Source organism: Jaculus jaculus, chromosome 14 (assembly GCF_020740685.1).
Source record: "Jaculus jaculus isolate mJacJac1 chromosome 14, mJacJac1.mat.Y.cur, whole genome shotgun sequence".
Taxonomy (NCBI): Eukaryota; Metazoa; Chordata; class Mammalia; order Rodentia; family Dipodidae; genus Jaculus; species Jaculus jaculus.
The window spans coordinates 75,612,879-75,757,057 of NC_059115.1; the positions used below are offsets into that span (position 1 = coordinate 75,612,879).

At 38.6% G+C, this 144,179-nt stretch overlaps 1 long non-coding RNA gene across 2 annotated transcripts; it reads right to left on the reverse strand.

Moving 5' to 3' along the window:
• Positions 1-5,724: 5,724 nt before the first annotated feature.
• LOC123454846 lies at positions 5,725-73,831 on the reverse strand. Of its 2 annotated transcripts, XR_006633514.1 has the most exons (4): positions 72,539-73,831; positions 69,708-69,884; positions 51,848-51,988; positions 5,725-6,138 (listed from the first exon to the last, which is right to left on the reverse strand). It is a non-coding gene; the product is annotated as an uncharacterized LOC123454846 (long non-coding RNA). The 2 variants fall into 2 exon arrangements; XR_006633515.1 differs by lacking the exon at positions 69,708-69,884.
• Between the last annotated feature and the right edge of the window lie 70,348 nt (positions 73,832-144,179).

Genomic DNA, 144,179 nt, shown 5'->3' on the forward strand with positions numbered 1-144,179 from the left:
TTTTTGAATGTTGATTAATATTTAATATAATAACAAATTATTTTTACATGTTTATGTTATTTACCATATTATTGTGAATAAACAATTGGCCAAAAAGGTGATTGTAAATAAACCATATATAAACTATATTCAAAATGAAAATGACCTTTGTGTAAAATTTTCTGTTTTATTATAAGTACTTATGCTTATTTAGCTTTACATATATTTATTTATAGTAGGAGTTCAATTTACGTTTGCATAGATACAATTCAGGGCTGATGAATGAGTGGTGTGGATATCCTCAAGTGAAATTTAAAAGTTCATTTAGAAAATTTTCCTGATCCTGTTTTTAGGTAATCTTTAGCAAGTGCATCTATAATTTCAAAACTCACTTACTTATTAAGCATGTAAAAACTTACTTTTGTGAATCATTTCTTACTTTGAAGACATGATGCTTTCGTTTGCTCAGTGTAGACCAGTGAATTCTGTGGGATGTGTGACTTTAGAAAATCTATGCAGACCTGAATCAATATTTAACTTATCTGCTTGATAAACAATGTATTATAAATGTGTTGTCATTTATGTAGGTAAAATACTTACCTGATGTGTTTTCATATAGCATCTTCTGTATCTTGAATATTTTACTTCAACTCTTTTTTTTTTTTTTTTTTTTTTGGTTTTGAGGTAGGGTCTCACTCTGGTCCAGGCTGACCTGGAATTTACTCTGTAGTCTCAGGGTGGCCTTGAACTCACAGTGATCCTCCTACCTCTGCCTCCCGAGTGCTGGGATTAAAGATGTGTGCCACCATGCCTGGCTCTACTTCAACTTTTTTTCCTGTTCTTTTCTAAAACAGTACTTTTTTTTTTTTTTTGAGACAGGGTCTTTCTGTTTTTCTCAGGATAGTCTGGAACTGACTAGGTAGCCCAGGCTGGCCTTCAAATTTATAGTTCTCTTGCCTCAGTCTCCTGAATGTTGGTGTTACCATTGTGTGTCACCACACCCAGCTGACATTTGTGTCATTCATAATTTTCTGGTCATTCTCCTTAGTGTTTCTTCCTACTTCTCAGGCAGAATAAGTGCCAGGGTTGCAGAGTAAGGAACATGCTGTCCTGGCCTCTGATGAGCATTCGTAACATACCCATAGTAGATACTCAGTGAGTATTTATTGATGAAAGAATGCTTCTATGTTAATGAGATACTGGTCTTTCTGAGCTAGCTATATTGATTTGGATAGAATGGTTCCCCAAACATGGGAGCTATCTTGAAGCACCCCAGTTGTGATGAGATTACCTTTCCTACGGTAAAATCATTGCTTAATTTGGGAGTGAGTGACAGGATACAACTTCTACACTTCTCAAGTCTGTAGGATATGTGCTTGAGAGTGTAAATTGCATTTGAGAACTAGCAGTGACATGGAAAAGGGACAAACAAATGAACTGGACACCTTAGATCTGAGCTGTATGACATCAAATTATAAATACACTTCACACGAATGTATTTTGGAAGTAATTCTCTGTGTTTATTTCACTTTGATTAAAGTACCTAATTTACTGAAGCATATTGCTTATCAAAGAAAAGGCCCACAATATGTACAAACTTAGTTGATGATAGAAGAAATAAATGAACTTGTATCTTTAAGGTCCAACTTGTCCTTGACTAAATTAGGAGTATTTCATCTTGGCAGAATTAGGGATCAAACTCAGGACCTTAAGCTAGGTAAATACTCTACTACTGAGCAATACCACCAGAGCCTAGGGTCCTTTTTGAAAGCACAATTGGTTCCCTTAGAATACCAGAAGTTGTGAAAAAAGACATGTTACTAAATAGTAATTTTGTTTCTGGAAAATTAATCTCAGAGTTCCTAACCTACAGACAAAGAGCTCTATATGGAGAATTTATGTCATTGAGTATATTTTATGCAGAAATTAGAATATTAACTTAGTGTAGACAGTAAAAAGTTACCTTTCACATTTTTGTACAACATGGGTTCAAAATAACAAAAGTAAAATGGGAAACTCAATACTGTAAAACATTTATTAAGCGCCTATTATATTCCTACCAGGTTCTTTAAAAATAACCAAGGTACTTTCATGTTAACAAACAATGCAAATATATGTTCACTAGCGGTAGAAAAGCCAGCCATCACAAAGTGCAGCCCTGTTCTTTTTATGCACCATTAAGAAAGAATGTTCTTGATTTGGGTTAAATATTTGACCCCATTCCTTCTTCCAAGATTACTAACATACTATTTTAGTTTATGAATACATTTTTAAAGCTACAATGAGATCTGCTTTGGTGCTAAGAGGGACCAATGACAACCTACAAGTCATAAAGTCATCTGTCTTGAACATCATGACTCAATCTGGATTCTGTTAAAACCTAGATCCAGACTGATATTAACAGACTTTATCCTAAAGTGAAGAGAAACTTCAGAGGAAATGTTTTATGTGCATCAATTTCATGCTTTTGACTTTTAATTATAAATGAAGTCTAAAATATATACGTAAGTGGCCATATGGCTCCTTCTTTCATGAAATGTAGAGCTAAATATCTTGAAACTCATTAAGAATTTCTGGGCCAACAGAAAGCTCTATTACCTAGCAAGTATTTGTGGAATAACTTATAGGAATACGAAGTGCTAGGGGACAATTTTGTGCTTAGGAGCGTAGGCTTGAGTGACAGCTTTGAAAGAAGACGTAGACACATTGTAAAAAATCATACTAAGAAAATGAAGGTCTGCTTAGGGAGGCAGGAAAAATGAATATGAAAGATTAGTAAACAATGTAAAAGAATATTGAGTTGTGAGATATTTAATTATACAGAAATCCACACTAAGGATAAATCAATACAGAAAATGTAATAGCAACGTTGGATTTGGGATGTAAAATAATTACGGAATTACGACATATGGAAGTGGAAGCATTATTGGTCAGAGAAACAAATGATGCTGCTGATCTAGATGCAAATTGAGAGAGGGACAAGAATATTATACATCGTAATGGCGATTCTTAATTGTAGATAGGTGGGATAGGGCCAGAATGTCTACATTCTTGAAACTTTGCCATTGGACGTTGATATACTAGAAGTTACACTTGGCTATTTTAGGTTCACTTTTCATTTTTTTTGATACTGGGGATTGAATCCAGGGCTTCATGCATGCTAAGCAAGCACTCTACCACTGCTCAACACTTCCATCCCCACTAGTTCCTTTTTAAAAAATAATTTATTGATTTATTTATTGGTGATATGGGCACACAAGGCAATATTGGACAGCTATCCTTCAGAAGCAATGTTTAAAAAGGTAAGTTTGAAGAGTAAAAGATTACTTATTTAATGGGAGGGGGCAAAAATATTCACGGAAATCAAAGTAGGTTGGTGTGAGATGAGGCTAGACCGAAAGACAGACAGACATTGTACTTGACCTATATGTGGTGGAATGTCACTGAATGGATTTCAACAGTACTGGTAGATTCGAATTTACATTATCAATATATCAATTTAACTTCAGCATATGTTCAGGAAGGCAGGAGTTGGTGAGGGACAACTCAATAGAAGTTATGTCATAGGTAAGAGATGATTATGGTTTGAGCTGTGGTGGTTATTGTGCAAATAAAGAGACAGATCTGATAGGCATTTATGAAGCCATGTATGACCCCATAATAAGAAAGACAGCACTTAAAGAAAGGTTTGCTGTTATCAGCATTCAAGTGGATCAAACTAAACCACCAGTTGAAGACTTAAATGCATGCTGAGAAGGTGACAGATCCTGACATTGGGGAGGAAGAAGAGAAAGATACATGTTAAAGACATTTTAAAAAGAACAACATATAGATTTTTTTTTAATTCAAAACTTTTGTCTATGATAACATAGGTTGGGGCTAGAGGAATGGTTTATTGGTTAAGGTGCTTGCCTACAAAGCCAAAGTACCCAGGTTCAATTCCCTAGGACCCATGTAAGCCAGATGCATATGGTGATGCATGTGTCTGGAGTTCGTTTACAGTGGCTGGAGGCCCTGCACACCCATTCTCTGCCTCCTTCCCTCTCTCTATCTCTCTCCCAAATAAATAAATAATATTTTAAATAACATGTGTTTTATCTCATAGGCAAATCTCAGAGTTTAAGTTGAAGCATGTGACATGTCAGCATAAGGGACACCCACAGGGGCAGGAAGGGGGCGAGTGAGGCAGGCAGAAGGGCAGAGGAGGAATGTCAACAAAAATAAGTACATATGAAAGTATGAATAAAATATATTATTATGTATGCTACTTTTGAAAGTTTGCCTTAGTGTGCTAGTCTTGCATCAATGTGACAAATACCTGAGATAAACTTAGTTTATTTTTATGGTTTTGGAGGTTTTAGTCTACATTTTGGTTTCAGTGTATAGTTCATTGTCTAGTTGGGTGAGCCCATTCCTTTTGGGTCTGTGGTAAGACAGTGTACAAGGAAGCATGTGGTAGAGCAAGCTGCTCAACTATGGGTAGGAAGGATGCTTCGAGGGGAGGCTTCCAGTGTGACCTAACCCTCCCAAGTAGCTCCCACCTCCACATGGCTTCACCAGCTTCCAATGGCTCCAAGCTGAGAGCCTCGGCTCCAGAATGTGGGCTTTGGGTGCCTATATCAGATCCAAGCCAATAGTACCTAGTTACACTACTGGCCATAAGAAAGCAAGAGAGGAAATCCAATTGACTCATTTCAGAAGTGTTGAGTTTGCAGTGATATTGCTAATAAGAAAGTCCAGATACAGAAATGTGATTCTGTGTGGATGAGTATAAGCAGAGATTAGCAATTGAATGAAGGTAATAATGTGTGTAGGTTCTGCAAGGAAAAAGTATAGGCCATGAACAATAGTAAGCCAAGGCCAGAAGAAGGGATAACGAAGTGTCTCCATGGATTAGTTTACCCCTGGAAACCCAGCCACTTTCACTACTTTTTTTTCTTGAAGGCAATTTAATTTTTACACTCTTATTCTAATTACTGAAAAAAGTAGTGTTCTCTCAAAAATGTCTATAATTTGTTCCATTTACAATATGTAAAAAGTTTGACATGATGGAACACTCCTGCAATGCCTATATTGGAGGCCAAGGCAAGAGGATTATGAGATTAAGGACGGCCTGGTCTGCCTAGTGGGATTGTGTCTCAAAAAGTAGAGAAAGGGAAGAGATTAGTCAATTGTTCATGTGATTATAGAAATAATTAGAATTAAAATTATCCTTAATAAACATTTAAATTAAATTATTACCAAGTTTTTCAAATGCTTAATTATGCTTAAGTGTACCAAAATTACTCTCAGACAAACAAAAGTTTATTATTTCACCTTGCAAGTACTCAATAGTTACTTTTTTTTGCTTGTTTGTTTTTTGTTTTTTCAAGGTAGGGTCTCGCTCTATCTCAGGGTGACCTAGGATTAACGATGTAGTCTCAGAGTGGCCTCGAACACACGGTGATCCTCCTACCTCTGCCTCCCAAGTGCTGGGATTAAATGCATGTGCCACCACACCAGGCTGAATAGTTATTTCTTAAGTGAATACATTCCTGGCACAGTTTTGGTCCTATCAATTTTAATCCTGATTATGGAGTCCACATTTTATTTTAATAGATTTGTATATTTTATATATCTATATCTATCTATCTATCTATCTATCTATCTATCTATCTATCTATCTATCTATCTATCTATCTATCATGACAAGTTATACTCTTTTATGCCCTTGTCCCAGCTCCAATTACCTTGGGGGCCCTCTTCTGTGGGGTTAGGGGATTCACTGTAGGGTCAAGAAGGCCTCAGCCAGTCCCTGTGGGGGAGCAGGGGAGAGTGTCTTAAGGAATTCCTTCCCACTCTGTGGCTCATACAATCTTTTCGCCCTCTTCTGCATCATTTCCCGAGCCAGGGCAGACCTGTTGACAGTCTGGTTTAGTGGTGAACTGCTCTGACTGCTTTGACACTTTGATCCCTTTGTCTGTGACCATCACCCTGGAACAGGTTGTCAGGCTAGCAGTGAGAGCAGGATGCATGTTGCCACTTCCTCTGCGATTTCTGCTGCACCCTGGCAGATGTGGCCAAAGTGGCACATAGCATGGTGACACGTATTGTGGTGGCTGGCTGGCTCTCTTCTTGTCTCATAGATGAATCTTGGTACTCCTTCATTTTTTGTGCCATCTGTAAAATAAAGCAGATTCTCCTAAGAATGAGAGCAGCTTGGGTTAAAGCAGGTATGCAAATTTACTTGAGACATTTTTTTTTTGGCTGTGCAAGCCCACTCTTCTTCTCCAGAGAACAGTCGGGGCTTGTTTCTGAAGTCAGAGTTTCCAGACCATGGGATTCTGACTTAGTTTCCAGCACTGAATGCAAGTTCTCTCCTATTGAGCAGGCCTTAATTCCCATCACAGAACAGTTTGTTACACACAGAGGCTATTTACCACTATTGCACAAGTGTATATTTATGATTGATTTCACAGCCCACAGGAACCCCTGCTGATGCATGCTGTTGGTGACTTTTTTCTTATAGCATCTCCCACAGGGAACCCCAGCACAATGAGGGGCTAGCCAGGTGAGAGCTAGTTTCCTTTTCGGCTCCAGCATGATATTCCCATGACCTGTGACTGCAGTCTGTGGTCTTACCTTTTAGCTCGGGCACGTATTCAAATGTCTTAGCAATGGCCTACATTGTTTTGGGGACCTTATGGGTATCCCTGGCTGAAAGCTCACCATAGAGGGCAACCCAATTCTGGGCCTGGGATTTGCTGGCTAGAGTCATAGTTTTAAGGTTAAGCTTTTCCTACCTTCTCTCTAGACTGTATCACCTCTCCCTTTACTGGTGGTGATAGCTTGTAGAGGATTAGCCAGAAGGAAGGTTTCTATGGAATTGTGGAATTCATGTATTAAAGGGGAAAGTTTATCCACAAACATGCGTATGAAGTTTTAAGTGCTATGATAAATCAAACATAAGTGTTATTTTACAGTGTATAGGCAAGATTTACTTGGACAAGTGATATTTAAAGTGATCCTTTAACAAATAAAATCATAATAATTATTTTGTTTGTTTGGGTTTTTATTGTTGTTGCTTGTTAATACTGTAGATCCCAGGCTAACCCTTTTACATCTTGCCTATGAATTTCCTCATCCATTTAAAAATAATTTCATTGGTTATTTCTTGTATTTATTTTATTTGCAAGCAGACAGAGAAAGATAGAGAGAGAAAGAGAGGGAGGGAGAGAGGGAGAGAGGGAGGGAGGGAGGGAGGGAGAGAGAGAGAGAGAGAGAGAAAAACAGAGATAGAGAGAGAGAGAGAGAGAGAGAGAGAGAGAGAGAGGGGAGAGTGTGCACCACTGTAATGAATTCCAGACACATCCACCACTTTGCACATCTGGTTTTATATCAGTACTGGGGAGTAGAACCCAGGTAGTTAGGCTTTGCAGATAAGTGCATTAACTGTTGAGCAATCTCTCCTGCTATTTTCATTTCCTCATTTGTGTATGTGGAAGGGGGATGTGTGTGCCAGCGTATCTTGCCATTGAAAATAAACTCCAGTCATATGTAGCACTTCATGTATCTGGCTTTACATGGGCACCAGAGAATTGATCCCAGCCAGATAAGCGTGGTAAGTCAGTACCTTTTAAGCACTGAATCAGTTGCCCAGCCCTCAGCCTCCATTTTAAAGGATTTTAAAAATTAGGATGAGTCAACCATGTAGCTCATATTTTTCAATTAAAGAACTTAGGAAGCTGAGTAGGAGGATTGACGTGAGTTTGAGGCCAGCTTCGAGCTACAGAGAGAGTTTCAGATCAGCCCGGGCTAGAGTGAGACCCTGCTTCAAAGAAAAAATTAGCATGATGTTTTGGTGAATAACTTTGTAATGTTCCATAATTAAATATTTTTTGTGGACAACTTCCATAATTGTAAATAATATCCCATGGTAATTCCCTCCCTCCCTGCCACTTTCCCCTTTGAAATTCCACTCTCATCATATCCCCTGACCCTCTAAATCAGTGTCTCTTTTGTTTTGATGCCATGATCTTTTCCTCCTATTATGATGGTCTTGTGTAGGTAGTGTCAGGCACTGTGAGGTCACGGATATCCAGGCCATTTTGTGTCTAGAGGAGCACGTTGTAAGGAGCCCTACCCTTCCTTTGGCTCTTACATTCTTTCTGCCACCTCTTCTGCAATGGACCCTGAGCCTTGGAAGGTGTGATAGAGATATTTCAGTGCTGAGCACTCCTTTGTCACTTCTTCTCAGCACCATGATACCTTCTGAGTCATCCCAATGTCACTGCCATCTTAAAAGAGAAGGTTCTCTAACCAAAAGTGAGAGTAGCATTAATATATGGGTATGAACATTAAGAGAAGTGCTTACTGTGCAATTTGGTGAGCATAGTATATACATTTAACCAGACAGCAGCAGACTTTACACTCCTAGGGCTCATGACTACTCATGTTGTAGGTTTTCAGTATCAGGGATATATTCCCTTTCATGGAGCAGGCCTCCAGTCAAATTAGAGGGCATTTGGTTTTCCCCATAATAGATGTGCCACTATTATACCCATTTGCTCATTTGGCCTGGCTGACCAAATATAAGGCTTGCAGTGTCTACCGTTGGGTATCTTCACTGGTGATTTCTCTCTCTTCCATTGAATTGCATGCAGCACGGCTTTTTCCAGCTTTCTGTCAGCTGGTCTACATGGAGGAGGCTTTCAGCTCAGCCCCAGCAGGGTTTCTCAGTGACCTTGCAGCCCAAGTATGTGGAGTCTTCAGCAAAAGGGTCTCACCATCTATTCCTGGTACCAAGGGCCTTGGCAATGGACTGTAATGTTTTGGGGGGCATCAGGGACCTCCCTGGCCAACAACCCACTGGAAGGTATCCCATCCCTGGCTCTGAAAATTTTCTAGTAGTAATCTATGGCTCCTCTGTGTTCCATTGTCCAAAGCAGTAGGTTTCCATATGATTATTTATATCCTCTTAGATTTTGATTAGCCTTCCCTCCACTTTTCCTTTCCCCATGATTAAATATTTAATAAAAATAATACAACCAATATTTGGTATACATTCAGAAATTTGTATTTTTGAAGTAATCTTGTAGGTCTTGATGGATGATAGGGTTATTCAAAAGTGACTGCTGGGGCTGGTTCAGAGGAGAAAAGAGCTTTCCATGTTAGCACAGAGATTGAAGGGGCCTGATTCTGACCAAGTTTGGTTCTCCAGCACCCATGTGAACAGCTGGCATAGCAACACCCATCTGTATCTGCAGTCCTGTGGAGAGCAGAGACTGAAAAATTGCTGGAGTTCATGAAAATGGTGAACGCCAGAATTTCCAAAATCAGCGAGGGCTCCATCACAAGGGAGCGTGTGCACAAGTGGTGAGGGAGACCTCTGGCATCTTCTCCTGGCCTCTGTGCGTGTGCAGGGCTCCCCATCTGCACACACATGTGCACACGCCACACACATCTCACAGGAGACACACAGATGCAAAAAAAATGTAATGGCTGACATCAAGAATAAGAAATTATAGGTTGGCTGTTAAAGAAGTAACAAACCAAAAAGTCAAGGATTGGGACAACATATATATTTCTGTGTATTATGAAAAATATGACTTAGCACATAAATTTTGCTTTCCAAGATATTTCTCAACTGCGGCATCATTAGTTTTGGAAATATTGGTGTTTTTCTAATCATGGTACTTAATGAAGTTTTGGGAATTCACATTCAGGCTTAAAATTATCGTTTAACAGTTTCAATAATTTTTTTTAAAGAAATGTGCCCACACAGACATGTTCAGAAGTTCAATATTGGACAGATATAAGACGGTAAAAATATATGCTTCTTAGATCTCCAAGCTCCCCTCTTTAGGGCTAAATGCCTTTTCTTGAGGTTTGGAAACTTTTTAAAATATAAATTGAATTTACTTGGTGTATGTGAAAGTTCCTCAGTTTATAACTATATTGGACTTTGCATAGAACTTAATGTCAAAAGTATGCCAAGATTGAATTCAGAAATAAATCTTATTTAAAATTTTGTGGAGCTATCTTTGTTGGAAACTAGGTACAGCAAAACAATTTTGCTAATCTTGTGTGATATTAATATTTGAGACTTTAAAGGAAACTTATGGGAAATGTCTTCTTTTAAATTCTTAAATTTTTAAATAGAATAGAATTTTTAAAAGACTTCTGGCATTGCTGATTTAGTTTAATTTACTTATTTGAGAGAGAGAGAGAATGGACACACCAGGCCCACCAGCCACAACAAACAAACTCCATATGCATGTGCCACCTTGATATCTGGCTTCCATGGGTCCTGGGCAATTGAATCTGGATCCTTAAGCTTTGTAGACAAGTACCTTAACTTTTAAGCCATCCCTCCAGCCCCTCATAGAATTTCTTGAATCCAGCTCCCTGTAGAATTTCTTGAACATCATGAACATCATTGTGAAGACAGAATTTGTAATTAGGGCTTAGTTCATAGACTTTTTTCCTTGAAAATCCTCTATACATGACAAACTTACAAAATGACAAGATGAGTGAATTTTCAAAACATATATTTGAGAGAGAGAGAGACAGAGAGAGAGAGGTGAACATTCATGGGGGTGGGGAGGGAGGTCTGGCCACTGTAAGTCTGTAAGTGATCTCCAGATGCACATACCACTTTGTGCAGCTGGCGTATGGTAGTGAGTACTGGAGATCCACCTCTCCAGCCCAACTAGTGATGTTTCCATTCATTTAAATGAGCTAAATCTCCAAATTTTAGCTTCAACTAAAACAAGCAGTCCTTTTTTTCAACTTCCAAACATGGATCAAACATCTCAGGAAAAATGTTCACATGGCATCAGAAGATGTTACTCAGTCAAAACTGCCGACCCGTGGACTCCTGCGTCACTTTAGGAGCAGCGGCCCCAGAAGCCTGATGCCCAGACAGTCCTTCTCTGTGTTCCAGCAGAAAAACTAGCAATTGGCATGACTAGTCGACAGTTGACACATTCACATGCCTTCCTGCTTTAAACTCTCTCTCTCTCTGGTTGTGAATGTGTCACAGCACTCATGTGGAGTCAGAGGATGAACTTGAGAAGTCTCCACTCTTCTTCTGTCTTTTTTGAAACAGGGTCTCTTGCTGCTGCAAATGAAAGCCAGTCTATCTGGTCTATCTGGTGCTGCCTGCTTCACATGCTTCCATCTCCATCTTCTGTTGTCCAGAGGTTATTGGATCACGTATGCATGTGCCACCTGAAGCCCAGCTTTACATTGGTGCTGGGGAAGCAAGCAGGTCATCAGGCTTTGCAAGCAAGTGTCTTGACCACTTAGCTATCTCCCCAGCCTCTCAAATGTGCCCAGTTCTTGAGGCCTGTGTTCTAGCAGTGTTTATGTTAGAACAGACATCCTGAGAGGTGGTCCAGTTCTTGCCTATAGTGAAAGCCAGCCTTCATTTTACACTACACATCTGGGAGCAACTGTGGCCACCAAAGAGAAATTGTTTTAACAATCTCACTGTGAAGTATCACACAGTAAGTGGAGGGAGGGGAGCATTATACAATTAGGTGAGCGGCTAACTGCCTTGAAGCTTTTCAAGAGCATATTCAAAAAATTTTCTGAAAATCAAATATATAGTTTATCATTATTGAAATTGGGGAGCAAACCACAGATATGACTGAGAAAATACTCCTTTATCACACTTGGCAATGAACATGATAGTTCTGGAAGTAAAGAATAAGAGCAGGAAGAATAAAAGAAAGTAATTACAGAAACCATATGAAATTTGCTCTTACATGCATTGCTTCATTGAATCCTGGTGAAACCTTCTTGGTTTATTTGAGACTCATTTCTCAGAAGTGGCAACTGAGGCTTGAGGAGGAGACAGGCTTAATGCTGGGAAGGAAAGAGGAACTGGAGGAGAAATTAAAAATTTCATATCATAGAATCAGAATAATTATATTTTTGTCAGCAAACAAAACTCCAGTTAGAGAACATAATGACTTGTTTGTGCATCTCAATAATTGTGAAAACCTTCATCCTAGTAGAATTCCTGTGACTCAAAGTCACAAGTTACCAGAGTAGCAGATCCATTAAGGGAGGCCATGGGAGGGAGGAAAGAAACATGTTTACAAGGTGAGCTAAATATTTCATTTCTTTTTACAGCCACATGCTGTGGCATTAATAAATATAATTTATAAGCATACATTTGATATTCCAGATTTATGTATTTACATGTTTGGATATTATAAATACATTTATAACTACTTGAATTTCTGAACAAAAGAATTATTTTTATATGTGAAATTTTGTCTTTAACTTCATAGAAAGAAAATACTCATTGAAATAATGTTTATTATGTGTGATATTATAGGTATCTAACCATATTAATCTTTGTATTAAATAAGTGATAATTTTCTTTACCTTAGGTTTGAGTGTATGCAGAGAAGCGTCTTTGATGATAAAAAGAAAGTGAAAATTAACATAACCCATATTTGGTATGCAAGCATTACTTCAATCAAATATACATTACCATTTTTCCCTTTAAGCTTCTGAATTTAAGCACAAAAATAAATTATTGGTTCTGCATGCTCTGCAGAATAAGTGAGCAGGCCACGTTGCTGCAGCTTGACATTGCCTAATTGCATGGAAGGCAAATTGACACTGGGGAGAGCTGTGAATGCAAGGACATTTTTATCCTGTGCTTAGGAAACAAATCCTCCGCCTCTGAGCTTTTTACCTTCACTCTTGTTTTCTCTTCCCACATGTCATCCTTCTGGAAGATACTCCATTTCTTCTTGTCTTCTCCTCTTTCGTCCTATTAATCCTTCCTTGTTCTGGAGACTGGATTGAAAGAAACTTACTACTTGGGGTGCAGATGACTCTGTGGCTTAATGTTTATTTCAGCCAATTCCTGTGGCTATGACAACATACGTTCAGTTGGGGAATTTGTAAATAAAGGAATTTTTTTCTTCTGATAGTTGTACAGGCTGAAAAGTTCAAGATCCAGGGATCACCAGGGATTGTCCCTGAGTGGTGTTCCTCTGGCTTCCGCATGTAGTAGAGCATGTGGAAGTTCATTAGTGCCTTGTAACTGAATCACTTCTTCAGTTTTTCTTTTACTACCACTGCACTAGGGATTAAGTTCCAACATAAATTTTGGAAGGATATATATATTCTAATCATAGCAATATCTTATTTCTTAAAGCATAATTTAAGTTCAAGAAATGGAAATGTTTTATTTAACAAACATTCATTCACTGTTATGAATATTTTATAGATATTAACTCATTTAACCCTCAAGTTAATCTAGAAAGTAGATTTTTAATTATGGAATTTCAAGTAACCTATAAAGGAAAACTGCAAAACAATTGATACCTTTATTTTTATTTATTTATTTTAATTTTTATTTATTTGAGAGAGAGAGAGAGAGAGAGGCAGACAAAGAATGGGCACGCCAGGGCCTCCAGCTGCTGCAAACAAACTCTAGATGCACCATCACCTTGTGCATCATCTGGCTTATGTGGGTCCTGGGGAATCAAATCTGGGTCCTTTGGCTTAACAGGAAGTGATTTAACCAGTAAGTCATCTCTGCAGCCTGATACCTTTATTTTTAAATAATACCAAGAAACAAACTTCATGAAGCCAGTCTTGTTTGTGATGCGAGTGACATCATCATGAGCCAAGGTCCGTCAGACTCACCAAACACAACCGCGTGGTTGGTCTCCCTGGTGGGAGTGGGTAGTGCTGACAGAGCTAATGATATGGCTCAGTTAGAACTTCATGATGGGGGTTTCCACGATGTGTTCAGGGAGAGCTGTTCACATCTAAGTTTGTCAAGAGTCATAGACATGTGGGCTGGAGAGATGGCCTAGCAGTTAAGGCGCTTGCTTGCGAAGGCAAAAGACCCAGGTTTGATTCCCCAGGACCCACATAAGCCAGATGACAAGATGGTGCATTCATCTGGAGTTTGTTTGCAGTGGCTGAAAGCCCTGGCATGCCCATTCTCTCTATCTGTCTCTTTCTGTCTCTCTCTCAAATAAATAATCAAATAAAAAACGAAGGAGTTATAGACATGTAATGATGGTCTCAAACATTTTTCAAACTTTTACAATATTGTGATAATCAAAATACTATAGTTTTGTGATCAGCAATATCATAAATATTACACAGATAATGTTTTCAGTGATAAAGCTAAGTTTTCTTATTTTTAAAACATTACAGAATGATTCTATTTTGAAAATGAATTTTCTATAAATGGAAGTTCCTTTCCATTTTAGAAAACACTTCTTAGAGAAGACTTCTTTATAAGTATAAAAATGTATTGCATTTATTCTTTGTAACACACTACACAGCAACATAATGTGATTCTAAGGATATCATGAATTGTTTTTACTTTTACATTTATTTGACTACTTAATGTGTGATGACAGCTAAACACAAAATACATTGTCTTTTTGACCACTTAACAATGATCTATAATGATTCTTCAGAAAATACTTCTAAATATGGAAAAGTGGGACGGGAGGGATGGCACAGTGGCTAAAATTGCATGTGAGGGCCTGGAAAGATGGCTTTGTGGTTAAGGAGCTTGCTTTCAAATCCAAAGGACCCATGTTCAACTCTCCAGGTTCCACATATGCCAGTTGCACAAGGTGATGCAAGCACACAAGGTCACACACATGCACAAGGTGGAACACAAGTCTGTGGTCCAATTGCAGTGGCTGGAGGCCCTAGTACACTAATTCTCACTCTCATTTAAAAAAATTATTTTAAAAAATTACTGTGGGACCGGTCAGGTCAGCCTGGGCTAGAACGAGATCCTACCTCAAAAATCCAAAAAAAAAAAAAGTCATTTTGAATGTTGGTCAGATGTTCTCCAGTCACTAGTTCACTGATGGCAGAAAAACCCTTCTTTTCCTTTCACCCTCCTTTGCATGAGCCATTCTCGCTAGCCCGAGTTGGAAAGGAAGAGCATGAGGGATTGTAGTAATTAAAGATTTTCCAGGAAAAATTATGTAAATAATAAAAGCAACAAATGGAAAATTATACTAGTGAGAGTAGTCTGATTTAATGAAGCACCAAATTCGAATGCAACTTGCAAACACTTTTAAAAATATTTTTTGGGGCTGGAGAGATGGCTTAGCGGTTAAGCGCTTGCCTGTGAAGCCTAAGGACCCCAGTTCGAGGCTCGGTTCCCCGGGTTCCACGTTAGCCAGATGCACAAGGGGGCGCACACGTCTGGAGTTCGTTTGCAGAGGCTGGAAGCCCTGGCGCGCCCATTCTCTCTCTCCCTCTATCTGTCTTTCTCTCTGTGTCTGTCGTTCTCAAATAAATAAATAAAAAAAAATTAAAAAAAATATTTTTTGAAGGCAAGCACCTTGTAAAAAATATTTATTTATTTATTTGCAAAGAGAGAGAGAGAGAGACATAGAGAAAAGTGAGACAGAGAAAGTGGGCACGCCAGGGCCTCCAGCTGCTGCAAATGAACTCCACTTGCATGCACATTTGTGCGTCTGGTTTTATGTGGGTACTGGGGAATCCAACCAGGGTCATTAGGCTTTGCATGAAACCATCTTTACCACAGAGCAATCTCTCCAGCCCAAACATTTTTTTAAGTTTCTCAAATTTCACATAATAGATTGACAAAAAACAGCTGCTTTGAAGATTATTATAATAATTCATTAGATTTCTCAACTGTTAATTTCTCAAAGAAGTCTTCAAGGAATTGATATTAGTTTTCTATTTTCATTATAGTCAATACAGATAGGACTAAAACAGCAATTCTCTACTTTGGATACACATTAAAGTTGGGTGAGAAACTTGTAAAAAAAACAACCAGAATTTGAATTTAACTCTCTTTGATGAGGCATGTGCAATGAAAACCAAAGCAAATGAAAATAGACAAATGTCATCTGTATGCAGGCAGAGCTCAACCACCAGCTATGTAATTCAACTAACCAATGACAGCATTTTCATACTACTACATAACTCTGTTTTCTAAAGGGAATTTTTGCCTTTAACATCAAAAATTTAATGTTTCATAATGTTGCCAATCGACTAGTGTAGTAATAGGTTTGATTTAGCACATTTAAAATTAAAATGTTTAATCAAATGTGTTGCATAAAACTTGTTGCAACAAATAACTTGATATAACTAAAGTCATGTTTTAAATTAGGAATTAGCTATTGAATTTTATTATAGTAATAATTAAACTAAGTCAGACTTTAAAATTTGTGCACCTCAATTTATCATTCTTCATATTTTAAAAATATTTATTTGAGAGAGAGAGATGGACACACACACACACACACATACACACAGAGAAAGAGAGAACACACCAAGGCCTCTTGCGAATGCAAATGAACTCCAGACGCATGTGCCAATTTGCATCTGGCAGATGTGAGTACTGAGGAATTGAATCCAAGTCATCAGGCTTTGCAAGCAAGTGCCTTTAACTGCCGAGCCATCTTTCCAGCCCTGTCATTATTCATTCAATGGCTGAATCATATTCAGTGATACACTTCGTTGATATTGTGACATTAATGACTGTGGACCTACTAGACCTCGCAGGACCTACTTGACCTTGTCAACCAGACCTACTCAGGTCCTGATTCCAGGACAAATTCTATACATTGATAAGAGTTCAGCATTTTTATGAACATTATTCAAATTCAACAAAATACCTACCTGTCATGCTACCTCACTTGTAATTAAGAGAATCTAGTTATAGAACTCATTTTACTACACTGATGATTGCAAATTTAGTATCTAATAAAAGTTGATATCTGGTAACTCCAGTGTTTTCTTCCCACCTACCATGAAGACTAGTGAGGAAAAAAGATAAAAATCAAAACTTGGGGCTGGAGAGATGGCTTAGCGGTTAAGTGCTTGCCTGTGAAGCCTAAGGGCCCCGGTTCGAGGCTTGATTCCCCAGGACCCACGTTAGCCAGATGCACAAGAGGTGCATGCATCTGGAGTTCGTTTGCAGTGCCCAGAGGCCCTGGCACACCCATTCTCTCTCTCTCTCTCTCTCTCTCTGTCTCTCTCAAATAAATAAATAAAAAAAATTAAAAAAAAAATAAAAACTTGCTACTGTAAGTTGATTACTAAGAAAAAGCTTGTAGACCCCTTTACTTTCTCAAAAATAGCTATAAACTTAGGGTATTCAAAAATTTCCTTACTAAGAGCTCTCAGTGGAATATGGGCAGGGAGGAGGGAAATGGTGGTACCAACAGATGATGTGTTCATAAAGTATATTAACAATTTAAAAATATGCAAAATATAAGTTGAAATGCAGGTGTTATTTTTTCATAAGGAGCTTAGTTTGGTGTCTTTAAGTTACCTTTAAGATACCTCAAATTAGAAATAAGGAAGTTAGTAGCAGTGCTACAAAGAAATTCCTTGAGAGGCAGTTTTAAATGAGCACTACATTATTATCTACTGGCTAGCTCCCAATCAAGTTGGTAGATTTATTAGAATATAAAGAAGTCACCTTTCTAGTGAGCTATGTAAGAGTTTATCACATTCAAAATATTTTTGTGATTTATTATTAGTTTATCTTTTCCTATACAATGATGGTTACCAATCACATTTTATAGATTAGAACATAATGTGAGTATATACCAAAAAAGATCTAAAGTAGGATGGCTTCTAGGATATTTTACAATGCTGGGTATATTTTTGGGCTTATTCATGTATTTAAATGAAATGCTTAATTTTATACTGACAGGATGTGAGATGGGAATAATACATAGCATGTAGTAGGATTAGAGTTAAATAGATTATCCACTGCAATGCTTGCAATTAAGTACTTTCAGAAATAAGTACCTTAAGAAACAAAACATTTCCTATACTTGGCCAATATAGCTATATCAATGACAAAAAGTGATGAATTATTTCCGATAATTTGGGATATATGCCAAAAGTAAATGCTCAACACAGATTTGTAACTTTTGGTTTAACATATGGTCAAAGTATCCAAAAACTTCTTTTGTAATTACTTAAATAACTGGGTGTATGTGAAGATGCCAATGTTGATGAATTTCTGGGAAATTCTTCTAACTGGGATTATAGATGACTGCCACCATTTTCAGCTTCTGTAGGTGGTGTCTAGGGATCTGAATTCAGGTTACTCAGAGTTGTGTGGCTGCTAGTTTATCCGCTCAACTACTTACTCTCTGCAGCTCAGATCTGAGAACTCCAGGAGTACTCCTAAAACAATCTCTTAATTCTCATAGAAACGATCTGAGCATTGCTGGAAATTAAACATTAGTTGTTCAGAATACAACATTCTAACATGACTTTTATTCACAAGCTATCAAATCTGTCTCATGTACATGAGGGAATCAGCTGGAAGGTAGATATGGGAATCTGAAAATTGTTTTGAAAGGATGGCTGTCCTAAATACCTGTTCCTCCCAGACTGTTGTTATTTTAGACCCATTACTAGAGTCCTATCCTCATATTCTTCAAAGGTCTGAGTACAAAATCTTACCCTGAAAGAGATTGTTTGTGTGCCAAAGACCTGAAAACAGCTTTCTAAATTATATGGTAAAAATCCTGACAGCACATAGCAGAATGAATTCTCAGAATATTCAAACAAGACAGATGTGATTTCACATTGGCTTGGGATTCAGTCATTGATCTGGGTACACTTACTAGAGATTTTGGATTTAATGCAATAGTAGGTGCAGCTGGAAGTGATTCTAATGGTTTTATTTTTTGGTTGACTGAGTTAGATTTAAATTCAATGGTGGTCAATACCTAGTGTGTGATTGCTGAGGGAAGGTCTATGGAATAGTGGAAGCACAGAGCTTGTGGAGCTTGGAATGCCGGCATGGATCTTGTCAAGCACGTCATGTGTTAGCCTTAGTACTTTTCCTGGCATCGCCCAGAGGACCCTCACTTTACAAGGGTTTTGAGGGAACTTTAGTGAGGTAAGCACCTGCATTCTTGAGCAGCTCTGGGATAACTATCTTCTTTAGGTCAATGGCAGCTCTTAATTTTCAAAAGCAGATTGGGCACAGATCCTGCAATGTGCAGCAGAGACACTTTGGTGACAACAATGTTGAGACATGCAGGGATATTTGATGAAAGGCAATCCTTACACTTGGGCAGAATTCAAAGCTCTACATTTGGCTGTCCATTTTATCTGATTTGAGAGATCAGTAGAAGTTCATTATATTAATCCATTAAGGCTAGCCTAACAAGTTTCTATAGATAGGTAGCTGAAAGAAATAAAATGTTATGGAGAGTAGATGTACAAAATCAATGTGTAGTAGGGTTGTTTTTTGTTTCTGGTTATCTATCTTTTTAGTTTTTTTAAAGCTGTCTTCTCTCTCTTCCTTCTCATGGACTTTCCATCTGTGTGCTCTCTTCTCATCTTACAAGGAGGCCGGTGCTTTTGCATCAAGGCCCACAAATGCACCCAAACATGGTCTCATTACTCCAGTTACTTTTCCAAAGGCCTATCCCCAAGCAAATTGCATTGGGAAGTACTGGGGACTTCAACCTATGAATTTTGAGGAGACATAATTAATTCCCATAACATATAAACTGATTTATGAGAAGTTGGTAATGGTGGGATCAGATGGTAACAGATCTGGAATGAATTAGAATTGGAATATAAAGCAGTCTTGGGAAAAGGTATATGGATGTACTTTTCAGAATAGTCAAAGGGTATAAAGATATTTATATCCCTCAGGAATGCTCAAGAAAAATCATTTACTGCAGAGGACACTCAGTAATTAGGCAGGCGAATGTACACATGCGTTATCCCAATGCTGGACAGCCTTTGTTCCTTAATTATCATGGTACTTAATCAGTTGAAAATGGCCATGGTAGCATGAAGGTAAGCTTAATTACTTAATAACATGACTTAATACTTTTCCATTTTAAAGGCTAATTTGGTGTTCTCTTCTGCCCATTGCTTAATGTGCCAACATCAGAGGTAACACCGAGTCCCTGTGGAGAACCCACCATTCTCGTTACGACTGGGAAACGACTGGATGCTTTCACCATGGATGGGTGCTGAGGATCTGGCTCTGGTACTTTTGCTTCATGCCAAGTGTCGCATCCACTAAGCTGTTGTCCCAGCACCTGGTCTTAACCTAGAAGCAAACCTGATCCTGTTTTGGAATGTTGGCAGGTAGCGCAAGCAGAGTTCGTAAAGTGTGACGTCAGTGATTCTAAGCCAACTGTATTGCCCGTGCCTTCTCCTTTCCAGTTTTCCTCCCTCTTACATTTAGGATATGTGGATTATTCAGCATCTACTAGTTATGACCAAACCTTTTTTTGTAATGAGAAACGTCAAGCTAATGAATAAAAAGAATGCACATGCTCTAACAGCAGTTCATGGGCTGGAGAGATGGCTTAGCAGTTAAAGCACTTGCTTGGCAAGCCTAAGGATCCAGGTTTAATTCCCCAGTATCCACATATGCCAGATGCACATGATGGCACATGCATCTGGAGTTCTGCCATGGAGTACCCATTCTCTCTCTCTCTCTCTCTCTCTCTCTCTCTCTCTCTATTGCTATCTCCCTCTTTCTCTCTCTTAAATAAGTGAGTATTTTTGTTTTGGCAAAAGCAATTTGCGAAATTTTAACATATGTAGTATAGCAAATTGGGTAGTTGCTTCTGAAGCTCAACTAAACATTCATTTGCTGTTTTAAATCCAAGGAGAGAAAAGGAGACTAATATTGATACTTTCTAAGGAGGCCTGAAAGAGCCAACATACATTTACAATACCAACAATGAATTCTGCACCACATTTTAGACTAAGGAACAAAGGAGGGGCTGGCTAATAAGCTGATCAGAAGTAGAAACTATGTTAAAGATTTTGTTTTGGCTGTTTGTCTTTCTCTATGCCTTAATAAAGAAAACTAACATTTTCGTATATTTTATTCTGCCCAAAGTAGACCTCAAAGATAGAAGGTTGACTTAAACCACATTCTACATTCCACAGAGTACTTCAAAAACTAGAAAAATATTGCTAGGGCAAAAATGATTTGGACTCAGAAAGATAAGAAGGGATCTATCTTTTTTTTTTTTCCTGTAAATAAGCATACACTGAAAACTTCATCCACAAAGTGATTTGAAGTCAGTGTTCTTCCAGGGACTGTGGTAGCATATAAAAAAGACTGATCTAAAATTCATTGTATTCGGAGACCTGAGTGTTGCTTTCTTTTTGGATTGTTTTACTTGAAAATTTACCCGTGTTATTCTGAACACACTTACCTATACTTTAGATTTAATTCAAGTTTATTTTAAAATGATTTTTGATAACTAAATTGTTCAACACATTTATATAGTATTCCATAACAATTTAAGTCTATGTTTAATGACATAGAGCTATTTCCTAGAAATTTAAAAATTCCTACATGTTACTACTTTTGTCATTAAATGGTATGGTAATTTTTTAAGAAATAAAGGAGTTAACAGTTTATAAAAAATAAAAATATAAAAATTCATGCCTTTAATCCCAGCACTTGGGAGGCAGAGGTAGGAGGATCTTGGTGAGTTCAAGGCCAGCCTGAGACTACACAGTAAATTCCAGGTCAGCCTGAGCTAGAGTGAGAACCTACCTCAGAAAAAACAAATAAATAAGTAAATAAATATTTTTAAAAAATAAAAATATCAAGAGCCCAAGCACTAACTCCAAAATCTACTAGCAGGTAGATTTCTAAGTCTTTTTTTTTTTTTTAAATTTGTCTGACGAGCAATTTGTTTTGAAAAAAATATTTATTTTTGACATAGGTGCCTACATAGATTGTAACAAGTACTGAGTACTGTATATACATGCAAATAAATAAAATTATAAAAACAAAAAAACTTTGCATATGTTGATGGCAATTATTAACTTACTTTTTATTTATTCTTTTATTTATTCCTTTACTGGTCTCGTTTTAAATGCAAAAGAAATGGTCAGATCTTATGTTTTATTCAGCAGTAATAATAAAGTAAGCCATGGCAGATTAATTAAATAAAGAGTGAATTTCAAGTTCAAGAAATATTTTCAATTGTGTTGTGATAAATTCTTCTGCTATTTTTTTCTATTATTTCAAGTCCTAAAGTTCTGTACAAATTTCAGGTACAAATTCTAGCATTTTAGCAGCACATGTATTACTTAATAGTTCACTGCTCTTACTAAGCTTGATCAAAGCTATCAGAGGAGGACAAGCACTTTCCCACTGCTTGGGTTTAGAGTACTTACTATTTCAACCTAGCCAGAGGACACTGTCAAAAATTTATTTGTAAAATCCACTTCTAACATCTCTTTGTGCAATGAACACCTGTGAGAATAGATCAGTCTGTTTTAGCTGTGTCTGCATGAAGGGACATGAAGGCGGAGGGGCATTTTCATCTTCAGGGAAGTCCCGTGAGTAGATCACTAAATGCATAGATGTCTCTTGATATCCTTGGGGCATTGGTTACAATGGAGCCCCTCATAGAAACCAAATCCAGAGTTGTTCAAGTCTTTTTCTTAAAATGTTGTAGTGTTGTCTCCATCTCCACACATTAGCCTATATACTTTCATGGTCTCTAGATTAGATATAACATACAAGAGACTGTGAATGAAATGTAGTAGTGTTATTCTGTATTACTAAGGAAAAAAGTAAAAAAAGTAAATCTTTATGTGTTTGGTAAACATGAAATATTTTCTCCCAAATGTTTCTGTGTGTACTCAGTTGAATCCAAGGATGTGAAAAACACAGGATATATAGGGCTGGTTCTATTTTTAACTTTTTAAGTCAGTTAAGTGAACAATATGCTAGATTAACAGTCAGAAATCTTACCTGTCCTATTTGCATTTGCAAGTCATACTGTAAGATGAGAATCATCTGTAGTCATGGCCATGGTAAACAGCCATGTACTATTGTTCATGTCTTACAATGAACTAAAATTTGTTTAAGAAGTCTTGGGAATTTTCATTATGTCAACTAAGTTTGGGATATTCTGAAAAGTTCAAAAATAGGAGATCAGGGTAAGTAACTTAGGTCACACTGACAGAATTATAATGGGTTGTTTCTTGGTGGTAAGTTCTGAGTATGATGATACTAGTGTTTCTGCCTGTCGCTGTTTGGGTCACAGGACAGTGACTATTAACATGTGATTATGAAGACAGCTTTGTAAATACCTTCTCAATTTTTTTTTTTTTTCTCATGACAGGTGGAAGGTTAAGTGCCCTGATATGTTTGGGAAAAGACAAAAAATGTCCTTGTTAATGTCCTTTTTTTAGTTGCAAGAAAACTTCTATTAATTTAATAGTACTTTTAAATACTTCTGTCCTCAATTTGCAATTGGTTCTACGAGATCGGCTTTTTTGAAAAATGCTTATTTTCAGTCATTCTGTTGATGATGGGTAGTTTTTTTTTTTTGTATTTGGTAAAAGAAGGGAAGTGTAGCATATCCTATGGACTAAACTATCATGCTGATTTATTTACAACATAATTTATTTTCTTTCCTTAGATTTCCAGTCATGATTTTTGAACTAATACTGCAGACTTAACTCATAAATATAGACTGTTATGGTCAAATTAGATTACTTTTTGAATTAACTTCATAATTTAGTCCAAATGGAGGTACTAATTTCCCAACTTACACTTTTGGGTATGCTTTTATGTTCCCTCTGGAGACAATCTTAGCCTTTTATATTTGATACCAGCATTTTCTTTCATTTATTTAAATAATAATTTCTAATTTCTTTATGCTATGGAACAACATAAGATTCACCTTTAAAATCAAAGTCAGAAGTGGCTTGTCAAAATGTACTTATTTTTCAAAAACAAAATCAACAAACAATATTGAGATATTGACAAATGTCTGTTCCTTCAGAGATGGTCCCAGTTCCCCCAACCCAATCTTCAATGACCTGACGAACTTGTGGAAGGCAGGTAGGCATGGGACTGAGGATATTTTATTTGAAGAGCAAATTAAGAAGGTCTAAACATAAAGCAATGCTCTGAGGTATTGGTGAAGGCTTTTGCATGAAGAAGCAGCAAGAAAAAATATAAAATGCATAAAATCTCTGCACAGCAGTTTTAGAGCTTCGATAAGATATAAAATGTCTTTAACCCCTTTGCTGTTCTTGCAAACGCCTGCAATTCAAGAATTTTATTATTCTGGGGCTAACGTATTTTAAACCTCAATAACTGAATGTTTCCTTTGGGATACCTTCAGGCAAACTATATATTGATTTTCTCAGAATGCACTGTATTTTTCATTAGTACCAAGGTTTGGTGGATATCTAGTCATTTGTTCACCAAATTCCTCTGAAAATTAAAATGGACTACTCCATTTGGCTACAGACCTTTTGGAGCATGGTGTTTTCTTTCCTATTAGCCTATACCGGGGTACTCTGTTGGACATTCATAAAGTCCAAGAAGTAGGATACCAAGTTACCGCTTCAACCTGGTCTGCCATTTTCCTCTAAGTTCTATTCCTTTTAGTCATTTGGGTTTGATGGCATGTTGACATAGCTAAGATCAGAATGCTTTTTCTAATTTTTCTTTTTAGGACATAAAGTTATACATTTGCCCATACAGTATCAATAAATAAGAGCTTCTCTGATCAAACCTTCATTTAAGTCACCTAGAAAATTTGGATTATTTTTAAAAAAAGGTGAATCATATTCCCTTTGTCAAATACTCATTGCTTCATTTGCTGGACGATGGTATATATAAATAATGTAGTTCATAGAGTTGGAAGTACAATTACTTAAGTAATCTTGTCACATATTCATAGTATACATACAGAGTACACGCTTTCTTTTGTTAAAAAAAAAACTTTATTAATTTATTTGAAAGGAGAGAGTAAGGTTGAGGGAGATGGAGGCTCCAGGGCCTGTTGCCATTCCATTTGTGAATCTGGCTTCACGAGGGTGCTGGGGAATTTAACCCAGGTCATCAGGCTTTGAAAACAGGTGCCTTTAACTGGTGAGCCATTTCTCCAGCATTTACTTCTTTTTCCTGACTGAGGAGAAGTCTAATTTTTCTTCCAGCCTGCACTGTTCATCAAGCCAGGTATGTGTGCAAGGAGCCATGGATTATGGGGAAATTATCACCTTATTTTGCCTTATATTTCTTGATACCCAGCACTATTTGATTCTATCAGAAACCTTGTCCGCCCCTAATGCATGGTCTGAAATCATAGATCATGCCTTTGACATTCACTCTGACAGTGAGTGAGCCATATTAGTCCCCTGCATCTACATACCAACATAGAGTTTCTGCTCACATGTTCTTTGTGCAACAACCTTCTGAAGTAAGTATATAGTAGTATGTTGCTTTTGCAAGTGAGGAGGCTTTTGGAATTGCAGTCTTTGATTTGTTCATTCATTGATTTCAGAGGAGTTTGGCTGTGTTCTACAGAAATGTCAAGCATCTGCTATGACAGGAGAATCAAAGGACCAATGAAGGGATCAATGCAGTCACACACTGCACTGTCTCCTGTTTGTATCCTCAATTCTTTTTTTAAAATTTTTTTGAGGTAGGGTCTCACTGTAGCTCAGGCCTCCTGAGTGCTGGGATTAAAGGCGTGCGCCACCACACCCAGCTCTCAATTCTTTTGGTAATGGAGAGATTTATTGTATTAACATGTTTCACATTGATCATATTCTCATTGGGTATAGTGTTCTCTCTCCTCTGCTCCCAGTCCACTGAGCTTGTTCTACAGTGTGTGTTCAGAAATGTGTCCCATGGTGAGATGCCCAAGGACTCACACACCAACCCGATCTCACCTTTCACTCATGTTGACTCTTTACACTTACACCATCATACCACTCACATCAAGCTACTTGGAAACAGCTGCTTAGTCATAATGAAAGAATGGAAAAATTAAAATCAAGGCTGTGATCTAATTTCCATGACCTGAATCTAGGAATATTGTAAGGCTTCTATATTGAAATTTGAAAAAAAAAACTTTTTCTTTGTTAAAGTGTTTTAATCCTATTGCAAGCTAGAAATAAAATGCCCTGTTTTATCTGACAAATCAGCTTTTTTGTTTTGTTTTGTTTTTTTGGTTTTTTGAGGTAGGGTCTCACTGTAGCCCAGGCTGACCTGGAATTCACTAAGGAGTCTCAGGGTGGCCTTGAACTCACAGTGATCCTCCTACCTCTGCCACCCAAGTGCTGGGATTATAGGTGTGTGCCACCACCCCCGGCAGCTTTCATTTTAAAAAAAATTTAAATTTTATTATTTATTTATTTGAAAGAGAGAAAGAGGCTGATAGGGAGAATGGGCGCACCAGGGCTGCAGCCACTGAAAACAAACTCCAGATGCATGCGCCCCTTATGCATCTAGCTTACGTGGGTCCTGGGGAATCGAACCTGGGTCCTTTGGCTTTGCAGGCAAGTGCCTTAAATGCTAAGCCATCTCTCCAGCCCAGCTTTCATTTTTCCATGATCACAAAATTACTATTTACTTCTTTCTTATGATTCACAAAATTACTACTTATTTATTTCTATTTATTATGCTGCCTTATATTTTGATCATCTGAGATACATCTATGTCCAATATAAAGAAGCATGTCTTGTTACTAGAGATTAGCCTAACTCTGTAAATCATCAAGTGTCCAGTACGGTGCAGAATCATGGAGGCACTTATGAAGAATAAGGACCACTGGTTCTCATGCTCTGTGATTCTGACTCACTAACTTAGGAGAGCAGTTCAGAAATCTTCACTTTTTCTTGATCACTCCTTGCCAGTCTAGTGTAAGAGGTCACACCAAAGCATGTACTTTAGGAACATTCTACAGGCTAAAATAGATGCAACAAAATATTTGTCGTAAAATAAATTATTTTTCTCCTCCTTTTCCTTTATACATTTACTTTATTTCATCCACTACTATAGACTTCATGTATCAGTTCCTCCATGTCTGGTTTTCCCTCAAATCTATCCAGCAATCTAACAAATATCTTTATGACAATCTGCATGCTTCCTCCATGGAAAATAATGTCTTACAGTTTTCATTCTTCTTCAGTAAAGTCTTTATATGAAGAGCTGGAGCTTTGCAAGTAGTTCTAATCTTCGGTCTGTTTACTCTCCCAACTTTTCTACTTTTTTAAGACAGTGACTAGGTCACGCTTATACACACACTTGAACTTGGGACTACTACACTCCTATGAATTGTTTAAATCATTGTCCTCTGCTTTTCAATAAAAAAAGTGAGAAACAACTAATAATAATAGCTACTTTTGCAGGGAGTGGTGGCGTACGCCTTTAATCCCAGCACTTGGGAGGCAGAGGTAGGAGGCTCACCATGACTTTGAGGCCATCCTGAGACTACATAGTGAGATCCCAGTCAGACTGGGCTAATGTGAAACCCTACCTCAAAAAAACAAACAAAAAAAAGTGTTAATATGATAGCTACTTTTTAGAGTGATTGCGATTTTTCAGCAGAATGATTTTTTTTTTAAACTATTTAAGGGTTCCCTGCTTTGGTGGTGACACCATGTTAGCTCTTTTCCTCTGGATGTCTTTGGAAAACTGAGTTCTCTGATTCTTCTTCAGTCAAGAATGATTTTGAAAATGCACATGTGTTGTCTGTTACACAAATACTACTCCTTTGCCCATTAAGATGGCACCAAACACTGCCATAGACCCCAGGGACTGTGGTAAGCAAAATGAACTGGTTCTTCAGCCTTTCAGTCTAAATTATGGCCTGAAATAACAGGCAGTTTTAAATGACTCTAGTTGCTAAAGTGAACTTGAATTTGAAAGGGACATTAGTAAAACATGGTTACTGAGGATTTTTAGAGCTAGTAATGCCTTTAAAGATGATTTATTTGAAAACTGACAAAATTGAGATCGCTAGGAGTCAAAAGACTTTTCAAGAAAAGTAAACAGGTAGTGGTTCAGGCTGACAAATTCAACTTTAAGGAATATGCTAGAATTTTAGGATTGGATCTTAGTGATAATTGACTCAAATTCTCACTGTTAAAATGGTTATTCCCAGATAGATCCTAAAGGGATGTGGCTGCTTCCTGATACAAGTGGGCACAAGAGCTGAGTGTCCCCTATGCCAAGCAGCTTATGAGGCTGGCTGGGAGTTCAGCACTTTCCCAGCTACAGCTCCCATGGAGCTCAACAGCAAAACTGGCTGGTTAAAACCACTAATTCCTTTCCAAAAAAAAAAAACAAAGTTGCAGAGTTCCCATATGCCTTTCCCTTTTTTTACAAAATAACACATTAGTGTGGTATTTTAGTTAGTATTAATAAATCACTATTGATACATTACTATTCATTAAAGTCCATTGTTAAATCTGATTTACCAACTGCTTACCTCATATCATTTATTGATTCTAGGATGTCAATAAGGATTGTGCATTATGCTTAATTATTATATTTCTTTAGATTTTTCTTGGGCTGTGGCTTTTCCGATTTTTTTTATGATTTTGACAGTTTTTTCTTTTAATTTTTTTTATTATTGACAACTTCCATAATTATGGACAATAAGCCATGATGATTCCCTCTCCCTTCACTTTCCCCTTCATAACTCCATCATATCCCCTCTTCCTTTCAGTCAGTCTGTCTTTTATTTTGGTGTCACTGTCTTTTCCTACTATTATACTGGTCTTATCTAGGCAGTGTCAGGCACTGTGAAGTCATGGATGTACAAGCCATTTAGTGTCTTCGAGAGTGCATCGTAAGGAATCCTAGCCTTCCTTTGTAATGGACCCTGAGCCTTGGGAAGTGTCTGTCTCTTCTCCTCAGCACTAACCAAATGTGAGAGTAGCATTAATATATGGCTAGGAACATTAAGAAAATGCTTACTGGAAAGTTTGGTGAGCATAATATACACATTTAGCCAGACACCAGCAGGCATTACACTCCTAGGGTTCATGACTTCCCCAGTCACAGGTTTTCAGTATCAGGCATGTTCCCTCCCATGGAGCAGGCCTCCAGTCCAGAGAGTGATTGGTTTTCCCCATAACAGATGTGCCACTTTTGCACCCATTGGCTAATTTGGCATGGCTGGTCCAATTTAAGGCAGTGTCTATTGTTGCTTATCTCCACTGATGACTTCTTCCTACAGCTGATCTACACAGAGGAGGTTTTCAGCTCAGCTCCAGCAAAATTTCTCAGTGAGCTTGTGCCCTAAGCATGTGGAGGCTTAGCAATAGGGTCTTACAATCTATTCTGGTGGGAAATCAAGAACCTTGGCAATGGCCTGTAATGTTTTGGAGGTATCAGAGACCTCCTTGGCCAACAACTCATTGGAAGGTATCCCATCCTTGGAATTGAAAATTTTCTAGTAATAATCTATGGCTTCTGGATGTTCCATTATCCAAAAAAAGTAGGTTTTCATATGACTTATTCATACCCTTTTGGATTTTGATTAATCCTCCCCCCATCCTTCCTTTACTCAATCTCTTCCCCTGACCTAACTTAGGTCTTTCCACCCCCAGTAATCTGTTTTTGTACCTACATATATACAATACCATCCCCTTAAGTCCTCCCCTCTCCTGCCTCTCATATAGCCCCTTTCTAGCTTACTGGCCTCTGCTTTCAAATTTTATTCCAACTCACATACAAGTCCAAAGATTTGTAGCTAGGATCTACATATGAGAAAGTATTTTTCTTTTACATGTTAAAAGTAATACTTTATTTTTTGATTTTGTCTATTTTTTCTTTTTTGTCCATTTTTTTCTCAATTTTATTAAACAATTTCCATGATTATAAAAAATATCCCATGGTAATACCCTCCCTCCCCCTCTTTTCATCTTTGAAACTCCATTCTCCATCACATCCACTCCCCATCTCATTAAGTCTCTCCTCTATTTGGATGCCATGATCCTTCCCTCCTCTTATGATGGTCTTGTGTAGGTAGTGTCAGGTACTGTGAGGTCATGGATATCGAGTCCAATTTTTTGTCTGGAGGGAGCACGTTGTAAGGAGTTCAATCCTTCCTTTGGCTCTTACATTCTTTCTGCCACCTCTTCCACATTAGACCCTGAGCCTTGGAAGGTGTGATTGTGATGTTACTCGGTACCCTAGTTACTTCTTTCCAGCACCATGATCCCTTCTGAATTGTCCCAAGGTCACTGCCATCTGAAAAGAGAAGATTCTCTACCCAAAGTGAGAGTAGCATTAATATAAGGGTATGAATATTAAGAGAAGTGCTTACTGGGCAATTTGATAAGCATAGTATATACACTTATCCAGACATCAGCAGATGTTACAACCCTAGGGCTCATGACTACCCCTGTTTTAAGTTTTCAGTATCAGGGATGTATTCCCTCCCTTGGAGAGGGCCTCCAGTCCAATTGGAGGGCAGTTGGTTTCCATCATGACAGACATATTTTTTTCTGATGTTAAATTATGCCTAATAAAGTTTAAAGTTGTTGAAGATTAAAGTGATGTTGTCAATATACATTAAGCTTTTAATTTTTTTTTTTTTTGAGGTAGGTTTCTCACTAGCCCAGGCTGACCTGGAACTCACTATGTAGTCTCAAGATGGCCCCAAACTCATGGTGATCATCCTATCTCTAGCTCCTGAATGATGGGATTAAAGGTATGTGCCACTATGCCTGGCTTCACTGCATATTTTCTTATATTTCATTCTCCATATTTGAGTGGGCATGTGACAAAGTGGAGTGCCTCCACCTGACAAATTATCCCTGTTACTAAAAAGAGTTTGGACTGATAATTCTTGTGGGCCAGAAATAAGAATGGTAGTTGAGGGCTGAAGAGATGCCTTAGTGGTTAAGCGCTTGCATGTGAAGCTTAAGGACCCTAGTTCAAGGCTCTATTCTCCAGGACCCACATTAGCCAGATGCACAAGGGGTCGTGCTCATCTGGAGTTCATTTTCAGTGGCTGGAGGCCTTGGTGAGGCCATTCTCTTTCTGTCTCTTTCTCTGCCTGACACTCTCAAATAAATAAATAAAAATAAAGCAAAAAATTATAAGAATTTGTGTTATAAGAATTTGTATATATTTATAGAATTTATATATATTTATATGTTATAAGAATAGTTGATTGTACAACTAAAAATGTTTCCTGTAAATATTTGATATGGACATTCAGATCTTTGTTTTCATACAACTTTAAGTCAGCTAGGGAATGTTCACACGTAAAGATTTTAGAGAAAATCAGGTATTTTCATATATAAGACTCTTCCCACTTCACATGTGAATGATAATACAATTGAGTACAAAATTTATGAATCACAGATGTCTTGCTTCAAAATTGTAGATTTTACACTGGCTTCTGACAATTAAAGAAAATTACAATACATAAACCAATGAAAATCTGATACTAAATTATTCCTTTTAAAGTAACATTTGTCCTTTTTAAAAGCTTGTAGGAACTTTTCATCAGTATTTAAAAAGAAATTTGGATTTCCCTAGATTTTATATTTTAGTTTATTTTCAATGAATGTCAAATCCATTATATCTGCATATTTAAAAATTTTTAAAATAAGAAATATTTTCCCTGCCAATATCCTTCACTTCAAGTTTTTAAAAATTTATCTGACAGAGAGTTTGAGAGAGAAAATGGGCATGTTAGGGCTTACTGCTGCTGAGAGAAATGAACTCTAGATGCATGAGTCAGGTTGCGCATCTAACTTTACCTGGTACTGGGGAAGAGAACCTGGAGTTTCAGGCTTTGCAAGCAAGCATGTTTAACCTCTGAGATATCTCTCCAGCCCTTTCTTCAAGCTTTGATTCTTTTCTTTTTTTTTTTTTTTTTTTACTATTTCAAATATTTGTGCTTCCTTCCCTAGAAGTACTTATTTTTTTTCTTACATTTGAGTTTGTTCCCTAGTCTCAATTTCTATCTTTTAGATTGCATACATTCATCACCTGAGCAGCTTTGTTTTATTGAGGCATTATGTCCACATAATGGTTACATTCAAATGTGAAACAATTACCACAAGTGACCTAGTTAACATATTCTTCACCTCTCAGAGTTACATTCTTTTTTATTTCTTTTTAATTTTTACTTATTTGAGAGCAACAGACAGAGAGAGAAAGAGGCAAATATAGAGGGAGAATGGACTTGCCAGGGCTTCTAGCCACTGCAAACGAACTCCAGACGTGTGCGCCCCTTTGTGCATCTGGCTAACGTGGGTCCTGGAGCATCAAGCCTAGAACCAGGGTCCTTAGACTTCACAGGCAAGCGCTTAACCACTAAGCCACCTCTCCAGCCCACAGAGTTACATTCTGTAGCATGAACAGTTAAGGTATATTTTGGATGAAATTCAAGTATATAATACATTCTGCAGTCATCACTATTTTTCCATACTTAGTCATCACATAAGTGTTGGCCATTTGACCAACTTATCTCAATTTCATCCACTCTGAACATTGTTTAGGTTAAATTCACTTTTATTTCATTTCAAAAAATTTAATTTCTCTCCTCTTTCTTCATCCTTTCTTCCCCCAATAAATACAGATCTTTTAATTTGCATCTTAATATTTATTAATTTATTCCTTAAAACATTTATTTAATACCATGTCATCACCTAATGGCAAAAGAAACAGACAGAAGTTCTGTCAGTTTTTTATTAGATATGGACATATTTAGTACATAAACGACACATGGTGGTACCAGCCTTTCTCTCCTCCCTGCCCCTTTTCTGAAGAGGCCTTCTTCATTGGGGATGCATGTCAAACCTGGATTGTGGTCATGCATTACGGGGGCAGCAGTCAGTTAATGGGGAAGAGGCAATGTCTCTGTGCAAATATCCCAACTTGTGACTTGCAAAATCTTTCCTTCCTCTCTTCCACAAAATTCACTGAGCCATGTTGGGTGCATTTTAAGTCTACTTCAGAGATGGGCACTTAGGAGCCTCTGGATCTCTGGTTTTGTGGGTGTTGAGTATCCTCAGTGTCTATCTCCTTCACCCTTGTGCTGATATCAGATTCACTAAGAAAACAGCACTCTTGCTCATTTCTCCAATTCCTCTGAGGTTTCAGCTGGGGCCGGGGTGGGGTGTGCTGGGTCGTTTATCTCCTCAGGTCCAGCTCCTTTATGAAAAAGAGAAGCAGATTCTCCAACGGACAGTAAATTCAGCATGGGTTAAATGAGATAACCATTATTAATTTAGAGAGAATTTAAAGGGTGTAGACTCTCTTATAGCCCAAGATTAGTGGGAGCTTGACAATGGAAAGCAAAATCATTATCTGGATATGACTCTGATTTGTTTCCCAGTTCCAGATATGGTTTCCTTTTCACTGAGGGGATCTGTTAGCCAATCTAAGAGCAGTTGGTTACCCAACATGGCTGTGTGCCACTATTGCACTTTTGTGAACATCACGTCAGGTTGTTTGCTTCTGAATCACTTAGACTTTGAGTTGCTTGGGCAGATCTTGGCCACTTTCCCCCAGTAGCTCATGTAGCACCTTACAGCACTAGATGGGCTACCTGTCTGGGGACTGGCTCTCTTCTGAATTCCAACCAGGTCTCTCCAGGGTCTGTGTTGACAGCATATGGTGTATTCAGTAGTAGAATCTTACTATTAGTGGATAATCAAGTGCTCTGACAGAAGTCTGTCTTGTTTGTTTTGGTAGATCTAGTAGGACTCTCTGATCAACAGCTCAATGTGGATGCAAGCCATATCCTGGTGCAGGGAATTACAGGCCAGCACCAAGGGGGAAAAAAAAGAGAAAGAAAAGAAGGAGAAACAGGAAAAATTTAAGGTTAGGCTTTGTCTCACCCTCTCTAAGGCGCTTTGATTCAGGTGCTCCCCCTAAGGTCCTCCTGAGGGTTCCATCTCTTAGTCCATCTTCCAGGATATGGGATTTTATGGTACCAGTACAATTTGAGTGCAGATTTGTGTTCTCCCCATCTTTCTCCTTCCCGCAAGCCCTGCTCTCCTTATTGTCCAAGTCTCGAGAAGCCATCCAGGTGTTGTCAGCATATCAGGCTGATCTAGGTTAGGAACTACAGATGAGTGAGACCATGCAATGATCTGTTCTAAGTCTGACCATTTTTCTTCAAATTTTATCATGTCATTTTTTTCTTACTACTGAGTAGAATTCCATCGTGTAGATATACCTACCACATCTTGTTTATATTCCAGTTCTTAGCTGTAATGAATTAAGCAGTTATAAATATGGTTGAGAAAATATCTCTGAAATGAGGTGTGGAGCTTTTAGGGTAAATGCCCAGTAAGGGAATCACGGGGTCTGTTGGTAACTCTATAGTCATCCTTTTCAGAAGTCTCCATATTGATTTCCATAGTGGTTGTACCAGCTTACATTCCCACCAACAGTGAATGAGTGTTCCTATTTCTCCATTTCCTCACCAACATTTGTTTTCTTTTTAAATGTTTGCTATCTTTACTGGGGTAAGGTGGAATCTCATAGTTGTTTTAATTTGCATTTCCCTAATGGTTAGGGATGTTGCACCTTTTCTTAAGTGTGTGTTCGCCATTTGTCATTCTTCCTCTGAGAACTCCCTATTCAGTTCTCTGCCCCACTTTTGGAGTGAGTTGTTTGATTTTTTATTTTATTATTATTATATTTTTAGTTCCTTGTAGATTCTATATATTTGGCTTCTTTTCAGTGGTATCCTGGAAAAGATTGTTTCCCATTCAGTGAGTAATCTCTTGGCTCTGCTTATGGTATATTTGTCTGTGCAAAAGCTTTCTAGCTTCATGAGATCCCATTGGTTGAGTGCTTGTTTAATTTCCTGGGCTGCTGGAGTTTTGTTCAGGAAGTCTTTTTCCAGTCCTATATTGTGGAGAGTGCTTCCTATATTGTCTTCCAGTAGGTGAAGAGTCTCAGGTATTATATCGAGGTCTTTAATCCACTTAGACTTGATTTTTGTGTATGGCAAAATTAATGGGACTAATTTAATTTTCTACATATGGTTATCCAATCTTTTCAACACCATTTGTTGAAGATGATGCCTTTTCTCCAGTCTACATTGTTGGCACCTTTGTCAAAGATCAAGAAGCTGTAGTTACTTGACCTAAGGCCTAGGTCTTCAATTCTATTCCATTGGTCTATGTTTCTGTTTTTATTTCAGTATTATGCTGTTTTTGTCACTATGGCTTTGTAATATAGCTTTAGGTCATGTATGGTGATGCTGCCAGAGGTTTTTTTTTTTTTTCTTTTTCCCCTGATGATATGTTTGGATATCTGAGGCCTTCTGCCATTCTATATGATTTTGAGATCATTTATTCAATACCACTGAAGAATGATGCTGGCATTTTTTATTGGTATTACATTGGATCTGTATATTGTTTTGATAGAATTGCCATTTTCATAGTATTAATTCTACCTGTCCAGGAGCATAGGAGGTCCTTCCATCTTCTCAAGTTCTCCACAATTTCTTTCTTCAGGTTTTTTTGTTTTGTTTTGTTTTGTTTTCATTATATAGGTCTTTCACATCCTTGGTTAGTGTTATTCCAAGGTATTCAATTTTTTTGTTGCTATTGAAAATGGGACAAATTCACTGATTTCTTTCTCTGTATATTTGTCCTACCCTTACCCTCCCCTCCTACCCCAACACCCCTATTTTCAGTCCTCAAGATGCTTATTAGGAATGTCAGCATCACGGAAAGATTCAGGTTGGGAGCCACAGATGAGGGAGACCATGCAACACTTATCTTCCTGTGATTGGGTGTGTTTGCTGAGAATGAGAGATCTTCCATTTCTTGATTCACCTTTAAGCTATCCATATCTCTTTGGAGGGTTCTAACATTTTCTTTGATCAAGCTATATCTACTGTCAAAAGCTGAATGCTCTAGCAGCTGATCCTGTTCAATTTCATTGATATAATTGTTGGTTCTTTGATGGTTTGCTTCCAGTTCAGTGATTTTTTTTTTTTTAATCAGAGTTTCACTGGTTGTTGTGTTTTCATTTTGGGAATGAATTTCCATTGATTTCTCTATGATTTCATTGCAGGCTCCCGTTATAGGACTAGGCATCCTTGGTGTAGATCTCTCAGTTTTCTGACTTTTGTTGGCTTTTTCTGCATTGCTATCTACCCATTTAGGGAGACTATTTTATTGAGGAGGAAGCAGGTTTTCGTCCTTTGGCCCATGCGCCCTTTGACTCAGGTGAACAGGGATGTTGGTACCCACTGGCCAGTCAGGATAGCAGGGCAAGAGGCCTGATTCCACAGCTCACACAGGGACCAGGTCTGCCTATGCAAGGCACAACAGAACCTACCAGGAATAGGGAACTGGAAGGAGCCAGAGAACAGGGATCTGGCCTGCTCCTCCCACAGACAGTTCAGCCCAGGGAACCTGGATCAGGGAATTATGAGGAGCCAGGAAACAGGGGTCTGGCCTAATCATGCCACATCATCATGCCTGCCCGCCACCCAGTGAATCAGTTCTGTCAGTTTTTAATCAAAAAGAAAGTTCTTGCTTGAAAAGTCTGCTGGCCTGGCTTCAGTTCTCTAGTACCCACATAAAGCCAGATGACTGCTGAGTCATCTCACCAGCCCTAAAAGTTCTTAAAAAATATTTTTTTTTTATGTAATAAGAGATCAACTAAGGTTCAAGAACATCCTAACCAGTTTGGGAACCCAGCACAAGAAGTGCCCCTTTAGAAGGTTCTTTGCTATGCTGTGCTTCTGCAGCTGATTCATTAGCAACTTCTCCGAAGGTCTACATCAAAGGCCTACCACATGCCCGCTTCTGTATACTCCTCTTTCAATGGTGAGGTGGTTGGGCTTATAGACGCCAAACTGTTGAGTATGTTAATAGCTGTTCTCCCTGCCTTGACCTTCAAGTTGAATATGGACTCTTCTGATTAGGAAAAGGATCAGGTCATATTGAAGAAATGTTCCTTTGGGGTTGGAGAGATGCCTCATTTGGATAGGGTGCATGCTGTACAAGCATGAGCCCCTGAGTTTCTATCCCCCAAACCCATGTAAAGCCAGACATAGTGGCACAGATCTGGAATGCCAGCATGCCTACAGCAAGATGGGTGGCACAGCGGAGAATCTCCAGGCAACCACAGGACAGTAAGCCTGGCGTACACAGTAGAGGATGACCAAAAGCCTCCGCCGTGACCAAGGTGGGAGGTGACGGCCCACACGGAGGGTTGTTCTCTGACCTCCACACACGTGCTGTGGCACGTGTGCACCAACACACACACACACACACAATGAATAAAACTGTTCTTTTCTCACAGGTAAAGGTTGACTGACTGAGGTGTCTGTGCTTTGGGCTTAGTCGCACAGTAACTTTAGTACTCATGTTTTCTTTGAGAAATTATTACAAAACTGATTCCCATTGTTTGGATAGAGTTACTGTTTTCCGTTTTTGTGGACTTTTTATGTGAAGTCACAAAATTTTCACATTTGAAATTCTTGAAAAATGAGCTGTGTCTTCAACAGGAGTCTCAGTCTCCTATAGGAACAGGTGACAGACATCCTGTGATGTTAGGGAAAACATGTAACTCAAACAGCACATTTCCTATCCAGTGTTCAGGGACTATTTGAAAAGCAGACTAAATGAAATTAGTTTTTTTTTTTTTAAATTTTTAGATACTAATATCTTATAGGATGTTTTACTTATTTCTGTCAGAAAGCTTTTCTTCTTTTGATGGTATACAGCAACCATTTGCACTCTCAAAAGAAAGAAAGAAAGAAAGAAAGAAAGAAAGAAAGAAAGAAAGAAAGAAAGAAAACGGCTGGAAACATGAAGCTCCTAAATGTAATCTAATACTAGAAAAACAAGGGAATAACGACTGGATAATACATTGAAGTGATTTCTCTATGCAGTAGTTCCCGAGTCTTACTACGCTTTGGGATATGGATTTAATGTGCTTCCACACCATCATCAACAATAGCTTTGTTGGAACATGTTATTACAGTTAGAAAACATAGCTTCTATGTGGTCTGGGAACTTACAGAAGGTAAGCACCTCAACTGTTTTCTCCATAATCACATAAGCTTAGATGAATCCCAACCCCTCAAAAAAAAAAAAAAAAAAAAAAACAACCCAAAAACAGGATTGCAGTTTTGTCTGCAACAGAGAATGAGAAGTAGAAAGAAAACACAAAAACTTTGGAAATGATAAGTTTTACGAAGTTTCAGATAAGAATAATTAACTTCAAAATGATCTACTCATTTTCGTGTTATTAGTAATTATTTTAATTTGAATTAAAGTCCAATTTGAGAAATAAAAATCTTTCCTATCTTCATCATGCTAATGGTGGAAGGATAAAATAGAAAAGCCAACATCAGGAAACGTTTGATTTAGAAAATGTGGGGTGCCAGGCAGGCTGCTACCTTGATCCCTGGACAGACAGCATCGGGGTGCTTCAGGTTTGCTGTTTTGCCCAACCTAGGCAGGGCCACCCCATGCAGTCATCAGTCACCCTCTAACATCCTGACTTCTCCATCTATACATTCTACAAGTGGGAATATATAGGTGCATTTTTTCAATCATTAATTCAACCTGTTTGAGTTATTATTCATTAATAATAAAAATGATTTATTTGCTTTTATAGCTTAAAATTTGTAGACTATTGGAAAAAAATAGAGTTCTAACAGCTCCTGATGAAGAAAGAAGCTAAATAATCATTTTCTTGGGATAAAATTATTCCCAGGACTTGGGGGCTGGAGAGATGGCTTAATGTTAAGGCACTTGCCTGCAAAGCCAAAGGACCCAAGTTTGATTCCCCAGGACCCAAGTAAGCCAGATGCACAAGGAAGTACATGCATCTGGAGTCTGTTTGCAGTCGCTGGAGGCCCTAGTGGGCCCATTCTCTCTCTGCCTGTCTCCTCTTTATCACTCTCTCTGATTGCAAGTAAATAAAATATTTATAAAAGTTATTCCCAGGACTTTCCTCACCCAAATGAAGCTGTACGTTTTTCTCTGGAAGCTCATTTCTTCATGTAACCATGATGCTAAAAGACAACTGTCTACATTTGTGTTAAAATGGAGAGTATGTTTTTCTTTAATATGTTACAATATCAACTATTTTAGTTGAATCAAAAAAATTGCTATGGAGGGGGTGGCGCTGGAGAGATGGCTTAGTGGTTAAGGCACTTGCCCTCAAAGCCAAATGACCTAATGGTTTGATTCCACCGTCCACACACTAAGCCAGATGCACAAAGTGGCACATGCATTTGGAGTTCATTTGCCATGGCTGGAGGCCCTGGTGTGCCCATTTTCTCTCTCTCTCTCCCTCTCTTTCTCTCTGCTTGAAGATAAATAAAATATTTTTAAAAGATTTCTATAGATTCAGGAAAAGTATCAAATGGCCAAACAGAACAAAGAACAAAACAAAACAAAAAGGAGCTCTGAGAAATTGACAGAGATATGAAGTTTGATAACTATTATGTACCAAACACTGGTTCAGATGCTAGAGATACTTAGACTTAAAAAATAAAGCAAGGTTTTCCATTCCAGTGGAGAGCTAATATAAATGTATAGGTATGCCGTGTTAAGTAATAAATGCTATAAATAAAAACGGAAACCAACTTAGAAGATAGAGTGCTAGAAAGTGCTGTTTTAGGTGAAATGCTCAGAGAAATGTCACCTTGGCTGAGAAGGTTAAGTGTATACAAGGACATGTGCAAAGGCGGAAATCCAGCTGCACAGAAAATGAGTAAGAGTTTTCTTGGGAGTAAAAGGTGCTGAGGTGTGTGCTTGATGAATTGGAAGAATGGCAGGCAGCAAAACAGGTATGTGGGTGGCACTACCAAGGTCACAATGAGGATGGTAAAGAAAGCATCAGACACTGTAGGGTCATAGTCAGCATAATTTGGGCTTTGGGCTTTTTTTTTTTTCTGTTATTTCCTTTCCATTTGAAAAATTTCCTTAGTCATTTTTTTAGAGCAATACCCTGTTTTCCTTCCCTCCTGTCCTCTATCCCCTTCTCCCTTCTTCCTTTCCTTCCTTCTTTTCTTCCTTCCTCCCTCTCTCTCTCTCTCCCTTCCTTCCTTCCTTCCTTCCTTCCTTCCTTCCTTCCTTCCTTCTTTTCTTCCTTCCTTTCTTCTTTCCTCCTTCCTTCCTTCTTTCCTTCCTTCCTTTCTTCTTTTCTTTTCCTTGACTGATTTCTGGAATGATAACTCTTTTTGTTAAGTAACATTGCCACTTTCTTTGGACCCTCATAATTTCTGATGAGCAATCCTTCAAAATTCTAAGTTTTTTTTTTCTATTTTAAGTACAGTATTTTCTTTAACTGCTTTTAAATTTTTTTATTTTTTACTTTTCAATAATTTGAATATTATATGTTTGGGCATAGATTTTTCTTGAGTTTATTGTATTACAGCCTTTTCTAGCCTTTGAATGCATAGGTTTATGCTTGCTAAATTTGGGGAAATGTAAATAGATATAGATCTATCTGTCTATCTTTCTTCCACCTATCTCTCTATTACCTATGCTTGCACTCTTCCTTCTTTGTTTCTGAAATGCAGATGATACAAATATTATAAATTTTGTTATTGTTCTATAAGGTTTCTGAGATTTTCTTTTATCTAGTCAATTATCAATGTAGCACTTGTATTGGATAATTTCTATTGATACATGTTCCAATGTGCTGATCCTTCTAGAGAAAATATTTTTGAGAGCGACAGAGAGGGGGGGGCGGGGAAACGGGCCTGCCAGGGCCTCCAGCCACTGCAAATGAACTCCAGACGCGTGCGCCCCCTTGTGCATCCGGCTAACGTGGGTGCTGGGGAATCGTGCCTTGAACCTGGGTCCTTAGGCTTCACAGGCAAACACTTAACTGCTAAGCCATCTCTCCAGCCCTGTTTTAAACTTTTTATTGAAAACTTTCCTAAATATAGACAACAGGACCTGATTATAATCTCTTCTAAAGACCCTCATTTCTACCTACAAATTCCCCCTTCCACTGAGCCCCTTCTTTCCAATTAGACTCTCGCCTTTTTTGATGTCATTATTTTCTCCCTCCTCATATGTGGTCTTGTAAAGATAGCATCCCTCGCAGTGAGGTCATGAGATGGTTTCTCCCATAGCAGACACGCCACTGTTGCACTAGTTGGCACTTTGGTCCGGGTGGCCACCTGGAAACCTTGCAGGGTCTGCTGTTGCTTAAGATCATTGTTGCATACAAAATAACAGCTTTCACTGTGACATTTCCATATATCTATATAAATATATGTACATATCATATTAGGCACCTGCCCATCCTCCCTCATCCCTCTCCTCTGACCCCTTTTGCTCCACAGAGAGCTTCTGCTTTCACCTTTATGTCACATATATTTTATTACCCTCTGGTCTTCTCTACTTCTTGATTTTAGCCTTTTTCCTTCCCTCCTCACTGTTCCCCTCCTTTTTAATGAATTTTATTTTATTTTTATTGTTTATTTGAGAGAGAGGCAGAGATGTCTCGTCCTTTTTAATTAGTTTTTTTTAATGTTAGCATACAACATAATAGGTTTCATTATGTCATCTTCACCATATGTGACCTTACTTTATGTCACTTTCACCCTCTCTCCTTGACTGCCCTGAAATACACTGACTTTTAGCTCTGTTATCTCCAGTCTGTTATTCAGTTTTTAAATTCATTTTCTAGTGTTCAGTCTAAAACTTCTTTGCTTCTTTGTGATGTTTTATACTTTTATGTAGAAGCTTTGCATTTCTTCAATTATGTCAAAAGAATGTATCATTTCATTGAAATGTTTTATAACATCAAACTCCTTGACAGATGTTACTATTACCTGCTTATTCTAAGTGCAGGTGTGTTTTTATATCTTGTTGAGGCCTTCACAGATTTCATCAAAATGAGTAATGTTACATTGTATCCTTCATCTTAGGATTACTAGATATGAGAGTCTGATTTCAGTCTGGCTTTTCTGTTTATAAACTGATAAATACAATCTATTCTGGTAAGGATTCAGCATTTTATTAAGAATTCACATCCTAGTTTGCCTAAGCAGTTTAAATGTCAGTCTAGTTTTCTAAGCCTTTATTGGGTAGTTTTGGGTTAGTCTAATTTGTGATTCACAAAGGCCAAGATAATTCTGGAAAGAGCTCCAAAGCTTTTCAATTTTCAAACATTTTGCTGTGTTGACTCTAGGTTTCATGCACAGGATTTCTCTCTGTACTTCCTTTAGTTGGAAGGAGAATGAGTGGTGAGTTATTTAGGTGTGAACTAAAGTTCCCCAAAGGCAAAGTGCTGCAAGTATTGGTGACAAAGATGAATGGATTGAGCTCCTGTGAGCACAGAGAGATGTAATGTTGCAAGGTCAGAGCCAAATGACCTTGGGCTACCTTTAGCTTCTTAATGGCCGCTTATTGCTCACTGCTGTGTCTGACCTAATATCCTGGTGACTATTGGGTATTGGGAGATGAGGTGAAAACTTTTGGGCCTGGACTTACAAAGGCTAAGAATGTCACCAGATAACTGTCTGCAGCCTATAGCAGAGATTTCCCCACTTTGGCTGTAAGCTGCCCACCTGAGGTTTCCATCAATGTGTTTGAAAACTAGGCAATTGACTTGGTTTATGGCTTTCTTTTGTTCTGTAGCTATCAAACCTTCATGAAATTGTTAATATGTTGAAACATGGTATTTGGGGAAGCCTACATCTGTGTTCCTGAGCCATGGTCACTCATCATTGGCTCTAGAATAAACTTTTATCTGCTTTGAGATAGGAGCTGTTTGTTTTGGGCCCATACAGGGCAGAAGTAGAAAACAAAGCATCACGTGAATCCCCAGGCTACTGCACTTGATGAGGACAGGTGGGCAGAGGCCTGTGTGGCTTTTCTCACTGTCTTCTCCAGGAAGCTCACGTCAGGTATTGTCAAAATGTTCTGCTGGGCTTCCCTTTCCTCTGCTGGGCTTCCCTTTCCTCTGCCCTGTGACTAGAAAAAGCGGGTCTTTGAGGTGTGTGTGTGTGTGTGTGTGTGCGCGCGCAAAGCCTAAGAGATTCACAAGGTGCCATTCAAGTCCTGAGCTCTCCACCCCGTGGATAACAACCCCCTCCCCCACACACTACTGTTCTTTTATGCGCGCCGTAAGATTTGTTTAGAGGCTTTCAGTTCTTTGCTTTGTAAGGACTGCGATGGATGGCGTATGTTTATGCCATCTTGCCCAGACTGGAAGCACTGGTCTTCTGATTCGATTCTTTGGATAATGGGACTCATCTAGATGAATATAAATAAGGATAGTATCTCATTTATGTGTCAAAAATGCTGTGCTGGCTATTGTAAAGACAATAGATGGTAAAAGAACCACACCAAAAAGCAAGCAAACAAACAAACAAAAAAAAAATAGTTAAGAGACAGGTACAATGGTCTAGGTGTAGCAGAAGGAGGATTTGGCTAGGAGGAAAGGGAATGGTGGAAATAGAAAACTATGGAGAATTTTTGACAGAACTGGCTGGTGAACAAAAACATAGTAATTTTCAAGTTTTTGACTTGGGGAACTGAATAAATGGTTGTAGAATTTCCTGAGATGGGAAATACCAGGAAAGAAGTATGCTTGGGATTAGACACTTGTGTTTGCTGAAACTGAGATATCTGATAGGCATTCAGATGGGCATGTTAAGCAGACCGCTGAGGGAGAAACCTGGACTGGTTATGCATGTTGTAAGAGGAAGAGACTTAGAACTAAAAGAAGAGCTTGATTTCCTTGAGAAAGTGGGATCTTTGAGGAGAGAAGTCTAAAGTATGCAGCTCCAGAGTTTACTCAACTCACTGGATTCTGACGTCTTGTTTTACGGCTCTCCACCCTAATGCTGGTGACATCCTTCCCTTTTTTGGTTTAACTGCAATTTTTAAGGATAACCTTTTTCACTCATGTTGGTAGGTCTCCTCCCTGACCTTTCCCTTAAGGATTTTTTCACCCTACATAAAATGTGGTCTCTGAATTGTACTGTTCACTGGAGCTTAGATTGCAATGGCTGATTCCAGCTCCGGGGCAGGAGACTACATAATTCAAACCAGAAATATTGTTCATAGCAATAAGTAGAGCAGCTACTGAAGACTACTGGATTATGGCAAAAGAACACAGAACCCAACTTAAAACAAATTTGAGACTGGTTAAACATCAAAATTAATAACAATCAAAATGCAACAGATATATTAACATCCACAACATGATAACAGTCCCACCCCCTCCTACAAATGGACCCCATTAAAGGCTGCACCTCCCCCCAAGAATCAGCTCATTCTGAAAACTGACAAGAGGGTAAAATAGCATATTTATTGCCTCTCATCTAAGATCTGTATGTCAGGGTACTTAAAGGTTTATGCTTTAAAATTTTCCTTTACAATAAAATACCAGCTAGTAAATTTGGAAGAAACAACACAATATTGCTATTTTGAAAGCCATAATGACATATTGGATTTAGGCAATAATATAAATGAATGATAAAAGATCAGGCCACCAACACCTGATTCCACTGATCTATGCCATATCATTGAAAGATGGACATCGGACATTTTCTGTGTCCTGATAAACACTAGCCACATGTGACTATTGAGTATTTGAGATGTTAAAGTGTGTGTGTATTATATTTTGGAATCTTAAGACAATTTGAAGACAGAGCCAAATACCTTAAAATATTAAATATTGGGGCTGGAGATATGGCTCAGCAGTTAGGGCATTTGCCTGCAAAGCCAAAGGACCTCTGTTTGATTTCCAAGGACCCATGTAATCCAAATGCACAAGGGAGCGCATCCATCTGGAGTTCGTTTGCAGTGGCCAGAGGCCCTAAAGTGCCCATTCTCTCTCTCTCTCGCTCTCTCTGTCTCTCTCTGTCTCTCTCTCTCTCACACACACACACATAAATAAAATACATTTTAAAAATATTAAATGTTGAAATGTTAAAGTTGCATATTTTGCGATAACTAAGAATATTTCCCTTTTTTGTTTTATTTATTGATTTTTCAAATATTTCAGTTGTTTAATTATGTTCTTAGTAAAAAATTTAGGATACCAATTTGTGAGGATAAACTCCATTTGTTAGTACAAAAACTGACCACAGGGAGCCCTGGAGCTGAGGAACCGCTTTGATCTTTGGCAAAATTTGTGAGTCAATGGCTTTCTTTTTCTTTTTTAGTTTTGTACTCAGTGTATACAGCCATGTTGGTACCATCCTTAGCCTCCTTCCTGCCCTCCCTCCCTGGGCAGGGACCTTCCTCGTTGGGGATTGTGGGTCTTGCATTGTGGGGGTGGCCATCAGTTATGGGTAAGCGGCAATGCCTCTGCATATAATGTCCCAACGTGTGGCTCTAACAATCTTTCCACCCCCTCGACCCTAAATTTCCCTGAGCCATGTTGGGTTCATTTTAGGTCTGCTTCAGTGATGTGGTCCTAGGAGCCTCTGTGTCTCTGGATCTCTGGTTTGCTTGGTGAACTGGGTACCAGCGCAAGGGTGAAGGAGATAGACACAGGGAACACTCAACACCTACCAAACCAGAGATGATCCTCCTTGCTCTGTGTTTCTCCTTCTCTGTGCCAAAGACCCCACCTTCCTGGCCCGCAACTTCTTGAAGTAAGCATCAGCCAGGTGTGGAGGGATTTTGACGTCGCTGGCATCAATTTTGTGGAGGTGGCCAGGACAGACTTTTGCCGTGTTCTACGCAGAGGAACTCCAGTGAGACAAAGAGGTCCACGCCTTCCAGCTGTTTCCGGAACACCCCTCTCTTGCCTCTGTGGGGTCCCACGAGGGCTTAGGATGATCAGGATGGTCCTAGTGACGCTGGTACCCAGCTTCCTGGCATGCTGACTGAAGGGTTTCTTGCCATGGCCACCGCTTCCATGGCACGTCTTCAGTAGGACAATACCGAGGACCTCCATTCTTGTCACCAACGACTTGTTTTGTGACGGTAGCAAGAACTTTTTCCTTTTTTTTTTTTTCCCCTATCTTGGATTTGGCAGTTGTACAGGCTCTTTCTGGAATACAGTGCTGATGGGGAGAACACGCCAAGTCGTCTCAGCAGGACTGGGTTCCGGCTGCACTGGGGGTGCCCTTCTTTGGCTGTGTAACCTCAGGGTCACCCCTTTCAGCCTGGCCTACAGCGTCAGCCTTCTTGCCTGCAGGTTTCCTCTCCTTAGGGTCTGCCTTCTCGGCCTTTACACCGGACATCTTGTAAGATGGGAAAGAGAACTGACCGTTTTACTTTCTTTCTTTCTTTCTTTTTTTTCTCTTAAATGTAGATCTTGGAAAATTTAAAATTACATACATTTTTGTATTACATTTATGATTGATTCACAACTAATTATTTATTTATTTATTTATTTATTTATTTATTTATTTATTTGAGAGCGACAGACACAGAGAGAAAGACAGATAGAGGGAGAGAGAGAGAATGGGCGCGCCAGGGCTTCCAGCCTCTGCAAACGAGCTCCAGACACGTGCGCCCCCTTGTTCATCTGGCTAACGTGGGACCTGGGGAACCGAGCCTCAAACCGGGGTCCTTAGGCTTCACAGGCAAGCGCTTAAACGCTAAGCCATCTCTCCAGCCCACACAACTAATTCTTCACTGGCCATCACAGTGGTTAAAATATAGCCACTGAAGACATCCTTATTGTATAAATAAATGAAATTGACAATAGTTAAAATTATTCTATCGGGACACTCAGCTCCAGGTCAGGAAGAGCAGTGTGGAGTGAAAGTGGTGGAAACCAGTTCAGATTACGGTAACATTTTAGAAAGAGGAATACACTTTTTGATGTTTACAGTAGGCTCCTTACCACAAAACTTTTATGTACAGATAGATAGCTGTTCTCTAACTTACTGAGTTGAGAGAGAGGAGAAAGGAGAAAGATACAGAGGGAGAATGCTTGTGCTAAGGTCTCTTACCACTGTGAATGAACTCCAGAAGCAAGCTCCACTTTGTGAATCTCGCTTTACTTAGGTCCTGGGGAGTCGAACCCAGGCCATCAGGTTTTGCAAGCAAGTGCCTTTCAGCACTGAATATCCGGCCCCACTTCTCTAATTTACATCTCCACATCTCTTACTGTATCCTTTTTTTATTCTTTTATATTCTCTAAGCTTTTGTGGTCCTATTATTGTTTGCTTTCTTTTCTCTTTTGGTTTGAAAATCCTTTCAGACAATGACTAAAAATAAAACATGCAACTTGAAATAAAAAGAAGCCTAATACTAAACAGGTCAAGGAACGTGAGATGATGTTTTATTAGCATGCAACAATTGTACAAAATAATGGATGTCATTATGATGTTTCTATACACACATACCACATACTTTGAATATATTCAACTTCTCGCATTTATCCCCCATGTACAGACCCCATTCCCTTTTCCTTTTCTTTCTATTTTTGTGGTCCTCCCCCCCTCCACACCAGATTCTGCATATGGAAGAAAGCCTGTGATGATGGGGTGGGGGAGAGAAGAATGCTATAAACTGAATGTTTGTGCTGGTATTTTGAAATTCTCACCATCCCCGTGTGATGTTAGGGAGTAATGAGAGGCAAGTGGCTCATAAGGATGGAGTACTTAATGGGAATGTACCCTTAGGAAAGAGACCCCTGATAGTTTCCTTGCCTTTTGTGCTGTGGCAAGAAGATTCGTTTCTGAGGCAGGCTTACTTAACATGAAGTCCAATGTCATCTGTTTTTTTTTTTGGCAAATGATATGATTTCATTCTTCCTTATGGCTGAATAATACTACATTTGTAATATTTATAACACATATTCTTTTTTTAAAAAATAGTTTTAATTGCAAGAGAGAGAGAGTAAGAGACAGATAGAGAGAGAGAAGGGGCGTGTCAGGGCCTCCAGTCAGTGCAAACCAACTCCACAGACATGCCTTGTGCATCTGGCTTGCGTCGGTCCTGGGGAATCAAACCTGGCTCCTTAGGCTTCTGAGGCAAACATCTTAATAGCTAAGCCATCTCTCCAGCCCCTATGATGCATATTCTGTGTTGACGATTTGATGGGCTGACTCCATGACTTGACTATGGGGATTGGCCGCACAGCAGTCATGAGTGTGCAGGTAAGCTATGGTATGCTGCCCGTGAGTCCCCTTTGTTTAAGCAGGAGGGATGACATAGCAGAATCCTGTGGTAATTCTGTTTTCAGTTTTCTTGTGAAACTTCTGTGCTGCTTTCCATGGTGCCTGCCCCAATTTATATGTCTGTGAAGTAACTTTTCATAGCCTAATCCTTTCTGATAGAATGCAGGCTTCGGCAAGAAACTACCAGAGACTGGTACAAACAACAAAAATTTATATTTCATATTCTGTAGCCTGAAAAGTCCCAGATTAAAGAATCAACCGTCTTGGTGCCTTGTGAAAGCCTACTTTCTAATTCTTAGACAGCTGTCTTTTTTCTGTATCTATACATGGTAGAAGATGCAAGGGAGCTCTGGGACCTCTGGTCCCTATTACAAGGGCATCATCACGCTTATACATTAGGGGTGAGGATTGCAATGCACCCTTCAATTTGGAAAGGACCCAATCATTCAGCCTATGACATCATCTTGCTGCAAAATTAATAAGTTGGCTATTGTATTTTCCTATGTTCATTATTTAATAAATTACTATAATTATACAGAGAAGATATTGAAACATTTATTGATCCTAGCCACTCTTTCACACTTATGTATAATCTAAAGCTTATTTAAAGTCTTTTAAGCCCCAAGCACCCCAAATCCTCCTTTAGCTTACTGACTAAATGATAGTTTCACGATATGGGCATTAGGCCTGCTTAAGTTGATTCACAAAGTAGATACAAGTTTCCAGGAGCACTGAGTTACCAATGAGAAAATGTTTTGAGAAAAAAAAGCTGGGAGGATGAAAACCGTGTGTGGACCTTTACTTACCACACGTTCACAGAGTAAACAGGCATTCATCTTCCCCTATGAGTCCTGCTTGGTGTGATTTCTGATGGTATCAAATTTGAAATTCACAAATTTGGATATAGCCTTTGCAATATAAATATGAAATATAAAACATCTGTGTTCATATGTCGTCTTGGCTTTCTGCAGAGCTTGGAACCTCTCCTTTCCATTCTTTCATCAAATGTGTGGTGGTTTGAATGTAAAATGCCTCATAGGTTCGTGTGTTTGAACACATTGTTCCCAACTTTTGGAAGTTGTGAAACATTTAGAAGGTGCAGACTTGCTGGAGGAAATGTGTCACTGAGGGTGGGGCTTGAGGTGACATAGTCTAAACCCACTGGAGTTTTCTCTCTCTGCTCTCTGTGTGGTAGTGTCAGGCTGTGAGACTGGTTTTCTGCTCCTGTTGAGCTACCTCAGAACCTGTAAGCCAAAGTAAACTTTGCTTCCCTAAGTTGCCTCTTGTCAAGTACTTGCAATGAGAAAGTAACTGATACACATCATAATTCTTGACAGCTGTGCTAGGGAAACAACTACATTATTAATTGAGTCTCAAAATCAATACTTATATTACCAATATGGGAGGCTATTTTTTTTCAAAATTATTATTTAGTGAGTGTGTGTGTAGGCATGGGTGGGTAGGGGCATGTCAGGGTCTTTACTGACTTTATGTGGGTGGTTTGGAATTGTACCCAGGGACACAGGCTTTGTAAGCAAACACTGTTAACCACTGAACCATTTTCCAAGCTCTAAGGACCTAATATTTATTTATTTTTAAGGCAAGCCCAACCGACTGACCCTTTTTTAAAAAAATGTCAGTGTGTGTGTGTGTGTGTGTGTGTGTGTGTGTGTGAGAGAGAGAGAGAGAGAGAGAGAGAGAGAGAGAGACAGACAGACAGACAGACAGAGAGAATAACAGTGAGAGGAGGGTTGGCACACCAAGGCCTCTAAGCACTGCCATTGAACTCCAGGCACATGTGCCACCTTGTGTGCATGTGTGATCTTGTGTGCTTGTATCACTGGGCATCTTGCTTATGTGGGACTTGGAGAGTTGAACATGAGTCCTTATGCTTTGCAGGCAGGCACCTTAACTGGAAAGCCATCTCTCCAGCCCCTAATATTTACTTATTTTTCAATTTTTATTAACATTTTCCATGATTATAAAAAATATCCCATGGTAATATCCTCCCTCCCACCACTTTCCCCTTTGAAATTACATTCTTCATCATATCCCCTCCCCATCTCAATCAGTATCTTTTTATTTTGATGTCATGATCTTTTCCTCCTCTTATGATGGTCTTGTGTAGGTAGTGTCAGGCACTATGAGGTCATGGATATCCAGGCCATTTTATGTGTGGAGGGAGCACATTGTAAGGAGTCCTACTCTTCCTTCGGCTCTTACATTCTTTCCGCCACCTCTTCCACATTAGACCCTGAGCCTTGGAAGGTGTGATCAAGATATACTCAGTACTCCAGTCACTTCTTTCTAGCACTATAATACCTTCTGAGTTGATATTTAATTTTAATTTATTTATTTGACAGAGAAAGAGGGAGAGAGAGAGAGAATGGATGCACCAAGGCCTCCAGCCACTGCCAATGAACTCCAGATGTGTGCACCCCCTTGTGAAACTGGCTAACATGGGTACTAGGGACTAGAACCTGGGTCCTTTGGCTTTGCAGGCAAATGCATTAACCACTAAGCCATTCCTCCAGCCCCTAATATTTATTTTAATTGATGGCTTTAAAGTTTTCTCCCCATAATACAATACAGCAATGCCAAATTATTACTGGTGAGAGAGGTAGTGTGAACTGCCTTCTGATATTTGCAAGTACTGATGTTTAGATTAGTTCATTCCTTTGGCACTAGGGCTAGCTGCATCTGGTTACACTATGTTCATGTGGAAGAAAACAAATTTATCTGCACAAAAAAGTGATAACATAACATAGAGGTTATGATAAATTCTGTGTGCATTTGAATAGAGTACCCTACTGCTGATAGTTAACTATATGGATTTGAAGATGGGGTGCACACCACATACTCTTCATGTGACTCTGCAGTCATTTCACTGCTGATATTTAACTACATGGATTTGAACATGGGGCGCACACCACATACTCTTCATGTGACTCTGCAGTCATTTCACTGCTGATATTTAACTACATGGATTTGAACATGGGGTGCACACCACATACTCTTCATGTGACTCTGCAGTCATTTCACTGCTGATATTTAACTACATGGATTTGAACATGGGGTGCACACCACATACTCTTCATGTCACTCTGGTCATTTCACTGCTGATATTTAACTACATGGATTTGAACATGGGGCGCACACCACATACTCTTCATGTGACTCTGGTCATTTCACTGCTGATATTTAACTACATGGATTTGAACATGGGGTGCACACCACATACTCTTCATGTCACTCTGGTCATTTCACTGCTGATATTTAACTACATGGATTTGAACATGGGGTACACACCACTCACTCTTCTTGTGACTCTGGGGTTATTTCACAGCTCGGGTCTGGTTACCTCATCAACAAAATTGTCAAAATGATAGCATCTATTACCAAAAAAATTATGCACAAATTCAACAAGTTAACATATAGCAAATTCTTATAATAGTTCTTGGTCTTTGGAAAGCGTTCAGTATTACGCATTGTTATATAACAAATATTTATTTGAATTCTCATGTGGATAGTCTCAGATATAATTTATCCATGTCCTTCTGTAGTATTATAATAAATTTAGAAGCAGTTTTAAACTTGATTTAATTCAAGTATCATTAAAATTATGAATATTGGTTAAGTATTTAGTTATAATTTTCCAAAAACCATATAATTGGTGGGTGGAACAGAATATCTTGGATGTAATAATATGAGTAGTATAAATTATCAAAAATAATTTATTTCTAGAACTTAATTTTGGAAAAAATTTCTCTGTAAATTTGAGAACTAAATGTGTGAAATCACAATATACAGTAGGAAGGCATCCTAAAAATTCAAGAATAAAAATAAATAAAAGTTAAATCTTATTGGGCACAGCTTTCTTTTTATGAGTCAAAAATTTTAATATAGCTCTAGCTTCCTGATTTCCTTGTTCCAAAGATCCCTGGGTTACTCAGATATGAAGTTAAGTACGTGTGAAGACATTTTGTTTGCCAGCACCCAGAGTACAGATCAAAATGGCTTAACCAAAAAGACATGACGTGCTCACTCACACAGTGCAGAAATCTGAGGATCTGACTTGAGGCATAACTGTTACGCTCTGTCTTTCAACTCTTCCTTCTTCTGTGTGTACTTCTTGCCTCAGTAGAGTCCCCTCAGGCAGGGGTACATGCTAACACTTTACATTCTCACACCTGAGAAAACAGAAAAAAAGTTTTAAAAGTTCACTGAAATGATCTCTTTTGGTCAGACTGACTTATTTCACCTAACTGTCTGAAAATCCACTCTCGCTAGTGGATCTGGTCTGGACTATGTTTTCATCTCTGGAATGGACAGAAGCTGAGAGGACTTATGAAGCTCTTGAGTCAGCGGTACCACAGCAGAGCGTTTGCCAAACATAAGTCTCTGGCTTCTATCTCCAGGACAACACACACATAAAGAATTATTAGATTAGCAGATAGGATATTTTACACAAGACAATAGCAAATTACAGATACTTGCTCAACCATGTGTATTGATGCTCAATTCACAATAGCTGGGAAATGGAACCAGTGTAGATTTTCCTCAACTGCTGAGTGAATAATGAAAATATGGCAAATTTATACAATGGAGTGCTACTCTGCAGTAAAGAAAAATGAAGCTATGAAATTTGCAGGAAAATGTATGGATCAGGAAAGGATTATAGTAACTGAGGTAACCCAGAAAGCCAAATATTGCATGTTCTCTCTCATATGTGGATCCTAGCTACAGATAACTGGACTTCTGTGTGAGTAGGAAGAAAACTCAGTAGCAAAGGCCAGTAAGCTAGAGAAGAGATAGAAAGGGAAGAGAAAGGAAGGGAGGCAGGTACTTAATAGGATGGTATTGTATATGTGTAAGTAAAAGAATAGATTAATGGGGGTGAAGAGGCCCAATTGAGGTCAGGAGAAGAGACTGAGTAAAGGTGTAGAGAGGGCTAATCAAAATCTAAGAGGATATAAGCAAGTCATATGGAAACTTACTTTGTTTGGACAATGGAACACACAGGAGCCATAGATTGTTGCTAGAAAATTTTCAGTGCCAGGGATGGAATACCTTCCAGTAAGTTGTTGGCCAGGTAGGACCCTGATGCCCCCCAAATATTGTAGGCCATTGCTGAGGCACTTGGCTTCCCACCAGGAATGGATGGTAAGACCCTATTGCTGAAGACTCCGCATACTTGGTTAGCAAGTCCACCAAGAAATCCTGTTGGAACTGTGCTGATAACCTCCTCCATGTAGACCAGCTGATGGAAAGCTGGAAGAAGCCATTCTGCATGCAATTCAATGGGAAAGAGAAATCACCAGTGAAGATACTCAACTGTTGACACTGCCAGTCTTAAATTTTGCCAGCCAGGCCAAATGAGCCAACAGGTGCAATAGTGGCACATCTGTCATGGTGAAAACTAACTGCCCTCTAATTGGACTGGAGGCGTGCTCCATGGGAAGGAATACATCTCTGATACAGAAAACTTAAAACAGGGGTAGTCATGAACCCTAGCAGTGTAACGTCTGCTGCTGTCTGGCTAAATGTGTATACTATGTTCATCAAACTGCCTAGTAAGCACTTCTCTTAATGTTCATACCATATATTAATACTACTCTCACTTTTGGTAGAGTACCTTCTCTTTTCAGATGGCAGTGACCTTAGGATGACTCAGAAGGCATCATGGTGCTGGAAAGAAGTGACAGGAGTGCTCAGCACTGCAATATCTCTACCACACCTTCCAAGGCTCAGGGTCCATTGTGCAAGAGGTGGCAGAAAGAATGTGAGAGCCAAAGGAAGGTAGGACTCCTTACAATGTGCTCCCCACAAACAAAAAATGGCCTGGATATCCATGACCTCACAGTGCTTGACACTACCTACACAAGACCATCATAATAGGGGGAAAAGATCATGACATCCAAATAAAAGAAAGAGAGACTGATGGAGAGGGGGAGGGGATATGATGGAGAGTGGAGTTTCCAAGGGGAAAGTGGGGAGGGAAAAGGGAGGGCATTACCATGGGATATTGTTTACAATCATGAAAGTTGTTAATAAAAAAAGACAATAGCAAATTTTACAAGAGAGGAAAAAAAGTGTTAAAAATCAAAAGAAGGGAATCAAGACACATGAGATTACTGAAGTCTAATTGTCCCAGGGACAGTGTAATACATAGCCAGGTGTGGCTATAGATGTAAGCCAAAGTGTTCACCAGTTTCACCAATGTCCACTAATCTTTAAAAAATCTGAAAAGCTTGGGCCACATGAGAGAGAGCCCAGTCAGCAGCGTGCTTGCTGTGCCACCATGAGGATCTGAGTTTTTTGGTTTTTTTTTTTTGCCAGAACCTATGTAAAATGTGCCAGGTATGGTGGCACATCCTTGAATCCCAGCACCCGAAAGATGGAGAAATGTGTATCCCTGGGTTTCCAGTCCAGCCAATCTATCCCACTTGGTGAGCTCTGTGCCAGTGAGAAACCCTGTTTCTATAAATGTGGAAGGTGGTGCATCGGTGGTGTAGTGGTGAGCATAGATGCCTTCCAAACAGGTGGGCTGCATTCCTGAAGAACATGTGAGTTGGTCCTGTGGCCTCCACACTCAGGTGCATGTATGTGCATGTACAACCTCCCCCCACACACACACGCACACACACACCACACCATACAATCTGAAAAGCCAGGTAAGATGTCAACCATCCGGATGATGGCAGCAAGGTAGATGAAATAGTGACAGGATGCTTTCCCAAGTATTCCCAACACATCTCAGAATAAGACTGTGTTAAGGAGTATCAAAATGCATCAGACCATTACTACCATGAAACAAAATTTTGTGTCAACAGACAATAGCTGCAAATTAAATAGCATTTATAGACTGCAATATACTATACCTTAAAGAATTTTAGTTTTATTCATTTATTTATTTGGGTGAGGCAGAGAGAGAAAGAGGCACATAGAGAGAAAGAGAGATAAAATGACTCAGGGCTTCCAGACACTGCAAATGAACTCCAGATGCATACGTTACCTTATACATCTGGCTTATGTGGGTACTGGGGAATCAAACCTGGGTCCTTGTGCTTCATAAGCAAGCACCTTAATTGCTAAGCCATCTCTCCAGCCTATAAACTGTAACTTTTAAAATGATAGATACCAAACTAAGCATGGATGAGAAGTTTGAAAAAAATATACAATAAACAAATCAGGAAGTCAACAGTAGCCTTTAGATTTACACAGGTGAAGCAACTGAGGTTAGAAGTGACCCTGGAGATCAACCAGTTCAACATACTTTTTTTTTTTTTTTTTTTGGTTGAAAAGGGAAAAAACTGGTGCAGAGATGTCAGATGCCTTTGTTAAGTTTCAATCAGATGTGGTAAAGCCCAGAATAGAAACCTGATCAAACTGGATCTAATGTAAGGTCAGTGCTTGTCACCATTAGCTAGAATGGCAAAATTGTGTCCCACCTTTCTCATTATTAAGGGGCCTAAAATCAAGCTTGATGTTTGTCAGGGAAAATCTTTTATTTCATCTCAGTGTGACAATTTACAGCACAAAAATTGAAAGAAAGTCACATTTAGATGTGGGACCATTGTGAAATTTTCTATTGCCTCTTAATGTGATAAATTTTCTTTACAAACTCTTACTTCTCTCTGAGCTGTGTCCAGAAATAGAATTTGATTACCTTGAAAGTGTTGTGGAAAGATAGATAGAAAAATTTGAAAGCTGATTTTTTTTTTCTTTTATGGATTCTTGGAACTGAGAATTCACCAAACTAGTCTCCAAAACTGGAACTTTTCAGCTTTTCTCTAGCTTGAGAAATATACTGATGTACAGATACCTTAATGCTGATTTATGTACACAGAATTTTTGAAGTAGGAATGTGTGGAAAAGGGTCATTTAAGAACATACCTCAGAAAAGAACGGAAGAACTTTTGTTGGGATGGGGAAAGCCAGTATAATCTACATAAAACATATGATATGAGTAAGATTTAAATGCTTCTCAGAGTTCATTCATTTACTCATTTACAAATATTTATAAACACAAGGAATGTTCATAGATTCTAAGATCATAGCATTGAACAATATAGACATAAATACCTTCCTTTAGTCAGCTTATATCCTAGCTGGGGCAAGAGACACAGTGAAAAAAACATAAATGTGTAAGCGTTAGACAAAAACAAGTGTTGTGCAGCGAAGGGGATGCAAGCTGTGGAAGAGGGTTGTGACTTTAAAGCACAAGGGGTCTCTCTAAGCAGCTGACACTTAGGAAGAACAAAGGAGACCAGGCAGCCAGTTGTGTAGCCCTTTGGAGAAGCAGTTTGCCTGAAGGAAAATGAGAGAACAAGTGTGAAGGCCCCGGTGGAACATGCTTACAGTGTTTGAGAAGCCCAAGGGGGTAGCTGGAGCTGAACAAGTAGGAGATAATGTTGACTGACAAATAAAGAGTCTTCATGTTTTGTGAAGACTTTTGGCTTTTTCTCTGATGAACATGAGAAATTATCAGAAGTTACTGAGCAGAACCAGGATCTGGTCTGGCTCATACACTTAAAAGACCGTGACAGCTACAGCCCTGGGAGTGCCCTGTTGTTATTTGGAGTGAAGGTGGACACCACTTAGGGGAAATTGTGGAGACATGGGGCTGGAGATGACTTGGAGCCACAAGTAGCAACTAAGATGGTGATGTCAGAGATCAGGTCATATTGGAAATATGGATGACCTGTCTTGTAAGTAGATTACATAAGGAAAATGAGTCAAAGAAAGAATCTTAGCATGACCCTGAAAGCTTTGCCTAAAACAGTAGTAAGGTGGCAGTTGACATTTTCTGAGACAAGTACGGGGTGGAGCATTGTGGGGAGATGGGAGACCAGACCAGAAGTTTGGTTGTTCATTATGATTAGTTGCTATGGTTTTCAGTGGGGCTTGATATTTGCTGTGCACGTGTGTGGTTATGGTGGTGGTTTGAATGTAAAATATCCATAATAGAATCAGGTGTGTGAATCCTTAGCCGCAAGAGAGCGTTAATGTTTGGGAAGGTTGTAGAACCGTTAGGAGGTGGCACCTTGCTGGAGGAAGCGCGTCGCCGGGGCAGACCTCGAGATTTCACCCTCCAGCCCCACCAGGCGTTCCCGTCCTACTTCCCTCTCGCACCTGTGAAGACGTGACCTGGCTTTCTGCTCCTGCCATGCTCCCTTCACCTGGATGAAGCATTCCATCAAAACTGTAAGCTCAAATAAACCCTTCCTTTCTTAAGCTGCTTCTGCTTATTTTGTTCCAGCAATGAGGAAGTAACGATTAGGTATGAAATCCAGAACCTCCTGAAAGCACAACACTGAAGTAGACTAAAACACACCCACCATGGCTCAGGGAATTTTGTGGAAGAAGGAGAGGGAAGGTTGTTAGAGCCACGAAGTGCAAGGGGCTGTCCAGAGACCTTGCCCGTCCCTACCAGGAGTGCTGCGCTCACATCTCATCGCACCCAAACCTCAGGGGAGTACCAGCAACCCCACTGAGGAGGATCCTCAGCAAAATGGGGTCAGGGAGCAGTGGAACGATGGTACTACGTATGACGTGCACTTACTTAATGAAAGTCATCTATCTTGAGGGTTTCAAATAAAGCAATATATCAGCTTTGGTCATTAAAATTTTTATTCTTATTTTTTCATTTTATTGCATTTACTTTTTTTGTTTTATGGTCTTACATTGTATTTATTTTTATTGAGAATTTTGATATATGAACATACAATAATTTGATTGTGTTCTCATCCCATTATCCTTTTGTTTCCTTTCTCCCAGGCATCATACCCTGGGTACCCCCATTTTTCTAAAATTATTATGTTTGCCAGGTGTGGTGCTGCACGCCTTTAATCCCTACACAAGACCATCATAAGAGGAGGAAAAGATCATGACATCAAAATAAAAGACAGACTGGTTGAGATGGGGAGGGGATATAATGGAGAGTGGAGTTTCAAAGGGGAAAATGGCGGGGAGGGAGGGGATTACAGTGGGAAATTTTTTATAAACATGGAAGTTGTTAATAAAATTTTGAAATAAAGATTCCAACATGTATATTTAGAAGGTTTTTAAAATGGCATTTTGTTTTAATTTAGCCAAAGAGCACTGGAAGTTTCCCTCTAGAGTCTCTTCCAATCCACAGACTTTTGACTTAGTGTTTGGTATCAGGCATGAATTCCCTCCCAGTGAGTGTAGCCTTCACATCCAGTCAGAGACTAGTAGATTACCTCCATAACTATATGTCGCTATTGCACCCATTGTCTTTAATTTTGGACTGGAAACTATAACAAAAGAGTTGGTCAATGTTTCTTTATATCACATCATATTCACATTTTAATGGAATGACATAAGATTTATGCAAATTAAATATGTCCTTTATCCAGAATACCATGAAATAAATTACACATATTGTTGCTAGTGCTAAATTAGAATAACACCTTTATTAATTTAGTAATAGATTATTTTTATTTTGTTATTTTAAAACTAATTCTAAATAGTACATCTTCAATCTATAAGTTTTTAGGTAGAAAAATGTTTATATCTAAAGAAGGGGTTTTGTTCACTTATTTATCTAGCTTCAGCTTCCAGTGATAAACCATGTATTTTTATAAAGGAAGTGTTCTGTGTACAAGGTAGGTATAAGAGCTCCTTCAAGTAACTCTTAAAAGTTTAAGTGACAGGGCTGGAGAGATGGCTTAGCGGTTAAGCGCTTGCCTGTGAAGCCTAAGGACCCCGGTTCGAGGCTCGGTTCCCCAGGTCCCACGTTAGCCAGATGCACAAGGGGGCGCACGCGTCTGGAGTTCGTTTGCAGAGGCTGGAAGCCCTGGCGCGCCCATTCTCTCTCTCTCCCTCTATCTGTCTTTCTCTCTGTGTCTGTCGCTCTCAAATAAATAAATAAAAATTAAAAAAAAAAAAAGCTTAAGTGACAATAATAAAGTTAGAAATTTTTCAGTGAGATTATGCTACATGTATTTTCCTCATTTATTCATGTGAGGCATGTTTGAGTTTTATAGGAATCTTTGTGTACACATAAAGTATACACTTCTTTGAGAAAGTGTAGTTACAGTGCATCTAACTAAAATGCAGCTCAGCCCATATATGCAAAAAAAACAAATAGAGAACCTTTCAGGAAAATTAAAATATTTTAAGATTCTGCTTAAGAAAACAAAAGGTTTAACAGGAATCAAATAGACGTCTCTATGTCAGCTATAGTTTGGAAATATTTAAATGGATATGTCCATCTTGATAGTGTATAAGAGCTTATTTAAGAATTAGTCTGCTCTCTCTATTTGTTTCTTTCTCTCTCTGTTTGGCACTCTCAAATAAATAAATAAATAAAATAAACAAAAATATATATTTTTTTAAACAAAAAGGGATGAAGAGGTGGCTTAGCAGTTAAGAGCTTGCCTGTGAAGCCTAAGGACCTCAGCTCGAGGCTTGATTCCCCAGGATGCAGGTAAGCCAGATGCATAAGGGGGCACATGTATCTGGAGTTCATTTGCAGTGGCTGGAGGCCCTGGCATGCCCATTCTGTCTCTATCTGCCTCTTTCTCTTTCTGTATGTCTGTCACTCTCAAATAAATAAATAATAAAATAAACAATTTTTTAAAATTAATTATTCTGCATACTATGTTAATTAATGTATGTCAATCTCAGTTGTTTCCAAAATTCAGTTGCAAAGAACCCTTTATTTTATTTGATCTTACTTTATTTTATTTTATTTTTGAGAAAGAGAGGGAGAAGGAGGTAGGCAGAGACAGAGAGAGGAGAGAGAGAGGGAGAGAATGGGCACATCAGGGCCTTTCAGGCGCTGTGAACGAACTCCAGACGTGGGCATCCTCTTTTGCACATGTGCGACATTGCATGCTTGCATCACTTAGTGTCTGGCTACACTTGGGACCTGGGGATTCAAACAAACAAATATTCTTAGGCTTCGCAGGCTAGTACTTTAACGGCTAAGCCATCTCTCCAGCCTTTAAAAAGATTAAGGCAAAGAATCCTTTATTTTATTTTATTTTATTTTATTTTATTTTATTTTATTTTATTTTATTTTATTTTATTTTATTTTATTTTATTTTATTTTATTTTATTTTATTTTATTTTATTTTAGAGAGAGAGGCAGAGAGGGAGGAGGAGGCAGACAGTCAGTTGCAGCTTATCATCACACTGATAAAATCTACAGTAGAATTTTATTTTAGCCAAGAATATTCCAAAAGATATTGAAAGAAGGGAATAGATTTCAGTGATTCTCAGATCCTTCAAGCTGATCTTTGTGGTACATCAAGGATTTATTTTGGAAAGGACATCATAGACTTGCAGGTCTGCAAGTTCTCGGAGAGTTCATTTAGTTCATCATGTTACCCCAAGGATTATTAAAATTTCCAGATTCAAAACCACTTATAATAGGCTGGTTTCCCAACCTGTGAACTCTAGAGAACTCTTCTGAAGGCACAATCTCCTTTTCAAAGATATTAAAACTAGGGTTTCCTCCTCATCTCACTTTTGCTGAGTCCCCAGCATTAGTGGTGTGTTTTAAAGGGTCTCTTCACAATACTTTAGACCCTTAAAAGAGTTTAGAACTTAAAGTAATCTCTTTGTCATGGAATTTTGATGTCCTTCAAATAATTGTCTTTTATTTTGAGAAAATCAATCTTAAACTTGGGTATTAAGTGATTAAAGGAAAAGTCATTATTATGTTTTCCCTGTGACTTTACCTCTGATATTCAACTATGACCTTTGCTTTGAATCTAATTTCCAGAATATTAAAAGATAGCCTTTATAAAGAACTAGTATTCATAATGGCACAATCATTGACACAGCCCTTGGCTATTTCTGATTATTCAGGTCTTGTCATTCATTTTTGACTCTACCTAGGTTTTTCTTTTTTCTTTCTGTTTTTTTTTTAACCAAAAAAAAAAAAAAAAAAACCCAAAACTTTCTATCAATGATAAGACAACTTTGTCTTTTCTTCCAAGTGATATTTTAAGCATATATTTACTTGGAATTTTAAGAAATCATTAACATGTTGAAGATATTTGGCAGAATATGTATGTATGTATGTATGTATGTATGTATGTATGTATGTATATATGTATATATGTATGTATGTATGTATGTATGTATGTATGTATATGGCTAGGTTCTTGCTCTAGCTCAGGCTGACCTGGAATTCACTATGTAGTTTCAGGGTGGCCTCAACCTCATGGAAATACTCCTACCTCTGCCTCTTCAGTGCTGGGATTAAAGGCATGTGCCACCATGCCTGGCAGGTGTGTTTATGAAAGGAAATCAGCAAAAGATAAATAACATACCTGTGCTCTAGGATAATGGATGATTATTTTCAAAACACTCTCAAAAGCATTTTGCTATATTTATAGTAACCAATACATACCAGTACATCTATATAAAAATACATATATGTATTAAAGTACCACTTAAGTGAGAATCTGTATTAATAAGGATACTTTAAAGGCATATTTCTTTGGTCACTCTTGAAAACAAAGTGATTCTGAAAACTGATTGAATATAAAGAACTAAAAAAGTTTTTTTTTTTTTTTTAAAATATTTTATTTATTTATTTGAGAGCGACAGAGACAGAGAGAAAGCTAGATACAGGGAGAGAGAGAGAGAGAATGGGCGCGCCAGGGCTTCCAGCCTCTGCAAACGAACTCCAGACGCGTGCGCCCCCTTGTGCATCTGGCTAACGTGGGACCTGGAGAACTGAGCCTCGAACCGGGGTCCTTAGGCTTCACAGGCAAGCGCTTAACCGCTAAGCCATCTCTCCAGCCCGAGAACTAAAAAAGTTTTTAAAAAACTCTCATTTAAGCAAGCTATCTTCTTTCCATTTCCATAGACACTAAAAAAATGTCCTTTTCTTCCATTTTTAGAGCTCCATATACATTTTATATCCACCATAGCTATAGTATGTTGGGATCCTAGGGTTTGTCAGATCAGTTTTGGAACATTTAAGGACTTCTTCCTGTCAGTGACATACTTCAACTTAATAATAATAATAACAATAAATAATAATAAAACTCAATAATAAAATTAATGGTGATATTTAAGTGAAATAATAAAGATTTTATTTTTTTGAGGCAGGGTTTCATGTAACCCTGGCAATCTTTGAACTCACTATTTATCCAAGAATGACCTTTAATTTCAGATCCATCTGTGTCTATCTACTCAGTTCTAGGAATATAGGCACATACCACTATGTATAGTTAGTTTTTTGAGGGTCTGGGGATCCAACTTCATGAATGTTAGGCAAACAGTCTGAAAACTAACCTTCATCCCTTACCCCGAAGGTATTTTCTTTAAAACTACTAGTTATATTAGTAGATAATCTTGTAAGTTCCAAGTGAGTGAGTCATAATTTCACTGGCACCTTTAGCCTGCAAAATGGGAGATCTCTGCCAGTCATCCCTTTGACAGGATTTTTGATATACAGAGTATATAAAGAATTGCAAAAATAAAACACCAGCACACAATAAAACAACCACTGTTTTTTATTTTTTACCAGTAAATGGAGTCATGCAATGAACAGACAGTTCTCAAAATTTAAAAAAAAAATGGCCAGTAGATAATTTAAAAAATGTTCAACAGCCGGGCGTGGTGGCGCACACCTTTAATCCCAGCACTCGGAAGGCAGAGGTAGGAGGATCACCGTGAGTTCAAAGTCACCCTGAGGCTACATAGTGAATTCCAGGTCAGCCTGAGCTAGAGTGAGACCCTACCTTGAAAAACAAAAACAAAACAAAACAAAACAAAACAAAAAAGTTCAACAGCCTTAGCCATCAGGACAATACATGTCAAAGTTGCTTTGAGATTTCATCACATCCCAGTCAAGTGATTATCATCAAGAAAACTAATGACAAAAAAATTATGTCAAGATTATGCGGAAAGAATAACATTTATTTACTGTTGGTGGGAGTACAAATTGATGCACCCATTATGGAAATCAGTGTGCAGCTTTATTGAAAAGTTAAAGATAGAATTACCATATGATTCAGCTGTAACAGGCTGGGGAGATGGCTCAGCAGTTAAAGGGACTTGCTTGACTCAGCTACATCACTTCTAGGCATATACCCAAAGGACTCTATACCTATCACAGAAATACATGCTTATTAATGCTATTACTGTTCTAGAATACGGAATCAACCCAGATGTCCATCTCTTTATGTCTGGATAACCTTAATCAAAAGTCCCCGAGGCTACAAAGAACCTACATTCACATTTATGCTACCACTTTCCACCTCTGGCCCCCATGGACTCCTGACTTCTCATAATGCAAATTGCCTTCAGGCCAGCTACAAAGGTCTCCATAGTCTTTACCAACTTTAATACCATTCAGAAGTCCAAGTCTCATCTGAGATTTAAGACTGCCTCATAACTGTGAGCTCTGTGAAATCAAGACACAAGTTGTATGCTTCCAACACATACTGGCACAGAGTAAACATTTTCATTACAAAATGTTTAAAAAGTAGAGATTGGACCAATGCAAAAATCAGTAACCAGTATGCAAACATCAAGCATCTACAGTTAAAGTTCAATATCCATAACCTGTGATGAAGATACCTGGATTACAACTCCACCCTTCCAGGTGGGCTGAGCAACCGGGAGAAAATTCTGTTCTGACCCAGCAGCTCTCGATGATAGCTGTTCCACTGCCCTAGTATATCCAAAACATCCTCAGGTCTACACTGCAAACCATGGTTCATCTTTATAGCTACATAGAGTGGCCTTTCTTGGCTTTCACAAAGGATCTCAACCCTACTTCACATTGTAGCATCTCTGCCATTACTGGAACCAATTCATCTTCATACAGTGGCTTTACTAACCCTCCGCACAGGGGTTCCAATAATCTTGCTTCACATGTCATATCTTAAGTGGCAGTTCCCCTTCATACAGTTTCCTTAGTGGGTTTTCACACAGGGATTTCAACCGTGCTTCACTTTGCCCTCAGGCAATTAAAAAAAAAAAGCTGAGTTACTTCACAACCTGCTTCCACAACCAATGCCAGTTAGTGGCATAGCCAAATTTGTAAATTCAGCAGGGAATAAATCTTGACCTTGGAGAGCAGGTTACCTCTTTAGAATTCCTCCTTCAAGCCCCCACCTTGGAAAACAATACATCTTACTCATTTGTGCCTTCTATGGGTAGATTTTACCCTCAGGCATCATTTCCATTATTTCCATGAAAATCAAAGACCTCACCCTTAATGATTAAAAATTAAGAGCTTCAGTAACCTAAATCCTGTCTCTCTGCCTGTAACTTCAAACTTGCTTGAATTTTTCTATCTTTCTATTCCATACCTTCTACCAAACACACTAATCTATTACTTTTAAATTCAACCTTGATTAGGTCATAGGCAGAATGCAACCATCTTTCATGCTAGTAGCTCAGTTCCAACAAAGTTCTCTCTGCTTTAAAAGTTCATAAGTCAACCCTACACCGTCCACAATAATTTCTGTATTTAACATTGTTAGACACTAACCAGAATAGTTCACCAAGCTCGGCTTACAGCACTGTGAGGCTTCTGTGATCAAAAATACCAAATCCTAGCTGGGCATGGTGCTGCACTCCTTTAATCCCAGCACTAGGGAGGCAGAGGTAGGAGGATCACAGCAGTAAATTCGAGGCCACCCTAAGAATACATAGTGAATTCCATGTCAGCCTGAACTAGAGTGAAGTCCTACCTCAAAAAAAAAAAAGTCAAATCTTGCAGAGTGTGGTGACTCATGTCTTTAATCACAGCAGTTGGGAGGCAGAAGTAGGAGGATCACTGTGAGTTCGAGGCCACCCTAAGACTCCATAGTGAATTCCAGGTCAGCCTGGGCTAGAGTGAGACCCTACCTCAAAAAACCACACGCGCGCGCGCGCGCACACACACACACACACACACACACACACACACACGTCAAATCCTTCCACATTCTTCCAGCACACAAGTTCCAAATGACCAAAACCCACATAGTCAGATTCATTGCAGCAATGGCACCACTTCTTTATCTTTTTCTCTTTTTCTTTTTCTTGCTCTAGCCCAAGCTGATCTGGAATCACTATGCAGTCTTAGGGTGGCCTTGAACTTTAAGCCATCCTTGAACCTCTGCCTCCCCAGTGCTGGGATTATAGGCGTGCGCCACCACGACCGGCTTTGACCACACTTCTTGATGTCAAGTTTACTGTTGCAGTTACTGTCTCTTTGTTGGACCAAACAAGGAGAAAGACTTTATTTCAGGTTTACAGACTTCCGTTGATAGTGGTGGAAGAAGCTGGATCACTTTCATATATGCTCTGCAGAGAGACACCATCAAACAGACAGCAAACAGGAACAGCCAGAGCTCAAACTGGCCCTGAACACACCTTGGGGCTGGCTTACTAGACCCACTCAGCCCTCCCATGACACCTCCTCCAGCAGGCGGCTGGAGACTCAAGTTGGAAACTTAACCTTCATCAAAAATCTCTAAAGTGGGGTGGAGAGATGGCTTAGCGGTTAAGTGCTTGCCTGTGAAGCCTAAGGATCCTGGTTCGAGGCTCGGTTCCCCAGGTCCCACGTTAGGCAGATGCACAAGGGGGTGCATGCATCTGGAGTTCGTTTGCAGAGGCTGGAAGCCCTGGCGCGCCCATTCTCTCTCTCCCTCTATCTGTCTTTCTCTCTGTGTCTGTCACTCTCAAATAAACAAATAAAAAATTTTTTAAAAAATCTCTAAAGTGATGGGGGACATACATTCACATTCACACCACTACAATCTCCCTCCTGAGCAGATCACTACTTTTAATGTTGGTAAACAAGGAAATATGGGGATGTGAAAGTATAAACTAAGCAAAATAAGCCACAGGAGAGAAACAAGTGGTTATGAGGGGGGCAGGGAGGGTGACAAATTGAAAGCCACAGTATGAAAGCAGCAAGGTGGCTATTGTGAGGGGGGAAGGGCAAAAGAAGAGGTGGGAGGAAGGCGGGAAAAGAATAAAATCAAAATTTGTTCGAAATACAACATAATTAAAGGTAATTGTTATGTGATAATAATAATTGAATTAATTTTTAAACATTTAAGGCTTTCTGCCAGTGCTCATGAGCTCTTCTGAAACCCTGCATTCTTACAAGCCTAAGACTATTTCAAAATAGGTCAGGAATCCTCTACATTTCAAGCAGGAGTGCATTTTCATGCATCTTTGTGATCAACTCTGAAACATGGACTTAATGATTTCAAACATTCACAGCTTCATGTCACTGCTCTCTCCCTCACGTCTGTGGATGAGTAATAAGAGATCCTGACACCTCCTTTCTCAAGATCAAACCCACCTAATGATCAATGCTGGTCTAGCACGTCTCTTTCCCTAACCTTGCCAACTGTCTAGTCTTTCCCCTTATTGTTTCTACTCTCCTTTCCACAGGAATTCTATGGCAACCCTCTTCTAGGACACATTTCTGTCTCTAGAAGGAAAAGATGAGGATTCTTCTCTACCTTTCTGCTGCTCCAGGCTGGAAACACTTTCATTCACATTGAGAAAACATATTTACTAACGGCATTCCCTGCTACAAACATCTAGGTGTCGCAAAATGTTTAAGTCATCAAGGAATCTCCCTCCCAGTCCTCTGGTGACATTCACTGCACCTTTCTCCAGGACAGGAAGCCTTTACAAAGCTTCCTAGTCTCTGGTTCATGTCAAGGCGTGGACTCCACCCACTTTCAGCTTTTTCAGAAGTGGGATCCAGGTCTTATTTATCTTCTGACATAGCTCCTGACTCTATATAAACATTAAAGAAATGCTTGTTAAATATTAAGAGTTAGTGAATGAATAAACAAATGAATGTACTTTTGCCTTGTGCACTTTCATTGTCACTTTTCCAAACAATTTCTTGTGTTCACAAAACTTTTTGGTTATTTTCACAGATACTATGCTTTTACTATAGGCAGATTTTTTTTTTTAATTGTTTTAGTTTTTTGAGGTAGGGTCTCACTCTAGCCCGGGATGACCTGGAATTCACTGTGTAGTCTCAGGCTGGCCTGGAACTCATGGTGATCCTCCTGCCTCTGCCTCCTGAGTGCTGAGTGCTGGTATTAAAGGCACGAGCCACCACATCCAGCAGAAATTTGGTTTTTAATTGAAATAATTAGCCGCAGATTTAATTTCCCTTTAAATTCAACTTGAAAAACTCATAGGTTATTAAAGTACTCTGGGAGCTTTGCTGTGCGTTTGTCTAACTGTAAAATCTCTCAGGAAAAGCACAAATTAGGGCTAGTCAAGTGAATGAACAATTCATTTGGTTTGTTATATTAGAGTTTGCTCTCAACAAAAGCATTTGTTTGTGAATTACTGGCAGCAGCTTTCCTCTTGTCATGGTAGGCATTTAATAATCTCAGAGAAAGCAGTGATACTGTAAGGAATGTACATTTGTAAACATTTTCCGCTAACTTGACAGTAGGGAAGTTTGAAAGGTACTGGTTGGACTTTGTGACACTTCATTTTCCTCTGCCTTCCCGATGCCCTGGGCCATACGTTAGCCAGTCCTCTTTTCCTTCCCCGACTTCTACAGCCTTTCTTTGGTTTAATGGATAACGGGGGCTGGGATGTCTCTTTGACTGTGCAGGCCACAGTTTCCTCATCTTGAGTGAGACCCATTCATTTGTCAGCCTTAGTCATTTGCTTTATGTGTAGCGAGTATTCCCTACTTGGGTTTAAAACTGATGAGCATGTACTATTTTATATCTTCACTTTTTTAAACTTTAAACTGCAAATTCAATAAAGCCTAAGATTACTGTATTTACATAATGGCATTCAATGTTTTCCTTTTAGATACAGACAAGACAAAAACTTGCCATCAAATGGAAGCAGAAATTATGCCTGATGATAAGAGATCTAAATTTACATAAAAGGAGTAAAACTTATATTCAACTTAAAATAATTTTGTAAGTTTTGTAAGAAGAATTAGAAATTTTTACTTCCTGTGTGTGTTAGCATGTGGACTTGCAAACCACCATGCACACGCGCAGATCGGAGGGCAGCTCTGAGGGATCTGTGCTTCGCCTTAACGCAGGGCTCTTGCTGCTCCATGTGAACTGTTAGACTGCCAACAAATGTCAGACTACCTAGCTCATAAGCTTGTGGAGTCTTGTGGCTGTGCCTACTATTCTCTCATCCATATGGGCCACTTTTCATAGCTTTATGTGGGCACTAGGAAACTGAACTTTTTAGTATCTTAGTTATTTGCAAGGAGAGAGAGAGAAAGAGAATGAATGGGCACACCACTGCAAATCAATTCCAGATAAAGGTGCCACTTTGTGAAGCTGGCTTTATGTGGGTACTGGGGAGTTGGACATGGGTCGTTGGGCTTTGTAGGCAAGTGCCTTAACTGCTGAGCCATCTCTCCAGCCCTCTACTTTACATCTTGTTTAAAAAAATGTTTTATTCATTTGCAAGTAGAGAGAGAGAGAGAGAGAGAGAGGGAGGGAGAGAGAAGAGAGGCAGACAGAGAGCATGGGTGCACCAGGGCCTACAGCCACTGCAAATGAACTCCAAATGCATGAACCACTTTGCACATCTGGCTTTACATGGGTACTAGGGAATAAAACCAGGGTTGTTAGGCTCTGCAGGCAAGTACACTAGCCACTGGGCAATCTCTATCTTCAAAGCAATTTCATACACACCATGTCAGCTTTTCCTTCTCTCATTCTGCCTATGAGATTTTTCATCCCATTTTTGTAATGCTAAAAGTAATTTAGTATTTCTTGTAGCATATGCTGATTTGAAATGAGAATTATGACTCAAACTAGCTCAAATTAAACCCAGAGTTTAATTTTAAATATTAATTAAATATTAAATATTGTTTAGCCTTAGAGAAGCTGACATAGCTGTGGGTGACGGACTCTCTCTTTCTCCCTCCCTCATTTTCTCTCCCTCTCTCTCATCTCCCCTTTTCTTTTAATCTCTGCCTCCAGTCACACTAGCCCAGATCCCCAAACACCCCAGGGCACGTTGTTCATTAGGACTTTCTCAGCTGTCCTCATAGAAATCTGCGTGTTTACCTCTTCTCAACTTAACATCCTAGTGGACATTTTTATTACTCACACAAAGCCAGTTTTCTTCAACAAGATGGGTCACATCTCCTCTACCTCTTGGGGTTCAAAGTGACCATGTGCCTGCAGAAGTATACTGGCTTTGAGTTCGTGTCCACCATACCACGATTCTTCCTTATATCACTCCACGTAGGATTACTATGAGTCCAGGCCTTTTAGCAAGGGTGCCTTAGCAAAATGGCAGCGTGTGTAAATAGCTTGTGGCATGGTGCAGGGTTTGGAAGACAGTTGGTCCTGCAAAATAAGTGAGAGAACTGCAAACATCACATCTACTGCTATTCAGTCTATAGCCTCTCCTCCATCTCCATCCAGGCCACTTGTGTTTTCCTTTAACCTGCTTCACCTTTCCTTGCACTTATCAACATCTAGCCATATAGCACATGATTGGTTTACTATGTTTATTTTTTCTTTATCACCCCACCTGCTCTTCTTCATTAGAATGTTATTTTATGGCTAGGTCTTTTACTTTGTTTAATTATGTGAGCATAAGGACTTCAAAAAGTATTTTGTGGAAGAGTGAACAAGTGGCGATTACTCACTATCATGTACTAGCCTGTGTGCTGGGGGGTTCAGAATGAGCGCAGTGCCCCCTCTTCCCTGCCTGCGTCTATGTGAGCAGCGCACTGGAAGAGCAGAGGTGCAAACATGGGACCCCTCAGCAGCCGCACTCCGCGGTGAAGAGACCTGGAGAGAAGCACGATGTGGAAGCTAAGGGGGGACAGCGTCTCAAACTCTGCATGAAGGCCAAGAACTTCAAAAGGGTCTGCTGCATCTCACTCGTTGGGCATCAGGGACTTCCCACACCATAGACTGTGAACTTGGTTTTACCTACCGGGAATAGCGACAAGGAAGTCATGGAGTCCTGCCTCGGTGGCCATGTCGGGACCCTTGAAAGATCCTAGAGTGCCTATAATTCATGGCAGGGTTGGGCTCCCACGCTGTCTGCACTGCTTGCTCACTCTTTGTCATAGGATGATATTTGAAAGGCTCTGTTAAACATGACCTAAAGCTGGAGAGATGGCTCAGTGGTTAAAGCATTTGCATGTGAAGCCTAAGGACCCAAGTTCAATTCCCAAGTACCCACATAAGACAGATGACAAGGTGGTGCATGTGTCTAGAGTTTGTTTGCCCATTCTCTCTCTCTCTCTCTCTCTCTCTCTCTCTGTCTGTCTCCTTTACTCTCTTTCTCTCAAATAAATACATAAATAAAATATTTTTTAAAAACCTGACCTAATAGATAAGAAATAGAACTAACCTCCTTTTTTTTTTTTCTTTTCCCTCCTTGGCCACATGGAATGTATTGGTAAATTCTACTGACATTTTCTTCAAAATATGTCTTCTTTCTAAATCATGTCAGCCTGTTACCATTGCCTGCCTATTTTATTGAAGTAGTTTTCCAACTCATCTTGCAGCCTTCATTATGCTCAACTCTAGTACATTTACAACAGCGTGGCTTCAATTCTCTTTGAAAATCAGATCATATTATTATTCTTGCTGAAACATTCCAACAGTTTCCCCCTGATACTGGGAATTGCATGTAATCTCTTCAGCTGTCCCACCAGGTCTTGTGTCCTGTAGCTACTGCCCATGTCCTAGATCATGATACATCAACTTTCTGCATCATAATTGTTTCATATACTGCCCGTTATGTCCCTTGCACAAAGCAGGCAGTTCTTCCCTGCGGACTTTACAGTCTGTGACCTCCCCCTGGGCTCTCTCTTTCCAGGTTTTCACTTGTCTGGCTTGTCCTCCTCATTTAGCACTCAGGTAAAAAAAAAAAAAAAAAAAAAAAAAAAGCTGGGTTTGGTGGCGCACGCCTTTAATCCCAGCACTAGGGAGGCAGAGGTGGGAGGATCACTGTGAGTTTGAGGCCATCCTGAGACTACATAGTGAATTCCAGGTCAGCCTGAACTAGAGTGAGACCCTACCTTGAAAAAATGAAAAAAAAAAAAAAAATCTCCTCAAGGAAATTTTCCTTCCCATCCTAACAAATGGACCTCCCCATTCGATCCTAATTGTCATATCTCTAGAGCTGGTCAAAGCCTTCTTTGAAGTTATATTGCTTATTTATATATCTACTCCTGTCGTGTATCATGTCCTTGGGAACACAGATGATCATCTCTCCTTTGCCTTCAAATTTCCAGGGCCTAGATGAGTGTTTGGACTTCAGGACCTTACAGATATCAGTTCACTGGACCCTTGGTCCAACTCTGAGAGGTAGGTATGATTCAGACCTCCAGATGAGGAAACTGAGACCCTGAGGTAGGAAACGAAGGTTCTTGCCTGAGGGAGTGGTGAGGTTTTAGAGAAGCCCTTCTCCATTAGCATCACTGCGGCTCTCATTAGAACAGAGGAAAGTAGCATTTTCCCTTCAGTAGTTCTAGAGGGAGCTCTGAGAATTTCCCTTTCTAACAATTCCCAAAAGTTGCTGATGCTGCCAATCCAAAGACCATGCTTGGAGGCCCACTCCAACCAACATTACCACATATTTCCACAAAGTATCCATATGATCTATTAGTCATATCCCTAGGATCAATCATGATGCCCTTTGTGAATAAGGAAACTGAGACTCAGGGAAGTTTCTTGGCTTGCCCTTGACCAAAGGGACAGTGAATGAAAAAGCTACTTAGGCCTAGGTCTTCTGGTTCCTGATCAGGTACTCTTGACGTTGTACAAAGAGATCTCTATATGGTGCTGAATGTTTCATAATGTGCCCTAGTGAATAAACTGTAAACCCTCATAGATTTGGCAGATAAAAAAGGAACTTCATGGGAACAGTGGGAATTGACCTCTTTTAATCCATTTTGACTTATTGATTTGAGTGAGCAAGGTGGTTTCTAGGCAAACTGACTTAACTATAATTTATTTTTCATCTAATTTAGACCAACCAACTATAAATATGGTCCAACCCCCTTTTGTGCTTATTTCCTGTGATCTGAAATTTATGATACATTACATACAAGGGCTTTCAAATGCTTACTGGCATTAAAGGAACTTTCCTGCAAAAAGAAAGGAGAAATTCAAAAGTACTCATTAAATTTTTATAATATTTTAATATTTATAATTTAATCCTTTTTATAAATAAGAAAATTGTTCTGAAAGGATTTAAAAAAATCTTACACATGAGACAATTTTCACTAAGCTCCCTGAAGAAGTACTTGGCATTTTTATCTTGGGCATCAGCCGTACAGCGTGCCGGAAACTGGAAGTCACAAAACTTGTGCTCCTTAGCTGCTCTCTGGCATTAACATTCCAGTGCCATATTTGTATGACAAAGACTAACAAGAAGAGAAAATGGCGCACCCTGGATCTATTCTCGTGATAAAGACAGAAGTGGGAAATGGGTGAAAACCTACCTTGTTCTCATTACTGTAGTGCTAAAACTGCCATCCATTATAATCACTCACCACCTCCCTAATGTGAGACTTTGTTGCTAACTTCTCCTCACCACAAACTCGGGCTCCTTTAATCCTGTCTGTCTCTGAAATGGGGATGGAAATATATTGATAGTGCTTACATTGATGGTGTTTTCTCCACTTATCAAAGCATGTGTTGAAAAACAAGTGATGTCAGCACATAACAGCTGGGTTTCTAGAAGACAGTCATTTCTGTTTTATTGCCTATCATCTTATAGGCAAAATAGAAAACGTTCCAAGCACTTACCTTGACCTATATTTCATCATCGTAGTTATCAATGCAGGGCGTTTCTTTTGTTTTTGCCAAATGTGCAAAAGCGCCTTGGCCAGTGTCCCTCTGCTCCTCGGCGCTTAGTTGGACTCAGCTCCTCTCTGCCCTGTCTCCTGTAGTTTACCCACTCTCCTCTTCGCTTCTCTTCTCGGCTTTCCTCCTTTATCACTCCTCAAATAATTACTGGGTCCATGAGCTGCTAGATTTGAAGCGGGAGATACAGGCAACCATGCTAGAGAAGGAAACGCAGGGTTCACGAACACGACTCAGGGTTCAGGACAGCAGGCCATGTGGAGGAGCGAGAGAATAGCTCACAGGAGATACCGTGGGCAGTCAGCGGGGCTGGAGATTTCCAAGGAACTGGCTTCATTAAAGAAAAAAGAAAAAAGCTTTCACTATCTGTTGCGGCACGATAACAGCTTAAAACAATGGTGACCTATTGTTTGTCATCACGTAAGCATCTGGGCTGGACTCAGCCATCCCATCTGCCGTCTCTTGCGATGCAGGGTCGGGGACAATTCTTTCTACATACACATCTGGAAGTGTCTGGAACAGGTGGCAACTGGAGACTGTGTTAGTCTGTCTCTCTTCTCTCTCTCTCTTCTCTCTTTATTTCTCTCTTCTCTCCTGAGGAGAATAGCGAAACTTCTTTGCATGGGTGGTTCTGCTGCTGAGGGATAGCATGTCCAGACACAAGCGATGCCACACTAGTACCTATTTGAAATGTTGTGTTTGCTTCCCAGCGTCCCTGCCGCCAAAGCCATCAAGGTGTGGCAGGGTCACTTCTGGCAGGCACATTCCATTGGGGACCACTCATTTCAACAAAGCACCTAAGAGAGCCTGGCATCCTATGAGCGTGAAGAAAGTCAAAAAGTCAGACTTGGGAAACTTGAGCCTGAGAGATTAGTTAATTTACAGAACTATTCATTAGACAAGAAGAGCTTATACAAGAGAGGCAGTTGTAGATAGAAGATGTGAGAAATGAAGAGAGTGGTCACTAGACAGAAGGAAGGACATGAGTGGGGCCTGAAACACTGACCTCTGTGGAACACGCGGTTAAAGCACCAGTGGGTGAGGGAGGAAGCAAGTCACCGACTTTGAAGTATAGTCCAGTTCGACCTTGGGAGGGAGGAGGAGGAAAAAGGCCAGATTGAGAGACAAAGACATCCCACATTTCTTTCATATTGTGAAGGTATTACAATTTTCTGCATCTGCCGTTGATTTCAACTCTCATTTGATGGAGTTGAATTGAGAAACAATTCAGTTACATTTTAGCAACTTTTGCTGCAGCGCCTCTCGGGTACCTATGCCACTGACTTGAACCTACAGCCGACACCGCAGCCCTTGGCGCGGTTCTCCGGGCATCACTGCGAGGGTCGAGGGGCTGCTTCGGCTCCGGGCAGTCACGCTTGACTTCGCTGGCCACTCACTGCCGCACGCAGCCTTGCTTTTGGAAGCAACGAGCTTGGCTTCCACAACGAGCCACTCTCCTTGTGCTTCCTTCATGCTAGGCTGCATCCGCACAAGCCCGGGAGAGGTGGAGGTCAGTGGACCTGTCTGCTCAGTGTCTCCTGATAGAGCAAAGCCAGCTTCCAGGGGGAACTCGGTGGTTTTCTGCGAACCCACTGCAAACTCCAGGAGCGCTGGTAGAGGGGTTTCTTTCAGGAACAGCACGAAGAGGGGTCAGGGAGTTCTGTCCTTACAAACTCGCATAAGCCGGGTCTCGTCCGCCCATGGGCACATGCCCTGCGGACCGAAGCAACCACGGGCAGGCCATAGCGCCTTGCCAGCCTCAGAGAGTAGATGCCACAGAAACGGGCTGGAATGCATGTTGACTCGGTCCTCTGCTCTTCAAGGAAAACGGAGAAGCCAAGAATTCAGTCAAAACGAAATGAAGTAATTGTGTCTTGACCGATTCTGCGACGTCACTCTATCCTCAGCCCTTGATGATAATACAAGCATGTGTTATGTAGGCCATGTATTCTCTCATGGACTGCCTGTGCAAATAAAAGAGGTGACATTTACTGAGTTCCGATTATCTCCCAGGTGAGATATACATACATACATACATACATACATACATACATACATACATACATATATGTGCATATTTTTCAAGGTAGGGTCTCGACATTCTAGCCTAGGATGACCTGATACTATGGAGTCCCAGGGTGGCCTCGAACTCTCCGAGATCCTCCCTACCTCTGCCTCCCGAGTGCTGGGATTAAAGGCGTGCGCCACCACGCCCGGCTCTTTATGTGTATTTTTTATTTTAACCTCATCACAGCATTAGGAGTTAGGTACTATTATTACCTTTTTTTTTTTTTTTTTTTTGAGGATGTGAGAACTGAGCCACAGGATGGTTATGTAACCTGTCCAAGATGACACAGCAGGACTCAAACATTTACTTCCGAATGTACGATCAGTGCTTTTAACCGCCACCCAGGCACCAGACATCTATGATCTTTCTCATACTCTTGAGCAGTGAAACCTGAGGGCAGATTGGCCAATGGAGAAAGCACACCTTCCTCGCGTTCCTTCCTTGCTGCTCCTTCCTTGCTGCTCTCTCACGGTATTGCGGGCACCAGTCTGCACTCGGGGAGTATTTGCTAATCACAAATACCCAGCCATGTGTCAACACTGTGGCTTTGATGTTTATTTCCTATCTTAGCCCTTTCAACTCTCATACCACCATGGTGAAAAATTCATTCTTGTTATCTATTTCCCTTTTGAGATAAAGCAATAGGGACAGGAAAGTAACGTGCCTGATAATACTCGGCTGTGTAGGGCTCAGGTGGCTTCAGACTGACCCGGCATCCAAGTCTGATCACCACACACCTGACCTCTCCAGCGCTGACTTCATGCTCGTCAGTGTTGCCTCTTCATTGCCCAGTAATAAGTGATTACAAATTTGAAATTATTTTAGCCTTCATGAAGACTACAATGTACTTTGGTGCTCTCTCTAGCATCTCTTAAAGGCTAGATAGTTCAAATTGCAAAGCCATTCTTTTTATTGCATAATTGTTTTTGCAGTTTCTCTCACTCCTTTACAAGTCCATTGGCTTATTAAGTCTCTACTGATTTGGTGAACTGCATACCTGAGGCAAGGCAATGCAAGTCCTCACTCACTGGAGCAGAGCAGTGTTTGAAACTAGCTTAAATATTGTTTAAGTAAAATATACTCCTGATCCCATTTAAAAGCATTATTACCATAGAGTATTCCATGTATCATCTCTGTATGTACCGAAATAAAGCCTGTGATATTGCTCTTAAGGGATGCTGTAAGGAGCAAAATGTACTTTATATTGAATTCTTTCATCCTCATGAATGAGCCCGTTGATGTGATACCAACATGATATGAAGCTATGTATTTTAAAGATGTCCTATTTACTTTTATTCCAGAAAAGCAATTATGAAAAAAATTATACCATGGAGTTTTTTTTTGTTTTTTTGCCAGAGTTAAGTGACACGAAGAAAAAAAAAATGCCCCAGAATATATCCAGGCAACACCATGTTGATCTTGTTTGTCTTGCAAAAGTTCCAACCCCAAGCCCTGGAGTCAGAGGACGGTTAAACCTGGAGACATTAACTCTGTTTGAAACATTATAGGCACCAACCTTCATGCCTCTCTTAAATTTAAAAAATTTTAAAAATGTAAAAAAATTTTAAAAGAGATTTTGGTCAGTGGAATGTAAACTTTGATACCACAGCTTCTGACTTCCCTCATGACCCACTGAGACAATGTTTTGTTGTTTCGTCAAGGTAGAGTCTCACTCCAGCTCAGGCTGACCTGACCTGGAATTCAATATGTAGTCTCAGGTAGGTTGGCCTTGAACTCACAGTGATCCTCTTACTTCTGCCTCCTGAGTTCTGGGATTAAAGGCGTGCATCACCAGGCCTGGCAACAAGTACAATTTATTTATGATGTATATGACTTTTCAAAATTTTCCGTATTGCTAAGATACAAAGGAAAAACCTTTCAGGTGAGTTGCTTGACTAAATGAAGTTTGTACTCACTATGTGTGTCATTGGATCACCTCCTACACTTATTATGACTTGGAAGTCTTTCCGTTAAAAAAATGAGCTCTCTTACTAATGGGATGGTCAGTAAAATTGAGACATCCATGTGAAAATTAATCTCAAAATCAATATTGGGCTGGAGAGATGGCTTAGCAGTTAAGATGTTTGGCTGAGAAGCTTAAGAACCCAGGTTCCATTCCAGGTGCCCACACATAAACCAGATGCCAAGGTTGCACATGTGTCCAGAGTTCCTTTGCAGTGGCTGGAGTCTCTGGTACACCCATTCTCTCTCTCTCTCTCTCTCTCTCTCTCTGCTTCTTTTTCTCCTTCAAATAAAAAATAAATAAAATATTAAAAAATCAATGCAATATTCTTTAAATCCCCAGGATTTCAAATATATTAGACCATGATCACATGACAAAGTATTTGTAACTATCAATTTCTTCCAGCCTTTAACTAAATTAGTTTTCTATGAACTTTTAACATGAAAATAACTATCACTGCTACTTATTTAATTTTAGCATTTCAAATTATTTTTATTTAGAATATTCAAAATAATCCAACATAGAATAATTGATAGTATATAGGCACAGGGACAACATATATCATTTTAATAACTAAGGGCATGAAAACAATTATATATTTACATTGCACCAGTACATTTACTTCTTCATTGCAAAGGAGTTCTAATGCACATAGATTTTATATCATAACTTTGAGAATTCTTTGGTATTTTGTTATGCATGAACTAATGAGTAGTTTAATATCCTTCAGTCATTATCTTTCATTCAGTGAACACAGAATTTAAGGAACATTCTGGAAGCATAAAGCAGAAAGATTTTTAGCTAGCTACTTGTATCCCCACAGTGATAGCAGGCATTAAAGTAAAGCTAGAAGAGATTCCTTACTTTCATGTGGTTTTGAAATAATTTTAAGCCAACTGAATTCTCTTGAAGCTTGAATTTCATGTACTTCAATAACCATAGGCTTTTTATGAATCTTATTATCACAGAATGTGTGATTTTTAGTCATATTTTTATTTAAGTCATAAGATACGATATACCCCTGATATAGTATGGATATATGTCTGGCTTTGAGTTTAACATAAGTCAAGCTTCTCTTTGCTAACACTGTTGTTAGAATGGGGTTCCTAGAAAATCACAAAGGTGAGGTCTATGTTTTTCATATGGAATGTTTTGAAATGTTCCTACAATGGAGGAAAGGTTTTGCTATTTCATAGTAGACCCAAGTGAGCAAGAATCATTAGATATTATCAGCTCCTGTTTAGTGACTAGTGATAGACTAGAAAATTAATTATGGACTTATTCACGGAGCTTTGTCTGTTCAACAAAACAAAATCATCATGGCTATCTCAATATTAGATCAACACGAGTGATTTTTGTTTGAGCTAATGACTCTACTTCATCTTTCTTTTAGAGAGAGAAAAAGAATTGGTGTACAAGGGCCTTTAGCCACTGCAATGGAATTCCAGATGTGTGTGCCACCTTGTGCATATGTGTAAACTTGTATGCATGTGTCACCTTGTCCATCTGACTTACGTGGGTTCTGGGGAGTTGAACCTGGGTTCATAGGCTTTGCAGGCAAGCGCCCTAAGGACTAAGCCATTTCTCTAGCCCTGAGTTAATGATATAACTGTCTACTTAGCTTAGTATAAATTTAATGTATGCATAATCCTGATTATTTGTTGGATTCATAGCACAGTTCCTTTAATACAAACTCACCCACTTTTTGGATGACACCAAATATTTGAAGAAGAATGTATGAAAGCATATTCATTCATTCAACATGGGACAAGTGGGCATTCTTTTATTTAATAGTTTTTTAAAAAGGTAATTCTTATGCAGGAGAGATGGCTTAGTGGTTAAGATGCTTGCTGGTAAAGCCAAAGGACCTAGAATTGATTCCTCATTACTCATATACAGCCAGATGCATAAGGTGGCACATGCTTCTGGAGTTTATTTGCAGTAGCTAGAGATGGCATGGCCATTCTCTCTATATATGCCTCTTCCTTCCTTCCTTCCTTCCTTCCTTCCTTCCTTCCTTCCTTCCTTCCTTCCTTCCTTCCTTCCTTTCTTCTTTCCTTTCTTCCTTCCTTCCTTCCTCCTTCCCTCTCTCCCTCCCTCCTTTTCTTCCTTCCTTCTTTCCTTCCTTCCTTCCTTTCTCTCTCAAATAAATAAATTTTTATACTCCTACCTATAAGACAAACAAGACATCAACAATTATTTTCTTCCCTCTTTAAATGATGTGATTATACAAACTGATTCCATAAGCTTTTTTTTTATCTGAAAGAAAACTTTGTACTTTATAGTATGAAGCCATTTGTCAAGAAATAATCTTTAAAATGCAATAAATATACTTGATACATTCTATCTATAAAGTGTTAATCAGTCACAAAAACAAAATCATGTTCTTTGCAGAAAAATGGATGGGATTGGAGGTCATCATGTTAAACAAAGTAAGCTAGGCTCAGAGAGTGGAACAGCATAGATTTGTTCTCATAGGCTGGATCTGGATGTTTGGAAAGAAGGCACAAAAGTAGAAAGTAGAAGAGAACTATTTTGGAAGAAGTGGGGAGCTACTGGGAGAGGGAGATAGGATAATTGGGAATAGATATGATCAAACTAATTACATACATGCATGAAAATGTTTTCATGAAATCCATTATTTTGTACAACTGTTACATGATAATAAAATGGGGAGAAGTGGAAAATATGAGTTTTAGAAAGTGTAATTTCAGGATATGAAATAGTGTATAAATATACCTTAATGTGCCATACCATACCAACACCTCCCCATGGGAACCACACCATGAGCGGGGTCTCTGCTTTTCACTCTGGTTTCCCTTTTCTATTATTTACTTATTTATTTCTTTTTATTTGTGTGTGTGAGAGAGAGAAGCAGGCAGATAGAGAGAGAATGGGCATGCCAGGGCCTCTAGCTACTGCAAACAAACTCCAGACCCATGTGCCACCTTGTGCATCTAGCTTATGAAGATGCTGGGGAATCAAACCTGGGTCCTCAGGCTTTGCCGGCAAGCGCCTTCACTGCTAAGCCATCCCTCTTGGCCTTACGCTCATAGTCTTCAGTTTCCCGTCTACTCTAGCACTTATTCCATTGTGCCACCCCTTTTGTTGTGTTTCATGGGACTCTCAAGCTCAGCAAATTTGAAAGTTATGCGTGTTTGCAAACTATGCCCTGGGATTTTCCTACAGAGAGGCAAGATCTGAATGTAGACAGCCCCATTTGGATGATCGGTGCTTTTGAGAACTGTCAGCTAGTCAGAAAGACCCCATAGCTGTAAGACGGCCTGGCTTAAATTCTGCTCCACCATGCACACACCAAGAGAATGAGGAAAAATAAAGATTTTCAGAAATTTCAAGTGGTCCAATTCTGCTGTAATTAAAAACATGACCGGGAATGAAAAGTCAGCTTATGCCTAAATGAGCTATTATTAAAGCTTCTGTAGGTCACCACACTTATCTGTTAATTTTCCCATAGTTATTTTCAAATCCAGGTTCATGCATGTATAAAAATCCTCCCCCATGGGCTTGGGGAGTAGGCTTAGTGGTTAAGAATGCTCACACTTAAACACAAGGGCCTTCTGTGAGTGAAACTACCAAGTCTGACTCCCATAAATATACGTAAAAAGCACGGCATGGGTTCAAATGTCTGTATCCCCAGTGTGCTCGAGAAGGGGGTGGAGACAGGAGACTTGCTGGGTTTCTGGCTCACTGACTCTGAGTTGAGGGAGAGGATTCTGTCTCATGAACGGCATACGCAGACGAGTAAAAGGGGACACATGCCTGTTGTCTCTGGTCTCCATCTGCGTGTGCATCTTCTGGCACGTACATGGTGCCGGGCAACATACGTCACACACCTCTCTCTCTCTTCCTGGTATCCTCTCTCTCTCTCTCTCTCTCTCTCTCTCTCTCTCTCTCTCTCTCTCTCTCTCTCTCTCACACACACACACACACACACACACACACACCCTCACCCACACACAGTCCTTCCAAGTTGTTGAATTCCTAGATATTTCTTGGAGTGCTTCTGGAAAATTTCATTTTATGCTGTCATCTCACAAAAGTCTTCCTTCATGTAGCATTTCTTACATAGATAACGACTAACCAACCATTTTCCTAGGACAATTGAGTAAGCACCTTACCAAGTCACCTCAGAAGTACCATCTACCACTGACTCTCTGCATCCTGGGGTTCACATCTTCAGATTTGACCAATTAATTATGTATTAAAATGTTTCTCTGAAAGCTCCTGAAAGATTTAAGCATTTAAACCCAAACTTTCTAAGAGGCTGCGTATTACTTCGAATATTTGTGAGTGAGGTGACATATAGGCACATCTTGCTGTCACAGCCTCCTGATGTTTCCTAGAGCCTCAGAGTCTTTCTAGCCTTTTAGCACTGACTCTTTCCATCTTGTTCATGTTCATACTGTTAGGCCTGTGCTAGCTATCTCTGTGCAGAATGTATGGATATTTTTTATCATCATTTGATAAACAATAGATAATAATAACCTTTTACCTAGCATTTCCAATGCATTAGGTATCAAAAGCAATCTAGAGATGGATTTAGAGTATATGTGAGGATGTGAAGATCTATAGCATTGTACAGAAGGGACTTGAGCGTCTGTGGGTTTGGGTATCAGCAGGTGATCCTGCAACCAATCTGCTCTGGATATGGGGGAACAACTATTTCAGTTTAGATCCATTTATTTTAAACTATGTCTGAAAAGCACCTAGCTTCATATTTTTCCCATTTTATCTGGGAAGTGCACAGTGTTATTTGTGAAATGGAAATAAGTTCTAGTATTGCCCTTCTCACTGCTGTGGGGTGTAGACTTGACTTCATACCATTCAGTGCATGGATGAATTAGTGTACTTATTTGCATGTATGATGTATCTATATTTCAAAGCAAACATTTCAAAGGATCACCGAAATATGTATGTAAAGTTTGTATTTGCCTCCTAGTAATGTTCACAGGGAGGGTATACAGTACACAGATCTCCTTTTATAAGAAAAATTGGACTTTTTGGAACTCCATTAGCCAATTTTCATGGGCATAGATGTAGGCAAACTTATATATGCAAAATTTTCAAGTGTTTATTACATAATTTTAAAAATCTGATCATAAATAAAAGATCAAATTCTACCCACAGGTGACTTAATATTGGCCCCAACAGTGCCTTTGCTCCTCCATATTTATAACACAGAGCCAAGACACACAGGGCCTCGCACAGTCTTGTGAGACAGTTAACTCACACACATTTCATTTTATAATGTGGGTGCTGTACAGTAAATAACCTGAGATGAAGCACATATTGGAAATAGTGCCAGGGGGTGCTAAGCCAGTTTACTTATCCATGAAAGTGAGCTCCTTTAATTAAACACAACATGGTCTCATTTTTCCATATACCTTCATCTAGGTTTTAGTTCTCACTTTTTACTTTATCATAGATAGATTTTAATCATGACTTGAACATACAAGAGCCCGTTTCCACTTTGATATATGTGTATTCCATTCCCATGGAAGTTAATGGGGTTATGAATACACACACAGGGGAGAAGGCACCCACAGCTTCCAAAACAAACTTAGAACAATTTAAAATGCCCCGGAGTGATAAAGAGCTGGTTTAAGGGGTCAGTAAAAGGGTAAATATATGTTTTAAAGATTATTTTTGTGAAAACTCTTGTGGCTTTAGGGCCCAAGGGAGGAATAGATAGGTGTGAACAGAAAAAAAGAAAGATGAACTAACAATTATGCCTAAGGTAAAAGTGTAAATGATGGTTTGCCTTGACAGAAAGCATGCTCATGGTGGCATTTTTTATGAGTGCTCTTTGTGTTTCCAAGAGCTGTGAAGCCATTGTTTATCCCTCACAATGTCCTTGTGAGGTGTACATTCCCTACCAATCAGCCTTATGTGACAGTGACATGGGGACACATTTACCATTCAGCTCCCAGGATCTAATACTTTAAGTGATTAACTTAGCTACCATCACTATGTCCTTGCACAAATGAAGATGTTGGGAGTCAGCAGAGATGAGAGGCTTTCCTCAGGTACTGGAGTGGCAGAATGCACCTCAGATTTCATCAGGAATTTGCTATCACCTGAAGAAGACAGAAAGCACTGGCTGATGCACCGTTCCTGCCTCTGCACTCCTGCGTGTCACTCCTTTTTTTTTTTTTTTTTTTTTTTTTTCTGTAGTCAGCAGAGTGGTCAAGATGCCAGGAAAACCTATGGTTAGAACCTCGCTCTTGAATGCTGTTTAAATATTGGCAATCTTACTTTCTTCCTAAGTCATCAGCAAATATTAATTAATCATAGAACTAGATATAAATTTTTACCCCTACATGTTTCAAAGAAACACAATAAAAATAGGTTAATTCATGCCATGCAATGACATAGGCCACCTGTGTGATTTGGATTATTACACAGTGTAAAATAAAATATGGAAGTAAAGTCAGAGCACCTGGATTCTTATGCAGATCATGTAACTTTGACTGCTCACTGGGAAAATCTTGTGAGCTTTAAAACAAGACAGTTTCTAAAATTGAATTATTATTTTTATTTTTTGGTGGGGGAGTAATGGTCAGACATCAGTATTTTTACAAAGTCCTCAGGTGAGCCTAGCATTCTACTTCCCATTTCACAATGAAGGATTTTTACAAATTCTTCAAAACAACAGATATGCTTAAGTTCCCATTTGACAGTTGTAAAGAACAAATGGAGAAATATTTTTGAAATTTGTGAAAATTATAACTTGGTATATAATTATATGGCACAATCGTGGGGGTCGGGCTAGCTTTCTTATCGTTTTTTCTTTTTGCATTCTTTAATTTTTTTTTTCATTAGGGCTGGAGAGATGGTTTAGCGGTTAAGGCGTTTGCCTGCAAAGCCAAAGGATTACAGTTTGACTCTCCAGGACCCACGTAAGCCAGATGCACAAGGGGGAGCATGCATCTGGAGTTTATTTGCCATGGCTGAAGGCCCTGGTGTGCCCATTCTTTCACTCTCTCTCTCTCTCTCTAATAAATAAATAAATGATAAAAATATATTTTAAAGTTATTCATTAATAATTTTCATAATGTACATATTCTATTTTGATCATGATCCCCTCCCACTACCTTCTTTTTTACCCTCTCCCCTGTCCTCAAAAACAGGAAATTCTTTCAAAAAATATTGAGAACTTTAGTATAAAAACATATTGTAAATTGGTCATATTCTCATTGTGTTATCTATCCTCTGAAGCGCCACCCTGAGTGCCCTCTCCATTCGGGTTCCAATAGTCACTATGGGATCACAGCTGCCAGTCAGTTAGTGTGGGGAGGGCAGTGCCTCACAGTATACCTTCCCAGTTTGTGCCTCTTATATTCTGTCCACCTTGAAGGCAGCTTCTTGTAAAATCTTTTATCTCCATCCCTGGTTTCCTTGACTTCCCACATAAATCCCTTGATACAATTTAACAGCTTTTTACTTGAATACATATGTGGATCTGCTTGTGAATACTGTTTACTAATTCATTGCTGTCAATTCAACGATAAGGATAGTGGGAACTGAGGGTAGGAGTGTGTGTGTGTGTGTGTGTGTGTGTGTGTGTGTGTGTGTGTACACATAAGTTTCTCCACTAACTCTTGCTAGCTTTAGACAGTGAATAGTGAGAACAGGTATTAAAAATGATGACACACCAAAGCAAGTTATAGTTTATTTATTCTTCAAAAATTCTCTTTTGTGGGATAAATATGTACCAGGCCTCAGGCATGACATAGATACACATGGCATCTTGTATTTGGCAATAACAAACAAATAAACCAAGAAATAATACAGGGCATGATGGCTGCACTTGAAGAGTTTTCTGAAGAAATCTCTAGGACAGAAGGGAGAACATGGGAATGTAGCTGAAAGGATATAATGTGTGAATGAACTGATTCCTGTGAGACTCAGACAGGCCAGGTGGAGGAAAGGAATGGGTCTTCCCGGCAGAAAGAACGCAGGCAGGGAAGTAAGGGAACATGTGGGTCGCTCATGACACTGTATGAAGCTCATTGTGAGAATACATTTTGAGAATGGATAGAATATGAGAAAGGAGAGAGGTAGTCAAGGGTCAAACACAAGTGGGCAAATGATTTCTTTCTTTTAAAAAATATTTATTTTATTTTATGTAAGAGAGAGAGAGAGAGAGAGAGAGAGAGAGAGAGAGAGAGAGAGAGAGAGAGAATGGGCACACCAGTCACCAGCCACTGCAAACAAACACCACCAGATGCATGTTCCATCTAGTGTATCTGGCTTACATGGATACTGGGGAATTGAACCTGGGTTTTAGGCTTCGCAGGCAAACACCTTAACTGCTAAGCCATAATAGTGTGTTTTTTTTTAATTACTTATTTCTTTGCAAGCAAAAAGAGATAGGAGAGATAGAGAAAGAGAAAAATGAAGTGGTACACCATGGCCTTCAGCCACTGCAAATGAACCCCAGATGCATGTGCCACCTTGTGCATCTGGCTATATGTGGGTACTAGAGAATCAATCCTGGGTATTGGACTTTATAGACAAGTGCCTTAACCACGGAGAAATCTCTCTAGCCCATATGTAATTTGTTATGGTGGCTATAGGGATGCATTTTATTTTCTATAGAGCAGTAACAGGTTGGGTTGCTTTATGGAAACCCTGTGCCAATAACCACAGGGGAGACAAGTAGACCAGAACAGTTCGCCACTGGTGTATTCCAGGCCAAAGTTGATGAGAGAGTGAACTAAGACTAGAGTAGAAAGGAGTGATGTAGTAGACTGAGCTGAGCTACTTCAGAGAGTAGATTCAATGAAGTCTGGTGCAGATTAATGGCAATCCTGCTAACTTTAAAAATAAATCTACTCCCTGAAACTGGGCTGTTAAAATAGGGCTGTGGTGGGCTGAATACCAGCCTTCAAAGCTATCTACATTCAGATCTCACAAGTCTGCATGTTACTTTAAATAGCAAAATGGCCTTTGCACGTGGGATACACTCACGATTTGGAGGTACAAAGGTTATCCTCACTTACCTAGGTGGATCCACAAGAGTCTTGGAAGAAAGTGACAAGGAACAAAATCAGTAGTAGATGTGACAATGGAAGAAAGAAATTAGGTAACATGGACTGAAGCATCCCGAGCTAGGGGACTGTGGGTGGCCTCAGAAGCCAAGGAGATCAGGATAAGGCAGAGCCTCCTTTAAAGCCCGTCACTTTTTTCTAGTATCATGAATTAAATGCCATTTTTACTCATATTACTTTAAACTCCCATTTCCACAGAATGGATATTTTAAATGAACTGTCTTGGTGACTAGGAAGTGACAAGGTATGTCCAGTGGTAAGCCTATTTTAACTCATTCTGTAGCCAGACATGGTGGTGCAGGCCTTTAATCCTGGCATTTGGGAGGAAGCCAGCCTGAGACGACATAGTGAATTCCAGGTCAGCCTGGGCTAGAGTGAGAACCTACCTTGAAAAATATATATATATATATATATATATATATATATATATATATATATATATACACATATATATATATATATATATATATATATATATATATATATATATATATATATATATATATACATATGCACACATACACACATGAACTCATTCTGCTCATTCTCATGTTGGTGTATTTTTGATATGAAGATTCCATTTCCCAGCTGTAGATATTTGATTCTACTTGTGCCTTATTTATCCCTACTCCTTTTATAAGACATAATTTTCACTTTTTAAAATATGTATTTGAGGTAGAGAACAAGAGAGAGAAAGACTGTGGGTGTGACAGAGACAGAAAGAGAGAGAGAGAGAGAGAGAAAGAGAGAGAGAGAGAATATGTGCACTCCAGGGTCTCCTGCTGCTGCAAACAAACTCCAGACATATGCAAAATTTTGTGCATCTGACTTTACTTGGGTATTTAGGACTTGAACCCTGAGTAGTCAGGCTTTGTAAGCAAGTACCTTTAACCCCTAAGGCATCTCCTCAGCACTAAAACATAATTTTCATGCATAGTTAAGTAAATATTAGACCTCCTTGAGCAACTCTGTCTCATGTTTTTCTAGTGCTTGTCATCTATTTCTCTCCTAGTTTTAAATGAGACATTATCAAATTTGTCTTAGTTCTTATTGAATTCTTTACTTCAAAAATGTTTTCACTTTCTAATAGTTGTAGAATTATTTTCCTTTAAAATTTTCTCCATAGCTGCATCTTTTGTTTTATACATATAATGTTACCTCATATCTACCTGAGAGGAACAGTTGCAAACTTTTAAAACTTTTCTTCTAATTACCAAATAATCTTTTGTTACAGATTATGGTATAGGTTTACTAGAGAGCATCTTTGGAAGTTTACTGAATGAACATATTCACCTTGTGTTATCATCTTATATCCCCTCTCCACACCCCCATTCCTCTGAGGGCCTTCTTCATTCACTGTGGGGCCCTGAATGTGTCAGTCAGTCTCTGTGTGTAGTGACAGTGCCTCAGGAGATTCGTCTTTGTAGCCCTTCTTCCACAATATTCCCTGTGCCTTAGTGGGTGTACTGTAAAGCCCCTTTAGTGTTGAGCTCTTTGCCGACTTCGGAATTCTGCTTTGATGGGTTTTGCGGGTCCTCATTGTCTATCTCCATCTCCTTAGAGCTGGCTGTCAGGATAGTATTTAGCTCAGCACTCATATTTATTTTGCCACTTCCTCGGTAACATCCCCTGAGTCCTGGCAGATATGCTAGGCTAGAGGTGGCTTGTCTTCTGTTAGGCAGTCAGCTATATTTTCTTGTTCTATTAGTGGATCTTGGCTTTCCATTGCCATCTGTAGAAAGTAAAAAATAAAAATAAAAAAGCTGAGATTCTCCAGCCAAGAGTGAGAGCAGCATGAATTAAAAGAAACAACCATGGTTATTTGAGACAATTGGATGGATGTAGCCACTCTTCTTGGGTAAACACTAGTGAAACCATCTCTCAGAAGTCTTTATAACTCTTGCATCCATAGGATTCTGACTTGGTTCTCAGCACCAGGTACGAATTAGTTCTCTCACACTGAGTGGATCTCTTATCCAGTCAGAGAGTTATTGATTACCCACATAGGCTGAGTGCCACTATTGCACAGGTGTGTATGCCTTGTCCAGCTGGTTGATATCAGTGCTTTCAGGATCTCCTACTTGTGCACCCTGTTGGTGGCCATTATTTCCCAGCAGCTTGCACAGCTTTTTCCAGTGCTGTGAGGGCTGGTCAGCAGGCAGCTGGCTTCCTTCTGGTCGTTTGAGGTCCTCTGTCCCAGGCCCATAGTGTTTACAACAGTAGCATCTTACCATTTAGCTCTAGCAAGTAACCAAATGCTTTGGCAATTGCTAAGCATTGTTTTGGGTACCCCACGCGTGCCAGAGCAATAGCTCACTGTGGGGTGTAACCCAGTTCTGGCACTTGTAATTATAAGCCAGAGCCCATGATTTTAGGATTAGACTTTTTCTATACTGTCAGGGGTCTTTCTGCCCAGATGATTCTACCCTCCCTCTTATTAAGGGTTATGTCTTTCAATTTTCTATCCAGGAAGAATGTTTCTGTGGTACTGATTCATGCTGTCATTAGTTTTGTGTATGCCCTCCACCCTCCTTTCTCCTTCCACAAATACCCTTCCAACCCCTGTGTCCTGTCCCTCAAGTTACTTGTCAAGTATCCCCTCCTCTCCTCCCTCCCTATGTTAAGGATTTTCCTCTGGGTCTTTAGTAAAGAGCAAAGGAAAACATGTCCTCCAAACACCGTGTGTGTGTGTGTGTGTGTGTGTGTGTGTGTGTGTGTGTGTGTGTGTGTTTGGTGTGGTGTGGTGCTCCATACTCTCACCTGTGGTGGTAGAAGTGTAACATGGGGCATCCTGTTCTATAGCTTTTCCACATAATCTTGCTTAGAGCTGGAGTCTTCACTCATTCTGCATAGTTCAGGGACCTAACAGGTTTAGGTCTCTGCTCCCCTGCAGTCCTGAGGTTATAGGTGCATGCAGCCACTCCCAACTATTTATGTGTGATCCAAATATTCAAATTCGTTGTCCCCAGCACCCTCCAGGAAGCCCTGTTAACTCTGAGTCTCTAGCCCTTAAATAACTCTCTTGAATTAAACCTTAATAATCACCCTTTGGAAAAATTTCCTGAGCTAGGCTATGAAGGGATTGGATCTGGGGATAAGGGAGGTAGGGAAGTCCTGGATAATCCTCAATATCTAGCTTTATAAATTGGGTATGTTTGTTATGTTTTACTGAAAAAGAAGAATGGGAGGGGAAGAAACCATGTTGCTAGAGAAAGAGAATGCATTCAGTTTATCACATGTCCAGTTTGATGTGAAGGTTAAGGGACAAACCCTGATCTAGAAATATTCCTCTGTGAGCCATTCACTCACTGATTCTTTCATCAATTTGCTGTTATGAAGTACATTTTAAATCTGTGTTGGAACATGGGAATGCCTTACAGAGGATGAAAACAAGTATCAAGCAAATATGATAAGGTATGATAAGTTCAATGATGGGGCACATTTAGAGCTATGGGGACTCAGAATAGAGGCACCAAATCTGGACCTGGATGATAAAAGTGGATCTGACATTCATAGTGCGACTTAAGGATGACTTCAGTGAGCATGGCTGAGGAGCCTCGAGAGGGAAATTACATTCACAAGAACGAAGAGAGAGCAGGAATGTGGAGACAACAGAGGTGACTGCTGCAAATTTCTATAGGACTAGTTTCTGGTCAGAAGTCAAGAACAGAGACTGGAAAGGCAAACGGAGGTGAAGTAACATGGGGACTTATAAAATACCGTAAGGTTTCAAATAGTTTTCCTAAGTGGATTTGGAACCTTGACGTTGTCACCAGTGGTCCTCTGGCTTTGTTCTGCGTCAGAATCACCCAGTAAATTGAACCTACTATGTGCACATTGTGATTAAACACCAAACCGGGTTGGAGAGATCGCTTAGTGGTTAAGCACTTGCCTGTGAAGCCTAAGAACCCCGGTTTGAGGCTCAATTCCACAGGACCCACGTTAGCCAGATGCACAAGGGGGTGCATGCGTCTGGAGTTCATTTGCAGTGGCTGGAGGCCTTGATGTGCCCTCTCTCTCTCCCTCTTTTTCTCTCTCTCTCTCCCTCTTTCCCCCTCTATCTGTTGCTCTCATATAAATGAATAAAAATAAACCAAAAAAATTAAAAAATATATTTTTCAAAAAAACACCAACCCCCCCCCACACTTCCATAAATTGTCTCTTAAGCCTCAGAATCTTGAAACGTGGTTTTGTAATCCCAAAATCATATCTCTATTACATGTCCAACAAGGCATTTGAACCCAAATAATCTGACTATTGTGCCTTTATATCCCGTAGTCTTAGATAAAAGCCTTGTATAAACTAAATCGAACTACTATAGTAGCCAACTATAATACTTCTGGCACTTACCCAAAGGATTTGATACCCTGTGACAGAGATACTTACATATCCATGTTCATTACTGCTCTATTCACAATAGCTCGAATTTAAATCAATCTAGATGTCCACCAACTGATTACTAGACCATGAGGCCCAGATACACAATGGAATTTTATTCAGCTTTAAAGAAAATGAAGTTATAAAATTTTTAGGAAAATGGATGGAAGTGCAAACTAAGTGAGGAAACCCAAACCCAGAAAGACAAAATTGCATTTTCTATCTCATAGGTAGATCCTACTTTTTAATATTTGCATGTATATAAATAAGGTGATGAGAGAGTGAGTATGGGATATGAGACTGGGTAGAAGACCACCAGAAAAGAACAAGAAGTGAAGAGAAAGGGGATGTAAAAGGAAACTTTCAACATGAAGCAGAAAGGAAGCTATGTTGGGGGAGGAAATGAGGGTATAAAAATAGGGGAAAAGGGTGCAAGGAAAACAAAAACTTTAAAAAAACACTATAATGAAACCTAATTCTTCATGTACTAATAAAAATAATTGAAAATTAATAAATGTTGAGTTTTTCAAGGGTAGTATAATGATGGTTTTTAGGATTCTTAGATTTAGAATGCCACCACAGGAAGCAATTTATTCTCTTCCCTATCAATACATTTTAATACAAGAGATAAGCAATAGGTCTTAGCGTGTTAGTTTCTGCAAACATTGCAGATGTTGCTTTGCTACACATCAGCTCTGATCTTGAGGATTCTCACGGGCAGAATCTGAAAATAAGAAAAACTGCTGGAGAAATGGGAATAATTTCAAGAGAATGCATTGAGATTCCTTCCTACACTTCTTAGTCAAAAGGGTTATCATAAATAAAACAAATAAAAAGTGCTAGCAAGGGTGTGGACAAAAGGTAAGCTTTAGTCACTGCTAATGGGAATGTTAATTGGTACAGTCACTGTGGAAATAAGAATGGAGATTCCTCAAAAAAACTAAAAACATAAAACCATATGACCCACCTATACTACTGAGTATATACATGAAGGAATGTCAGTCATTACACTATATAAATACTTAACATATATGCTTATTGCAACACTTTTCATAATAGATAGGAAATGGAATCAACCTAGATGTCCGTCAACAGATGAATACATAAAAATTGTAGGATATATATATATATATATATTAGAATTTTAGTCAGCCAAAAAGAAGAATAAAATTATGTCATTTACAGAAGAATGGATGAAACATGAAATCACCATATTAAGTGAAATAAGCCAGATACAGAAAGACAAATATCATACGTCAATCCTAGATTTTATATAAACACATAAAGCCATTTACATATATGTGACATGAAAGTAGAAAGGACACTGGGGGAGGAAGGAGACTACTGTTTGGGGAAAGAGGGTAAGGGGCAGCATGGGACCGGGATGGTCAAAGCACGTAATATGCTGGAATGGAATTGTCTTTACAAAACCCAGCACCATCCACAATGATATGCTGATAATAAAATTTAACGAAGATTACTACAGAATAGCGGAGCGCTTGAGGAGGTCAGTAATATGACACGGAGCACACAACCCAAAGGAGACGAGGACCAAAACAATGTCACTGCGTATGGTTTCCAGTCCACACATAAGACGACCTTCCCATCCTGAGGTAGGATTTCTACCTAGAAGACTTTTACTTCCATTTGTCAGAATTCCATAAAACTTGTCTGGAAAGGTGGCTAAGTGGTTAAGGACTTGCCTGCAAAGCATAACTACCAGGGTTCTATTCCCCAGTATCCATGCAAAGCCAGATGCACGAAGTACTGTTAAGCATCTGGAGTTTGTTTTCAGTAGCTAGTGCCCTTGGTGCACCCAATCTCCCTATCTCCTCTCTCTCTCTGTCTCTCTCTCTCTCTCTCTCTCTCTCTCTCTCTCTCTCTCTCTCTGCTTTCAAATAAATAAAATATATTTTAAAAAGAATTTCATAGAACTAAGCCTAGAGATATTTTCATTTTCTACGCATTTCTCCCTTTCTCAAGAAATAGTTAACAAGCAGACTCCAGGAAGGTCATTTCTCTGTAGCTCCCTTCATAGCCATCAAATTTAAGTCGCAGGATAGCTGTGGATGGCAGACTGATTTCAGTATCTTATCAAGGCTCAGTCATTCTCTTGAATTAACTACTCATAAAGAGTTATCTAGTGTGCTACAATGGGCTGTTGTTCAGCTACTAGTGCTTTGTGCATTGAGGGTGTCCCCACCTACAATGGAACTTGAATTGAGCTACAGTTTAGAAAAAGTATGTGTGAGCCCTTCAGAATGAACAAGCAGAGCTCTAACAATTCTAGTTTAAACAGGATGTGGGGAACAATGTTTTGGAGTAGCAATGCTTTCAAAAGCAAAATAAGCAGACTGCTTTAAAGTACTAACTTCAGTGATATTTCTTATTTTAAATAGATTAAAATATATGCTTTTGATTTCTGCCATTCTTTTTAATGCATGTCATTCATTTATTTGTAAGCAGAGTCAGACACACAGAATGGGAACACCATGGCTTACAGTTGCTGCAAAAGAACTCCAGATGCATGTGCTACTGTACATCTAGCTTTAAGTGGATTCTGTAGAATGCATTTCAGGTTGTCAGGCTTTGAGGGCTGAACCATCTCTCTAGCCCTCTGCTGGTTTTTACTGGGAATAAGTTTCTAAGCAGAGTTTTCAAAAAAAGTCAAAATCTCTGTGTAACTTACCATCAATTATAGGTGTCAGTAGTTTCTTAGAGAATTTTCATACAACACTGAATATTTTAAATGATTTGCTAGAAAATCTAAATAAAGGCTCATTAATTATTTTTATTTTATTTCTTTGTGTGACACTGTGCTAAGTTCTCTACATATATTATCTTCTTTTGAGCCTGAGAATATAAATGGATTAACTATTCTGTTAATAGTCACTAAACTAACCTACTGCAAATTTTAACATAAGTGCTACCATAATATTCTTATTTTTAATTTTAAGAAGTATAAGCATGTCTAGGTTATTTCCATAGCAACCTACTTGAGTTATTAGGAATTTTATACTTTGTTCAAATTTATAAATGGAATTATTTTTAGAGAAGGAAAATTCAATTAAAGGACAGGATAAAGTATCAAATGAAAAATAAACATTTTGAAGTTCAGAAATTTTCTCAGGAAAATATGCATATTTCTAATCACCTAAATTTGCAGCTGAAGTGTTCACCTATGACCACAATCACACATTCTGTGCAGAAACAATTAGTTTGGTTGTAAGCACTTGAGGGAAATAGTTATATCTTCCATTTAAAAGAACAAAAACAAACTTTTCGGTTAGCTTCAGATCTTAATAGTTTTTTAAAGCTCTGACTCTGAATTTTCGTTCTGAATTTAAATTCCCTTTCTATTACTAGTAGATATATGTTCTTGGTAAATCTTTTAACCTGACAGAACTTTTGTTTCATATGTGTAATATAGGGCAATTATAACAACTATCAAGAGTTTGTGGTGATGAGGTCAGATTATGTATATAGTGCAGACAAATTAAGAAATCAAATACACTCACAAAACTTTGCTTTTGATGTTCATTAGGATTTTTAGGGAATAGTAAGATAATAATCATTGAACACATATCTTGTGTTTTAAGAAAATTGCGTTAGGAGGTTCTACAACTAGGTTACATAAGACGGAGGAGTATGTTAAAAGGAAACTGCCCCTGCACTGAAGTTGAATGGCGGCATGGCCCAGCCAGTATTACATGGGATGGCAAGACTATTTTTTCCATGTCAGAAAATTCAGAAAAGGATGCCGTTATTACCTTTAAGAAGCTTATGATGCAGTTGAAGAAATGCATATCAATTGTTCAAGCAATGGGAAACACATTTATGAACTACGAGAAAGAGCTAATTCATAAAGACACCGCTGGCCTGAAATAAGAAGAAGGTCCTAGAGATTTGTGATGCAAATTGTTTTCTGCTAGGGGATTGTCTGCTGTGCCCAGTCTGGGTATTTCTGGATAGTTGTCAAAAGTGTAATTTGAAACTTTCTCATCTCACAATTCTACTCTCTACTATTCCCTAGTCTACTATTACTCTTGCCTTATAAATTGCACAAATTGTACTTTTATAAGGTGATTTATAGTTAATCTTATATATTTTCATACTTACTGCAAGAAATTGCATTTACTTTTTCTACAGAAAGAAGAGGGAAAAATCGACTCTGTCAAATAGTACCAAAGAGAAAGTGTATTATGTCTAGACTAATTACTATCGTAGTTGCATGAGGCAGCAACTGTTCTTTTGTTACACAACAAGAAAATTTCAACTTGATTCTATTAAATAACTAAATAGTATGATTGGCTGTGACAGTACTTTTAGGGTTATAATTTCTTTCCAGAGAGTTCTACAATGACAGGGCTTAATTAGTTCTCATAAGCGACTCCTAGTGGAATCTACTACATCAGTTAGGACAGGTTAGGATAACAATTCTTTAAAAAATTTATTTTATTTATTTGCAAGAAGAGAGAGAGCGAATATGAGCACCCCAGGGCCTCTAACCACTGTAGACAAACTCCAGATGCATGTGCCATTTTGTGCATCTAGCTTTATGTGGGCACTGGCAAATTGAACCTGGGCCATTAGGCTTTGCAGGCAAATGCCTTAACCACTGAGCCCTCTCTCCAGTCCTAGAATAACAATTCTAAAACTTTGGGTTTGGGGATTTATTTTAAATATTATTAAGGACAACTCAAGAACTTTATTTTTATTTGTGCCTGGTATAGCAATTGATTTTATATTAGAAATGAAAATCAAGAACATTAAAATAATTATTTATTTAAAACTAACAGTAATATGGGCTATGAGTTAAAGTATACAGCATATTTTTATAGAAAATGACTGTGAAAACAAAGGGCAATTTGGTTAAAATAGTGATTTAGTTTTATAGTTTACAAGTCTATAGCCCAGCTTGCCTTAGTTCAGGCTGCTGTACCAAGCTGTTGGTTTACAACAATTTTTTTTTCTTTTTTTAAGCTTTGGAGGCTGAAATTTCAAGGCCAGGGTGCTCACATGGTTGAATGTGGGACTATGTCCTCTTCCTGGATTGCTCATGAATGCCTTCTTGCTGTGTTCTTACATGGAGGAGAGGCGATAGATGCTATCTTCCTCTCTCTGTAAGGGCTTCGCTTGTTTTCTACTTTTTTATTTAGTCCAGAACTCATCCTATGGCTTGGTGTGGGTGCCTACCACAGTTAGTGTGAATCTTCCTACCTCAATTTACTCATTCTAGAAACTCCTTACAAACATGCTCTGTACTTTGCTCCCTATGTGATCCTAGATCCTATCAAGTTGACAGATTTAATCAAGACAGCTTCTGCAGAGTTCGTGGTACACATCTTATACTTTGGAAATGGTATTGAGTTTGGGGCATCTCAGTAATTCTAGACAAATACTCAAATGGTATCATTTTTATAGATTTGCACTTCAGAGATGCATATTACCTAATACCTAAAAGTTCTAGGACTCAAAAGAAAAGTTAAGATTTTTAAAATGTAATTCTAGACATAAAACTTCAAATGCTGGGGATTTGTAGCTTGACCTGTGGGTTTGGTGACATAAACAAGGAATATCCCTGCTGGGTTCTTTCCTCAGCTTGTGTATTGTTGTTGGTCATGTAATACATCCCTCCACCTGTGGAAGCCTCCACCTAGTTTTTGTAAGGGAATGAAAGCAAAAGGGAAAAATAATACACTTCATACGATGAAAATGATTTTGATCTTATGATTTCCTTCCCAGAGCTTTTGGGATCCCAAGCCCCCCCCCCCCCCCCGCAAAGTGCATTCTGAGAACTTCTTGACTAAGTTACACTATGAAAATGAACAGTGCTCAAGTGAAGACTTCCTTTCGCCTTCATACCTGTTGTGGATCACATGGAGATTTTCCTCCATGTCAGTGTAGTCCTCATTCTCAGACCCAGTTTGGTGGGTCAGAAATTACCTAGCACACTGCTGGTAACTGTAGCAAATGGGGCAAGAAAATATAGCAACATATACACTGATTCTTAGAGCTTCTCTTTATCCCCTACAAGATACAGATTTCTTCTATTTATATTTCATTAATCAAAAACCCATATATCTTGCTAGGCATGGTGGCATATGCCTTTAATCCCAGCGCTCGGGAGGCAGAGGTAGGAGGATCACCATGAGTTAGAGGCCACCCTGAGACTGAGTGAATTCCAGGTCAGCCTGGGCTAGAGTGAGACCCTACCTCACAACAAAACAAAAACATATATCTTAACCTCATTTCATGAGGGTGGCAGGTTTAACTGTCTGCTAGGAAGTGGCACAAGATAACACTGATCATTGTTAAGACAGGTAACACTGTTGTGTCAAGGCATTAGACTTTGATCCTAGTTAGAGTTTAGTAATGTTATTTCTATCTGTACCTGAAAACCTCTTTCTTTCCCAGGTTTCAAAAATTTAATAAGTGGGTTTTCTATATTTAACAAATATTTGTCAAGAAAGGAGAAAGATGGGATACTTGATAAAATATTACTTAGATTAGTGTGTGATAAATATGTGTCTCATATTCTAAGAATGGTGTGACCAAGTGCTGCTTGACTAGATTTGGGTCAGGAAAGAGTCTTATTAATAATCTACCTCAAGCTTGTCATTTAAGAGGTCATCTGATTAAAGTATGAAGCAATTAAGTAACAGCATTGTGGAAATAGAAATAAAATTACTGTATCAAGATTATATTTTAGAAATTGCATTGAGTTTGGGTCATCACACCCAAGGTAAATACTCAAATGATGTTATGTTGTACATTTTGACATTGGAGTTACATAATATCTAATATGATTTCTAGGACTCAAAAAGCAAGGTAGTTCCAAGTAACTATGGATATGAAACTTGTTTCCTTGAGCTTCTACTCAAGTAAGAATGCCGCTAAATTTCTGATCTTCCTACAAACTTGAAGTCATTTCAATGCTAGTACATTAGCTACTTTCACTGAAAAAGGCATTTTATAGAACCACTTATGCTCATGGAAATATTTTGTAGATTATAACAAGATTTTATAAAATAAATTGTTAAGATGTTGGTGATTCCTTCTACTCCCAAGAAATCTAGCTACACTTCTGTGTTTTATTTCCATTAATTTCAGAATCAAAAGTTCCAAACTTATAAAAAGAGATTGGCTGAATATGTAAAAATATGCAACATTGAACTTTCCCACAGTGTAGTAAAAATCCGTGGTGAGCCTGACAATCAGCACCAAGGTAAAGGAGACACTCCCTGAGGATACTCAAAACCTACCAAAGCAGAGGTCCAGAGGCTCCTAAGAGTCATCACTGAAGTAGACTTAAAACTCACCTACCATGGTTCCGGGAATTTTGCAGGAGAGGGGACAGAGAGATTGTAAGCAGCACAGGTTGAGACATCATGCCCAGAGGTATTCCCTTCCCCCCAAACTGACTTCTGCTTCCACAATGCATAACTCAGAACCCCATGGGGAATACCAGCAACCCCACTAAAGAGGGTCCCCAGTGGAATAGGGGCAAGGAGGAGGGAAAAGATGGTACCAACACATGATATATCCATGCAAAGTATATTCTTAATTTTAAAAAAGGAAAAGAAAAGCTTGCATTCATAAGATATTTTCTTACTAAGAGAAATATTTTATCCTAATTAAACATTGTGAAAACTCAGTAGGGGCACATAATGGACAAAAATTCCCTTTCTACAGATGAAAATAACCAAGGCACAAACAGGTTAAAGGAGAAGCCAGAGATCACACAATGAATCATTAACAGAGCCAAGAAGACATAATGATGTTTTTTTCTTCCAAGATGGTGCCCCAGACATGTAGCTATTTTCATCGTGATTACACAGTCTTATAAATAGCACAAATTAGAAAAACATCTTGGCCAAAATGTATGGAATGAAACATAATTTTTCATATGGCAATTATCTTGGTAGGGAACAACAAATTACTTCTTTCTTTAAAAGCCTGCTCCCCAATATTTAATTTTCCCATTTTCTTCATATTCAAAAATATCCATTGTCCAACCACAAATAAATGCAAATACCACTGAAGTACAAAGTAGCAGTCTCACTACCATCCCATTAAAAACCCTCATGTGTGAATGGGTGTTTAATTAGGCTGTATTAGATTAATCCCACACTTCTCCATTGGTTGTAACAAATGAAAAGATAGTGTGCACTATCATGGGGATAGCATTGTAAGGTTCAATGTTGACTTTCATATTTGTCTGTGTGATCGGTCAGCTAGGACTTCTCTCTAATAAAAATTTGGTTAGTAAATCAGAAAATCTTAATCACAAGGAACGCAAAGCAAGATCTTTCTGTTATTTAAGGATTGGCATTGCCTTTGTTGCTTGATACATTAAACTAAGGTCTGTAAGTGACTGCTCTAAACAATGACCTTCATATAAAATAGATAAAAGTGTGCTCCTTGGGCCTACACAGTAATCCAGACAGGCTTGGAAAGAACAACCTAATGCTTCTAATATGATAACATTGCTGAGGTGGCAGTAGGATATTTGTTATAAAAGGTCTTAAATGTCATTTCTTAATGGCATTTTGAGATAATTTAACCACTTTAAAATAATTGCATATAGATTATAATTATTGTATAAGAAAAGACTTGCCCCCAATTTAAACAATGTTTGGAAGTTAAATGTAAATTCAAGTAGTGAAACCTAATTTTTAAATCAGAAAAATATTCCAGCCGACATGTAAGTTTTGCTTTGTCACTGTACTGTATCCAGTTCAGGAGAACAAAGACTGGATGCATAATGAGCCAATGTAAATGAAGTCAAATCAGCAAAAGCAGTGGGGGAGGGGAAGGTGTAAAATATGACAGTCCTTATAATGACCAGGGAATAGAGAATTTAAATGTTTAATGCCTGCACACTCAGATTCATTTTCTGTCATCTCTTTGAATGGGTAGACTGAGGTGCTTGAAAGCCCAGAATGAAAGCCTCACCCTCTAGACCGAAAGAATTATGAATATTATTTAATAGTGTGCATATGATCTGCGCTTGTAATCATCTTCTTATCACTGCCCACTCTCTCTCCACACTGTGGTAGCAGCATGGTCAGAAAGGTGGTGACAATTAGAGAGAATTAGAAAAAAATGCTGAAAGTGTACACTGGGGCTTTCTGTCTTACCCTCCTGTTCTGCATGCCAGCCTCCCATCTCCCAGCCATGATGGGAGCTCAGAACACAATAGAAACACAGCAACAATATGAATTGCAAATGCATGTATATCCTTCTGCACAACCCATCTTATTGACTCTTAATAAAATGAGTATCTGCTAAAAAATATCTTGAGCTGTAAATTGCTTTACTATTGATGATGAGCTTTGAAAAAAAAATGCTACACATACCTTACAATCAACGAGACAGAGTTGTGTTAGACAGAATCGCTTAGCTCTTGTCTGTACATTCCCCTCCCTCTCCAATACAGGAATGAATCTTCTTAACAATCTATGCTGTTTAGCACATGCTATAACTGTATATGTGAAAATCTGAGTAGTTTATATACCCCACACTTTAGTAGTATAACAAGCCCTTACCATAATGTTCTCGTATTTAACATTTTGTCTACTTAGAATGTGAATTGTCAAGAATATTAGCATGGATCCCATTGAATGCAGTCTGCCCCCCCCCCTGCCCCATTTTCTATCATATGCCGTTCCAAAACTGCTGTCTTAAAACATATTCATAAATTCATTTCACTGTCTAGGCAGTTTAACACATAGTAATTAAATTGGAGCTATAAACAGTAAGGCATACACATGGACTGCTCTCATTTCAACGTTATGCCAAAGTAGTAAATATCAATCCCTCAAAATAAGTGCACTGATAATTTGAAAGCAAAATTATTATGTAGGGCTCATAGGAAGGAAATTAGTTGAAAAGTAATTTAAAATTCTAGTAAAGTAAGTTAAATTTTTAGTTTGGTACTGATTAATTATTCAAAATAATTTGCCTTCGTACTTTAAAAAATGAGAGAAGAAAAGATATTATTGTCACAGGTGATGTGTACTAGAGGTCTTCTGATAAACAACCTGCATGCATGGGTGTGTGTGTGTCGGGGCACAGAGTAGCAGGAGCTCATCTACTTGCTTTGTAAATACTTCAGGGTGGCATCTAAGGAGGAAATAAGATGCTAACCTTTTGCCTTTGAACCTTTCTGTGAAATATCTTAATGTTTCCAAATGTGAATACAGTGAACTTAATCAGTAAATTTGACCGAGATTTATGGGCTTTTTCATTCTAAATGTATTTACATATACACAAGCACATATATGTACATAAATTTATTTTATTACAACCATTTTGTCAAACTAAACGTTAAGCAGGTGAAGTCCTAAAAATCAAAATACTCTTCGTTATATTCTTAAGTCTATAAAGCTCTTCAAATTTTGTCTTTAAAAGAAACAGATAAATTATGGAAATGCAGAAAGCACTACAGAATATTTGCCTGTTATATCTTGATTCTTATTTGAAATTCCCACAAGAATATAGGCATGACAGTAATATAAACCATAGAAACTGGCAAAAAAAAAGTAGAACACAGGGACTTGTAAATAAATCCATGAATATCAAGAAGCACAGATGCTAAGATTATGCATTTTTACCAGTACAGTTCTGTGCTTGCAAAGTATAAGGCCAGACATTTGTAAGATTCAGTGCAGAAGGCCCTGCTAAGGGAGAGAGAGAAAGGGAAACTGGGAAAACTGGGGGAGGAGGGAAAAGAGAGGAAAAGGGAGAGAGAGAGAGAGAGAGAGAGAGAGAGAGAGAGAGCCAGACACAATAAGGCATAATAATGTTAACATTCCTGCATGTCTAATGGCTTAAATATGTTCTGTGCCTCACTCTAGCCCCATACCACAGCTGATGTCAAAGAACCATTTAATATTTTATCAACAGTCTTTCTTTGAACTACAATATATGTGTATGTATGTATTTATAGAAAGGATTCGGGATTTTCCAAGCATAAGAAAAATGATCTCTCTCTGAATGGAAAAATTTTAAGACACACAATATTTGTGATTACCCCATGTTCAGCAAGACTCATACCACTCTCCAATGTATCTTACATTATTTACATCTTAGCCATGTCAACATGTCTTATTTACCAAGGAAACATACAATCATATTTTTAGCTTCTTTGTAAATACCAAGAATATATAGCTTTTTTTTTTTAATGTGAAAGAAACTCATTGATTGAATTATGACTAAAATATCGGTTGGACTTCTAGGGTTTTTTTTTTTTTTTTTTTTTGGTGGAAAATACTGTTTTCTTGTTTGACGTATACTATGCCTGCAACAAAGAATGACTGAATTGTCTTAACAAAGAGGATGAAGGCTGTATATGTTAGTTACAATAGAATAACCACCTTCCAGATCTCTTAAATCCACAATATATGTAGTGTGGGTCCTGAGTGGCTTTTGTTTTCAATGTCTTTTGTAAGCTTTTAGGGTTTTTTCTGCATCAAATGTCAAGTTAATTTACAGGGCGCTATTACTGATATGTTTCCTTGGTTTGTGGTTTTCTGTGAAAGGCAGGCAGCTGAGACCAAGTCTTAGGCTAGGGGGAGGGGCAGACGGAGCCCATAACACACACTGTGCCAGGGTCTGTAAATTGGCTGCGTGTATGACAGCCGGCCCAGGGAAACCTCCAGTCTTCATTTGCATGCTGAAGAATACCCCGGATTAAACCGGGCTGATTTTCATACAGGATTTAGACCTGACATTTATTATTCGGTTCACAGACCTCTTGAAGGAAAGTTTGTTTTCCACTCATAGATGAAAAATCTTCTAAGATAAATAAAGACTGGCTTAGCAGTAACAGTAAATAAATATCTTTCCTGTGTTTCTTATGAATTTATCATATATGATTAACAGACAGATGTTTGCCACCAAATTATTATATTTTGCTCTTTAGCATTTCTAAAGAAAAATATTTATCAAGGCTCCACTCAGTGTTTATAAAATGCACTCATTTAATTCTGGAAGTTGACTTTTCATAAATAAAATTTAGAGATAGACACTTGGTTTTTAAACAAATTAAAACAATATTGGAACAGTAAAATACCCTGAAATGTTTAATTTTGCATCTGTTCCAAGTGTTTTTATGAGGACAGAGGAAATTTTGGTTGTACTGTAAGCATCAATTACATGCTTGTATATGAAACATGAAAACTATAAATGAATGCTACACATGAGCTCTAGCTACTAAATATATAATACAGATAGTTTATTTTCATTGCTAACTAGGTCTATAAAATATTTCAATGTCTTTTAACATTTGGGTATTAATTGTATGTCCAGACAACCACTTATAATGTAAAATGTTGGTGATATTTTAACTAAACCAAGATTTAATTTCTAATATTTGGACAAAATATATTTTGACACACTACCAATATGAAGAAGCATGACAGAGCTGCTGAATGCTTCCCAGAATGCATTTTCTCTGTGGCCAGAATCAGACTGAAAATAATGATTGAACTGGCCCATAAGAAATTTAAGATTCCTTATGTATTAATAAACAAATAGAGTTTTCAAATGGATTGAAAATATGCTTTATACACTTAATAAACATAAGGTAAACTATACAAATGTCAGCAATTATGTACATTATTGTGTCTGTCAGAGCATATGGGGAAAACACTGTAAACTCAATTTTAATGTGTCAAAGGAACTTTGGAAAATATGTCTGGTATTTGACTTCTTTATGCATATTAACTTATTTATAACAAATCTTAAATATGTACAATATAGAACATATTGTAGGAATTTTTTCTTTTTGTTTTAATATTCCCTTTTAATATAAATGTGCTTATGAATCACATTTACTTCTTAAAATCAATTTATAGTTATACTCTGAAGTATTTATTATTGAAGTTTTAGACAGACTATATCAATGAACATATATATTGTGTATATGACACATAAATTATCTAACTATAACAAAAATAAAGTAAAACCAGAGTAGAAACTATTGCTCTGGGAATACTGGTCATCTTGTATGGATAAATACTTCTGCATTATATAAGTATAGATTGCAAATGTAGAATAAATATTATCACAAAAATATGTCTACACATGCAAAGTGAAGAGAATCAAGAAGATTGAACAATTCAAGCTAATTCCTTTACTTTTGCTTGAAATACATAATTGAGGCAAAAGTGTTTTTTTCCTTGAATTATCTGGGTGGCTGCATCAATTATTCACTTTGCTATACATGTATACATAGCAATTGTGTGTCTTCAGAAAGTGCTGCTTAAAAACATGCAAATACAGAGTACATCCATTGACAACATTGCTACGTTATAGACTTAACACACCACAGAACTTGTTTGCTAATCAAATTGAGACTTTAAAAAGGGGAGAGGTTCAATATAGTTCCCTAAGTAATTATTTCTGTAGCAGTGCACAATGATGTTTAAAGATGTAACATGCAGTTACACACGCATCATATGAGCGAGGTTTCCCCAATTTACTTGGGCGCACCAGTGTTCTAGTTTCCTTCATTATCATATCTATTAGCAGTATACTTCCACAGTAGGCACTGATTATTATATGAAAGTATTCATGGTGGTGTGTTATCAATATAGTACTAAGGAATATTTAATTGAGAAGTTTGTGCCTGAGAAAAAGGAATTCAGAATCAAGTTGGTTTGGCATGGTGAGGGTCATTTTCAATCAAGTCAATTTGTAGTGACTGTCATGTTGATACACTTAAAAATATGGCTGATATAATGACTAGTGAACACATTTTTAAGTGAAGGTATGAGAAATCATTACTAACTATCCCACTATTTAAAATTCTTGATATAATTCACATTTACTCATTTTGAACTTAAGATGTCTCTCAATCAAATTGTAGGAGTCCTTATATCTTTAATGTAATTAGCATTGTAGAATATTCATGACAAACAGACTGAACAAAGGAAAGGATTTCTACTTGATAATCATTGTAAATATGAAATTGTCAAGCCAGTCCTAATTAGTCACTGAGATGAAGGTAATATGCAATTCTCTAAGAGGTGCAGCGGATGTAGAACAAAATTCAAACATGCCACAATTAGATTATTGCTTCAGATGCCTGTGCTTAATAAAGTTGGTGGACCATGTTTGCCAAATAATTCTGTCAGGCAGGCAAGCAGAGTTTAAGAGTAATTAAGCAATTTATTCTCATCTTAAAATGGCACATGCAAGCGTCCATGCCTTTGTTGGTTTGCAATTGTGTAAGATGCTTGAAAAGAAATTATTGTCTCGGAAAAAAATTTTACATATTATACTTCTTAAACTTCAACAGGTAGAGAAACATTTTTAAACTTCCTTTAAAAGTCATTCTAGTAAAGCAATTGATTGCTTAACATTTTTATTATTCAAGTTCTTACTATTTCATACTACTCCCTGGAGAGGGGCTAAGGAAATATTAAAAATACTATAGAAATACAAAGGATAAGATATTTGTCACTCTCGTTTAAATTGATGCATGCTGCTGTCCTATAAACGTCACATCAGATAACCCTGAAAAATTACCATGAATCTCCATAATTACGCATATTCATGATGGTGTTTTGCATACTGCTAACAGCAGACTGCATGTGGGGTGGGACATGAAGTGGGGGCAGGAGGGATGTGACAGAGTAAAATTATTACCACTATCATGGAAATAGACGTAGCAACAGTACCACTTTGTTAGGTTTCTGGAAACAAAAGCATATCATGAAATTGCCTCGTAATTAAATAAGTAGATTTTTTTTCCTCTTACATAGTTCACCATAAAAAGTTAACAGGATAAAGTGAATAGAAATGTCATTGTTGCTTGAAATGTGCTTGTATTTGTCATGTGCTCCTAGGTATAGGGCTCTAGCATTTGAAAGGAGAACTTTTTTTTTAACTTTTCTAGGAGGGAAGGGGAGCAGATGGGGTTGGATTGAATTTTCAAACTTGCCAAAATACTTAAGTTTCTTAAATGATTGGCATGCTCTGAAGGTCTGAGTGCAAAACACCTAGGTTTTTTTTCTCCTTCTAATATGAGTTATACCACATCAACTGTTAAAAGGCTCTGAGAGATAGAAAAGTTGTCTGGTGTCTATCTCAATAGTGTTTTTGTGCTGAGGCAGAGAGCAGAGTTAATCAGGGACTCTAGAAGTAATTATCGACAGAGTTTGGGTAATACAAATGCTTGGGTAAACAGCGATTGTTCTTTCCACAAGATTGCCAGTAGAAACAACAATACTGGTATTGTCCTCCACGTCTCATTAGGGGGACTGGGAGCGGTGCTGCACGGCAAGGCGGATGGGAAACTGACAGGCAAACTGTGCTGGGAAAAACTCTCTGCTGATCCCACTACCACAAGCTCCGGCTTTTGGCATCAGGAGTGCCAGCTGCATCGGGAGAAGCCAGACCTGTCATACCATCTTCACATCAGATCTTCAGGGCACCGAGCTAGAGCCTAGTTAGAGCCTAATGAAGAAACAAATACAAAAGGGGAGACGGGCCCTTATGAACACTTGCAACCATGTGCTCTTGTAGAAACTGCACTGGAAGGGTTGTTGTACAGAACTCTGCCTTCTCTTAAGCAGAAAAGTTACATCAAGGCTGCATTTTTTTTTTCTGCATTTGTTGTAAACACCTGGGGTGAGGGAGATCTTTCAGTTCTCATTTAACTATCAGCTAGCAAATTGTTTTGTCAAAAATGCCACTCAAAACAGTGATGTCCATGACAACTGTCAAAACTTGTAAATAAATACTTTTGATTTTTATATTAATAATATTGTACTTGCTGCCATGGAAGACATTTCCTTGCCCACATAAGTGGCACCATTGCATTTCCTTAAAGAATTGGGGTGTGAAACTTTGTCTATTGTTATTGGATAACAAACACTCTCCTCTTTGGGGTGAAACATTTGCATTTTATGGCACTACATTATTTTTCTCTTCAAATTAGTTGCACTTGAGGAAAAAGAACCATATTTTTGAAGTTCACTATAACCTATCCAGAAAGTTTGACAGTGGAATGCCACAATTACTTTTTATTGTTGTAAGCAGTCAATCAACTGCACAAAGGTGTATTGTGCACAGCTACAATGCAAACCCTATTTTTGTTTATGCTGTCGACGACTTAATATGCTGAGATGCATTTTAAATGATAGTATTCTAAGAAATTCTGAAGGAAAGAAGAACACTTAGTGCAGCAATGTGATGTCTGTGTCATGCTGTGTAAGGCCTACTCAGGAAGTCATCAGGTATCTGTGCACCATCAACTTTAGATGCCTGTTGAAGGAAGACAGAACAGTTGTTAAAGGCTCTGAAAGAAGACTGTATAACACCTGTTTGGGACCTGAAATGACTTTTATAAATTCGCAAGCATCTTATATGAAAGCTCATAGAAGAGCCCTTCCATGTATTGTATCTTGCACTTAATGGGACTTTCTGTAGACATATAGCCAAACACATTGCAGCCTAATTACTAAATAAAATTAAATGAAAAGAAATGTGTAGAAGAACCTGAAAGGCCAAGTCATTTTATATACAATAAGCCAACTCAAGTACATTCACACTCATTCTCACATAATAATAAAAACTTAGCTTTTTGCTGTATGAGGAAAGTTTACGGGTTTACATAGAGCAGGATTCCACACCTTAGATGTTATTGCTAAATTACCTCTTCATTTTTGAAGGATATTACCTCAGTTTGTATTGGCCTAATGTAAATGGACCTTTCTTTTCTTCCTTTATGTGACCTAAGGAAAACCAGCAGTTTCAGTATTATAGAAGCGAATTCCTGTTATTCTGTTGGTGTCCACTGTTCCACTGGATGTTCACTGTTTGTGGCTGTTATACTTGCATGACATAATTTGGTCCATGGTGTATGTACAGCCAAACAGGGGACTGAGACATACTCAGATGTGTCTCAAACTTCCTAGTGCAAGTACTTCTCAGGCCTGTAAAGTCATGTCCAGCACTCCAGGATGACGTCATCTTAAAGTGTGGAGTTATGTTTCAGGAAACAGACCCCAACACACACACACACACACACACACACACACACACACACACACACTCTTCTAAAGAGTTTGTTACAATGAATTCATGAATTAACTGATTATTTAAATGGTACTAGTATTTATAAGAGGTGATTCTCCTGTGTTTCAGACCAACAGTAGCTACATACTAAATATTGTTTTTTTTAGTTGTTAATTTTTTTAGCAGTCTCCTTAGTAGTTTATAATTAAATGTGACAAGATTTTCATGGTATCTCCAAATGTGCTTAGCTATACAATAGTATTAATATAACTGTTAGTTAGTAAAAGGAGGCAACATTTTTCTTTCTGAACAACTGAACTTTTTGAAGATTTTATTAATAATTGCTTCATCATGAGCAAATGGTACTCTTTTCAAAAATGCCCTCTAGTTTGATTTGATGCACTGGGATATGGACAAGCAGGGCAGAATATACAGTTAGGGTATTGAGAAAAGAATTTTTAGCTCTGCAATTCATTTGTCTTAAGTAGAAGATTGTAAGATATATGGGTGTACTGTATGTTAAAACAAAAGAGTCAAAGAATAGAATGAAGTAAGTTCACATGAAGAAGAAAATTCCCATAAGTAAAGTTACAAAAGTATTTGTTACTGTCTTCTAATCATCAAGTGTAAATATTACATATATTTAAATATTTTACTGGAAAATAGAATACAAGTAAATTGCTTAAAGATATATTTCTGGATTGAAATTGTAGCATTTAGGGGAGATAGGTGGTTCCATGAGCAGTAAAAGTGTGCACATTTGATTACCAGTCATGTGACTCAATTTGATTCAAAACATTAGGCAGAGGAGACTATGTGTTTATAAAATTTCATCTTAATTATCAGGTAATCATAATTTGGATGAATAAAACCAAAAGATAAAATATACTTTCATTCACATCTGGAAGTATCTACCACCAATTTACTAGAAATTTTCCTTTAAAATGAGTTGATTTTATGTGACCCACTAGCTATCATATAAATAATAAAGTTTTCCTTTTTTAAAAAAAAAATTTTTCGAGGTAGGGTCTCACTCTAGCCCAGGCTGACCTGGAATTCACTACGGAATCTTAGGGTGGGCTCGAACTCACAGCGGTCCTCCTACCTCTGCCTCCCAAGTGCTGGGATTAAAGGTGTGCACCACCATGCCTGGCTAAAGATTTCTTTTTAAAGTCCTGAAAATTTTAATTTAAAAAGGACAATTCAAATGTAACTAAAATATGTAATAATGTTGCATATTTGAACAATGGATAAACCTCCTTCAAATTGCTTTTTGATTTTTTTTTCAATGTAAAGGATGACATCTCTGGTCAGAGTTCTGACAAGAGGGAGCTTGCTGCACTGTGCCAGCCTCCTCTCAGCGGGACCAGCACTCAGGGAGAAGGGGAGCCCGTAGAGGCAGGCCAGCAGAGCAAGGCCCAGCTGCAACCCAGTTTCTGCTATGGCATCCTAACTTCAAGCTTTGCTAAAATGTGAGGCAGGAAGGGTCTCTTCTGTTCTTTAGGTGCAGCAATAAAAGGAATGTTTTATCTGAGGGAGAACTGACTAGAGTGTATGTGGGGGGGCATGTTGGAGGTTATTTTAACCTCAGCCCATGGCTTGCCTGGGCTGGGCGTGTTCATCTTTGCTTACCGTCTTTTCAATAGACTCTGTTATTTGTGGTTTAAAATGCATTAGACCAAATTCTAGGTTGACTTTCACGCCACATGGAAGCTGCTTGGCTTTGTGAGTCAGGGAGTTATTCCAGAACAGTGGGTTCTTTAGAGAGCTCATTGGGCAGCGAGGAGGTGGGGAGTCAGAACTGTGGCTTCTTCTCTTAGGGTGTCAGTTGCATAATCTAATAGCTTTGCAGTTTCTCCCTCATAGAGGGACCCTGAAGATGCATAAAATATTGTTAACAAAATAACAAGTACTAGGCTGGAACATATGAGATGTCCCAACTCAGTGAGAGATTCTACACCTGAATGTACACAGTTCCATACAAGCTCAGAGCAGAGCAGTTTCTTGAGAATGGATATTTTATCCTGAGAGATGTGGAGGGCACACAACTGCCATCACCTGTAAGAAGTTATGGGGTGCTGTGTGGGGTAACTGTTTGGTTTTTCGATCAGACTTTAACATTTTACCAAGTTATGTAGAAGTTTGGAGGCAAGATTTGTCAATGTGAGGCACTTAAAAACAATGAAACTTTGATTTTTGTTAACGTGGAAACTTGCGTATAATAAAGTAGCCATTTCTGCAATAACTGAAGGTGAATTTTAAATATACAAGCAACTAACATTTGAAAATACATTATTTTGATTTTCTTTTTTCCTTCTCTTTCTGATTTTCTTTTAGAAATAAAAAGTCTACGAGAATGAAAGACAGTGAAGTTGCCTTTAAGTTCATATATAGACAAAGAAGAGCTATTTGGCATTCAATTTCATGGAAGACACCTGAAAGTGGTAAAACCAAAACACATCATGCATAGTTTTCCACACCCGTTTTTCACATTTCACTGCAGATTCTACCATAGTTATCATACTTATTTACCAAACTGTCTATCATTTTTATTATGGTACTGCGTTTACTCATGATGTGCTCTTAAATAACATGCCAGGTGTTTATGAAACATACCCTTTTCCTATCTCATGTAGAAAGGTGTATTTGTTAGATGTTAGTAACTACATTTGGGTTGAATCAAGGTTGTTCATGTATGTAGGCCAATGAAAGTGAATGGCTCAGCTGTAGGCATTGTGTTGACCTGTTAACCCAACTTTCATTTTTGACTACTTTTGTATTTAAACTTACATATGCATAGGAGCGTAATTCTCATCTGAGTGTTACTAGCCTTAAAAATAACTGTGACAGGGCTGGAGAGATGGCTTAGTGATTAGGTGCTTGCCTGTGAAGCCTAAGGACCCCAGTTCAAGGCTCGATTCCTGAGGACCCATGTTACATGTTAGCCAGATGCACAGGGGGCTCACGCATCTGGAGTTCGTTTGCAGTGGCTGGAGGCCCTGGCGCGCCCATTCTCTCTCTCTCCCTCTCTCTCTCTCTCTCTCTCTCTCTCTCTCTCTCTCTCTCTCTCTCTCTGCCTCTTACTCTCTCTGTCTGTTGCTCTCAAATAAATAAATAAAAATAAATGAAAAAAAAATTAAACACACGTGTACACCTATGTGTGGATGTGTTTCTTAAAAAAAATAAATGTGACAGCAAAAATGGGTACTCATTCTAACCATAAGCCTGTTTTATTTTTCTTTTCTTTAAAAGAATTGGGGATTGCATCTTTGAAAGTGCTTCCACAGAGTAGAGAGGTGACAAAAATTGGCATCAATAGAAGGGGCGTGTAGAGACATGCTCTCTGCTGAGTGGTAGCCTTGGTGGGAGCCTTTCACTCTGGCATTCATGAAAAGTGTACCACGTCCGGACACATCTTGTGTGATAAGATGCACCTTAAACCTTCTTGATGATAATTTCCTCATTAATATAATTGATAAGTCTCAATCATTGAGAATAAAACTGATGGGGGGGGGAGTAATTTTGAAAAATTATAAAAATACAGAGTTACCTTAAAATAAAAATGAATATTAGTTAGTTTTTTGTTTTTTTGTAACAACTGCCTACTGGTGGAATCTGCCCACTTCTAAGTAGTAATGGCTATATTAAAGAGTGTACATCGGGAGTGTTCAACACTATAAATGCACCCATAAAGATTACAATAAACATTCTCTTTGTATCTATTAATAAAGTATTCTCTTTTTAAGAAATATATAAAATATTAATGGAAAAAATATTTTCCTTTATATTTTTGCCTTGTACACCAATTTTAAGCCCCAAAGATCATCCTGTACAGCATGTAAAGTCATATTTGTCCACTGATGTTCTAGGGACGTTGATTATGAATTTAGGTCATTATGTGAATGTTTTAGTGCTAAGTTGGTTGTTTTTGATAGTTTTCTGATCTTTTTTGCACAATGAACACTTTAGGTGAAATATGAGATGTACTGACTTTGGTTTTATGGTCAGATAAGGGAGACATCGTAACCACTGAGTAAATGAACAAGTAGTAAATTTATGGTAAGCATGGTTTGAACAATAAATATTTCTCAGAGTATCATGATTATTTTAAGAGAATTTATAATGAAGGCATATGAAACTTCATTTAAAAAACTTTCTTATTAAGATATATATATATATATATATCTTTATTAAAAGCACTTTAATAAACCATTTGCCAATATCTAACTGTCTTTAAGTCAAAAGTGCAATAATCTCTGTTCAGAAAGTATGTTCTCTCATGTATATTTTAAAATGATCATGTGAAGACTTATATAAGAATTGAAATAACCATAGATAAACAAGAGGATAGTTATACCCAAGTTTTACTTATAAAAAATAATACATCACATGATTTTTACTGATAATTTTTGACTCAAAGATTTGCTACTTAAATAAAATGACTACAGAATACCTCATATCAACTCACAATGATTTTCTAATGACAAATTTGCATTTATAAATCTTGTTAGTTACAAAGTTTACTTTTTCTTTATATTGCTCAGTTTTGCCATATACTACATTATTCTTAGAAGCAATCATAATGTTCATAGTGCTACCATATCAATAGTATATAATATATAACATGATATATTAATATAAAAATCTGCCACTCATTATTCTTATAATACAAGCATAGCAATTTGTACTGTGGTTCCTCTGTAGCATAGATAAGGTCATAAGTGTTTTATGAATATCTTTCTCTGCTTTGTATCTTTCTCTCTGAAACCTGTGTCATCCTTTCCTCCTCTCTTTTTTCCATTCCTTCCACCCATCCACCCAGTTCCCTTCCTTCTTTGCCCTCAGATCTTTAATGCAGAGTATAGTGAGCATGTTAGGAACTCTCAGCTGTGGTTATCTTCTAACCTTGTTCAACTTCAGCATCAACGGAGGAATTTTGCTCCTGGAATTCATTAATAGTGTTTTGCCACAAAAGGCTTTGTAGTTCTCTCCTGAATATTGAGCCCAGCTTAATAACATTCCATTTATGTTAAAGACACATTTAATCTATAAATGTGACCTTTAGAAGAATTCTCTTGTTTTTCATTAAAGAAACACTGCATTACAAACATTAATTATTCCTTGATGCCATATTTTAATTAACTAATCATGTGCTATTTGCAGCAATAAAGGGTGTAGTGATGTATGTGCAGTAATGCTATGTACTGCAAGATCAATATCACGGAATCCATTGCTGCAGAAAAGATGTTTTAGGTATCTTCTCTGGATGCATTTGCTGGTATGAAACATTGACTCTGGAAGAATGCTTTATTTTGCCTTGTGTCTTGTATTTTTAAATGCCAATGCAAGTCTGATTAAAATGCAGCGCATATCGTTAGTCCCATCACTAATGAGTGAACGTTCACTGAGGCATATTAGCAGGGTCTAGCGATGTGGTGAAATTGTCACGTAAGTGTTTGGAATCTGAACACAGAAGATGACAGGCATGCCGAAGGTCCAGCTCCAGTGCATGTCGTCACTGCAGCTGGAGTCACTGGAATGGCGAAACCAGTTTAGGTTCAAGGTCGCTGCTGACATTCAGCTGTCATGGCTTCATTGTCTGCAGGCCTTCTCTCCATTGACACATTCAAGAGTACTTTATAGCTACCACAAAGAGCCAGTCAATTGATACCATTACACTTCATGCACACACAAACCACAAGCCTGTTCAGGACTGTTGATACAGTCTAACATTTATTCATTAAGGGATCTATTGAAAATGCAACTTGCCCAGCCCCACTCTTAACAACATAGACTTACTTGTTTAGTCCAAACATTTAGCTACGTCTTTTTCAAGTTTTGCACAGCATTCCCTAATTGAGGTAACATTATCTGCATTTTAATGCTACACCATTTATGTCCAATGAAAGATTACCTGAAGAACCCTGCCATTACCACACTAGTTTAAATACAGGCAGTTGTATAGAAAAAAATATACACAAAAGATGTAAGCAGGGGGAAAAGGGAGATATTTATTTGTTCTGGGAATGCCACGGAAATCCAATTGCTCAGAAATGAAATAAGAGTGTGGAGTGAAAAGAGGGGAACCCTAAGCTTGGGTCAGGGACGAGGCAGTGATTAGCTCCATTGTTAGGAGTTCTTTGAGCTTCGTTGGTTGTAAAGAAAAACCCACTAATGAATCTATTGAAGCTTGCCAGGACTTTGTGTGGAAGACAACTTAAGTTATGGTACTTATGGAAGAAATGGTGGTAAAGTATGTGGGTACATAAAAAAGCACATATGTCTCCTTATTAACAGCTTGCTCATAAAACAAAAAAAAGTTGTTTAAAGATTGTATGTTGCACAAATGACCTATTTAACATGCATATGCTTGATTCAATATGCACAGATCTTGGAAAAACTTCATGATGATGAGATGTAAGAAAATATGTCCTGTTTTAATAGTTAAATGACTAGGAGGTAGGCAGGAATACAATGTGGCTACTGTCTTTTGGTTTTCTACTGATATTTGTAAAGAAACTTTGAAAGTTAAAATGGAGAACTGTTTTATATTTTGCATCTTAAATATGCAAAAGTGTTCATTAAAGAATGTAATCAACTGACATTAAAAATATTTTTTGGGGAAAAGGACAAATATGCCCATGTAGTATGTATAGGGAAGAATACTTGTCATTCTTCCATCATATGTGATATCTCTAGCATAAAGTTCAATGTTTCTGCAATGTGAGGTGATATTCAACTACATGAGACTGTTTAACTCACAAAATGCATTACATTGTCTAGGATGTGGTTAGACTTCGTTTATTGAATTCCCTTCTCTTGGTTCAATTGGTTAGCAGTCTAGCAGGAAACACAACTTGGCCCAATCACTAGATCCATGTCATTGCTAGTATTGGAATGGGTACTGCGGTAGGAAGTGGTGTGGCATGTCCTTCTGAAAGTGCTATACTTAGGTTTTGCCAAATACTTCAGTGAAGCAAAGTTCAAAACTAAGTAAGAAACAATCTTCACAGCCCACAGCTCTCTATCACACACACAACTTTTTTACACAAAAACAAAGTCTGATAGTTGTGAAGAATACATCTCTGTCTTTGAGAATTTAATGTTATGTTAATGGATTGGCTCATCTTTTCATTGACATAAACATTAATCCTTCAAAGTCAGCTATATCAGGGCAACAAGAGCAAGTGACAAACAGAATTCTTTCCTATGATGCCAAAGTACTCTACTTTGACATACTGACCTCTAAGGCCCTAAGAGATGTGTGTGTGTGTGTGTGTGTGTATAATTCTGTAGTTATCATGAACTTGTCTCTGTAATTATATGCCAATAAAAGAACATAGAAGTGCCACAAGAAGAGGTGAGGAATATTTCTTCAGATATTTATTAATTTGCCTCAGTAATCAAGCTAGAAAAAATGTTAAACACAAATAAATAAAGACTAGTTCATGGTTCTGGTCTTTCACAGGTCCAGACTTTCAGAAATTCATGTCAAGATTTGTTGCCTGCATTCTCTTTTTCCATGAGATTTTTAGGTCAGGAAATTTGACTTTCTGGGGTATTTTAGGATGATGGTTCTAAAACCTATGTCAAAATATCAAAGAGAGGGCTGGAGAGATGGCTTAGCAATTAAGACACTTGCCTGCAAACCTTAAGGACCTAGGTTCTATTTTCTAGGACCCACATTAGCCAGATGCACAAGGTGGCGCAAGCATCTGGAGTTCATTTGTAGTGGCTGGAGACCCTGGTGTGCCCATTTTCTCCCTCCTTCTCTCTCTCTCTCTCTCTGCCTCTTCTTCTTAAAATAATATTATATATTTATTTAATATTATATATTTATTTAATATTTATATAAATATTAAAAATAAATAAATGATAGTTTAAGAATATCAAAGAGATAAAAGGAATTAATATTTTAGGATAACTACAATGTTCAAGGTATTGTATAGGCATTTTACCTATATCATTTACTTTCTATGATAATTTTATATATCTTATGAATGTTACCATTATCTCTTTTCCTGGTGAAGTAAACATCTAGAATCTAAGTTTCTAAAAATTTACCTTAGGCCAGAGAGGTAGAAAGTTATAGAGTAATCAAGAATCATATTTTTCTGAAGCACACATTGTCTTAAATACCTGTTTCAGTTTAAAGACCTAAGAGACCTAGGTAAGATGCACCCATTGTCAATGCTGTTTATGGTGAATACCTCCTTCTCTCTCTTTTCTTTGTATCACTTTACTTCTTTCTCAATTAGGTCTCTATTAGGGGCCTTTCACTTCCCTTTGTCCTTAGAAAACACTGAAGTTTGAACACTACCTATGCGGGATTCTTCCATGTGGGATCTCTTCCATGCCAGCTAATATATATATGTATATGATAACTGAAGCTGTGCTGTGTGTTCAGAGATGTTCATACTGGACTTCCTTTTGTCCTCAAGTAAGGAGAATGAACATAATTTTGTCAGGCCAAAATTAAAGTACTCTGTAAATATGCAAAATAATTATGTTATATTATAATCCTAAAGCTTTCTCTCAAAATTCTAAATTTTATTAATCATTTTTCCCCAGAAAACTTGAGGAAACAAACTTTTATGATAAATTACCCTGTGTTTCCACTGGAGATTCTATTTAAGATGACATTTATTAAGTTTCCTAGCCTATACCATAGTGGTCCTTCTGTGTGTATATATATATATGTGTGTAGCTTCTGTTGTTCTTTCTAATATGTAATCATGCCCTGTTCACATCACTGTTGTATAGATAAATTTTTATATGCTCTGTCATATTTCTTCAAGAAAAGGGAAAGACTGTTGAAGTTCATATTATCAGTTAAATAGCTTGGTCAATCTTTAGCATTCATTCATTGAATGGCAAAGAAATTATCCCATTTGAAAATTAGAAAGGGTATAGGTATAGCACTTTTATCACAGACATATTTATTGTTTCTCATACTGCAATTTGTCTTTGTCTGACTGGTTGTATTTCCAAAGCCTATTCAAAAATGGGTACTTGTAAAAAAAAAATGCCTTCTTAAAAATGACACTAAATAATATTTAAATAATACCAAAAGGAAAGAGATGACCAGGGCAGAGACTTGACTTACTTGCTGAAAAATGGTATAGGTTTATATTTTTCCTGATGTAACTTGGTTATAAAAAACTTTGAAATTATGCCAAATTTTACATTAGAACATAAACTTATCTGAAGGAAATTCAGTGTATAATCTTAAATGCTTTACTGTTCTGTATTAAGACATAGTTAAATTATACACTATATGAAATAATTACTCAGTATTTTAACTCTTTTTGGTTTAAAGAAACTAAGTCTTAGGAATAACTTTCAGAAAACAAACTGTTCTAGGAAGGTGAAATATGCTTTTAAGACATGCTTTCAGTTAATTTCTGATCTAGAAGGAGGCTTATTTGATGGCTGTATCCTGTAATTAGTGAGCTCCGTAATCAAGACAACTGTGATTTATTTCACTGGAAGAGCTGTGAGTCTGAAGACAGCTGGCTTAGCTGACTGGATTGATTATATTCTAAGTATACCTAAATCTGCTATGTTACACAGTTCTCTTCAGAGATACAAGAGGTGTTACATATCTTGCATGAGGACATTTCTACAGGGTCAGAATCAGATAATATCTGCTTCATGGAACAGTGTTGCATATCATAAGCAGTAAGTACTTGGGTGGATGTCAGTGAATACTAAACACTAATTGTTGTGATCTATCCATACGTACACACACAAGGTCCCATGGTGGCTTGTAATGGCCGGGAAATTACATTTTGGTTCTATTAAAAGATCTGTCACTTTTAGGGCAGAGTGGGATTGTGGAGGGGTAGTCTTTCCCAGTAGAAGGCTAGCTTGATAGCAGTGCTGTTTTAGGGTTGTTTGTTGTTTGGCTTGTTGATGATGCTTAGCTAAGGAGACATTTCCTTTCAGAGTCTGTCTTCCAAACCCCAGGGCTCTGTTCTGGGCAGTTCAGCCTAATGGAATTAAGCCTGACATGTTTCAACTCTATTTCTTTATAAAATAAACATAAAACAATGGCTTAGATTTCTAATAAAACTCTCGAAGCATGGGGAACTCCAAATTTCCCTGTTCTTTACACATCTGTAAATAAAGAACATCAAAGAAGAACACAACAGGATAAATCAACATGAATTTGAAATCCACCATAGCATATTAAATGGCGCAGTCTCAGTCAAAGAGAGGCTGACCCCGAGGCTTCGTGCAGTTTGAAGCTAATTGTTTTCGTCAGGATGGGAACGTCTGGAAGTCCATGGCTGTGTCCCACCAGTAAGGCTCCAGTAACTGAGCTGGCCCACAGAGAATGGACCCACTTTGTAGCGACACAGCGGGCTCAGACACCACCTATTCTGCTCTCCAAACTGTCATGCATAACAACTTTATTGTGCTAAATTGAACTTGAAAGCAACCAAAGGCTATGAGAAGGAGAGGCTATGAGAAAAGCGTGCTGTCAGCCCTGGCAAAGGCTGACCTGGAAAGTAGGCTCAGAGACAGGGGAATAAAAGACCAGGCCCCGCGAACACAGCATATTGTTTCATTTTAAAGTATGATTCCCATACCAGAGAAAGTAGCAAATGTGATGTAAATTTATTTAAATAGATTCGACCGCTTAAAAGTTTGCCAGCCGCTCTTATCCAACTTTCCCAGCTCTCTGATTCGTTACTTACAGTGGGAATATAATGACATATAGTCATCATTGTAACAGCTTCTTTGCAGGGGCACAATGATGATTAATAGCCAGCAGCAAATTTTCACATGGGCTCTGAAGCACTATGGCATTAAGCAGCCAAACAGTCCCAAATCCCCCTTTTCTGTTCCGCTGAAAAGTCCCCTCCTTGTACCTTGCAGATAGGAACAAAGCCCATCTTAATTCCAATCAGCTTTTCCTCATTCAAAGGGACCTTCTCTTTTTCATAATTGATTCATGTGCATTTTTTAGTGTTCCACTGAGTTGAAGCCACTTTCCTCTGTTCTGTCCGCACACCCGTACCCCCTTTTTGAGAGGGAGTGTAGAGTGGGAAACATTGCAACAAGAATAAAAATAAAAATCTATGAGATTCCCCTCTTCCCCCCAAAAAATTTGCTAAGTAGATTTCTCAGTTAGTATGAGTTAGTGCTTTACATAAGGTTTTAAGACAAAAATGAACTCCTGGATTCCTCCATCACTGGAAGTGGTTTTAGTTATGAAATGATGAGCTTTGGGAAGCAACTATGGAAGGAACCCTGCGTGGATGCTCTTTTCACCTGGGGGAGTCTGAGCAGCTCTTGCTCTAGGCAAGTCTCACAGCTGGAACGAGGATAGAATCTAGATCTCGTTGGGTAGATCCTTTTATTCTCCTGCTGTTGGTAGACATCAAAATGTGATCAAAAGGGAAGACAGAAAATTGAAACCTCCTTCCAGATGACATCCTTTCTAAGTGTCCTTTCTCCCCCAAATGCCTTCACTTCATGATTACCAGCAGAAGCCCTGGTGCTATTTCAGGAGTGCTCACACCTCTAGCGCCCCCTCCCATGGTAACCACATAAAGACCATCAACCAGTGTTGTCTCCAAAGGAGATGTCCACAAGCAAGCTCATATGTCTCCATCATAATAGAATGGCTACAAACTGTGGCGTGTTAATAGGTACATGTTGGAAATTTGTTTACCTTCTATGTATTGCAACACTCAATTATCTGAGTAGTGTGAATATTTGCCCCAGTTTACTGAAGACATATGTCATGTATGCCTATTGCCCTTGCATAACTTATGCCGATTTTCTCTTTTGCCATTATATGTGTCCCAATTTGAACAATGTGAAAGCACTTACCATCTTGCTTTAAAACTACCTCAAGTGACATATTCAAACCAAAAAGGCGGCCCATGTCAGCTGAGTTATCTGTGGATTGTTTTATGTTATCCCAGTTCAGGTAAAGAACCAAATATGGAAATCTTTCTGCCAATGTGGTAGCTCCAACTTTTGTCTCACCCACTTTTTATAGGTCAGTTAACCTTAGATAGTTTCTTTGATATATGACAGAAAAGAGATCACTGGCTGAACTAAAAGGCTCCTTATAGACTACATTCTCAGTGTGACACAGTCCCTTGGATGGGTCACAGTTCTCCTTGTGAACCAGAGTAAATTACTCAACCAGCCTGACAAAAATACTCTGCCACATGTTAGAATGGTTTGGTATCTCCAAATTGTTAAATGAATAATATATCCAAGAGACAGAAGAAACTTTGTTCATCATTTTCATTCTGATCTGATATGCCATGAAAAAGCCACATGTGAAAGTGTCATCACATATTATGTTTCTGTTGTGTGTTTCTTTCCAAATATCATGTAGGTGGATATAACCCAGAATCTAAGTCATAGAATCAAAACTTCTCAGGGTGTCAAAGATGTGCATGGCATCACCACTGAAGGTTAGATTTTTGGATATGGATTATAGAAAAAACAGACATAGGTCATATCTGAAGCAAAATAACTCCCCATTGACAGGGTCATGAGGAGGTTTGTATATATTGTTTAGTCCTGGATGTATATAGAATAAATTCATTCCTGATACACTAGTGTCAGAGCAACTATGAGAAACCTAAAATTTACTGCTTTCTGTCAGAACATGGCCTATACTCAAGTACTGCAAGGATAGACATTTAAGTATTATGAAGTGAATGTCTTATAGTAAAGCTTCTTACTGAGATAGTCTTAAGAAAACCTTTTCATTTTGAGTTTGTGAAATAACTTTATAGACAATTCTACCATTCTGCTCTTCAGTGGGAGTGGTGGTAAGCTGTCTTATTCAATCAGATGATGGATTGAATCATCTAACTTTCCAAAAGTCTAACTTTTGGAAATTTCTGCATAACCATAAGTCCTATATGTTGACACATCTCTGTGACTATAACAAGGAAAGATGGTTCCCCTAACAATTCCTTCTATTGTCATGTTTGTGTCTACATCCACCCTCAAAACTTTTTGTACAAACTATTATATCTTTTTTTTAAGAATCAGATATGTCTTGAGGTAAAAGAAAAGAAAAAAGAAATATTTTGGCCTGATATGGTAAGACAAGTCTGAGTTCAGTCACATCTGATTTGAATATACTAAGTCAAACTTTTCCTTATGCTCTATTTTTCACAGAATAGTTCTCCTATGAGAATAAGGATACTGAAGCTGTAAGCACAGTGCAGTTATCTCATTTAATCTCTCCAAGTCACCATACTTTGCAAGAAAGAAACTGAGGGACAGAAATCAACTAACATAAAGTTACACAATCAATGGTTTTCTGCATTGCAATGAAACATTCCCTCTACTTTTTTTTTCCTCCAACTTACCCTATCCTCCTAATCCAGCTGTCATCCATTAAAAATTATCAGGTTTCACAGAGGAACTGGTGAGGTGAACAAGAGTGCTGCTACCATGGGGGCCTGACAGCCTCAGCCATGGTCAGGGCATGAGGCCCTTGTGCCTATTCTCATTCTCTTTCCCCTTGCAAATAAGTACATAAATCAATGAATGCAGTTAGCAGATTTCATAACATAAACATAAGGAACATCAGATAAATCTCTGTGAGAAGGTGGGCCAGGCTAGCACACACCTAGCATGTCAGGGAATTTAGCTATCCCAGTACATTTTAATGGACCTTAGGATAATCAGCATGCCATCCTTTAATGAGATCTAAGATGTCTCAGTTTAAGGATTATTTAGAAATCTGCATATTGCTTTGTATGCTTTGCATACTGAATTTTTACAGAGGAGAGCTAATTGCAGGTACATAAAGTATATATTGTATACTAGGATTAGAGTCAAACTTAATACCCAGGAAAGCTGTATATGAGATGAGTTACTCAAATCCATCCACACTATACATTCTCAGATCTGAAGATACAACACTGAACTCTAGATCAGTTAACTGTACACAAGTATGTGCAATCACAGTATGGTGAGTATTGGAGGGTGGAGGATTTTGAGAGGCAAGAAGAGAGTGAGAGAGATGCAGATTTTGGCCCTTGCTTATGGGTACCAGACAGATCCTGGGTTATTTGCCATGTGTCTTTATTTATAACCCTGTCATGCTAATGTTTTCATGCAAACTATACCAGGTATCGACTTTTCCTGATGCCTTTTATAACACTTTTTTAAAAAAAAATTAATTTATTGGGCTGGAGAGATGGCTTAGCAATTAAGTGCTTGCCTGTGAAGCCTAAGGACCCCGGTTCAAGGCTCAATTTCCCAGGACTCATGTAATCCAGATTTACAAAGTGGTGCATTCATCTGGAGTTAGTGTGCAGTGGCTGGAGGCCCTGGTGCGCCCATTCTTCCTCTCTCTCTCCTTCTTTCTCTCCATGTCTATTGCTCTCAAATAAATAAACAAAAACAAAAAAAAATATTTGAGAAAAAGAGGCAGATAGAAGGAGAGAAAGAGAGAGAGAGAACAAAAAAAACCCAGGTGCACCAGGGCCTCTAGCCACTGCAAACGAACTCCAGATGCATGTGCATCTGGCTTACATGGATACTGAGGAATTGAACCTGGGTCCTCAGACTTTGCAGGCAAGTACCTTATCCACTAAGCCATTCTCTAACTCCCCATCTTTCTTACAAAAGGGAAACTCTACCTAATTGACTTACTTCATTACCAATTGACAGAAGCAAGCTCATTGGTGTCAAAGAGTTAACTATCTTTTTATTGGAAATCTGCACAAAGACATCCTGAGCAGAAAAACTAAGATTTTTTTTTATTACTTATGTCACCAAAAATCTCTATACTTTAAATGGAATCTAGGAAAAATGACAACGAGACTTGTTTTATAATGACAGTACATATATATTCCTATAGATTTTATATAGCTCATTGATTTGAGACATCTCCCATTAATAAATTCCATGGAATACATTTTTAAAAGCCCATGAATACAGACAAAGCATGAAAACTGTAGAAGCGTAGCCCCGTCCCCCACTTGCTGACCATGTAATACAAGCTCACCCATATCTGCCTGGGTGACATTTTGGGGTTCCACTTGACATGCCATTAGAATCTTCTAGATTACATCCCATCCCCAGCTTGCTCCTTAGCTGTAGTCAAATTCTTACAGAGGTGGCTCAAATTGATTGCCATTACCACTTTCTTTAAAGTTTCACTCTAGTTCCAGGCTAGCCACCTGTAGTAACTCTTGTAGAGGCCAGCATAATGGATATAGTGAGGTGGGCTATTTAGCCAACTAACACAAACAGTGTTTAAATTGCACAAAAAAATCTGCCCTAGTGAAATCTATTCTTTTAACTAATAAGCACTAACAGTAATTTACTTTTACAAATTATGGTAAAGATACATAACAGAAAAGTTAACCATTTTATTATTATTGTGATTATTACTAATATGAATTTATTTCTTGGTTTTTAAAAATAGGTTCTCATACTTTTTATGCAACCCAAGCTGGTTGCAGACTCACAGCGATCCTTCTGATTCGGCCTCTAGACTCCCGGGATTACAGATGAGTGCTACTTTTAACTGTTCCATGAGTGGAATTAAATCATTCACATTATGAAACCATCCATAGAATGCTTTCCTTTTAAAACTAACACAGTGCTGTCCCAAACATAGCTATACATTAATCCTTCTTCCAGATCTGGGACCCATCACTCTGCTTTCTATGTCTGTGAGTTTGACTATTCTGAGCACTTTGTATTAGAAGAATAACAATATTTCTTTCTTGCAAGTAGAATTTTTTTTTTAAGTAGAAACTTTGTATGGACACACCCTGTGTTGGTCATTTCCTTCCTCCTAGCCCCATTCCATCGAGGGCCCTCCTTAGTGGGTGTTGCAGTCAGGTTCACATTGCCGGTAGAAATCACCCAACCAAGAGCAGCTTCTGGGAAAAAGAGATTTATTTTGGCTTACAGGCTCGAGGGGGAGCTCCACGATGGCAGGGGAAAACGATGGCATGAGCAGAGGGTGGACATCACCCCCTGGCCAACAGAAGGTGGACCACAGCAACAGGAGGGTGTGCCAAACACTGGCATGGGGAAACTGGCTATAAAAGCCATAAGCCTGCCCCCACCAATACACTCCCTCCAAGAGGCGTTAATTCCCAAATCTCCATCAGCTGGGAACCTGGCATTCAGAACACCTAAGTTCATGGGGGACACCTGAATGAAACCACCACAGTGGGATTGCTTGTATTTGGCATGGAGTTGTGCATTATGAGTTGTGAGAGCAGCGGTCAGACGTGCTTGGGGGGCGTCTCTGGATATTTCTTCACATCCTGTTGCTCCTACGATCTTCCTGCCCCTCGTCTGCAAAATTCTCTGAGCCTTGGTGGGCGTGTCTTAAAGCTACTTAGTGTTCTTTTTTGATTGGCTCATTTCACTTGGAATTAAGATTTCCATAATGTGTCAAAATTTCCTTTTAATGTCTTAATAATATCCCTTTGCATGGGTATATCACATTTTATTTTTTCCATGTGTATATTAAATATATATATATATATATATATATATATATATATATATATATATCTCACAGGTGTACCATTTTTATTTCCATCAGAAATACAGAAGAGTTCCAGTTTTTGTACATTATTCACAACACTGCTATTTCCTGTAATTATTTGTTTAATTATTTAACAATAGACTTCTTGAAGGGTGTGAAGTGGACATGATACCTCATCATGGTTTTCATTTAAATTTTTCTAGTAATTAGTTAGGTTAAAAGTCCTACCTTTGTCTTCCTTCTTTCATTTGTTCTTCCTTCCTCTCTCCCTCCCTCCCAACATTCTGTTTGCTAAGGATAGAAGCTAGGGCTTTGCTCATGTTAACCAGGAGCTCTACCACTAAACCACAACTTCAGCTTCTGAAAATATGTTTTGGAAATTTGTTTATCCTCTTTGGAGAGATATCTATTTGAGTGCTTTGCTTACTTTAGAACTGAGGATGGTTTTGTTGATGAAGATAGGTCTATACACATTCTACACACTGAGCTCTTCCCAAATATGTGGGTTGCAAGGCCTAATTCTCCAAGTTGCTTTTTCTTCTGTTGACAATGTCATTTGATGCACAATAGGCATCTGCAACTAAGTCATTTTGGCTGTATTATCTGAATTTTTTGTTGTTTGTGCCTTTGTCGTTATTCTCAAGAAATCGTTGCCAACCAAACCCAATATAAGGCTTTTATTCTGTCTAGGAGTTTTGTTGTTTTAAGTCTTTGATCCACTTGGAGATACTTTTATACCTGGTGTTTGAATACATTATTTTAGAGAAAATGTACATAACATTATTTTGCATTTGGGTAACCAGTTTTCCTCATACTCTTTGTTGAAAAAATCAAGAAAATTCATTTATAGTTTTATCTCCTTCATGCATTTTCCTGAGCACACAGAAAACTAGGGACAACAGAATGAGGATTACGACCATCTGTGTTTGCATGCCACACATGATACTTGTTAGCAGTGGCATGAATAATTCACCTAGCTGCCTGAAACTTAGTTTCCTCTTTATTCTCTCACACAGTCACCTCAGTGTCCCAAATACTATGCCAGGTCATGGAGATTGAGCAATTCCATAGATAAACAGACCCCCATCCACTTGGAGTTTATTGAATGGTGATATAGTCAAACAAGAGTGGAATGTATAATAATGCCTACTTCTTAAGGCTTCTATAAAGATGAAATGAAGATAAAGCATACCAGAAATGATTATATCCCTCCAAAATGAATTCCCTTCGCTTTAAAAGCAATACTTTCATGATGACTGCTGCTTTAAACTGGGTTCACATGGGCTGGAGAGATAGCTTAGCAGTTAAGGCCTTTTCCTGCAAACCATAGGACCCAACTTCAATTCCCCAGGACCCATGTAAGCCAAATATACAAGGTGGCTCATGTGTCTGTAGTTTGTTTGCAGCAGCTGGAGGCCCTTGAAACTGACTTGGAATTGACATAGATGTGAGAATTAGCAAAAAATGTCATTAAAACAGTTGTAACTGGCCTGGATAGATGGCTTAGCAGTTAAGGCACTTGCCTGCAAAGCCAAAGGACCCAGGCTTGATTCCCCAGTACTCACATAAAACCAGATGCACAAGGTAGTGCAAGTGTCTCGAGTTTGTTTGCAGGAGATAGAGGCCCTGGTTGACTTTTCTTTCTTTCTTTCTTTCTTTCTTTCTTTCTTTCTTTCTTTCTTTCTTTCTTTCTTTCTTTCTTTCTTTCTGTCTTTCTTTCTTTCTTAGTTTCTTTCTTTCTTTCTTTCTCTCTCTCTCTCAAATAAATAAAATATTTTTTACAAAAACAGTTATAATTGTATTTCAAAGGTTAAAAAGTTTGTTAGAGATCATGATAATTAAAAAAAGAAGGAAACTTGAAGAAATAAAAGTTACAACATCTGGAGCAGATAGCACAGTGTTCAATTGACACTGCAAAAGACAACATGCATACATTTGAAGACGTACAGTAGATACTTTAAAAAATGAAGTGTGTAGCAAATGAAGTCATTTAGAAATGGAAGACTATCACTGAAGTCTGTGTTACTTAGAGACTCTAAAGAAAGGCAAAATAATATAAGAACTATCTGAAAACAAGATGGTGGTATGTTTTCCAAATTGAACAAAATCTAAGAATCTCTGTGAATTCCATAAGCAAGAAACCTGAAGAAAGTTAAAGTAATGTAACCAAATGCTCAAAACTAGTGATAAAGGAAAATGTTCTTAAGAATATGAATGGTAGCCAGTTCCCAGATGGTTAGCCTGTATCATGCTGAAAAGTGCTATATGACCTATTGAAGGAAAATAGCCAAGAATGTCATGAGCAAGCAGGGAACACTGCTATATGAAAACAACCAACATGACAAGATGTACACAAGATTGCACACAGCTTAGGTGTGTAATCAATGCCTCTTTGATTGGCTACGAGATCTGCTCAGTGGCAAGGAACCCATAAACTGGAACCAGGAACCAATTCAGAATGCTAAGGGGCAAAAGATAACTCCAATGAGAAACCCCCAGTAGCTGTGAGGCCACACCATCAAATCTGTCTAAATTAACTATGTTTATCCATTTTATCCTATCCTGATCTCACTCTTCATGGGAGAATCTACTGTTTTTCTTTTTCAGAAAGCAGTGAGAACAGAGGACAACCATAATCAACCAACAAGACAAGAATAGATAGCTGAACTCCACGGCAGGAAATCAACCACCCCTCACTCAGCAGCCAGGGCCCAGATGAGACCACAGAGGAACTCGTGAGATGAGCAAGGTGCTGCTTCCACAGACATCCACAAGTGGCTGAGAGCTCAACACTATAGTTGAATTAAATTACACCCACCAAGGCTCAGGGACGTTTGTGGAAGAAAGGGCAGAATATAAGAACCACAGGGTGGGAAGGAATAGCCAGAGACAAAGGCTTCCCCACAATGACAGACTGCTGCTCTCACAACTCCTAACCTACAACCACACTGTGAATATTAGCAGTCACACTAAGGATGACTCCTTAGTGGAGTGGGGGCAGGGAGGATGAAAATGTTGGTGCCAACATATTATGTGTTCATACAAAGTTTCTACTTGATAAAATAAAGTTGGGCTGGAGAAATGATTTAGTGGTTAAGGCTCTTGCCTGTGAAGCCTAAGAACCCAGGTTCTACTCCTAGAACCCATGTAAGCCATACATACATTGTGGCATATGCATCTGAAGTTCGTTTGCAGTGGCTAGAGGCTCTGGTGTGCTCATTCTTTCTCTCATAAATAAATAAATATACTCTGGCCCAGGCTAACCTGGGACTCACTATGTAGTCTCAGGGTGGCCTCGAACTCATGGCAATCCTCCCATCTCTGCCTCCCAAGTGCTGAGATTAAAGACATGTGCCACCATGCCCAGTTAACATAAAATAGTTTTACTATTTGAATCAAAAGCTGGGTGTGGTAGTATGCACCTTTAATCCCAGCACTCAAGAAGTAGGAGTCTCAATGTGAGTTCATTGCCACCCTGAGAATACAAAGTAAATTCCAGGTCAGTCTGGCCTAGACCAAGACTCTACCTCAGAAAACAACAAATAAAAAAATAAAGTTGAGCCGGGTGTGGTGGTGCATACCTTTAATCCCAGCACTCGGGAGGCAGAGGTAGGAGGATTGCCGTGAGTTCAAGGCCACCCTGAGACTACAGAGTTAATTCCAGGTCAGCCTGGACCAGAGTGAGACCCTACCTCGGAAAAAAATAAATAAATAAAATAAAATAAAGTTGAGTTAGAGATAAAAAGCAAAAATAGTCACCACAGAGGACATTTTTCACATACGTGAAGTACGTATGTTGAACATAGAGCCCTGAGGTGTCAGAGATAGGAACCTTCTGCAGACAGTGTGCCATGTGTACACAATGAACCCTACAGCCCTATTTAATTGCTTTAATAGTTAATAAAAAATTTATTTCAAATGTTTTCTAAAAAAAGTAAAAACAACCAAAGGGGAAGACAGGGATGAAAGATAATAATGATAGCAATTTCTCCTTGGAAATCATGCATGTGAGAAGTCAGTGGAGCCACACCTTCACAGTACTGAGAGACAGAGCAAAATATGATCAACCTAGAATTCTACACTAAGAAAAAAAAAACTTTTAAAGGTAAAGATGCCTCAATCATACAAAAGCATGAAATTTGTCAACCACAGGCATGCACACGAAGGACATGAAACAAGCCGATGTGAAAATGACGCTTAGGGACCCAGGCTCAGGCGGCTGAGGAAGTGGGACTGAAAACTCCAGTTCTGTCTGTGCTGCATGCACTTTAAGACTCATCTCAATCTCGCAATATGATGCATCTCCAAAATAATCCAGCTGAAAGACCAAAGACTATGTCTTTTAGGACTCAATATAGTTAATATCTAGAAAATGTAAACCAATCGGCAGTAGCTGCTAAAAATCAAGAAGGGAAAACAGAGGGGAGAGTGCAATGGAACATGAGAAAATGTTTGGAATGGCTGATTCCTTATTTTGGTTGTGATGATTTCTCACACAAGTCAAATACTTCATTATCTGGCAGTTATTTTTTTAAGTTAAAACATCTTGGGCTGGAAAGGTTGCTCAGTGGTTAAGGCACTTGCCCGCAAAGCCTAAGGACCCAGGTTCAATTTCCCACTAACCCACCTAAGCCAGATGCACACGGTGGCTGGCACATGTGTCTGGCATTTGTTTGCAGTGGCTGGAGGCCCTGCCACACCCATTCTGTCTCTCCTATCTTCCTCTCTCTCTCTCTCTCTCTCTCTCTCTCTCTAATAAATAAATAAATAAAGTAAAATATTTTTAAAAAATGTAAAAAGGGGAGGTAGAGTCTATTTCCTTCCTCTTTGGGACTGTTTCACCTAAGAGACCATGGAAAACTTAGAGCATCTGTCCTTGTATTTTAGGACACTCCCCTCTGGAGCTCAGAGCTATAATGTAAGAAGTAAGACTTCCTTGAGTGTCGTACTAGAGAGATCTAGTAGCAAGGCCTAGTGCCTCGAGAGTAGGAGAAGATAAATGGGTGCTCAGGTACAAGCAACCTAAGCCCAAGCCAGAATTTGACTGTAGCAACCCTCCCCACCGCTGAGCCCAGAGACAATAAAAGAGCTTGTTGTTTTCCATAAGGCTTGGGAATGGTTTGTTACACTCCAACAATGACCAGAATGCCACCCATTCTTTGGTTGTGGTGTTTACTGGTATAACTTTCACTAGCTTCAGTCAATACAAGGTGTTAACGAACCATCAAATGCCACTTGTATTGCACACAAGTATACATGCTTAAATCTGCTCATCAGAGAGTTGTTTGCTATTGTTTGCATTGTGTCTTCAAGTTTAGAAAAATAAAAGCAACTCCAGCTATGGGGTTAAGAGAATCACTGTATTTCATCAAAAACCATTAATTGAGCAAATCAGCCAATCAGTAAACTACTGGATGTCGGACTTTGTGAATGACACAAGTGTCATCTAGCCTGCCATGTCCTCAAGGATTTCTCACCTATCTGGTGAAACAAGGCATTTTTAGGGGCACATAGCGAAATGTCACCATGGAAGAACTTAGCTTGCATTTGATTTTGAACTTTTTCCTTCATTTTGTATCAAAGGAACACTTGTGTGTGTTATTATCGCATTAACATTGAACCATAGGAAATACAACCTAAGAGGGACTATTTGCCAATCAGACAATTTCCTTCCCACAATTTTTCTACCTTCTTTAATTCAGGATTTATCCCTAAGTGTATATTTTTTCAAACACTTTGAGAGCTTCAGTGTGAAATTTTCTTAGCAACAGGGCCATTGTGATCCAGCTAATCGGAGGATGAAGAGGGTGGTGCTTAGTGCCATGATATATGGTGGAGACAAATTTGATATAAATACAGGACAGTGCCATTGACCTGTGCTGGGTCTTGACAACTCAAAATTTATATTGAGACAATATAACTGTCTTATCAGGTAATCTGCAGATGCTGCAAGAGGGCAAAACCTGAAGAGGGGTTCCCTAAACTTATGTGTGTGAAGTAAGTTCTCTGTTATTAAACCTGTTATGTGCTGCTATTTAATCTGTTGTCAAGCTTGCATCTAGTTGGGTTACACTTGTGTGGTGAAATGTGCCCATACTCAGTCATATGAGCCAACGGTCATTTCCTCCTCCCAATTCTACATGCAGTCAAACCATATTTAAAAATTAAAATCAGCCAGGCGGTCAAGTTGATATCATACAAATGGCAACTGCTGAAGTCCAGGTCTTCATCTACGCCTGCACTGTGGCTTTCACAATCTTTCTACCCCCATTTCTGCAAACTTCTGAGCCATAGTGGATGTGTTTTCGGTCCACCTTAGTGTTGAGCTCTAAGCAGCCTCTGGATTTCTGCTTTCGTTGGTTTTGAGCATCCTCAGTGTCTGTCTCCATCACACTGGCCCTGGTTGTGAGGCTGCCATGGAAGCAGCTCTCTTGATCTTGCCAATTCCTCTGTGGTATCACCTGCGCCTTGGCTGATGTGCGACGGCTGGTTTATCTCCTCAGTTCTCGCTGCCTTCTTTTAATATATATATTTTATTTATTTATTTATTTGAGAGCAACAGACACAGAGAGAAAGACAGATAGAGGGAGAGAGAGAGAATGGGCGCGCCAGGGCTTCCAGCCTCTGCAAACGAACTCCAGACGCGTGCGCCCCCTTGTGCATCTGGCTAATGTGGGACCTGGGGAACCGAGCCTCGAACCGGGGTCCTTAGGCTTCACAGGCAAGCGCTTAACCGCTAAGCCATCTCTCCAGCCCCTCGCTGCCTTCTGAAAAAGAAAAACAGATTCTCCAATGGAGATTGGGGTCAGCATAGGTTAAATGGGAGGAACACTGTTAAGAGAGAGTGTGATGGGTGCAGTTTCTCTTCGCCAAAGTCTAGTGGGAGCTTTGCATTGGAGTCCATGATGTTGGTCTCCATAGGATTTTGGCACAGCTTCCAGTTCCAGCTATGGGTTTCTGCCCATTGAGTGGATCTCTCAGCTGATTTGAAGAGCCAATAGTTACCTACCCAGGCTGGGAGCCACTATTGCATAGGTGTGTGCATCTTGTCAGGCTGGCTGCTTTTGTATAGAAGTGCCCTCTGCTTGCACAAAAGGGTGTTGGCCATTTTCCCCCACCAGCCCCTGCAGCAATTTCCAGAACCTTGTGGGAGGAGCACCTGGCAACTGGCTTCCTTCCAAATTCCATCCAGATCTCTAGATATTCTGTGTTGGCAAGATGTGGTGTCTTCAGCAATAAGGTCTTGCCTTTTACCTCAGGTGGGTAATCAAGTGCTTTGATAGAAGCTGGTATTGTTTTGGGGACCTTGTAAGGACCTGTGATCAACAGCTCAATGTGGTTTATAACCAATTTCTGGTACAGGGAGTTACAAGCCAGAGACAAATGTTTTGGTGTTTATGAATTGATTTTTCTATTGCTATTATATATCTCTTTCATGTTTCTAGTTGAATAAACACATCTGTTGCACTATAGAAATCCATTCATCACTAGAATCATCAAAAAAGTATCATATCTTATATGAGAACAATTTTGACCATGAAAATATATACAGTGCATTAACAAGTATACAAAAATGTGTGGGGCTACAGAGATTTCTCAGTTGTTAAGATGCTTGCCTGCAAAGCCTAATGACCTGGGTTTGATTACACAGTACCCAAGTAAAGCCAGATTCACCTGGAGTTCATTTGCAGCAGCTGGAGGCCCTGATGCACTCATATTCTGTCTCTCTCTCTCTTCCTTTCTCTTCCTCCTCTCTGTCTCTCTCAGCCTAAAGATAAATAAATAAAAGTAGTTTAAAAAATACCTGAGGCTAAACCTTGCATGGTCAAGCACACATTTAAAAAAAGAAAAAGTAAGTGGGCTGGAGAAATGGCTTCGTGGTTAAGGCGCTTGCCTGCAAAATCTAAGGATCTAGGTTCAGTTCTCCAGATCCCACATCGTAAGCCAGATGCTCATGGTGGCGCATGCATCTGGAGTTCGTTTGTAGTGGCTAGAGGCCCTGGCATGCCCATTCTCACTCTCTCCCCTCCCCTATCTCTCTGTGTCTAAGAAATACATAAAAATAAATCATTTCTTACATGTTGCTTGTTTACAAACAGTTCAAGTTTTAAAATTTAGGCAGGAAACAGTCCTATCAGTTGTCCTTGACTTAATATATTTCCTTATTTGGGGAATGTTAGTTCATTGCCATGTCTCCAATACTCAAATACAAAGAATTGTTTCATGCTCCATGAATGCTAGCAACATTACTAATTTTTTTCTATAAGTTAGTTTTTCTCTGACAACAAAAATTAAACCCTGTTTCATGATATAGAAACCCTCTCTATCTTGTCTACTGATGTCCACTTTTTAAGAAAGTGCCTTGGTATTACAGTGGGCTCAATCTTCCTGTAGAAATCAGCCCTGGGAAGCACGTCTGCCAGCCTTACTGAGCTTCTAGCAATTACATGGCCAGTTATCTGGACCACTGTCATTGTTTCTCAAGACAATCTCTTATGTAGAGAAGGGAGAATAAAGGCTCTGATCTTCTAGGAGTCTTGCTCAAGAAACCATATAAAAAGTCCTCCAGGTTTTCTTTTGGACATGCATGTAAATATTGCTTCAAGTTTGTAACATGCTTACATATTTATTACCATAAATATAAAATTGAAATTTTTATTACTTTCTACTTCCTTATCCATTCTCCCTCAACCCCTAATATCCAATGTGGTCAGTATTATAAAAGAATGCCCAATATGTCCTATGACTTTAATTACATAGAACACACCATCAACCTCAGCATTCTGAAGTTTGAAAACCACCATTTTGTAAATGAAAGACACTTAATGTCTTTTTAATTGGCTGTTTTCTTTGTACATAGATAGATAGATAGATAGATAATTTGCAAGCAGAGAGACACAGAAAAAGACACACACACACAGAGAAAAAGAGAGAGAGAAAGAGAGAGAGAGAGAGAGAGAGAGAGAGAGATGTATGGATATGCCAGGGCCTCTAGCTACTGCTAACAAACTCCAGATGCATGTGATGTTTTGACTTTATGTAAGCATTGAGGAATTGAATCAGGGTCATTAGGTTCTGTAGGAAAGTCCCTAACCAATGAGCAATCAATCTCTCCACCCCAAAGTAATGGATATATAGTTATAGAAAATTATGAATTCATTGATAATTAAATAGGACTTATATTTCCAAAATATCTACATATATTAAATTAACTATATACTCAAAATACCTCCTGACAAGATGTTGGCACATATCCATCTTATTATGTATAATCTACCTAACTATAGATATTGTTAGAACACAATATGTAGTTTTTTCTTTATTATTATTATTTTTAAGAACATATTTTGTATGGATGCATCATATGCTGGTACTCTCTTCCCTTGTCTGTGTCCCTATTCCTTTGAGGACACTCCTCAGTGGGGTTGCAGGTATTTCCCATGGAGTTGTGGTTTATGTACTGTGGGTGCAGCAGTCAGTTATTTTGGGGAGCTGGGAATGCCTCTGGGCATTATGTCTCAACCTGTGGCTCTTACAAACTTTCTGCCTGCTCTTCTGCAAAATTCCCTGAGCTGTGGTAGGTGAGTTTTAAGTCTCAGTGACGAGCTCTTAGGCGCCTCTGGGTCTCTGCTTTGGTAGGTGTTGTGTATTTTGAGCTTACTTGTTACCCACTTTGTCAGTTTGTTACAAACTTTCCAGTGTTTTAGAAGTTGTCAACAAGTTCATTTTAAGGATCTGGAATCACATTCCCTGGGCTACCCCATTACCAGATCCCAGTTGTTCTTCAGGTCTCACTCTTTTCTCCTTCTTCAAGTCTTTCTAGATTATCATACCCAGCAGCCGCCACTCCTGTCGCCCTAGCTTCTTCCCGACACATGACCCTGTGGTTGCTAATTTTCTGTTTCTCTGACTAGACAATAAGTTCCCTGAAGCAGCAAAAGTGTCTATTCCTTGTTTTATTTCCAGTAACTAACCATTGCTTGACACTTGGTAAGAACTCAGTAAATGTTGAAATAAATGAACATGTAAATGGAAGCACGAGGAAAGTTTTATTAATAGATCCATAGTGTCTTGCTGTCCATATTTATCAGCATTTATACTATCTCTTGTTATAATAAACATGACTTTGATATGTTTCTCAACATAAGTTTTTATTCACATTTATGATTATTTTATTAGTGTGAGTTCCTAGAAGTAAAATTGTTTGGCCCAAGGACAAGTAAGCTTGCAAGGTTTTTAATATGAACTAGTGTAAAGTTGGCAGTTTACACGCTTATCAGTGGTATTTCAGGCTACAAGTTCACTCAGGCCAATAATAGATTTTTGTAATTTTAAAGTAGCATTGATAATTCAGAAAGTTTATCCCTATTCAAATAGATTTGAGGTGTATATCATTACTTACACGTGGAGTTATTTCCATGTTTATTGTTACTCTCTCCTTCTTTTCCTTTGGTGAATTGTCTGTTTATGTACTCCATCAATTTATTATTTATTGATATTGTTCATACATATACATAGTACAGTTTGTTCATAGTCCCTTCCAATTGTTCCTTTCATCCTCCTTCCAGTGTGCCTCTTTTTCTTGAAAACTAGTCCCTCTTTCATTTTAACACCTTTGTCTTTCAGAAATTGATTCGTATTAGATACTGAGTATGCTTCGTTTCTTGTTATTTGCTTTACAAATACTTTCCCCACATTATTCTTATATCTTTCCCATGCATGATATCAAAATGTTAATATTATGTGGAATTTTAAGCATTCCTAAAAGGAGTAATAACATATATGAACTGTTCTCATCACCAAGCTCCAACAAAAATTTCCAACTTAAGTGTATGTTTCTGTTCTCCTCTCTTCCCAATCTTTTCTCAATTCCTGGTTATGTAAGATAAAATTCTATCCATTGTAGCACTTAATCTGTAAATACTTGATTGCACATCTCTAAATAGCAAAGGTTCTCAATGTAACTTTAAAAATAAAATTATAATGAGGGAAAATTAACTTTTATGTAACTTTAATCTTTTCCTTTTGTGGTTTCTACTTGTGTTGTTATTCACAAAAAGCTTTGCTTATCTTATGATGTAAAAATTCACTTATTTTTTAACAAGATCATTAATATATAACTTTTGTGAAAAACATTGAAAGTAGAGCTCAATCTAAAAACTCATCCACTCACATCCAACACTGTGAGCAAAGAGTATATTCTAGAAAAATTTGTACTATTTTTACTTTAAAAATAATCAAGTTACTATAAATGTCACTCCATGTCAACACTATTATTCACAAAGTGCCTAATATTCTATTGTAAAGCTATTCCACAGTTTATTTTGCTCAATGCCTTAATGATATTTAAGTGGGGTACAGTTCTTGTCAATGAAAACAATTAATCATATAAAATTTCTAAAAAAATGCCAGACACTGATTTGATATTAAAGATATGGAAATGAAGAAAACAAAACAGCTAAGAGCAATGGAAGGCAAGAGAGATTGCTAAGTGGTAGCTTGCTTGCAAAGCCTGACGGCCCAAATTCCATCCGACAGGACTCACGTAAAGCCAGATGCGCAGAGCGGCACACGTGTTTGGAGTTTGCAGTGACAAGAGACTCTGGCTTTGCCCATTCTTCCTATCTCTCTGTCAGCTTCTTTCTCTTTATCTCTCTCAAATAAATAAATATATATTTCAAAAAAGAACAGTGGGGCTTCCTGTACATAGCTCACTGAATTATGAATATTTTTGTTCAAAAGTTTTGCACCAATTTCAACAGCTTTCTTTGAATAGTTGTTAAATTTTCTTTGAATTATTCTTAAAAGTGAAGATAATATTATTGAGCTTTTTTCTCTTCTTGTTTTGTGTTCTGAAGTCTTTTATTTATTTATTTATTTTTCTTAGCCCTGTAGACCAGCTGGCTTTGAATTTGCAGCAATCATCTTACCTTTGTCTCCCAGCACTATTAGATCTGGCTAAATATTTTAGAACAAAGATTTTCTTTATAAATACTACTAAATTCTCGTAACAACTTTTGTGACATGTTGTATTTTTAACTGTTCTATGTTAACATCAATACAGTGCTGTTTCAATCTGATGAAAATGGCTTGACACTGCTGTTTTAGCTAGCATGTCATTTATTACCAGTGACATTAGTACTTTTTCATCTCTTTTGTAATTTTGTGACTTACTATTCATGTGCTTTGGATATGTTTTCATCCTTCATGTGTCTGCTTAAGTTTTATAATTTTAGTTTTCAATATTTTATTTATTTACTTATGGCAAGGGAGAATGGGCACACCATGACCGCCCGCCAGCACAAATAGACTCTAGGTTCTTGTGCCACTTTGTGTGCCTGGGGAATCAAACCAGGCTGTCAGGCTTTACAAGTAAGTACCTTTAACTACTGACCCACTGTCCAGCTTCCAATTTTGCTTTTAAAAATTGCACAATGTAATCACAACCATGGTTATATATGGAGGTCAAATGTGTACAACCATGTTGCAGTTCTATTCCCGTTGCTGGGACAAACACACAACCAGAAGCAGCTTATACAAAACAGAGTTTATTTCATGCTCACAGATTCCAGGGCAGGCTACCCCATGGCAGAAGAAGGTAGCTTTTGTCATACATCCTCAGCAAAGAGCAAAAGAGAGCAATCAGAGTTCAAGCTATCTCAGAACACTCCTGGGGTTGGACTCAGGGTCTGCCCCCGGTAATCCCGCTCCTCCAGTAGGGCTCAGCTTGCAAAGTGCTCCGCCAGCTGAGAGCTAGGCAGGAAACTTACCAACAAACACCTGAAGCTATGGGGACATTTCACATTCAAACCACTGAAAGTTTTTGGCTAAGAAAATGATTATAAAAGCCCTTCAATTTGAAATCTAACTACAATGAAAGGGTCAACCTAACCTGGAGGCTTTTCTGCATTGCTCAACCCTTTGTAAATATCCTTATATTGTAAAACTCAATTTAAGTCATCAATGAATGACTAGGTGAGCTGTGTATTTAGATGTAAACTTAAAATGATTATGCTTTTTGTTGTTGTTGTTAAAAAAATAGGAGAAAAGGGCCATTAGTGATTATCAAATAGGTTAAAAATCATGCTGTTCAAAAACGGTTTTATTATATTGTTTGGCTAAATGAATATGCTGTGCCATTGAAACTACCCTCTAAACATTTATATTATGTCCATACATGAGTGCTGCTCTCCACTTTGGCTAGAAAAGCTTCTTTTCTCAGACGGCAGTGACCACTGGGGCGACTCAGATCCATCAGAGTGCTGAGAATCAGTTACTGCTCCGTGCTCTTTGTTAAATGAGACATCTCCATCATGACTTCAAAGACTCACAAACACCGTAGAAGAGAGAGTGGAAGAGTATAGGACCCAGAAGCTAGCTAGGGAAGAGTGTGTTGGAATTCCATCTTCCCGCCCTAAAAGTGGCCATTACATTCATGACCTCACAGCTGCTATTTGCACCTACACAAGACCCATACACCACTGGCCCCATTAACATCCCATCGCAGAGGTTGGAGGAGGGCAAGCAAACAAGAAACAAATCAAAAATGGCAGAACCAACGGTGACAAAAACTCACTGTACATCTAGCTATTAAATTATGCAAAATGGTGTGGAGAACTCAGCATAATTCTTCAGGTGAATGTTACAAAAGTCATCAATGCAATTAGCACCCTTGTGGGCAATCTCTAGAGAAACAAAAGACTGAGTCATTACAGAGTACAAAATACTTTCTTACAGATGAGACAAATTGATATGGAAACATAGACTTCCTTAGATTAGACTGTCTCTAGTTGGTGAATTGGGAACTGATTTCAATTTCTAGGATCATTAATCTCTTACCTTTTACGGGTAGCAAATTACCTTTAAATTAAAACAAACAGAATACCTGTCAGACAGTGTGTCACTATAAACACAAGCTCTCAGGCACTAGTAATTAGACCAGTAGCCTGACCCACTTAAATGGCTTTGACAAGTAGACCAGTTAACATTGATTTTCATTTTGTAAGAGAAAAATAACTTCTTAAAATTTCTTTGAGAGTGAGCAAGAGTGAGAGAGAGAGAGAGAGAAAATTGCTGCGTCAGGGCCTCTGACTACCGCAATAGAACTCCAGACACATGCGCCATCCTGTGCGCATGCGCAACCTCGTGCGTTTGGGTCACCTTGTGTGTATGGCTTATGGGGGATCTGGAGAGTTGAATATGGGTCTTTAGGCTTCACAGGCAAGCACTTTAACTGCCAAGACATTTCTCCCACATGAAAAATGACATTAAAATGTGTTGAGGGCTTGGTATGTAATACAGTAGTAGATTGCTTGCCTAGCACATGTAAAGGCTTGCGTCCAATTACCTGCCATTAACCAATAACAGCTAACTTTTAAAACTGTGTCTATTGAGTATATTCATATGTTTGTTTGTGTGTGTGTGTGTGTGTGTGTGTGTGTGTGTGTGTGTGTTTGTATGTGTATGCAAGGCATGTTTGTGTATGAGTGCATATGCATATGTGAGTGTGCACATGGGGGTCAGAGGGCAAGGTCAGTTGTCTTCCTCCATTGCTCACTATCTTATTTTGTTTTCTTTTGGGACAGTGTCTCTTGCTGAACCCAGAATTCATTAACTCAGCTGGCCTGGCTAGCCAGGAAGCCCCAAGAGATACTCAGTCTCCACCGGCCCCTGCTCTTGGATTATAGATGTTGTAGTGGGTTAAATGAGATGCCCTACATAACCTCATGTGCTTTGAATGCTGAATCCACGTTTGGTGACAGTTTAGAAAATGGAAACTTGCTGGAGCAAGTGTGTTGCTGGGAGTGGGCCTTGGGGGGTTGTAGCCCAGCTTCTCCCTCGTCGGAGCTCAGCTTACTTTTACTGCCTTCTGCCAGCTACTGAGGCAAGATGGGGTCAGCCTCCACTTGTGCCCTGCTTCCCCTGCTCTGATCACGCTTCCCTTGGAGACTGTGAGCCAAAATAAGCCTTTCCCTCATCAGCTGCCTTTGGTTGACAGATTTGTCCCAGCAACACAAAGCTAACTACAACAGTCGTACACCACCACACCCAGCATTTTACATGGGTGCTGGACATGGGTTCCGAACATTACATACTGAGCCATCTCCCCAGCCCTTACTTTCTTTTATCAGTAATACATTGATTATTTTTCTTTAATGCTTTCAGATGCAAGTGGAGTGATAATCCATTGTGTTTATGACGTATTTTCAATTTTGGTTTATTATCATGTCCACTAATGAAATGGTCATTTGAGGATGGAGAATGTTTTACTTGGATATCATGAGTGAGGCCCTGACTTCAATCCCTAGAACCTTATTTTAAAAAGAAAAAAAAAAAGGTATTTGAAGGTAATGAACAAAAAAAAAAAAAATCACTATTACTCTTATTTTCCAGCATGTGAGGTCAGGAGCACATTTCAGAGCGCATTGCTTACCTACCTGTGCGGGGAACGTGCGGAGAGTACCCTGCCTGTCCTCTGCCCAGCATGCTCTGGTAAGTGGGGCCATTAGCCTGTGGGAAACCGCCAACCACAAAAGCGGCAGCATGAATAAATGGCAGAAATCACTTTGGCTGGTCTATAAAACCTACTAGAGTTATTGTTGTTCTGGATGTTTGCATTGCATAGAAGGAGACGGTTTTAATCTTTCCCATGACTTCACTTTAAAACATAAGAAAATAAACCCAGGCCACAGTTGAGAAGTAGGGCCCATTATTAACATGTGATGGGATAGAATACCTGGACCTTAAGCATAAGTAAAAATTAAATTTAACTCAAAATTATTGACATATCAAAGATTGCAGGTATGACTGAATATAGAGATAAAAATGATTTTCCTAAGACCCCGTTTCTCCTTCCCAGTGTTGAAGCTCCGCATTCTCCTCATTCATCCTCTTCACAGGCGTGTATTTGCGTCTTCCTATGGACTTCTTAGTCACCTAGACTTTGTAAATTTTCTACAGTTTTTATCGTTTATTTTAAGTTATTCATGTTGGCAGATAAAATGCAAGGAGTAATTTTAATTTCCCTACATTTATGGGGGCTTTGTTTGTTTATGTACTCATATGTGATCTTTTATCAGAAAAGGTTGCAGGGGCTGTTGAGTGCATATTCTATGGTGTTTGATGGAAAGTTCTGTAAATATTTGTTAGGTCCATTTGATGCCTGGTGTCAGCTCTACCCCTTTTTTTAAAAAAAAAAAACATGTTATCTATTTATTTATTTAAGAGAGAGAGAGAGAATAGGCATGCCACAGACTCTTGCCCCTGCAAAAAAAACTCCAGATGCATGTGCCACTCTGTGTATCTGGTTTACATGACACTGGGGAAATCAACCTGTGTTCATAGACTTCATAGGCAAGCACCTTAAATGCTGAGGCATCCTTCCCACCCATAGCTCTATTTTCTCTCTGTTTTCTGTCTAGATGACTAATCTGTTTGGTGAAATGTGTATTACGCTGAACACTATTTTTGTGTTGGTATTTAATCTCTTCAATTATATCCATCATGTTTTATTTTACTATAAAATTAAGTAGACCTGTGTTTGATATGTATGGATTTAGAATTACAATGTCCTTTTAAAAATTTTATTTTTGTTTATTTGTTGAGAGAGAAAGAGTTGGGGGAGATAGAGAGAGAGAGAATGGGCATGCCAGGGCATCCACCTGCTGCAAACAAACTCCAGATGCATGTGCCACCTTGTGCATTTGGCTTACATGGGTCCTGGGGAATTGAACATGGCTTCTTTGACTTTCCAGGCAAGCACTTTAACCACTAAGCCATCTCTCCAGCCTATAATGTCCTTTTGATGGATTGTTTCTTTCTTTTTCTCTTTTGATTAATTTTAATTTGACCAATATTTTGGAAGACATTAGAATAACAACTCCAGCTTGTTTACTGGTTCCATTGCTTGGAATATCTTTTTCCCATCCCTTTACCTTAAGGTAGTATTGGTCTTTAACAGTGAGGACAGGTTCTAGAAGACAGCCAAAGTATGGAACCTACTTTCTAATCCAGCCTTTTAGCAAACTGTGTCTTTTGACTGAAAGGAGTGAGTTAATTCCTTTCATGTTGATGATTTTGCAGTGTTTGGTGTTTTCTTGGTTTTCATGTGCTGAATAACAATTCCGGTATTGGTTGTTGTTTATTTTTTTTCCTTCTGTAGCTTCTTGTACATGTTTATTCTCTTCATGCAAAGTGCCTTCTTTGGCTACAAAGTATTCTGCCAAGTGCCTTCTGTAGGGCTGGTGTAGTGCTTTATCCTGTTTCGTCATAGATGTTTCTTTCTCCTCTTTTATGAGGGTCAGTTGTCCTGGGTACAGTTGTTTGGGTTGGCAGCCATGGGCTTCCAATACTTGACATGCATTGTTCAAGTCCTTCTGTATTTTAGTTTCCATTAAAATCAGCTATGATTCTGATGGTGTTGACTAGATGTTACTCTCCTGTGGCTTTCAGCACCCTTTCGTTGTTCTTTGTCTCTGGTATTTTCATGCTCATATGATGTGGGGGAGTTCCTTGCCTCTTTGGTATTTAGGATATCTCTTCTACCTGCATGGACATCTCTTTCTCTAGTTGGGGAATCTTCCTAGTTTTGAGAAATATTCTTCAATAATTATGTTGAAAATATTTTCTATGTCACTGACCTGAAGTTGTCCTTCTTCTATGCTCATTATATGAACATTTGATCTTTTCAAGGTATTCTATATATCTCTCCTATACAGTGGTTTCAAGTTGACTCATTGACTCAGCTGCTCTACCCTGTCTTACAGGTCTGATATTCTTCCATTTTTGATCCATTCTATTGTTGAAGCTTTCCAATGAGATTTTTTCTTTGAGAAAGAGAGAGAGAATTGGCATGCCAGGGCCTCAGCCACTGAAATCGAACTCCAGACTCCTGTGCCACTTACTGGGCATGTACGACCTTGTGCTTGCCTAACCTTTTTGCATCTGGCTTATATGGGATCTGGAGAGAGATTGAACATGGGTCCTTAGGTTTTGCAGGCAATTTTCTTAATCACTGAGCCATCTCTCCAGCCCTCCACTGAGCTTTTTTGTTTGACTTAGTGTACTTTCATTTCCAGCTTCGTGTCTGTTTATTTTTTTTCTTCAGAATTTTTCTCAGAGTTCCATCCTATATTCCTTCACTTCCTCACTTCTTCTAGCTATTTGTGTTCTCTTGGAATTCCCATAGGCATATATTTGTATCTTTTCGGAATTTATTCCAGATTTCATTCATGTGTCTATCTGTGCCATAAGACTACTTTAGTGTTGAGCTCTCAGCAGCTTCTGGGTTTCTGCTTTGGCGTGTTTTGAGTATCCTCAGTGTCTGTCTCCATCATCCTGGTACAGGTTGTCAGGCTCACAGTAGAAGCAGCTCACTTTCTCATCTCTCCAGTCCTCTGTGGTTTCACTGGGGCCCTAGGTGATATGTGAGCAGTAGCCCATCTCCTGACAGGGAGTCAGCTATCTTTTGGTGTCTTTTTGATAGATTTTTAGTTACCACTGGTTCTCATTGCCTTCTGTGTAAGAAAAGCAGATTCTCCACTGGAGGCTGAGGTCAGCATAGGTTAAACTGGATAGGTATAGTTAACATTGCGATATTATGATGGGTGGAGCTTCTTTTTTGGCCAAAAACTATTGGGAACTTCTCACTGGAGTCCATGATCCTGCTCTACACAGCATTTTGACTGGGTTCCCAGTTCCAGGTACTTGTTCCTTTCCACAGAATGGATCTCCTAGCCAATCAGAAACCATTTGCTACTCATCTAGGCCCGGTGCCACCATTGCACAGGTGTGTACATCTTGTCAGGCTGGTTGTGTTCACATAGCACAGTCCCCTGCTCGCTCACAGTGTTGTTGGCTATTTTCCCACAGCAATTCATGTAACACCTTCCAGCTTTATACGGGCTAACCATCTGAGAACTGGCTCCTTTCCAGATTCCAACCAGACTCATGATGTTCTATGTTGGCAGCATGTGGTGTCTGCAGAAGTAGCCTCTTACCTTTTACCTTAGGTTAGTAATCAAGGGGTTTGACAAAGGCCTGCCTTGCTCGGGGGAACCTCATAAGACTCTCCCATAAACAGCTCAATATGGGTTGTAACTGCTTTCTGGTACTGGTAATTATAAGCCAGAGCCATTTGTTTTAGGGTTAAGCTTCATCCCACCCTCTCTGAGGCTCTTGTTATTGAATAATTTCCCCATACTCCTATTGAGGGCTATATCCTTTAGTCTTCTATCCAGAAGGAATTTTCTACTGTATCAACTCATCTTGAATTTGGTTTTGTGTATATCTCCTCCTCTACCCTCCCATTCTCTCCTCACAAACCCTTCCATCCCTATTATGTGTCCCTCAAGTTGCCTGTCAGGTATGCTGACAACTCAAGCTATTCCAGATTAGGAGCCACATATGAGGGAGAACACACAATGTTTGCCTTTCTGTGCTTGTGTGAGTTTGTTTAGTATGTTCTGTTCCAAATCTATCCATTTTCCTATAATTTCATTTTTCTTTACTGCTGAGTAGAATTCCATTGTGTATATGTACCACATCTTAATTACCCATTCATCAACAGTATACATCTGGGTCTATTCCCACTCTTAGCTATTATGAATTGAGCAGCTATAAACATGGTTGAGCAAATATCTCTGCCGTGAAGAGTGGAACCTGTAGGGTAGAGGCATGGCTGGGTCATGTGGTAGCCATACTGACTTCCATAGCTGTTGTACAAGTTTGCATTCCCACCAGCATTGCAGTGAATGAGGGTTCCTCTTTCTCCACATCCTCACCCACATTTACTGTCATTTGTTCTTGAAAATACTTTGCACTGCTCAGTGCACCAGGGTGGTGAGGTGGCCTCAGTTACGTTGCAGCTTCTCTGAAACTTACATTTGGGTCTAGCCCAAGTTCCAGATTGCCAGTACCCTTGCGGCAGAGAGAGGAGGTTGTTAAAGGAAACCACACTGCTGAGACTCACACACCAAGCCCTGTCCCTGTTGTGGATCATCAGCACCCACTCAGTGAAGGGAGGAAAGCTTGCCAAAGGGAATCTGAGTACTGAAACTCAGCAGAGTCCCAGCCCAGTGGCAGATCATAGGTGCTCCCTCTCCTTGTGGTAAAGAGAGGAGGCATTGTTAGATGGAATTCAATTGTTGGAACTCAGAGCAAGTCCGAGCTGCAATGGTGGATCATGGTGGCTCTGAGGTGAAATGGATTCCTACAGGTAATCTACGTATTGTGACTTACAGGCGGCTCCTTGCCCTAGTAGCAGATCATCTGCACCATGCAGCAAAGGGAAAGGAATTATACATCAATTTCTTAAAGAGCACAGAATGACTTTCTAAAAGGTTGTAACTTTTATTCTAAAAATATTGTATAGTTGTTATGTATAAGGTGGTCTGGAATGGCCAACTATTTCAGTAAACTTCTACTTGTCTGCATGAGTAGATTTTTCAGTTTCATATGGCTTTCAGAGTGATAGCTGCAAAGTTTTTACTGCACTACATGAGGAACAGTTATGGCGAGCAAGAAATAGAACCAATAGAAATTTGAAGAATTTCCTCCTTTGC